A 128,075-nucleotide genomic window follows, 5' to 3' on the forward strand; every position below is an offset into this window, starting at 1 on the left:
GCCCCCAGGGCGTACATATATCCAGAGGGACACCCTTGACCCCCCTCACCTGTGCATGTACACGCCCCTTGGCTTTATCTGGGCATCCAGACCCGCACACCCCAGGAGCTTACCTAGTACACACCCAGTCCCTGCACTCTGACCTGGCATACATCTAAAGGACCACGTCTCCCCTACCCAGAGAAATTTTTTAAGGGAGACTTCTGTTGGAAATGACCAAATAGTCACTTTGCTTTGGGGAAATGCCTCTCTCTCTCATTATCTATCATATAAAGGTAGTTCTGGCCAAGCACACCGACTTTCCTTTCTCTCTCTCCACCTCTCACTGCAAATGGAGAGGAGTTGCTTTAGGAGGGCGCCCTGATCTCTTGGCCTCCTTTCCTTCCAGAGGGGGTACAGCCAGGGAAGAAGCTGAGGCCTGGGAGGCCACCCACACACCTGGTTGCAGTCCCTCTTCTGCACTGATCTGCTGTGTGGCCCTGAATTTCTCTGAGCCTCTGTTTGGATAGGGACCAACATCTCCCCCTGGCATTCATGGCGTCCCCTCAGAGAAAGTCCACATAACTCACCACCAAGCTCCCCCATCAAGGTACCCTTGGGGGTAGGCAGTGTCCTCCCATCTCCACAGCTAACCAGCTGCCAGGGGCCACCCCAACCCCCACAGTAAGGTTACCTGGGGGCAAAAGTGGTGGGGAAGAAATTCAAAAGAAATTCAAAAGCCCAGCAGGAGATCCCCCCCCCACCCCCCAACCCCCCCCCCCCCCCCCGCAAGCAGGAAATTAATAGGGGTTTCCAATCCCTGATGGCAAGGGGGTAGGTAGAGGAGGTAAGGAGGGTGGAGAGAAGTGGGTGGACGCTCTGCGAGTAAGAAGGTGAGGGTTAATTCAGGTAGTATTGGGAATAAGGCTAAGATATGGTGAGAAGGGGCCAGGAGCGCGTGGGGGATTGGAGGAGTGGCTGGGGACCGGAGCCGGTTGTAGGAAGGCAGCAGAACAGGTATGGGACCCAGATAGGGGAGGCAGAAACGCAGAGCAACTAGCAGGGTGAGTGTGTGTGTGTTGGGGGTGGGGGTTACTTTGGGGTGGCCGAAGAAGGCCAGGAATATGCTGGGGTATCTTTGAGCGGCGAGGGGCAGTAAGCCATCGGAGGGAGGGGACGGAGCAGGTAGCTGCCCCGCGCAGGGGTTGGAGCTGGGGGGGAGGGCTCTTTAAGCGGCGGCCGCGCTAATAACCTGTCCAGGAGATGGCTCGTGGCAAATTGCTTTGTTAGTCTTGTCAGCGCGGCCGGGGCCGCCGTCAGCGCGCGCCATGGATCAAGATGATGAATCGCCGCGGACCGCGCAGATGCGGGCGGCCCGCGGCCCTGCCCAGGGGTGGGGGTGGGGGCGGGGGCGTGGGGGTTGGAGGGGGCCGCGGGGGGCCGCGGGGGGCCGGGCTGCCGCCATTAACTCTCGAATTAGCTCTAAGCCGCCCACCACCTAGCCACTGCCCCGGGGAGCGCCAGCCGTGGGGGCGGGCTGGGGAGTGGGCCCAGCGCCCCCCACGTGGAGCTAGGGCTCAGACCCCCGACTCCCGTCTCATCCGGACGCAGGGGAGAGTGGGGTTCCTGGAAGGACCGTGGAAGGGCACTGTCACAAGTCTGCCTCGCGAGCCTCTTCCATCGCAGCGGGGTTCGGGCGATTCGAGGGTCTCGGGGCGCCTACCGACTGGCCTCATCCGGGCGTCTGCCCCCTTCCCTCTCGCTCCGAGAGTGGCCAAGGAGGCCACGAGTTCTCTTTCAGAAAGTGTGTATGTGTGTGTGGCAGGGAAGTAGGAGCTTGGTTTGTCATTGCTGCTCTAAACTGAGCCCAGAGATGGGACTTTAGGGAACCTCGGACCTCGCTTCCCAGATCTTTCTGCACAGATGGCTGGGACCCGGCGGTCTCAGTTTCCAAGCCTGTGAACACTCGCGATTTTCCCAAGTTCGCAAGTTAACCCATCCCTCACCTACCCACTACTTTGGTCCAATTTAAAAACATCTCCCCAACACGCCTCCACACAATCCACATAGGCTCAGTCTACACTCACACATTATGTATTTAAATGTGTACACACATCTGTTGGACACAAATATGGGAGTATACACACGTAAGTAACTACTCATATGCACATAACTTACAGGATAATGAATGCACACAAACATACAACCACATCCCGAAATGCACTGCTTCCTGCGCTCTCAGCCCCAGCAGCCCAGGAAAGTCTATTGGGGGCGGGTCCGCAGCCAGGCTGGGGACGCCTTCCTTTTAAGCCCTTTGAAGGTGTCAGCCACAGCCCCGGGGCGGGGTGGGTGGGAGGTTCCGGGAGCAGGCCAGGGAGGGAGGCCCTGAATCATTTCTACTTCTTAGCTCCTGTCTAGACGGTGCACCTTTGAAATCATTTTGTTAAATCAGTAAAACCCACTCACCTTGCGGCTTGCCAAGCTCCTCATCACCCCAGGCCTCCCTAAAGGACACCTTCCCTCTGCCCCTCCTCCCCCATTTTCCTCTCTGACTTTCCCTCCCAGCTAGGTGCCAGGGATTTTGCTCACCACCTCCCCCTTCTCCTTAGTCCTGTAAGAATCCACAATCAACCCGGAGTCCAACACTGGGCGGCAATATCTCTGGAAGTGCACCGGGGTGGGACTATGACAGCGATGGTCCCCACAGCCTACCTTTCTGGGGAGGCCTGCCTGTCCCTGCAAGGTATTGTGGGGTTCCCCAGATGTCTGGAATTCCAGTCTGGAGGCCCAGTGTGTACCATGAGGCTTGAGGCATACTGGCCACCCAGCCACCACCACCTCCACACCTCTTTGAGTGGGACAGCTGGCCCTGGCAGGGGCCTGGGTTAAGAGGTATTTCCCCAGCTGGACTCAAAGACTGTGTGCTGGACAAGTTCCCTCCAAAAGCAGGTGACTGGTTGGGCCCTATCGCCCATCCTCTGGAACCCTCCGTAGCCCTCAGCTCACCAACAGAACCTATATTATCCTCAGCAGCACTGCTCTGCAAATCTGGGCCTGGCAAACCTGGTTCCTGACTGGGTTGGGGGTCTCCACCCCTCCAGCCTGCTTGGCAGCCCCCTGTCCTGTCTGAGGCAGGAACTAGGGAGAGATCGGTTAGAGTTGGGTCTCTGGGCAAAGATGAAGCCGCTTCCTGCCAGGAAGGGAGTCCCAATTGAAGCCAGGATTCCTCTTGGAGGGAGTGCCCTCAGGAAACCCTTCCGATACCACCAAGTATCGAGGCTTGAGGCAGGGAGGGATGGCATGTCGGTGCTACTATGGAAGGGACTTCAGTGACCCTTCCTTCATTTGTGCATCTCTAAATGGGAAGCTCCACGCGTGCACCTGTGTCTAGGTTTCTGGGAACTGAGTGACTGAGTGACTGTACATGTGTGAAGGGGGTTAGTTTCCTCCTGGATGAGCTGTGAGCATGTGTTTGTGCGCAGAGGGCAGTGGGGTGGGGGCGCAGTGCCCTTCTACCATCTCTCTAGCTTGTGAAACGTTTGGCCCAAGTCTGGATAATTTAAGCCAAAGAGACAGGCTTCGTTCCCCTTCCCTCCCTTCCCTCCTTCCCTCTCCCCTCCCTCACAAGGCTGGATCCCTGAAGGGAAATTAAAAGGTTATTTAAAGCCCCCGCCTCCACCTTTCTTGTCCCTTTAAATGGAGCCTAAACGGTTTTGCTTTGGCAGAAGAAATCTTTTCTGGAGCTTTGGGGTGGGGGTGGGGGATCCTGGTGGGAGAGAAGGGTCTAAGCGGCCTAATCCTCTTACCGCCTCCTCCTCTCCCCTCCCTTCTGAGGCCCACCACTCCCTGCCCCCCCCCCCCACTGAGGCGCTCAGCCCCTAACTCTGCCTGGGGATCAATCCTCAAATCTGTCCATAGCCCCTTCTGCCCTGCCCAGGCCAAAATTCCTGACCTCCTTGACCCAGGCGAGGGCTCTAAAATCTACTGGCAGCATCAACCAGCCAACATCTTCTACCTCTTTGTGCCTTTGCCCCTAAGTAAACAGCCCAGCTCTCAGGAGCTCCACTTAGCAGAGGGAATGGCCAAAACCAGGGTCCAGCTGCTCCAGTGCCAAGTTTAAGACCATGTGCTCACCCTGTGTGTCTGTCTTACAAGCAGTCACCTGGATTCACAATCATGCTTGGACTCACAATTGCACAAAGATTGGTTATGCATACAAAAGGGACTTAGGGCCATAGTTACACATGGACTTGTAGTCCTGAGAGCACTTGTCACAAGGACACACTACACATTCGACTCACTTGCTGCTACCGTGGTGGCCAAAGGCAGACTGCACGGAATCCCAGCCACACAGGGACACACACTGTATGCACCCCACACAGCCTACACACTCTTGGCCAAGTGCCTCTCGGGTCACCACACAGCCACACACACCCAGAGCCTCAACACAATGGCTTGTCCCTCTGGCACCAGCAGCAGTGTGGGCGTTAACCTGCCCCTCTGGGACAGACCTCAGACACACCTCTCAGGAGGCTGGACTCCCTCACCACTTGGCCAGCTGCAGAACTTCGTCTTCCTGTGAACTGAGAGGGAGCAGGGCAGGACACTGGCAGGAATGTGAGGGCGAGGGTCCCAGGCCCAGGATTTATCCCTTATGGCCCTGGAACCACGTGTCTGTCCCCCTTGAGACAGGTGCATGAGCTGCGTGTGAGGCTGAGTCCCGCAGCCTCGGCCTCTCCAAGGGGCCTACAGCCGCCAGACTGGAGGCGGGCGGTTAGGAGCGTCATCCTGCGTATGGCTGTGTTCACGGTGAGTTCTGATCTCAGGTTGTGGGGTGCTGTGGTGGCGTGGCGGTAGCAGGGCTGTCATTGATGTGGGACCCTAGGGAGAGAGAGCGTGTGTGTGTGTGTGTGCGCGCGCGCGCGCGCGCGTGCTCTCTCTGCTCAAGACCAATCTTGGAGGGACGCTGGAGGCGGGGGTCAGCCAGAGCGCCCCACGCCATAGCTGCTGAGCCTAGTGCTAACCGCAGTCGCGGGTGAGGCCTTGGGAGGAAAAGGTTTCTCAAGACCCCTCCTCGTCCCAGGAGCTGGCCTGCGACGTTTGCAGAACTGAGAGAGGCAGAGGTCTCGGGACTGGGAGAGCAAAAGATGAAGATTCCGAGGAGGTGACGGATGCTGGCGGGGCCCACAGACCCACCGACGGTCCGACCCTGGCCGCCCAGGCCAAGAGTGGCTCCGCAGCACCGGCAAGGCGGGGCGGGGCGGGGGCGGGAGCGACGCGTGATTGGCAGTCACTGGGACCATTAGGGAGCGCGTGGGCCCGCGCCCGCACTGGGGAAATGCCGTTTAAAACTCCAGCTCCCGCGGCGGTGCGCTTAGATGGCAGCAGCTGTGGCGGCCCGGCCGGGGAGACCAGGTGCGAGCGGGCGGGGCCGACGGGGCCGAGCCGGGTGGGGCGCCGGGGCGGGGAGGACATGGCCCGAGAACTCTGGGGACCGCCTCCCCTCTTGTGGTCCTGCAGTCCCATACCGGCTGGGAGGATTGGAAAGTTTGCTTGCGGTCAGGGACTTGGAGGCGAGACAGACTGCGCAGGGACAGAGGAAGCCGAGGGGAAGGCCAGAGGGACAGATTCAGGGAGAGACAGAGAGGGAGACACACAAGGTGAGACAGAGGGAACGTTACTCAGGGCTGAAAACGGAGTTAGAGGCAGCGAGCAACCCAAGGAGTCAGAAAGCGCGCAGAACTCAGAATTCCGAGGCGGAAAGAGAGGAGAGAGCCGTGGGCAGAAACGCGCGGCGGCAGAGACGGAAGCCTTGGCCCGCGGAGACGCAGGCACCCCCAGAGAACGCTTCGGATCCGTCACGGTTTTGCCTCATTTGGAAGATATTACTTCGCCCCTGAAAAAAAATAAATACAAAAAAGGTTTGGATATTAAGCGGAGACAAATCCTTCTCAGTTTGGAGGGGGTGGGGAGGAGGTGCCCAGGGTAATGCGGAGCAGATGCGCCCCAGGCTTTGCAAAGCCCGGGGCCCAGGCTGGGGAGGGGGGCGCGGCCCGAAGCCCAGGTCCCCACCCGGGGAACGCAGGGGCCGCCCACGCTTCCCTCCGCTTCGGCGCCCAGGCCGCCTGCGAACCCCTCGGTACTCGGGACGTTACCCGGGATCTGACTCAGGTCGCGCCCGCGCGGATCCGGCTCAAACTCCGCAGCCGACGAGTGCGCCTTTTCTCTCGGGATTGCGACACGAATTCTCATTTGGGGGTAGTTCGGCGCTCAGCCTGCCTCTGCCCGCGTAAACGCGGCCTCGGGCTAGGGTACTCCAGGTGGATGTTTGGGGCGCTGCGGGCCCAGTCCCCTGGAATTCGTTTTGCCTTCTGTGGCCTCGTCCGGCATGGGTCGGGGGAGCTCCGGCTGGGAATCGCAGGCTGGGGCCAGTCCCTGGAGCGGCTCTCGCGGTGCATCCGGAGGAGCGGTCAAAGGGCTGGGGAAATTGTCCTGGTTTTCTTGTCTTTGGGCTTCCCACCCCGGTGGCTTTGACCGGGTTCTGGTGGGGAACAGGCGGTGTCCCGGACGCCGCTGGCTGAACTTTCTCCCCCGTCCCAAGTTCCCAGGCTCTGCGCTGGGGCCGCGGCGGCCCTGGTGGGGCGCATTCGGGTGCCTAGGCGCAACCTCTCCTCCAAATTCGCCCCGAAACTGGGGCTCGAACTTTTCTGAATTCCGGCGGCGGCGGGAGGGGGGGCTCTTTAGGCTGGTGATTTGTTCGATGTGAGGGTTTCGATTGGGGGCTGGGATCGCGGCCTTTTCATTTTCTTTGGGTATTTGGATTCCTCCCAAGCAGAGAACCCGCGGAGTCTCCAGCGAAGGCTCAGTGCCGGTTCTACCCGGATACGGGGACACCGTTTTCGTTTTAGGAAGTCTGCAGAGGCCCTGGATCGGCCGGGCTGATGCTGGTGTTCTGAGGTTTCCCCGGTTTAAGGACGTCGGGAAGAGGGAAAGGCTTTACAGACTCGATAGGCCCTCCAAACGGGTGAGAGCAAGGTAGTTCGCACCGCGTAGGTGGTTTGCGCTGCGCGGTGGAAATTGTGCAAGTTCCCAGTTTGCCGCCACGACGGAATGGTAGCCGCTGTCTCTTCCACTCACACGAGCACAGGATCCTGTGCGCTGCAGGCGGGTTGGCCGGGCCCAGTGTCTTCCTGGGAGGTCTTGTCTATTCGCTTTTGGGTGTGTGTGTGTGAAGTGAGTTGTTTTCAGTTTTGCTGGGATTCGGGTTCCACTTCCTCCCATCCCCAGTCTTCCCTCAAAGGGAAAGCAGTCTGACCTAAGGATCAGTGAATTTAGTCAGTACCTTCCCTCTCTGCGAGCCAGCTGTGCTAATGTGTGTGTAGGCGGTCAGAAAAAAATCGAATTTGCTACCTAGTGAGAGCAAATTATCCGGATAATTGGTTCAAATTTCTCTCCTCTGTGGCTGGGGTATACACAGTCATTGGACCAGAAGCAGGGAATCCTTACTCAGAATGGGGGTAAACAGCCCCCCAGCCCTCGCAGAGCTTTCCGGCTCCGACTCCTGCTAGATCCGTGGAACCTGGCTGCAGTGGAACAAACCCCCGGTGGAAATCCGAATGGAAGGGCAAAGGTGCAGAGGAGTGGAAACCCGCCCCGGGCGAAGGCAACCGCCAAGGCGAGCACCCTGGGCCTCTGGATGGGTTCTGTCTGTTGGCAGGCTTGCCGGTCAGCTTCAAGGGCGTGGGGTGAGTGTCTGGGGGAAGGAGGGGGAGCCCTGCACACGGTCACTGCCGCTTTCACACGTGGCATCATCCAAGTGGTCACACAAGTGGAGCCATTTCTCTGCTCAGATACAAACCACTTCTTCTGGAGACCTGGCCCCTTGCACACCCACTCACACTTCCCACGTTAGATCTTGAGCAGGAAGCAGTTTACTGAGGAGCCCCCCAGCTGACAGTATTCTAGCCCAGTGGGCCTGGAATGCGGGATCAGTTAGTGCCTTCTATGCCAGCTTCCCTGAAGCCTGGGTTCTGGGGGACTGGAGCACCCTGACCCCGCCTGTAGGTTGTGGGGGGCAAAGGAGGGAACCTAACCAAGGGGCACAGCCTCCCAGCCCCATCTCTGAGCTAATCCTGCACACACGCGTGTGCGTGGACACATACACATACACATTTGGGGGCCATTCTGATTGACAAACGCACAGGGCCACACATGCGCTGCCCGCCACACAGAGTCAGAGGCGTAGGCTCACCTGGGCTTGGGGTAGCTCACTAAGACCTACCCAGGTGAGGCCTCATGCAGGTAGAGGAACACACACACACATAGGGGCGCACAGGCAGGTCTGCAGGCCACATAGCCACAAAACCCCTCTGAGAGACAGTTATGTACACAGGTTAAACTCACAGGGACACTCACTGCTCACCACACGCAGATACCCCCCACCCCGAGGACCACGCTAGGAGGTACAACAAACCACCTCTCCCTTTTGCCGGCCCACCTGAAGGGTCAGCGTGTCTACAGCTGGCACCCGGCCTCTGCACTCCCAACGCCCGCCGCTCTCTCTGGGTCTCTGGTCCGTGTAGAGCCGCCCCCCCCCCCATGTTCCCATTCCTTTCCTCCTCCCCCGCCCCTTCCTCGCAGTCCCGCTCGGCCGCCCTGCGGTGCCCATGTAAATGACAGCAATAAATATCTAATCAAGGCCCCGGGCGACGCCGCCGCCCGCCAAAGCCCATTACCGAGCGGGCGGGTGGGGTAGGGAGGGGTGCTGGGGTGTTGTGGGGGGGTGGCGAGTGAGCTTCTAGCGGAGCTTGTGGTCCGGTCTGGACAGTCCTCCCGCTCAGAGCACCCCTCATCTCAGACCTTGGGCGAGTCACTGCCCTTCCTTGGCCTCAGTTTCCCCTTCGGTAAGAAGGGCACTGAGCTAGCTGGGTCCTCCGTTACCGGGTCCGGCCGTCCACCGGTTCTCCATCACCCGGTCCGCCACCCAGCGATCTCTCTTTCTGTTTAAATCACACGTCCGTTCTTCGGACGACTTATTTGATACAGCCCCACTGCTGCCGGATGGGTGACGTCCCAGCTCGCACAGACCGGGAATCACAGCTCTGGCTCCGACTGTTCTTCGAACTTGAGTCGGGTTTCTGGCAGCGTCAAAGCGGAGACTTGTATGGACCCGAGGCCACCAGGCAGGAGTGCCTTTCCCAGATGGGGTCACTCCTCGCGGCCAGTCCACCGCCACTGCGGGCGCCGCTTCAGTGCGCCCGGGTCAGTGGAGCCCACCGGGTCTGGCGACCCCTTCCAGCCTACACAGCTCTATCCGCCAGGTTTGTCTGAATCCCCCCGACCGCGCGTCTCTCTACCAGGACGTGTGTCCCCGCGCAGGGCGGGAACCAAATTCTCTGAGCCGGCAGCGCGCACTCCTCCCCGACTTCCTCCCGCACTCCGAGGCCCACACCTGGGCCTGGAGCGGCGGCTCCGCAGGGACTGTGCTGTAGGTCTCTCCGCGCTGGCACGGGTCTGGGTCTGGACGAGTCCGGGGAGGCCCACCGGTCCCCGCGGAACCCTAAGCGGGGGCGTCCCAGACGCGAACCCGTCTCCTCTGCGCGGATGGGAGGCGGGAACGTGCTGGAGGCCGACCTCGGCGCCACTCTGGCTCCGACCAAGACGTCTCCCTTTTCTCTGTTGTTCTGCGGCATCGATGCTGGAAAGGAAGTGGAGAATCATTTGGAGTTTTACTCCCAGGACCCGTGGTCAGGCCTCCCCCGCACCAGACCCTCTGCAAGAGCATACGTACTCGAGGGGATTCGGGTTTGAGAAAAAAGAACAAAAATTGGCCTTTTTCATCTTTCCTCCCTCCCTCTGCCGCATTTCACTGCCTTAAAAAAATTAACTCCAGCCGCCTGATTTCTTTGCACCCCACAACATTAAGCACCTCAGAAAACCAGAGGAGGGTAGGCAGAGTGGCCTCCCTTAGTCTCGGCCCATTAGCCTGCGGGGGGCTAATTACCCCAATTAGCTTCTGATTTATAATTAATGGCTCGGACCAAGGGATAATTGGATGTTAATGGATAACAGTTTGTGTAGGGAACTAAGCTCCTGGGCTCCTCAAGAGGGCCATGGGGGTGGGTCCCGTCCTGAGACCCACCTCTGACCCTGGAGCTCTCCCCACTGGGGTGGGGGGGCATCCCTAAACCCAGAGGGAAGGTAAGAATCTCCTTTGAGGAATTGATGAGCTCTAGGCACCAGACCACTGCCCCATCTGAGCTGACCCTTGCAAAACTACACACCCTGAGGCCCATCTGTCTTTGGCTCCAAATCCAGAACCACTTTGGGGGCCCTCAGCTGAAGGGGGCCACTGGAGTTTCTGGACCTCAACAAAAGCCCATTCTCTCCCTACATGGATCAAGCAGTGTGAGGTTAATGGTACCAATGTGGGGATCATGGTACCTTTATCAAATGACACTGGGGGGTGGGGTATGGCCAAAGTGAGAGCGCTGGACCGGGCTTCATGTGGGACACGGTCAGGGCTCAGTCCGTGGCCAGGTCAGGTTCACAGTTATGGCCAGGAGGTGGCGTGGCTTCTGCTGGGGACAGGAGATCTTTTCTGCTAGGGTAGGGCAGGTTGAGCAGGTGAGGGGGAGACTCTGGGCTTTGGTTCACTGAGTTCTGGGCTCTGCTGCTTCTATTACTTCTGGAAATGCTGGGCTCTTCTCATCCAAGATATCTGACCATTCTCTTAGAATATGAGCCCATGGGCATTATATTACCCCAGAGTCCACGGCCTGACAAAGAGGGGCTCTCTTTACATGAAGAATCAGTGTCTAATGGCCCCTGTGCTGGGTACTGAGAACTGGCTCTGGAGTCAGATTCTGCCCTACAGGAGCCCCCTAACTGGTGAGCCCTTCTTGAGCACCAAGCTCTCACTATGGGGCTGGACTCCTGCTTTCATCCTGGCTAAACTGCTTAGTTGTGTGGCTCTGGGCAAATGACTTTACCTCTGTGAGTCTCTGTGAGTGTTAAATGGGAATTACGAGATTGTTATAAGGTTAAATGAGACCTGTCAGGTCTCTATCAGGATGGCTGGTAAAAAGAGTTATTGTTATGTCTTGGGTGAAGGGCAGGCAGATGGGCAGCTAACTATAATCTGGTGAAGTAAAGCCATGATAGGAGTTCGAAGAAGTCACTTGACCCAGCCTGGAGTATTGAGGAAGGCTTCCTGGAAAAGGGGGTACCAAAGCCTGGTGTGAGGGATCAGGAGTTCTTCAGCTGGAGGAAGAGTGTGTCCAGAGGAGAAGGCAGCAACACAGTGACTTTGGAGAGCTGCACCTTGATGGTGGGTGTGAGGGTGGTGGTGCAGGAGGCTGGGGGCGAGCAAAAGAAGTAGAAATGATGAATTTGGAAATGGCTTTCAGGAAATTTGTCTTTGAAGGGACCAGAGATAACTGGTCTGAGAGGTGAGCCTATTTGTTTTAAAAGGGGGAAATGGAAACAGGTCTGAATGTGTCCTGATAGGAGCAGCAGGATGGGGATTGGTCATCTGGGGGGGGGGATAATCTGAGGGAGGGGGATGTGCCCCTCATTCTCCAGTTCTTACACACCTAGAAGCAAATGATGCCACGTTCCCAGCCATCAGCCCTTAAGTGTGTCTCTAGAATGAGTCCTTGGCCATTTCCTGTGGCCTTGCTGGCCACATCGAATCACTGAGTTGTTGGCACTGCGGCCCCCTTGGGAGGGCAGCCTTCGGTGGGGGAATCTGGCCCCTGGGAAGGGGAGGAAGTGGCTGGTTCCTGGGCTTTCGGTACCTTTGAGTGCCTGACACTGACAGCGGAGATTTTCGGAGTTGGAGGATTCAGAGAGAATAGTACCTGAGAGGGAGCTGCTGGGGATGCATTCATCTCAAGTCTGCCCTCTGATCTGGTGCCCACAGGGCCCTTGCTCAGAGAAGGGCAGGGCTGTTGATACCCCCTTACTTCACATGTCCCCACCTCTCTTTCTTGGCAACTCAGGACTAAGAATCCGTGTGGGAATAGGGGTACTTACTGGGAGGGGGCTCAACTTTTCCAGTTCCCAAACAGGCCAGCCAAGGGTAACTTACCTCCCTTGAGCCTCAGTTTTTCCTCTGTAAAGCCGAGGTGACAACGGTGTGCCTCCCTCACAGAGCTGAGGGAAGAGATTAGTGAGGTGACCACTGCTGGATATCTGGCATGTGCTTCTCTTAAAATCTTGGACCCACTGCTTAAAGCTCTTAAGTCTTCAGGGTCCTCTTGGTCAGTGCCTTGCTTCCTGCACCCACACGTACCCCCATGAAGGAATCTCTCCTCCTCAGCCTTCTTCAAGGGGCTGGCCAGCCCTGGGTTACTGTGGGACCTTGAGCAGGTGGTTTTACCTCCCTGAGCCTTGGTTTTCTTGTTCATATAATGGGGATAATAATTCCTACCTAGCAGCGTTGTGCGGAAGCTCGAGAGCGAGAAGAGGGCCTGCCTCCTGGTTGGTGCGCACTGTGAGGTGGTTGGCATCATTAATGAGATAATGTGTCTGGCGGGGGTTGGAACAGAGGAGGTGAAGTCCTCAGAGAACACTGGTTCCTCCTCTTCTGCTTTGTTTCCTTCCCTTTAAACTAAGTTGTTCCACCTTGCTCCCCGCCGTGTGTGGGACAGAGAGAAAACCAAGGGGGAAGTAAAAGTTGGGAACAGGAGAGGAGGAGGGGAAGAGAGAGGGCGTGGACCTGCGGGGCGCTAAGCCCAGTGTGACCAAAAGAAGGGTCCACTTTTCTGGTAATCAAAGACGCCTTGCGCGCGGTTTCCTAGCAGTCTTGCTGTTAATTTATAAAAAATGCCCCCTAATAAAATTCTGCTTGATTCTTCGATTGGCTGGGCATTAGGCCGCAGCCAGCAGCGACGCGGGGACATAACGGATGCATTTGCAGATTTGGAAAATTAAAGCCATCTATATGGTGCCTGTGGCGGGAGATCCGCCGATCTGCTTGCTTAATGAAATATAAAGATTCTTTTAACCAATGTAAGCACAATTCGACAGCTTGTGAAACGCGGCCGCGCCGTGATGGATGGCTCTCCTGGCTCGCCAGGAATTGCAGGGCGGCACCTTTTAAATATATAATTGATTCTGTTTGGAGTGTGCAGTGGGCTGAGCCCGTATGGGGCCCAGCCTGGGGCCAGGAGTGCAGGGCCCTGTTTAGAGGCTCCCGCAGGCCCTGCGGGACACCAGCCTAGGTGGCTCTTGGCCTGGCTAGGGGGACCCATGCCCTCAAAGTGGCTGTGCATGGGGTTCCGGCCGCTGGGCCCTGGCTGAGGACCCCAGGGGCGGGTCTGGGAGGCCCTGATTGCTGGGAAAGGGCCCACTGATCAGCTTTCTCCCCAAACTCTGGCTTCTAATCCTGAGGACAGAGAAGGTGGTGGGACTGGGGCTCTGAGTGTCTGTTCTGCCCTGAGGACCATCCTGGGCCATTCCCTCAACCATTCCCTCAGTTCTCTTAGCCTATGATTCTTTCTCATCCATTCAGCATTTATGATTTACTAAACACTGGCTGTGTACCAGGCTCTGTGCTGACTGTTGCAGAAACAAACAAACAAAAAAGGATAAGACAAATCTGTTCATTTTCTCTATGTTGATCTATCTTTGCATCAACTCTCTCTCCTTGGTCTTTCTCTGTTGTTCTCCTTGCATTTATCTCTGGCTCTCCCTCAGACCTTGTTCTGAAGGTACTGTTTAGTGTGTGTTCCTCTGGTCACACGCACACACACACACACCCTTTCATGCATGCACACGGGCTCACAGTCACACACACACACACAGACATGAATAGCTACAGATGTGCACAAACACACACCCACATGCTGTGAGGTGGCCGGTCGAGGTCAGGCTACACACACACACATGGGCACACATGAGCACTGAGAAGAGCCACAGACTTGGGACTGTGTGGTGCCACATGTGTGCATTCCGGTGGCGAGTGGCATCCACAGATGAGGGCCCCTCTGTGGGCTCAGAGGACATCCACCTGGAGTGAGGAAGAGGAGTGTGAGGCTGGGGAGAGGGAAGCTCAGCTGGGAAGATTTGGGCTCACACGTAGCCTCATCTCGCGACATACACGTACGTGCGTGCACACACACACACACACACACACACACTTACACGCATGCACAAGCGTGCACACCGGGGAAATGTGCTTTTTTCTCTGCTGCCATCCTGTTGCCTTGGATGAAATCAGAGATGCGGGAAGTCAGGGAATGGAACATGCTGGAATAAGAGCCTGCGTGACCGGGGTTAGGAAACACGAGTTCCTGGGGAAGAACCTCACCGTGGAAACCTGTTCCACCACTTCCTAGCTGCTTGCCCTTGAACAAATTAATCAGTGTTTCTCACCTTCCACTTCCGCATCTGATAAACACAGTCCCCACCTCCTATGGTGTTGGGAGGACCGATGGAGATGGCTGATGTATCCGAGACGCTTCATACACAGTAGTTTGTATTAATCTATCCTCACCTCCTGAGTCCTGCCTCTGTGCCTGACCTTGAGGGGAGGGCTGTGGTAGGGAATCCAGAGATGTTTGGGATACCCCATTTACCCTCAAGGAGCTCAGTCGGGGCGGGGGGGGGCGCGGGTGGTAGAAGAGTCATCACATGACTCCGATTCAGGGGCTGGAGTTAAGAAATCCATGGAAGGTGCTTTTTGTGGTAAGCAGGGCTCCCAGTGTGTTCAGGAATCTGATGTGGTTGCTATTGTTTTCTTACTGTGAACATCATCATTTCTATGACCTCAGCTTAGCGATCTGGAGCCTGGAGATGTGAGAGATACCTTCTTAGGGACTAGTTGGGAAAGGCTCTCTTTCCGAGGAGGTGTTAGTTGAACTAGGCCTTGATGGAGAAGGAGGCATTTGGCAGGTGGAAGGTAATGGTTTTTCAGGTGGAGGGGCCAGCAGCAGCAAAGGCTGGAGGTGACAAGAGGGAGTGGCGGGTAATCTGAGATTGCTGGGTGCTGGGGAGAGGGAGGACACAGGTCGGAGGGGTGGGCAAAGGCCAGACTGGGAACCTCTTGGAGACCTTCAGGGGACCAGTGAGCTGGGAAAGTCATGGTGCCGAGAGAGGTACCTCTTTGGCTTTAGTTAATAAAGACTTGTCGTGCATCAAAAACTGTGAGATCAGCAATAATTAAGTCAATTAAAATGTCACCACATCAACAGCAGTGAGTCTTAAAGCAACAAAACCCTGCAGGGGTGGGGGAAGGGGATGGATAAAATTACCTCTAAACTCTGTTCCCTCTTCCCCACCTGGAGCTTGTGATGCCTTTTGGGGCCTGGCTTCAGTCCCACGTCCACTGGAACACATGGATAACCCTCCCCATCCCCACCCTCAAAAAAGGAAAGAAAGAAAAGATATAAATGTGAAAATCACCAGTAATCCCATCTGCTATCTCCCAGAGATAACCTCCCTTAACATCTCAGGGTCTCACCTTCCAGACTTCTTTTCTATGCATATTTATGCATACATTACAAAGATGGGATCATATCATGCATACTGTTACCTATTTCTTCCACCCAGCAATATATTGTGAGCATTAGCACGTACAGATAGATACACATCATTGTCTCAGACTGTGGCACGGTATTCCAGCGCTGGCATGACTGTCCCCTCATTTACTGAACTAACCTCTCTCGATGGACAGTGAGGTTTCCAATTGTTCGCCCCCGTAAGCGGAGCTGTGATAAACATTCCTGTACACACATCTCTGCATATTTGAAGGATATGTTTCTGGAAATGGAATTGTTGACTCAAATGAGGCTCTTTCTAAAGGCTTCTGATGCAGGAAGGAAAGCTCTTTTGTCAGCGAAGTAGAAGGACCATTTGCCTCTCCTCTAGATAACCCTGGGTAATCATTTTTTTTTTTCATATTTGCTAATCTGATTGGTGAAAAAAATTGTATCTCATTGTTTCTACTTTTATTTCTTTGGTTACAAGGAAAGGTGAGCTTTTTGTCCTAGGTCAAATGGCTATTCGTGTTTTTCCTAATAAGTTGTCTCTTCAGTTACTTTGCTGTCTTTTATTAAGGGGATCATCTTTTTTCTTTTCTTTTCTTTTCTTTTTTTAAAGATTTTATTTATTCATTTGACAGAGATCACAAGCAGGCAGAGAGGCAGGCAGAGAGAAGCCCAACTCGAGGCTCAATCCCAGGACCCTGAGACCATGACCTGAGCCGAAGGCAGAGGCTTTAACACACTGAGCCACCCAGGTGCCCCCATCTTTTTGTTTTGAGAGAAGAGCTCTTTATATATTACAAACATTCTCTTATTTTTATTTGTGCTTTTTTTTTAAAATCAATTTTGCTCTGTCATATATATGGCAAAGCTTTTTCTAGGTTTGTTGTTTGCCTTTTAGCTTTGTTTATGTTATATTCTATTCTACAGTGTTTAAACCCTATGTCATCGTGTCTATCTTTCTTTTCTCTTAGATGACTGCCCTTGACGTCATGTTTACAGGCACAGAATGGACCTGTCTAAGAAAATGTTGTTGTTAGGTGTTACGTGTGAGTGTTAACTCAGAAATCTATAAAGCCAGCCCTCGGGTGCCTGGGTGGCTCAGTGGGTTATAGCTTCTGCCTTCAGCTCAGGTCACGATCCCAGGGTCTTGGGATCAAGCCCCACATTGGGCTCTCTGCTCAGCAGCGAGCCTGTTTCCTCTTCTCTCGCTCTGCCTGCTTCTCTGCCTACTTCTGGTCTCTGTCTGTCTGATCTCTGTTAAATTTAAAATTTAAATTTTATTTAAATAAATAAAATCTTAAAAAAAAAAAGCCAGCTCTCAATTCCTGATTTGTATATCCCACTGCCAATTCAACACCCTTACTTGGAAGTCAGATCCATATTTCACACTTAGCATGTCCCCCCCAAACCTTGATTTCTGTTGCCTCCTCCTCAGACCCCCTTCTCCCTCAATGCTCCTGACTCAGGAAAAAAAGAGAGAGAGCATGAGGAGGGGCAGAGGGAAAGGGAGAAGCAGATTCCCTACTGAGCAGGGAGCCCGATGCGGGGCTCAATCCCAGGACCCTGAGATATGACCTGAGCAGAAGGCAGATGCTTAACTGACTGAGCCACCCAGGTGTCCCCCCTTTTTTCTCACATAGGCTCTACATCCAATGTGGGGCTTGAACTTACAACCCTGAGATGAACAGTTACATGCTGTGCCAGCTGAGCCCGCCAGGCACCCCGAGTCATCCCTTTTTTTAACCTCTTTTCCTCACATCTTGCAGCTAACTTCTCAGTCGTTATGTTGATTCCTCAAAATATGTCGTGAGTCTGACTGCATCTCACAGCCTCCACTCCTGCTGCCTAGCGGAAGGCACCTGGGTTGCTGGCTTGACTTTCTGCGGTGAACTGGGCTCTCTGCTTTTCTTCTTGAACCTCTGCAGTCTGCTCTCTGTAGCCAAAGTGAGCTTTTCATGACAAATTATATCATGTTCCTCTTTATTCAACACCCTGGCATTTTTGGAACCCCTTCCAAAAATGCTAGGAGTCTCCCATCACTGAGGGGATAAAATTCAAAGTCCTTATCATGGGCCCATGAAGCTCTGTGGGGTCTGGCCTCTCCTCTCCCTCCAGCCCCATCGCCTTCACTTGCTCCCTCCCACTCTGGGCTCCAGCTGTCCTGGCTTTCTTGCTGTTCCACACACACTCCAAGCTTCTTCATGCCTCAGGGCCTTTGTCCTTGCTGTCCCTTCTGCCTGGAAAGCCTTCGCCCCAGAACTTTGCATGGCTTCCCTCAAACAGCACAGAGCCCTTTCCGGACCACATGTTCTCAAATGATCTTCCCTTTTCCTCTTGCTATTCTCCTCTTCTGTCTTATTTTTCTTCAGAGCACTTGTTCCCTTCTAACATCATTACATGTATTTATTTGTTGTTTGTAGTTCTCCCTCGGAATGTAAATTCCATGAAGGCAAGGACTTTGGTACTTAGTAGGTGGGTGCTTAATCCATACTTATTGAATAAGTATGTGTAATATATAAATGTGTGGGAGTGTAATGTTTATAGATAAAGCTGCTGTGTGGCTGGGTCTCTGTGAGACTGTGAGCAGAGCCACAGGAATCAGGACACTGAATTTGTAGATACTGCTGAGTTTGTGTGTGAATATGAGTATGCCTTCCCAAAAATGCCACTCCAGGCTGACCTGGGGTGGGTAGTCTGATGAGGACCGTGAGCGGACACCTGGGGCTGACAGGACCTCATGCTGAGCTGGGGGATCTCAGTAGGAAGGATGATAACTTGGCCACCAAAGAATGAGGCTGAAGCAGTGTGGGCAGGCTGGGCCCTGGCTTGGCTGTGTGGCCTCCCCATGTCCCTGCTCTTTCTCTCAAGCCTTAGTAGACCCATCTGTAAATGGGGTTGGTTGCTCTTACGGAAATGGTAAATAGATGGAGGAAATGGTAGTAAATCTGTAACAGTCACAACAATAGTATTCTTACATCAGTATGGCACATGAAGGTCCTAACCCAAGATCTCGTCAGGGCAAATGCCTTGATGTCCCCCGTCCGGCTCTGGACTTGGCCCCATGTGGGCCTCAATGGTTGAATGAGTAATAAGTGTGTGAGTGAATCAGTGAAGGTACAGATAAGTCACCTGGGTGACTAAGAGGAGACAGCTTCGGAAAGCAGCAACGGGGCTGAGAAATGACAACAGCTCACATTTTTTAGCATGGGCTATGTGCTGGTCCTCTGCAACAGTCCCATGTGACAAGTCCTATGACTAGCCCCATTTTTGCAGAGGGAGAAAGTGAGGGTCGAAGAATTGAAGTGACTTGCCCAAAGTCACAAAGCTCCCGAGTGGTAGAGTTAAGATTCCCACCCAGGCAGTCTGACACCAGAGCCCAGAGCGCAGGGTGCTTTCCGATGGAGGGGCAGATGCTCTTGGGGGTGAGGCAGGCATCCCAGGTCTGGGCTGGGAGCGGGTGGTGTCTCCCAAGGGGAGAGTGCACTACCCCGAGTCACGTCCCCTGTCCTCCCTGCCCGTCCGCAGGCGCATGCCGCCATGCAGCACTACGGGGTGAACGGCTACTCGCTGCACGCCATGAACTCTCTCAGTGCCATGTATAACCTGCACCAGCAGGCGGCCCAGCAGGCCCAGCACGCCCCGGACTACCGGCCGTCAGTGCACGCTCTCACACTGGCTGAGCGCCTGGCTGGTAAGGGCCATGGGGATGGGACCCTGGGGACACAGCAGTGGGGGCTGGGGGTGGAGTGGGGAGGCTCTGGGAGAGTCCCCCAGAGGACAGAGGGCGCACTGAGAAAACTTCCTCCAGGAGGCTCTGGAATTCCCAGGTCACTCAGCAACACAGAGAGGTGTCCATTCAAAATCTCTGCATGACCAGAGCCCTCCTTGTTTGCCAGCACTGTGCTGGGCCCTGAAGTGGCCCGAAGCCTTCAGATTCCTTTTGCAACCCTATGGGTGGGGGGATGCATTAGCCCATCTCCTAGGAAACTGAGGCAGGAGGGTAAGGGAGCAGTGAGGATTATAGCGGCAATTAGCGGGGAGAGGGCTGGGGTGCCCAGGGGAGGGTACTTCCGGCACGGGAGTCACATAGAGAATAACAGCTCCCATGTTTTGAATATGGAGGATGGACAAGGTGCTGTGTGAGGCTTTCTCTGTGCATCAATTTCAAGGCTGATAAAGAGGTTATTATGTCCATTTCATGGACAAGGAGACTGAGGCTCAGAGAGGTTACATCTCAGTGGGGGTGGGGGCTGGGGCTGGGGGGCTTGAACAGGATGTGATGGATTAAAATAGCACTTTCAAGTCCCGGATCTGTGGTCACTGCAGATCTGCCCATTTACCTCTCCTCTCGGAGCCAGGGTCTCCCATTATACAGAGGGGACAATAGGCTGGGTGGGAAGTTGTTTGAGGTAACATACGCAAAGTAGTATTCCGCAGAGCCTGGGAGGAGCTCAGAAGTCACAAGGTAAGTGGCCCCAAGGGAGCTGTAGGCTTGTTTCCCCCTCTGCCTTCAATGAACATTGCTCTGCCTTTCAGCCTCTCAATGGGCAAGAGAAGGATGTGACAGCATAGGCTAGGGGCGTGATTCCTGGGGCAAGGGGAGTGCCTCCCACTCTCTCCTGTCCCAGGTCAGCTGGTGAGCCCCTGTGGGCCCAGCCCTGTGCCAGGCAGTACTCAGAGGGCTCGAGAGCTGTCCCCGGGAGATCGGTGCTTCAAGACGCCTAGGAGAGCATGGCAGGAGTGAGGCGAGGATCCTGTAGTGGGACAGCTTAGGGCTTAGGTGTCTTCAGAGAGGACTTCCTGCCGGCTGTGGGGCAGGAGCCACGCCTTAGAAAGGAATGATTAGTGAGGGGAGCCCATGAGCAAAGGCACAGAAAAGGGGCGAGATATGAGGACCCCACCTGGAAAGAGGTGCTGGCCTGGCAGGGAGGGAGAGGCGGCATTCCCACTCCTTGAGACCCTGCCAGCCTTGGGGCCAAGTCTCAGCGGATAAAATGGAGCCTCCAGTGACCTTCTCTAGATCATGTGGGGCATGAGTCTTCAGTGTGGGTACGGTCTTGTCCTGGCTCTGGCAGCTTCCCTGGTTGGGCGTGAATTCCCTATGTCCAACCTGTGCGAGACCCAGAGAGGAAATGGAGATGGAGGCTCCCCGCTGCTGGTGGGGGCAGAGGAACTGGAATAGTTAGCCCTCTACCCCAGTTCTCCAATTTCTAAGAAGGAAGAACATGAGCTCCAGGTGGGCCTTTGTTTGGGCAAGTTCTGGGGATGGGACAGATAGCCTGGCCTCCCCTGTGATCACCCAGGCTTTTGGTCCCCGGAGCCAGTGGCAGGATGCTGAATTCTTGCTCCCTCAACCAGGGTTTAGCTGACCGAAGAGGGGGCCCTGGTCTCCAGGTAACGAGCAGGAGCTCAGTCTGTGTTGGGATTAGTGACAATTTGTGAGAGGTTCAGGGCTCCCTCTTAAATCTGAAGGAGCAACCCCAAAGTCTGAGATTTTCTGGACACCCAGTTGCCTCCTTCTTCATTTAGGGGGTTGTGGATGACTCCCCAGTCCCTGGCACACAGGGGAAGGCTCTGGCAGCCCCATCAGAGCCTGACACAGCTCGGGTTCTCTGCCCAGGACCATTTATGGGCAGTGGGAGGCAGGGAGAGAGGTTACTGTCCATCCACTGGGGTCTAGTGAAGCTGAAGGGCTGGATCCTAGACACCAGCCCTAGGCAGACCTGTATTTTGAGTTGCTTTCTTTTCTTTTAAGATTTTATTTATTTATTTGAGAGAGAGAACATGAGTAGGGGTAGGGGCAGAGGCAGAAGGAGAAGCAGGCTCTCTGCTCAGCAGGGAGCCTGATGCGGGGCTTGATCCCAGGACCCTGGGCTCATGGCCTGAGCTGAAGGCAGAAGCTGAACCAACTGAGCCACCCAGGCACCCCCTGAGTTGTTTTTACGTTCCCAGCGTGTGAGCAAGCCTGTAGAAGAGGTGGTCCCCCAGCTTTGTCTCCGCTCCAAACCTGCGGTGGTTAAAACTTCATCTTTTTGTTCTTCTGTGAAGAAGCGGCCCAAAGGGTCAAGACTAGATGCGAAAACTTTCTTGTGCTCTGAGGGTCCTGCCAGAGCCAGGTTTCCTCCTGAGGAGAAGTGAGAGCAGGAGCCTCAGGTCCTGCTGTCAGAGACTCATAGGCCAACTGTGATAACCGGAGTCATACCCAGAGGACATAGAATCAAGTGCCAGTGAGTTGGGGCTACGGGTCACACCTCCTCTAACTAGACCTTGCAGGTATGTCCCAGCTGCCAGCCAGGCTCCGCACAGTCAGAGGCCAGTGTCCTGCTGGTATCTAGAATCTAAGGGTCATGGGATATTGGAACCTTGGTGACACTGATATACAGATTGTTAACATCAGCTGGTCTCAGGATATGATACTGATAGCATCCTAGGACTTTAAGGATCTTAGAGCAGTGTCCACCTCCCTACCCACCCTGACCAGTTGAGGAAGACCCCTGTCAGTCATATTCCTGACAGCTGTTCATGGAGATGAGTTAGACCTCTGGGTGTCGTCGGAGAGGACTTCCTGCTGGCTGTGGGGTCCTTACAGTGAATGTGGGTGTGGGGAGGTCTTGAAACCCCAACTGTATGGAGAGAAGATGATGATTTCCAAGGAGAAAGGGCCAGGACGCAGGTCTGCAAGGGCCTGAGTGTCCACAGTGGGTCAGAGCAAAGTAAGATTCAAAACCCATTTCCCATAATTAAATGGGCCCCCTCTCCTTGCCCTCCAACGGCTGTACATTTCAAGACATCATCTTGGAGGCCCGCTATGGCTCGCAGCACCGCAAACAGCGCCGCAGCCGCACAGCGTTTACGGCTCAGCAGCTCGAGGCCCTGGAAAAGACCTTCCAGAAGACCCACTATCCGGATGTGGTGATGCGTGAGAGGCTGGCCATGTGCACCAACCTGCCTGAGGCCCGGGTGCAGGTAGGGCCCCGTTCCTCCAAGGAGACCTTGCAGACCTGCACCAGCCCAGCGGTCTGGCTTCCCACTGCCCTGGAGCCGCCCTTTCCACCCCCACGGAACTCAGGCAGTGATAGGAGGGGAGTTTTGGAAGGGATCGAGGGTGCACGTTTCCTGGGGGGTGCGGGGAGCAATGCTATCACGCACCTCCCCTCCCAGCGCACCCAGGGCCACAACCCTCAGCTCCTCTCCCATCCCCAGGTGTGGTTCAAGAACCGCAGAGCCAAGTTCCGAAAGAAGCAGCGCAGCCTGCAGAAAGAGCAGCTCCAGAAGCAGAAGGAGGCCGAAGGCTCCCACGGGGAAGGCAAGACAGAGGCCCCAACCCCAGACGCCCAGCTGGAGACCGAACAGCCCCCGAGCCTGCCCAGTGGTGACCCTCCCGCTGAGCTTCACCTGAGCCTGTCTGAGCAGTCGGCCAGTGAGTCAGCCCCTGAGGACCAGCCAGACCGGGAGGAGGATCCCCGGGCAGGGGCTGAGGACCCCAAAACTGAGAAGAGCCCTGGGGCTGAGAGCAAGGGGCTGGGCTGCAAGAGGGGCAGCCCCAAGGCAGGTGAGGCTTGGTAGGTGCTGTGGGTGGGTGGGTGGGGTCAGCCTAGGGAGAACAGCCAGATCCTGGGGCGGTTCAGGGGCCTGAGTCCACGAGCTCAATCAGAGCCACCGGGAGTCAGCTTTTACCCCGGGGCACTAGGACATGGGGGGGGGGGTAGTTGGCCACAGCCGGCCTGTGCCAACCCTTCACTCTTCAGTTGCTGAATCCTGGGAAGGTCTTGGGGGTTCTGCGGAGGGAGTGGGTGGCAGGGGAGGGGACTGACTGCTCAGGGCAAAAGCTATTTATCAACCATTATAGAAATATGATGGTATTTTAACAACCAGCACAGACAAAGTAGTGCCTGTTGGGTGAATACCACATTGGTCCCAGGGATTCTCACGGGTGGGAGAGACAGGGCCATATTTCTGAAGGAACAGAGCTGTGGCATGAGGCATAGCCCAGACACAAATCTTGAGCCCAGCCAGAGAGCTGGCAAGGGGCAGGAGCCACAGACCGGGGAGGGGACAGGGAGGGGACAGTGCTTGAAATGAAAACGAGAATCCCCAAGAAGTCAGACATGGGGGCCTTGGCAGGCTCCGACCCCACCCCCTTCCCCGCCTCCCCCCTCAAGGAAGCCTGGGTCCCCCTCCCTCCCAGGAACCTGAGGGATGCTTCAGAAGGTGCGTGGCTGAGATGACTGGATGTGGTTTGAACCAGCATCTGTCTTGTCTGTGGTGCTGAGGGAGTGGGAAGACAGAGGGAGCTCCCCGCCCTGGCAGACTACTGCCCTTATCCTGAGTCCTTGGTTTCTCTGCTTGCAGATTCCCCAGGCCTGGCACTGGCTCCTGCAGCTCCCGGGGGTGGCCTCCTGGGCCCCTCCCACTCCTACTCCTCATCCCCGCTGAGCCTCTTCCGGCTGCAGGAGCAGTTCCGCCAGCACATGGCTGCCACCAACAACCTCGTCCATTACTCGTCCTTTGAGGTGGGGGGCCCGGCCCCTGCCGCCGCTGCTGCTGCCGCAGCCGCCGTGCCCTACCTGGGCGTCAACATGGCCCCGCTGGGCTCCCTACACTGCCAGTCTTACTACCAGTCCCTGTCAGCGGCCGCGGCGGCCCACCAGGGCGTGTGGGGGTCCCCACTGCTGCCCGCACCCCCTGCCGGCCTGGCACCTGCCTCGGCTGCCCTGAACAGTAAAACCACGAGCATCGAGAACCTGCGGCTCCGGGCCAAGCAGCATGCGGCCTCTCTGGGACTCGATACGCTCCCCAACTGACTGCTGGCCTCAGCCTCAGCCAGGGATCTTGGGTGCCACGTCCCAGCCCCAGGATTATACCCCGATGGCTTGCAAGGAATTAACTCTAGGAGCCCAGGGATCCCGGGGCCTTGGAGTCTTGCTCCCAGTCCCCCTCCCCAAATCCCAGCCCTAGGTGAAGCCCACACTTGCACACCCTCTGCATGGCCCTTGCTTGGATCCCACGGAGGCCACAGGGGGGTGGGGGAGGCGAGGCCAGGGCGCCTGCGGCCTTCTGCTGGGGAGTGAGGCCCGCAGAGGCCAGATCCTCACCCCAGCACAGCCTCCCTGCCTGCCCTCCCTCCTCTCTGCCCCCTAGTAAGTCGATGTGTGGAATGTGAGATATAAATATAAATATATAAAGCTATATTTTCAGGCCCCCACCCACCTGCCCCAGGCCCCCTGTAGCCCTTGCCTCCACCTCCGGTGTCCACATCGCTCTCTGGCTCTTTCTTCCGAGACCTGCCTGTGTCCTGTTGCCTACCCCACTCTCCCCAGCCTCCAGCTTCCCCTGCTCTGGACCTTGGCCCAACATCTTTCCTCCCAGCTCCTGCTTTCTTTCTTTGGTGCTGGCTGTGTGGTGGTGTCAGTCCCCAAGGCTTTGTTTTGTTTGGGATTGTGACTTTTTAGTCTTAGTAATTCTGCTTCTTCCTGTTCCTCGCCGCCTACTTCTTCCCACCTGCCTGTCCCCTCCCTGCACGGGTCCTCTTAGGCTGCTGTCCCTTTCCATCCCCAGTGGACGTGGGAAGGCCTCTGGCTGGAGACCCCCCACTACCGCTGGAGGAACCAGCGCTGGCCCCCTTTGCTGCCCTCCCTCAGGCCCTGCATCTAGAAGCAGTCACGTGTCACGTTCTCTTCTCAGCTTTGAAGCCCCATTCCCAAGATCGAGGAGGAGGGGAGTGGAGGCAGGAGTAGGGTTGAGGCGGGCAGGAGCAGGGCAGCCTTCCTGCCCAGAAGGGCTCCAGGAAGAGGCCTGCAGCCAGTGTTCAGCCAGGACTGACCGCAGGGCTCTAGATCTCTCTGGTGAGACTTCTCTGGCTGAGGGCGGCAACAGGGGGAGGGCTGCTCTCAGAGAGAGGTCCCTCCAGGGCAACAGGGTTGGGGGCAGGTTCTCCTCTCCCACTGCCTGGCCTCCAGGTTCAGCCGTTAGAGTCCATTGCAGGGGTGGGGCTGAGCCAGGAAGGGAGGCGGAATTCTAACTCCTGTCACACTAAGTGCAAACCACACAGCAGTGCACGGTCTCTGTCTTGCTGACGGGCCATCTGGGGCCAAGTATTGAAGTGATGGCTTCCAGCCAGCTAGTCGCTGACACCGAAAGGTGTGCTCCTCTCCTTGGCCGAGAACCCAGCTCAGCAAACTCCCCTTCCAAGCTGTGTGGCCTGGAGTCAGCCCATAGCCTCTCTGGGCCTGTGTTCTGGGCTGGATGAGATGGCCTGTAACATCCTGCTTATCTGTGTTCACATCCCTGGCAGGGCAGAAGTTTTTAGTTAAACTAACAACAACAAAAATGGCAAAAAGGTTCTAGAAAGTACACTTGATGAGTTGGAAATTACTGTTGCCTTGCTGGGGAGCAATGAGTGGTGCAGGTGCAAGTTTCTGCATGGACACGGCCAGTCTCTGGGCCTCAGTTTCCCAGGGTCCCTTTGAGTTGAGAAAATCGGGATGGAATCCTGATCTACCTACCTGAGCTATGGTGCCAGCCTCTGTGGTTGCTCCATCGCCGTGCCTTCACACAGTGTCAGGGGCTCAGGGCAAGGAGAGGAGAGTGGCCAGCACAGATTCCGAGTTGTGATCCCCAACTCTTTGTGACTTGCCACTGAGCCCTCCACCCCCTGCTTAGAGAAACTACATCTAGAAAGGGGGGTGCAGAGTCCTAAGGTGTGTCTCCTCTCCCTGTGCTGAGGGGCAGGGGGTTGTCTGTTGGTGCCAGGCACTATTGGCTTGCAGAGTAGATGATGCCTATCATCCTTGGGCAGGGGGATGTCCATCTGAGCTGGGGCAGATGGAGAAGACTTTGGATGGGAAAAAGTGAGGGAGATGGTAGCCGGGGCCCAGAAAGCTATTTGAACAAGGCAATGGAGTGAGACTAGGTGGCCAGTGGGGCAAGGGGCCCTGGTTTCATGAGAGGCGAGGTTGAGGGCCTTGAATCCAGGCTAAAGGCTCACCCTGATGGGGCAGGCACCAAGACAGGCAGGTGGGAGTGGAGGGGGTGAGTTGAACCGGGATCTGGGATCTGGGATTTGGAAGGTGAATCCAACAGCCACAGGAACATCAGATGAGAGGAGACTTAGGCAGGAGGACTGAAGCAGGGAGGCGGTGGAGACGCTAGGAGACCTGAAGGGATTTTTGGTGTCTCTTCTGGGATCAGTTCCAGGAAGGTCTGTTTCTGAAGTGAAAACGGTCTCATCTAGACCAAGCATGAGCACTGATGCTTTTCCCAGTCTCTGGATGCAGGAGACTGTCAGTGGGCTTTGGAATCCAGCAGCTCTGGACCTCACCACCTCCTCCAGGAAGCCTCCCCTGATCTAAGGGGCAGGTCTATCCTGGAACCATGTTCTGTCGTGGCTGGAGCCAGGCCCCCCTCAGGCTCAGCCAGCTTCCCCCAGATCTTTGTCAACACTTCATTTGATTGAGCCGGCTACACCAGCCCAGAGAAGACAGGGAGAGCGTGTAGGACCCCCGGCACCTGGAGTGGGAGTCAGCCTAGTTTAGGGGACCAGCCTGAGTTCCTGAAAGCGCTGTCCTGAGTCTCCTACAAAACCCTGAGGGTATGGGCTTGGGGAGGGCCCCTGGCCCCTGAGATGGAGGCCTTTCCAGGCCTGTTGGCTGACGCTGAGACTCCGTCTCCGACTGTTCCTTCCAGGAAGGTCTCCTTCCTCACCCCTCCCTCTGATTGGAGGGCTCCGTTTCCCTGCTTCTTCATTGCCGCAGAGCATGGTCCAGGAGCCTGGGCCTCTCCCCGACTCCGCAGCTGGCGGGCTGGACAGACTGCTTTCCACCCCAGCCGCTTTGTGACCATTTGTGCTTAGAGGTCATGCCAGGCCGTGGCAAAAGCACTGTGTACCGTATTTATTTATTCTGTTAGCTGAAATAAACAAGACTCAGATTTCCCCCTCCCTGCCCTGCCTCCTGCGTAGTGCAGCATGACGCTCTGTCCTGTGATCCGTCTGTCCGTCTGACTTCCTGTGATGTTGTGACCTGTTCTTTGTCCTTCTTGGCTAATAAAAGAATCCAGCAGCACAGCCCTTGGTCCAAGTTCATTCCCAGAGACGCCGGCCGTGGGCTGAGCGGGCAGCTATCTCAAGGTCTCCTTATTGCTTGTCCAGTGCTGTGGCCAGTGGAGGAGGTGGGGGAAGGCTGGCCTCATGGCTCTCTCCATGACCCTTTCCAATCTGTGGCTGTTGTGCCACTCTGGAGTGGTCGTGGAGAACAGAGGAACTGGGATGGGGGCCTTTCATCTTCTGGGGGCTGCTTAGACCACAGCGCAGGCAGCAGGCCCAGGGGCAGCTGGGTGTAACCAGGGTAGCTTGGGATGATGGGTCTGTAAGGTGAAGAGAGGCGGGGGATTCCATGGAAACAGCAAGTGAGCCAGGACCAAAGAGGGATGACAGGAAGGCACGTTTGGATTTAAAGCCTGAGCTGTTCTCCAGTGGGACAGGTGGCCTCTGGAGGGAGTGAGCTCATTGTCCTCAGAGATAAACAAGCAGAGAATGAAGAAGGGATTTCTGCGCTGGGTGGCTGGATGGATTAGAGATTTATGAAGGTGCTTTCTACTCAGGGTGAACAGGGTATGTGTGTGTGTGTGTGTGTATGTGTGTGATTATAGCCTATAAGTCTATATGTACATATGAGAACCTGTGCCATGAATTCCCAAGAGTGTGTGTGTGTGTGTGTGTGTGTGCGCATTTCTGCTGCATTTGAAGCAAAGCATGACAGGCCAGCTTCCTTACTCAGACTTCACTGTCCTTTTCTGGGGTTCCAGAGTGTCTGCATAGGGCTCCTGAGCCAGGAGGAGTAGTGTGATCTCGGGGCTGGGGTTTGGGGGTAGTGAGAGTCCCCTCTGGAGATTTCCTAGTAGAACCCCAGGGGGCCCTAATAGTGTGAGGGAGCTGCCTGCTGTGCTTCTGAGGGGCAGGTGCCTCAGGCCACAGGGACCCTGGGAGGGCCCTGATCTCCCCACTTCCCTGGACGGTGCCCCCAGGGGATGCATTCCTCTCTCCTCAGTGTGGCTGACGATTAGGGGAGCACCCCCCTTCACCTTGCCTTCCCACCTCCCTAGGCTGGCAGATCAAATGTCTGCCCAAATCTCCCGCTGCTTCCTCCAGATCTACCTGTGCCTCCTCCATACTTTGGCCCCACAGAACATACATTCCTGGGTGTAGAAGGTGACCAGGAATCCTACGGCTTGAATCCTTTAACTACCCAACACCTGCCGATCATTGGTCCTGATGCCTGTGCCTGTGTGGGGGGCCAGGGGCATGGAAAACATGTTCTCAAGGCACTTACAACACGGGGTGATCTGGGGTTCAAAAAATAGCTCTGGGAGTACAGAAGGTTTCCCAGGTCAGCCTGTGGAGGCCAGGAAGCCCCCTTGGGAGAAAGACTTTTGAGCTGTGCTTCGAAAGAGAGCAGGAGATCCCAGGAGAGACAGGGCACACACAGGGCTGCAGGACTGAGTGGATGGGGGAGCCCCTGAACCTGGAGGAGCAGGGGGACTGTCTGGGTGGGGCTTGAGGATGGTAGTCAGGGGCTGAGAATGGAAAGAGAACCTGGGAGCTTGGACTCCAGCCCAAGGGCCATGGAGGGCATTGAAAGTTATTTCCAATGGGGGAGTAGGGTGATCAGACTGCATTTTAGTAACACCCCCACTGCCATCTTTTGTAGTGTGCTGGTTCATGAAGAGGCTGGGAGACCAGAGGCGAGGTCGTGGTCATGTCCCCGAAAGAGGAGGGTGGCTTCCCTTGGACTGGGAGGAGAGGTCAGGGGAGAAAGGGTTGGATTGATGAGAAATTTAGGAAGTAGAATTACTGTGGTGACTATAGGCCACGGAAGGGTCAAGGGCGCTCCTGAGTCTCTGGTTTGGCCACGTGGTAGATGGAGACCCTTGGACTGGGGCGCGTGCGAACAAATGAGCCTGAGCCCCGACTGGCTTTGTTTGTGGCAGTTGAAGGGCCTTTCTGTAATTTATTTATTCAAGGGAAGTTGTTGGAGTGTATAGGACTGGGGCTCAGGAGGGGGGTCTGCTCTGCTGTCCTCGATTTGAATTTATTTAACAAATACCGCGTAGCACTTTCCCTGGGCCTGGAACTTCACAAACGTTCAGTGCCCCCATTCCTCACATAACTCTATGTGGTAAGTACTATTATCTCCATTTTATAGATGAGAACCCTGAGGCACAAAGAGGTTTGATACTCGCCCATGACCACGCAGCTAGTAATAACTGAGCCAAGGTGTGATCCCAGCTGATCTCAGAATCCACACTCTTAACCTTGGTAGTTGTCAACGGAGACATGGCAGATGAAGCCTTGTCACTACATGAGATCACACAGAGTGTGACGGGACTTCCGGGAAATGCAATGAAGAGAAGAAGGTCCTTACGGAGCTGGGATAAGCTACTCTCAGCTTGCTGTTTACTAAGGCAGATAACTACCTCTCTCTGGTCCTCAGTATCCTCTTCTGTTGAATGGGAATAGTTAATCATGTCCAGCCTGCTTCCTGGGAGGCTCAGATGAGGTAAAGAGGAGGAGTCCGAGGGGCTGAGTGCTTGGCATGCCACCGGTGTGGGAACAGGCAGTGGTGGGTGAGATCAGAAAGGCAGAAGGGGGAGTCCCTGAAGTTTCCCCCAAATCTTACGTTTCTTGGGCATTGGCCCCAGTGTTCTTTGAATCTCTCAGGGGCCTAGGGGACAGAGAACCTTCTGAGAGGTCGTGGGGGATGGACCCTTTTGGGGCCAGTAGGGCTAGGTCTGCCCCTCCCCCACTCTTTCCCACAGAGCTGCGGGGCCTGGAGCTCCACCCCCTCCACGCCCAATCTCTCATTCTCCTCTCCCTTCTGGGAAAGCCGATTAGAAGGTGGCCTCCTGCCCGCCCCCCTGACAAGTTTGTCTGAACTTCCAACAAAGGCCCTCAGAGGGCTGCGGAGGGAGGGCCCGGGCAGCCCCAGGAACCTGACACCACTGGCCCGGGATCACCCCAGCAGCCCAGGAGGCAGCCCCACAGCTCTGCCCACCCTATGGCAGTCTGGAATGTCTCTGGGAGGTTCTGGCTCCACTAAGGCCTGGGGGCTGGGCTGGGGGACATGTTCACCTTGGAGCCCCTCACAGCAGGCAAGGCAGCCCAGGCCAGGGCCCAGGAGGGAAGGCGGGGCTACGCACACATTCACGGGCACACTCCTATACACTCACAATTACACACGCACCTTTTCTCTCATTCACACATCCCCACATACACATGTCTCATACATGCGGGATGTGCTGACTTCTGCACTGGACTCCACAGATTCAGGGTGTCTGTCTCTCCCCTCCACACGGACACACCTCCCACACAAGGCCTCGGACACACAGCGCACAGTGTGGTGCTTGGATGTTCCACACACACTCATCCCACCCCCAAACGTGCATTCTTCTCAGTTTACACTCCAGACAGGTGCCCTGGGATGCACAGAGAGGGGCACCACCTCCCCTCCACGCACAGGCCCCCCCCCAGCCCCACAGTCCCCCCAGGAAGACTCCGTGACTGCTGCCTGGTGCTGTTGAAGACGCCTCGCAAATGCCCATGGAAGAGTGGGTATGCGGCTGAAGCTGTCCTCCGACCCTCCCGGCCCCAGATCCACACGCCCTCCCTCTCAGGGCTACCTTCATGGACATGTGACCTGTGACCAAGCCCTCAAGCCCTAGAATGTTCCCATGTTGCCACCTTGAAATCCTTCATTTTTAAGCAAGGGCCCCTCACTTTCATTTTGCACTGGACTCCACAAATGATATAGCTGGTCTGCCTCTCTCATTGCAATTCCCCCCTTTTGAAAGGTTTATTTACTTTTGAGAGAGAGAGAGTAAGAGTGCTGAGGGAGGAGCAGAGGGAGAGAATCTCCAAGCAGACTCCCCACTGAGCACAGAGCATGTGGGGCTGGATCTCACCTTGAGATCATGACCTGAGCTGAAATCAAGAGCAAGAGTGATGGGGTGCCTGGGTGGCTCAGTCCTTAAACATCTGCCTTTGACTCAGGTCATGATCCCAGAGTCTGGGATCAAGCCATGCATCGGACTCCTTGCTCAGAGGGAAGACTGCTTCTCCCTTTCATGCTACCCCTGCTTGTGCTCCCTCTTTCCCCTTGTCCTCTCTTGAATAAACAAATAAAATCTTAAAAAAAGAAAAAAAAAAGAGCAAGAGTCAGATGCTTCACCAGCTGAGCCACCTAGGTGCTCCTCACCTGGTGGTTCTGTGGCTTCAGAAACTCTGTCTCCAGAAGGCTCTCAGCTCTTCGCGCCCGCCACTTTCTCTCACAGCCATGGCTGCCCTCTCTGGCCCCAGCCCTCACCAGGCAGCTGAATGTGATGGATGAGGGAACTACTAAGAGCATCCTGTACTTCTATTCCTCCTAGTGTGACCCTGGGGCTCAGTGTCCTCATCTGTAAAATGCACTCAGGATAATACCTACTTCAGGGTTCTTGGTGAGGATTAAATGAGATAGCATCTGTTAAACACTTAGCACCTGCCATTTAGTAATCGCTCAATAAACACTTGTTCTTTATTGCTTTTGCTATACTCAGTGCTGGCAACCTAGACCAACTCATTCCCTTGGCCCTATATATAGTCTAACAGATAAAGTCATGATTATTCGAAATGTAAAGTGGGGGGTGGTGAATGAGAAGCACAGACCTCTGACCTCATGAGGCTTAAAGCTAACCAGAGAGGCAATCTGAGGCAAGGATCAGGGATCCATTTGGGGTAGTTGGCCACTCTGTTAGGGGCCAGGGTCAAAGCTCTGTGTGTAGCTGGGATCAGGGATCAACTGAGGCCAGTGGCAGGGCTCAGTCTAGAACAAGTCACAGCTCAATTAGAGGTTAGAGTTGGGGCTCAGAATGGAGCCAGAGCTGAGCTATGTCTGCCTGGGGCCAAGTCAGTTTCATTCCTAGCATTAATTCCCTGTGGGGCCATTTAATAAATTGTAGGCTTTTCTGAACCTCTGTTTTACCTCTATAAAATGGGAAGATCTCTGCCTACCCCCAGGCTCGTGGGAATTGAGTGAGCTAAGAATGGAAATGAAACACTAAAGCTGCTGTGCTGCTCAGGACTGCAAGCCTGGCCCCCCGGGGCTCTCTTCTCCCCGCCAGGCCTGGGAGGTTGAGCGCTGTCCTGGCCTCCACCTCCAGGTGCGGGGAAACCCGCCACCTCAGCCTGGGATCAGTTCCAAGAGGAGTCTGGAGATTTCGCAAAGCCCTTTGAACAACAAAGGCCACAGGAGCGATATTTCCTCCTGGGGGCTGACCACCCAGTGGCTCCTTTATCTTGGCAACCCGGCTTGGAGAGCCATTCTTGGAAAGAGCTTGTGTGGGGCGTGTGCGGGTGCGTGTGAGCGTGAGCGTGTGTGCAACAAAGCCGTTCTTTGTTGCCGTCTCCACCTGAGCAGCCGGGCAGCCCTGGCAGCCTGGATCCTTCACAGGTCGCTCCGTCCCTCCCCCGGCTTCCACGCAAACGTGCTGGGCGGCCAGCGGGGAGAAGACGCTTTGTTTTTTTACTTTAAGATTCTTTCAGAGGAGAGAACACCCAGAACACAGGAGCTCCATGACCTCAGGAAGAATCCGGGTCAGGCTGAGGTGGACCCTTGTCAACATGGGACAGACAGAAGGGAGTTTCTGTTCTTTTGGGAGGTACAGGACATCCTCAGACCCAGAGCCCTCTCCCCGGCACACCCAGACCCTCTGGAGGCATCTCGGACAGAAAGGCCCGAAAGGCTTTCCTCATTCAGGCTCACCTTTAGTCTGCTCTCTGTAAGCCACCTTGAGAAAGACCGTGCGGCTCCAACCGCCTCTCCAACTGTGGGATATGGGAGAAGTCCCATACAGGATCTTAGTCCTGTTTTTAAGTTAGGCTTGGACTTAAGTCCCTTAGACTGGGCTGGGTGGAAGCGACAGATACTCAGGCAGGACGCTGAGGAGCTGGAAGACGAGTCTCTCTGCCTGCCTCCTCATCTCCTTCTCCCCTCTTCCAGCCATCAGAATCCTGCTGAACCCCAGGGAATGGACAAGGGTGAGGGTGACAGATTTCCTGCTGGGGATGGCCTGGAGATTTCTGCTGCAGGTTCTGAGAACAGACGTCTTCAGGGGTCTCTAATGCAATCCCCCTGTGGGCAGGAGTGGTCACCAAAACCCAGCTCCTGGTCACAGATCCGCAGGGCTGGGAAGTTCATTACCAGGTCTGACTCTCATGAAGTTCTTCTTCATACTGGGCTGAAATCGGCCACCTCCTCGTCAGGCCTGGCCTGGGGTGGGGTTGGGGTCTGTGCACATGATATCTGTTCTGGAACGTCCAACTAAACCATGTGGTACCTCACACACTCAGGGTGCCCTTTCCCACATGTTTGCTCCTGCTGATTCCTCCTGGGGAAAGCCTATTTGTTATTCAGAACCCATTCACAAGCCACCCTCTCCAGGCAGCCTTGCCTGATTACACCAGGGGAGAGGAAGTCCCCTCCCTCTCTTGAGCCCTCTCAGCTACAGTCAGATAGAACACCCTGAGCAGGACTTGGCATGGCCCAAAGCCTGGCTCGGAGCCGGTGTTCAGCCTAATTACCATTCTTGTCAAGGTGAACTGGAGCAGCGGGGTGAACGACAAGCTCTCGAACCTCGGGAACCTGACCTCTGTCTGCCCTTGTTGTGTGGCCTTGGGCAAGCCCTGGCTTTTCAGGGGCCTCTGTGTCCAACCTCGCGTAGAGGTTGGAGGATAGTTTCTACAGGCTGCCTGCCTGCCTTGGACAGCCTTGCTTTCTGAATGTCTTGCCAGGTTCTCTCTCCTGTATGGTTTCACTGCCCCCACCCCTGCCCCCTGGTTTCCTCAGCTGTCTATCCAGGGACCGGAATGTTCTCTCCCTGTGCTGGGTGTGTCTAGCTGTAGGTGCAGATGGGGCTTAGAGGCCCTTGTGTGGCAAAGGCCTAGTAGCAGCCCAAGGAAGTGGGTATAAGGGTCTCCAGGCATCCATAAGTAAGAGATGAGGCTGGGCCTGATCAGAGCACGGGCACAGCCCCCTGTCTCTCCCGCAGGCCATGGCCCTGGCTGGGCCCAGGCTTCAGCTCCTACCTCTCCACCTTGAGTCCTGCTGTCCAGAGTTTAGGGACCACAGCACAGTCTCTGTAAGGTGGAGAGGAGGCCCCTCAGTTAGCTCATTCTATTGGGCACCATCTATGGGCCAGACCCGGCCACTGGGGAGACAGTGCTGAACAAGACAGGCTCTGCTCCAAAGCACCGAGTGCTAGTGGGGAGACAACCCACACCTACATAAGCGGTGAGGCCAGAACAGGCACAGTGCTGATTGAGGGTTACAAAGAAACTGGAATAGGGAGTGGGGTCAAGGCTCAGTGCATGGGGGTGGGGGTCAGGGCTCAGACAAGGAGACTATGGAATGACCAGACCAAGAGTGAGGCCAGAATGACCGGACAGACCCATAGCCAGGTGGACGGTGGGTGAGTGAAGAGTTTGGCCCCAGCCTGGAGGCAGGACTAAAGGCTCCTGGGGAAGAGGGGTAGGGAGGGGAGGTAGGAGCCATTAAACTGATGACTCCAGGCCCTAATCCTGTGCCAGGCCTAGGCGGGTAGTTGGGGGGGGGGCACCCCTGCTGGGGTGTAATTTCACGCTGTAGGGTCTGATGGGGCGTCCTAGGGACTGATCCTTTCTGGATCAGAAAACTCACTTCCCTTTGTCACATGCAGGGCGATTAACGCCTTAACCCTTTGTGGGCTGGCCTAGGGCTAGGCCTACCCCAATATACCTCCAGCTCCTTGGGATCTAGTTGGAGCCCTTTGCCTCCAGCCCAGAGAAGTCCTGGACCTGGTCCTATTTTGCAGGGAGGGAGATGCTGTCACTGAGGAAAGCCAGGGGTTGGGTTCCAAAACAATTCGCCCATTTGTCTGTTTCCTTGCACTCAGCTCCCCAAGGCCCTTCCTGTGCCCCCAGAGAAGTGAGCCCCCACCCCTTTGTGCAGTTCACTTCCAGTCTCCCTTAGGAGGCCTGGGGTCTAGTGTAATCCACTGGCAATAGCCTTCCCACATGTACCTTGATGAGGGGCTCACCACCTCCCAGGGAGCCCCTCCCCTGGCAATAAGCAATAAAGCCTTAACTTCAGAGTCCCATGACGCATCAGTGAGGAATGAGCACTGGGTGCCCCAGGATGCCCAGTCCCCTGAACACTCCCAAGCCATGCCTCTGGTAATGTCCCAGGAATCTCTCTGGCTATTTTGCCCAGTGGTGGCATCCCAGCCCAGGCAGGTCATCACGGTTGGCACCGCCCCCCCCTCACGTTGCCCACCTGCCCCGCCCTTCACTGTTCAAAGACTCTCCAGGAAGTTGTCCTACCTTCTCTGTCCCCTCCCCTTGCTCCTCCCAGTTTAACTTCAGTGTTTCCCCTGAGGGCTCCCCTGGGGTGGGGGAGAAGGGCAGGGACCTGCTGGGCCTCCTCTAAGCTCCCTGGGTCTCTAAAACCCCAGCACCATTAAAAGAAAGCCCCTAAATGTTATTTACACTTCGGAGTCTTAAAAACCATTAACAAAAGCCACTTAATTCAATTATCTTCCCGGCTGGCTCAGTTCTCAGCACTGAGCAAGGGCCTCCCCTTGCCGCCGCCTCCCTCTGTCCGCCCCCCCCCCCACTGTCATTGTGTCGGGCTAATGAGGTAAACTGAAGCGAGCCCTGTCCCCCCTGACAGGTTTATGAGAATTTAATAAAGCGTGGCCGGGACCAAATGAGTTGCCTCAGCCTCGGAGAGCTCATTGTCTTTGGCGTCAGCGTTTTTTGACTAGCGCCTCCCCTCCCCCTCCCCGCCCAGGCTCCTGCCTGGCTTGGCCCTCACTCCTGCCCTCACTGCCTCTCAAGGTGAGCTGGCCACTGGGCTCCCACTGGGCCTCGTAGAGGCCAGCACGCGCCTGCAGGGCAAGGTGCCCAGGCTGAACCCCGAGTAGGGCAGAAACTGAACCGGTCCGGGTGTCCTGGGCTCAGGTGTGTGGTCCCTTGAGCACTCCCAGCCCTCACAGACAACAGACCCCAAGAAGGTTCGGGGACCTCTGGGACTTCTACTTCCTGAACCACACCTCCTTCATGCTCTTGGGCGCCTGCCAACCTGAGGCTGAGGCCTGGCTGGTGCCACCTTGAGCATGGTTCACTTTTTCTTTGCCTATTTGGAATGAACAGCCAGAGTGAGCTCCTACAGTGAAGGGGCTTCTCTTCCAGCCTGCCTTCTTCAGTCGTGGCCTGGTCCATGGAAGGACACCTTCTTCTTACCTTGTCCTGAAAGGTAACAAGGAGTAGACAACAAAAGGGACTTGCCCAAGGTTTCTGGGAAGTCAAAAGTACAAATGGAAGAAAATCCCAGCCTTGGACCCCCCTAGACACACAAGCAGACAGGAAGGCCCCACTGGAGCTCCAAGGGTATTGGAAGAAGGCCTAGCTCTCCTTCCTTCTCATGTCCTGGACAGCCTTTCTCTACCTGGCCTCTCAGGGCTCCAATGTCCAGGAGTTTCTGGACCATTCAGAGACTGAGAATTATCTTACCCTCAAAAGTATTTCTAGGAGTTATTTCCTTCTGGGGCTGAAACCTGACTCAGGCTGTGACCTTCATGAAAATTCAGGCTTTGTCCAGGGTCAGGGTATGGATCAGGGTTAGAGTTCAGGTTGGGACTAGATTGATGGCTCAGTATGGGGTGAGGGTCAGGATTCAGTCTAACACCAGAATAAAGGGTTAATATTTGTCCATGATCTAGACTCAGTCTGAGTCCTGGTCAGGGTTCAATCTTTGATAAAGATCAAGGTTTAGTCCATGGACTGAGTCAAAACCCAGTCTAAAACACAGGGTCAGGATTCAGTGTAGGGACCAGGCAGGCAGGATCAAAGCCCAGAGTATGACCAGATTTAGGTCGGGACTCAGTGTGGAATGGGGTGAAGGCTCAGTCTAGGATCAAGGTGAAGGTTCAGTCTATGACCAGACTCAGGACCTACCTGTGACCCCTGGTAAAGGCTGTCTTTGTCCAGAGTCAGGCCTCCCGGCACAATAGGTTCAGGTTTCTGGTTTGGAGGTGTCGGTAAATTTATGTGACTTAACACCCCCTACCCCTTACATGCCCAGTTCCTTGCTCCCCTTCTTCTTCAGTGCATTGGTCCTCAGAAGGGGAAATGGCAAAGTTGGGTAGCCTGGCTGGGCTGCGACGTCTCTATCCCCTGTCATGTGCCCAGAGTGCCCTCTGGTGGTGCTCCTTAGCAGTGCCGATTTCCTCAGGCTTAGCCTTTCTCTCTGGCCATTTCTTGCTTCTGGGAGCCCATCTATCCATGTCCATCTAGCCAGCTCTATATTCCTGTGTCACCCTCTCTCCCACAAAGAAGCAGAAAACATGAACTGGCCAGGGGAACTCCCACACATGTAAGGAGATTTTCTCCTTTCTGCCCAGAGCAGGCATCTTAATAATACTCTATTACTGGAGACCTCTGGTCTCAGCCATGGGGTAAGATCCACACCTTTTACTCATTCGGTTATTCAACAAATATCTAATGCATACCTACCTTGGACCAGGTGAGTACTTGGGTGCAGAACAGAACTGCTAATCTTTTGGATCTCACATTCCACTCACTTCTCCTGAATCCCCAACTCCTAGGCCACAGACCTCACTGGAAAGGCACCTGTCTCAGCAGAAGGTTGGGTGAGATTCAGAGCTGGGTAATTCAGGTCTCCTTCCCTCCCCTGGACCCAGAGGTTTCTAGACCATTCTAGATTCTGAGTTCTCTGTCTTCATCTCTCCTCAGTTGCCTCATCTAGACTCATGGCTTCTCCATCACCCAGAAGCCAACGGCTTCTAAATCTATATCCCCTTTCCAGAACTCAGAGTTGTGCCTCCAGCAACTCCAAGACAGCTCCACTGCGGTAACAGACCTTTCATCTTACCACAGCCCTGGCTCTCCCCCAGCCCTCCGCCTAGTTGCTCAAAACAAATTTCTAGAAGTCCCTCCTGGATTTCTCTCCTTCACGCCTCTTGAACTTCCCCAACAGGGAGACCTCAAAAATGGGTGTGGAATCTGTCCACTTCCCAGCCACCACTTCAATCCCAGCCCCCAGCACCTCTCACTGCCATAACCTCGCAACCCTGCCCCTGTTTTCCCACTTGCCCCTCAACACTCTATTTTCCACACAGCAGGCGGAGCGATCTTTACCATCATAAATCAGACTATGTCACTTCTCTGCTTAAAACCCTCCAGTGGCTCCCAGTTCACTGAGATAAAAGCCCAACCCCACACCCTGGCTCACTAAACTGTACATGAGCTAAGCAACGCGCCCCCCCCGCCCACCCTCCCCAACTCCATCTCCCACCCCTGTCCCCACAGCCCTTCTTTCTCTGCTGGAGACACATAGGTGAAGTTCATTCTCCCCTTACACCTTTTGCACTGGCCATTTTCTGAGCTTGAAATGCTCTTGCCCTAGACCTTTGCATGGCTAACTCCTGTCTGGCAGAGCTCAGCTCAGATGTCACCTCTCAGAGAAGACCTCCCAGCCACTCACCAAGTCCCCTTGGCACACCTTTTTGTGATTTTTCTGCATAGCACTTCTGCTAGCTAGTATTTTTTTTTGTCTTGTTTACTTACTTACTTGTTTATTGTCTGTCTCCCCCAAGTAGAATATAAGCCCCTCCTGCACCTGCCAGAGCTTGCTTGCTTGCTTACCACTATATTCCCAATGCTGGACACATAGTAGGGCTCAGGAATTGTTTAATTAATCAGTAAAAAATGGTCGTAAGTGGCTACCCTCGTTTCTTGCAGTGGGAAGACAAGGAGGAGATCTGAATTCCCAGCTCCTTTGTGGCCTCCTCCGTCCCATGCTATGGGGAGTTCCTTCTGGGAAGTGGGGCTCGCTTGACCATCCCTGAGCCCCACAGGCCCCAGGAAGCACCCCTCCTTTCAGAAGAACCAGCAGCTCCTGGACTTCTGAGGACAGGCCCTGGCACTTCAATTCTCATTTCAGAGTGGGATTTGGGTTGGGGAGGGGTGTCAGGCCCTCATCTCCATGCCCCTCTGCAGTGTCCCTGCTCAAATTCCTTCAGGGCAGGAAGCTTGCTGCCCTGTGCTCTCAGAGTTGTGTCTTCACTTTCCACACACCAGTCCCCTGATGCCTGTCTGGGAGGGGCCGCAGATGGGTGGGGACCGAGCAAGCGCCCAGCCTCTGTGTGAGAGAGTGGGGTGCTCCCAGGCCTTGCTGGTGCCCTAGAAGGGCCTGAAGGAGTATGAGGGAAGGAGATCCCTGGAGTAGCAGGACCAGAAAGATGGGGGGGGCGGGGGGCTTTGGGTGTTGGGGAGGTGAGGGAGTGGTTGCTAGGGCTGGGTGATTGCAAAGTGGACCCTGGGGTATGGAGACTATTTCCTGGTGTGCCCGTGGTAGGGAAGGGGGCACAGATGGGACAAACGATGACCTTTCCCCCGGGGGAGGCAGTGGAAGGGAGACTCCAGGAAGTCAATGTTGTCCCTGGTGCACCACCCCCCCATTCTGTTCACTCACACCATCCATCTGGGGCCCACTGCCTCAAGCGCTTAGCACATGCTCACTCTTCCTCCCCAGCAGCCAGGCTCCCAGACAGGATCTGGAAGTCTCTGTAGGTGGGGAGAAGAGGAAGGAGCCCTGGTGATGTCATTCCAGGCCTGTGCCAGCAGGCAGGAGAGGGGTTTGGGTTGGGGCTAGCATTCCAGGGCTAGAATCTGGGGTGCCTCCTCCTAAGGAGGGTGGCTCAGACCACATCCCAAGGGAACATCAGCAGTGGCCCCTCTCACCTCCTGTTCTACCAAGGAAGGCAGCAGCAGGTGGCGTCTGAGGCTGCAGACCAGTGATCCAGAAGAGACAAGACAGGACTGAAGTCTGGGCAGGCGGCCTTCCTTGCATGTATGCGAGTGTGCACGTGCCACACACACACACACACACACACGGTGGGGGTGGGGATGTGCTCCAAGGAAAGGTCATCAGCTCCAGGGGCTGGGTGCTTCAGAGGTTAGGGCCCATCGATCCCTGTGAATTAATAGAGATGACCTGCTTTGCACCTATGGAGATAGATTCCCTCTTCTCCAGGTCAGTGGGTGGGGGAGACGGCAGGAGAGGCAGAGGCAGGGAGGGGGTCAGATGAAGGGGGTATTCCGAGGCAGAGAGGGGTCAGCCGTTCCAAGGGCAGGTGGGAAGTCCCAGTGGAGCAGAGGCAGGCCGGGAGAAAGCTCTAGGCCCGGGAGAAAGCTCTAGGCTTTGCATAGCCCCGGGGAGCCCTTCTCTCACCCTTCTCACGGGTGACTCACCCCTTCACCACCACCACACACACCCACACGCACTCTCACATTCATGGATGATGTCAGACAGTGTTACCCAAATACGCCCACACTCCCCATCTCACACACGTAGCCAGGCAACCCCGAGCACAGACACACTCGTATTCATCCAGGCCCCAATCTCTCACGCCTGTTCTCACGGATGTTCCTAGTTACATACTCTGCTCCCCTAGGGTCCCCCTCCAGGCATCCAGGAGGGGCTGGTGCAAGGCAGATGAAGCGCTTGGCTGGGAGGGCCCCAGTCAAGATGTCCAGCCAAAAGCTCCAGTCAGCCCCTCCCTCCAGGCCACACCATCACAAGGGACTTGACTCCAAAAAGGTGCTTTATTGAGGAGTGAGGGATGTCGGGTCGGCACAGTGCAGACCACACTGAGGCCCTCCTACTTGGAGGCACCCAGCCTACTCATCATTCACCCCTGTCCGTGCTTCATTCCCAGCTCCCCCTGCTCTACCAGTCAGATGTTCAACCTTGCTCTGCCTTAGAGACTATCCTGGCTCAAATCAGGGCCCCTGCCCCTTCATCCCAAAAGATCATGTTGGGGGCAGAGACGAGGAGAGCAGGGAGGAGCAGAAGGGAAAGCTGGTGGCCTTTCACAGTGTGAGGGGAGAGCAGACAGCCCAGGCTGACATTCTTCTCTGGCCCTGCTTCCTCCCACCCCTTGGGGTCAGGGGCCTTGCTGGGAGTTCGCCCCCTCTCAGAGTGGCTCCATTCACAGTGCCCACGTGCCATGGGTGGTGGCGGCGTGGGGGAGGGGATGGAAGGTCCAGGGGCCTATTTCATTGAGTCTGGAGAGTGGGTTAAAGTAGGGCCCAGCCGACCCCACTTAAAGGGCCAAGGCACTGCTCCCTCCTTTGGTGAGTGTGCCTCTTCACTGCCGTTCTCCCCTCCAGAAGTTCCAGACATGGGACAGATGCTGCCATCTGTGCCCAGCATCGGACCCATACGGAAACAATCTCACTTTTCTTCTCCTTCTTCTCTTCCTTCCTCTCTCCCAGTCCTCTCTTAAGTGGCACCAACGGCGGGAGCCCGGACTGGGAGTCGGGCCCGGCACGCGCTCCGCTAGGGGGCAACGCGCTCCCGGGGCAGGTTGAGCTGGACGACTTCGGTGCGCGGCGCGTAGACGGCTGCGGGCGCGGGGGCGTCCAGCGCGAAGGGGCCGGGGCTGGAGCGGCCCGAGGACGCGGCCGAGGCGGCAGGGCTGAGCTGCACGGCCGTGGTGTCCTGCGCCGTGCGCTCGCTGCTTTCCATCTCCAGCGCCACCTGCCCGCCGCCGCCGCCGCCGCCCCGGCCGGAGCCCGAGGTCGCCGCCGAGCGCGGACGGAGCGCGGGGCCCCGGCGGCTACACACGCAGCAGGCGGCGAAGCAGCCGAGCGCCAGCGCCAGCAGCGCCGGCCCCACCACGAGCGGCGCGTTGCTCCGGGGCGGGAAGGAGGCCAAGGCGCCCACCAGCGTCACGTTCACGCCCGCCAGCAGCACGCACAGGCCGCAGGCGCACAGCAGCGCCGGCGACGGCAGGCCGGGCAGGCGGCCTGGAGCGCGGCCCGCGGGCGGCCGGGCAGCGGGGCCTCGGCTCTTCTCTGGGGGCGGCATGGGCCTGGGGACGCGGGGCACCCATCAGGCCCCGTCCTGCCGTGGGCCTGGCCCGGCCTGCATGGCGTGTGCGAGCTCACCGTCGTCGTCCTGCGGGCACAGAGCGGAAGAGACGGTCAGCGGGGCACTCGGCTTCCACCACTCTCGGTTCAGTGCCGGGGAGGGCAGCGGTCATCTTGGCCAAACCCCTGGCTTCTGCCTCTGAGAAGCACAACCCATCCTGTATGGGTAGGGTCTGTCCATTGTTTCCCCACTCAGACCCCTGAGGCTCTGGTGGCTGTCCTCTCTCTACTCCTCCAGACTGACACAGCCCCACCACCCCCTCTCCTCCAGGAAGCCTTCCTGCATTAATTAAATTAAGGGAATGAGTGGCTCAGCATGTGCCTAGGAGCTCATCAAATGATATCGTTATGACCCGTAGTGCTAATGAGAGGGCAGGTGTCAGCTCCTGGAATTTGGAGAACTTCCTCCATCTCCCAAGTGGAAGAAGCCTTAGAAATCATCTGCTCAAGTCCCTCCTTGTCCAGATAAAGAAACTGAAGCCCAAAGAGGTCTAGCAATTTACCCAAGAGCCAGGACCAGGACCAGGACCTAATGACCTTGACACCTGGTCTGGGTGGGAGTCTTCGCCCTAGGCTCTGCTATGCAAGACTGTGACATTAGCTTTCCTGACCATCAGATGAAGTCCTGGAGTGACCATGTGAGAGTGAGGAGCCCTGATGTTTCAGATGCCCAGTGAGAAGGGCCAGTCTCCACAGAAGCTGGAGCAGACCCCAGATCCTTCTTCGCAGACTGGGCTTTCTATGAGATTCCAACCCTACGCCCATCCCACCCCCAGGATTCTACTATTGAACCTAGACTTGAAAGCCCAATCACTGGGTGTCAGAATTCTTCCCTAGGATTCTCTAGTTGTATCTGGGTCTGGGATCTATCACTAGATTCTAGAATTCTGGGAGTGCATGCAGAAGCAAGGGTAATGTAATTAGAATCTAGAGATTCATAACTTCTTTGAGAATTCTGTTCTAGAACATGATATCACAGGTATAAAGGCCCTCAAAGGCTGAGATCATAGCTATGGAGCTGTGTCAGGACTGTGACAAAATGTCAGAAAAGGGCTCTGAGTGGGGATGGGAGGGGGGTAATGGGATAGTGCTACCCCAGGTGGGAGTAGAGCATGCCAGGTGAGCAGCTGACCACGACCTGGACCAGCGGCCTCTCTGTGTGTCAGTGTTAACCCCTGTAACACAGCCTACCTCTCAGGCTGTAGTGAGAATTACATGCTTTCAGCTGAATCAGAGGCTTACCACAGGGCCCAGAACATAGTGAGAGTTCAGTAAATGTTAGCCATGTTGTCACTGTGGAGGTTGCCAGAGAAGGGGGCCGAAAGGTCTCAGATCTGGGGAGGCTGGTCAGATGGAGTCGGGGAACAGAACCAGAGCTGAGACCTGAATTGTCCTTCTTGCACGTTCAAGGCCTGTACACCGTGGGGCTGGAGAGGATCTGAGACTGGGTGAGTGAAAGCCAAGGCTAGTGCCAGGGAGGGATCACACCCTCCTCAATCCGGACAGCCTCTCTCTGCCTGGCCTCTGTGTTTGCAGTAACAGCTGGTTTAGTTTTTATAGGATGAGATTAGGTATCAGTATTATAGCCCCGTTCTATAGAGAAGGACACTGAAGCACAAAAAGATTAACTAAATTCACCCAAGGCCTTTGAGTGGCCATGGTGGCGTCAGGACTTGAAACCTGGTGTTCCCAGGGCCCCGTTCTCAGCCTAACCTTGGGCTGGGTTTGCTAAATGCTGGGGGGAATGCTCTGGGAGCCGGAGTTGCTGGAGCCCAGGGTCCAAACTCTCCTCCTGCAATCAGCAAGGACACTGCTCCAAGGTCAACGGCAGAGGAGGGGACCCGCACATTGTGTGGGTCTCTCCAGAAAGGTGAACTCACTTTCCTCCTTCCTTGGCTTAATACACTCAGTGCAACACAAGCACTAACAGGGGCTTGAGCTTCCAAGGGCTAACTGCCAAGGAAGGATTCTTAGCTGCTCCTGGGAGGCCGAGTTGGCTCTGGAAGGTTAACTACCCCCAGAGTCCCCACCCTAGGCAGAGAAAGGGCTCCTGGCCAGCGGGTATCTTGACCCTGGTTGGCTGGGATCTGTGGTGCAAAGGGTGGGGACGCTGAGCTGTCGCTATTCAGTTTGGGCCACTGTCTCCCTCTGGGGGACTGTGGCCCTTTAGCGCCGTGGGGTACTGTTTTGTGGCAAGTGTTCTGGGTGGCTCTGTGGTGGGGTGTCACTGATGCTATTCTTTTTGGGTTTCCGAATTCCGAATTTAATTTCAGAGGCAGGAACCTTTGAGATGATGCTCTTGCTTTCCCGAATCCTTCAAGTCTTTCTACTTCATCCCAAATCCAGCCCTCGACCTCACTGCCTGAGCCAGAAGGAAGGTCATTGCTCTGAATCTTAAGTTGCTGGGATTCGAACAGACCTTTTCTTTAGTGAGGACTCCAGGCTGCTGAGCTGGTAGAAATCACCTAGTTCAATCCCTTCTTCTAGGGATGGGGGAAATTGAGACTTGGAATGAGAAAGCTTAGGGAAGGAGTCCGTGGCCCATGCCAGACCAGAACCATGCTTTCCTTGCCCAGGAAGGACCCTGACCACTGTGATTCAGCTGCCCATGACCCTGATCTAGGAGTCACCCTCCCTGCTGTCCTGCCTCTGGCAGGAGGGGCCTTGTGGTCTCTGTTTGGAGTCCAGGACAGAAGTACTTTGGGGCAGAAGCAGACACTAGAGGCCAAGCCTCAGATGACCAAGACTCTTGACTTTGGTTTGGGTGGACAACTTGGGAGGGTTGTGCCCCTTTCCTGACCTCAGCTGTCAGGGGAAGGTTTAACCAGGTTGTTCTCTGAACGTAACCTGCTATCTCATTAACCTAGCTGTGGTTGTGGAGGTAAAAATGGGAAGCTTTTCAGAAATGACTGTCAAAATAGCAAAAGGTTCCTGAAAAATGGTCCATTGATCTGTGATATGGCTGGTTTTTGTTTTGGGTTGGGATTAAGTCACTCCCCCTGAGAAGCTACCAGCTGCCCAGGGGTTCTGGTCACTCTCTAGTGACTCTGTGCTGAGCAAGTTCCCTCCGCTAATACTGGGAATCTTCGCTACAACCGTGTGAGCTGCTGCGGTCCTGAACCCAGGACATTGGGAGGACACCAAGGCTCACAGAGGGGAAGGAGCTTTCCCTGGTTTACTCAGTTGTAACAAGTTAAAGCTGGGATTCAAACCCAGATCCATCAGGCTGAAAAGCCCATGTTTCCCCTAGACCAGAATTACTGCTTACAGGAGGGTATAGAGATGTTTGATAAAAAAAAAATGTAGTAATTGAGTATTACTATCCAGCTAATTGTCAACAAGCTTGGGGCCAAAGGAGGGTGGTCTTCAGAAGGGGGAGGTGAGAGCCCCTGGAAAAGGGAGTCTCTGCCTGAAGCCTGCTCAGGTCTGCTGGCCACCCCCCACCTCCCTCCCAGCTCATGGATCTGGGAGGTCTGTGTCCAGTGACACGAGCTGCTTAACCAGGGGCGGTGGCCAGGCTGCCCAACCCCAGGTTCCTGCTCCAAGTGCTCAGGAGCTTCTGGACGAAGGGGTTGGAGCTTCAGGCCAGGCAGTAGCTGCTAGTCCCAGCCGCTGTCCTCCAGGTGGGATCGAGTCCCTTGTTTGCTCAGTGTGGCTCTTTACTCCTCACTGTGAACCCCTCTGTTTCCCTTAACCTTAGCCCTTCTGTTCCCCCTCAGTCCCTGAAAGTCTCGGCCAACTCCCACGCCCCCAACCCTTCTAGCATACTCTCTACCCCCAAACCTCTCCCTGTCCTCGGGGAGCCTCCCACACCTCCATTACTCAGTGCTGGCTTGTTCACTAGCCTGGACGCTCTCAGCTTCTGCAGGCTCAATGCTGCCTCCCCAGAGCCCAAAGAGCTGCTGCCACCCCTACCCCAGTCAGCCCCCCAGGCCCCCCCTGCCCCCTCACACATTCTCCAAGCTGGAACTGAGGCTTGAGGGGGAGGTCTGAAGGTGTGGCTTCCCGGCTCCCGTATCTGACCTCTGGGTCCCATCATCCTAATCCCTGAGTGCGTGGGCACACGCGTGTGTGCATGCGCGTGCACACACATACACACACACGCTCAGTGAGCAGACATACTCAGAAACACAAACACAGAGGTCGCACATCCTGAGAGCTGTAGACACAAGCCAGCACACAGACACTCTCTTGGTTGGTTGCCTGCCTGTCCAGTGTAAATGAGCTGCTGCCCAGTAGAGGGGCTCCGGAGTTCTCTTCCCCTGGGAGTGTGTGTGTGTGTGTGTGTGAGTGTGTAGGGGGGCAATTTGGTGATAAGCAGAGCTGGAGCCTATGCTAGGGGTAATGGAGGTTCCATTCTAGCTGCCCTGATGGCACCCTCCCCTTTACAGTGGGTCCCCATGCCTGCAACAGGCAAGGGACTTGAAGGTCCCCTCCCTGGGGCTCAGGTTTGCTCTTGGGAAAGCAGGAGTCTGGCCTAGATGATCTCTGCCTGCCTCACAGGATCCAGCCTCCTGCACAGCTGAGGGGCCCCAGGGACCCTACACTCTGTAGGGATCACAGCTCTGCAGTTAGCGGACCAAGTCTGCACTGAGGCAGGTGAGGCACTCCTGGCGGCCCTACGCCTCCTGCTCTCCTCACCTGCCCCAGTGCTCACCTTCTTGCCCACCAGACTGCTTGCGCTCAGCCCCCAGCAGGGGCCATGTCTATGGCCAGATTTGGATCTCCAGCCTCAGTCTGGGCCTCTGCCTCCCCTCCATGCAACTCTGCTGCCTGGAGCTAGTGGGAGGGGTAGGGGGGAAGGACTGCCGGCTGCCTGGTGTGGAGCTGGGCTTCCTGCCCTCCAGTCCAAGTCCTCCCCCCCAGCTCCGAGAGACTTCGGCATCCTTGATACAACTGCCCCATCCTGTGCCCTCCTAGTTGGTTGGCTTCTCATCTCCAGGGCCCAATTCCATTTCAGCGACCCTCTCCCTCACCCCCGCACCCCCACCTGGGGTCTCATCACCCCTGTCAGCACCATGAGCCATTCCAGCTCTGAGAAACCCAGCTATCCTACTCTTGACTATACCCTCACAGCTACCACTAGAGAAACAGCTGGACAGCACCTACTCTGTGCTGTACACTCTATGAGGCCCTTTGCGTATGTTCTGTATCATCTCAGATCAGCGCCCTGAATGTCTATGGGCAGATGCTCTCGCCATCTGTTTCAGACGGAGACACAGAGGCTCCGAGAGGTTGCATCACTTGCCCAGGGTCATAGACATGGTGGGAAGATGTGGCAGATCTGGGATTCACACCTAGGTGGTGCGGCTTCCAAACCCATGCTCTTGACCATGACACTGTACTGCCTCCTGCTCTGACCGCTCTCAGATCTGGGGCAGTCCTGGAGCTCTCAGCATTCCCCGCGCGAGTCTTGGGCCCCCACTTCCTTCTGCACACTACCTGACTTCCATCAATTTACCTTGTCTTGCAGCTTCTGCCTTTGTCCTTCGTTTCTTTGTCCTTCTGCCGAAGCCACCCAGCAGAACCTCCACCTGGCCTCAGTGGGGCTTTCTGCTTCCTCCAAGGCTCTGCCCAAACTGCTAAGGCAAATGGGTGAGAAGAAAACCACCCGCCGGCGCATCTCTGGCACCACTCAGGGCTTCAAGGCTCCTGGGGACCCTCCCTCCACCCAGTCAGTGCTCATCAGCACCCCCACTGTGACCGCACCTCCTCCGGGAGACACTCATGACCCTCCAGTCCAGACCCCCCTTCAACCCCACATCTACCTCCACTCCCTTTCCCTTACTCAAAGCTCTTTCTATACTCCCTACCTGTCTACACTTTACCCCCACAAGACTCATTCCACTCCGGTCTAGTTTCTGTCCCATCATGCTGCTTTCTCCTCATTGCTGAAATTAGCAGACAAGGTTCAGTCCTTAGCTAACCTGCCCTCTCCACAACTTTGGCCCTGCTGATCCCTCCCTTCTGGAAGCATTCCCTTCCTCTTCGAAACAGGCTCCTTAAACTTCATCTTCTGCCACAAAGCCCAGACTCCCAGTCAGACACCCGGGCTTCACCCTCCCTCCTCCTCCTCCCCCAGGCTTTTCTCCACGCGTTTCCAACCCAATCTATCGCCAGTCCCTGCAGATTCTCCCCTCTTGAGTGTCTCTGGAATCCATCCCTTCCTCTTCAGTCTCCCTACTTCCTCACCCGCTCCCCTCCTCCATTTCTCCCAGCCGGCTGCACTCTTCCTGGGCTCCTCACTATTGCCTTTGGGCTGGCTTCTTCCAGGCAGGCCCCCTGGATTGTGCTCTAGTGGAGCCGAGCTCAGCAGGTGTGGTCAGGTGGACATTCTGTCCCCTGTGCCTGAAACAAGGCTGGCTTTCCCTTCACCTGGCTAACTCCAGCTCAACCCTCAGAGTGCCCCCACGACTTCGCTTCCCCCAGAAAGCCTTCCCTAACTCCCGGGGTCAGCAGGTCAAATTAGGTGCCCCCGCCTGTGTCCTCCAGCGCTTTTCCTGGAGGACCAGCATTCTGTCCCCCTTGTGTGCTGCTACGGTCACAGTGGAGTACATTGGTTAGACACATGGGGAAAAGAGGAGTTGGTCACAGGGGTGTCCTGCCTTCCTGGTTTCTCCTGGGTCCTGGTCTTGAAGTGACTCTGTCTACTTCTCTCTGACTCCCTGATCACTCTGGGCTTTGGGAGGGGATGGCTGTCCACGGAGCAGTGACTGGAGGTGGGTCCTGGGGGCAGATTCTGGCTGAGTTATAGAGCAGGGAGGGATCAGGGTCAAGCAGAGGGGGCTCAAGGTAGCCACCGCATGCTGTATGTCCCCTGCTCCTGTTTCCCTCTATGGCTTTCTCATCTATTTTCGGAAAATCCAATCCTGGGCTACATGTCCCTGACCTCTTGTCTGAGCACTACTCCGTTCTGCTGGGGTTTCAGGGTGGATGGAGCTTCCTCCATTCCCTAAAGACACCCGTCCTGGTGGCCCTGTCCTGGCAGCCCTCTCCTGCTGGTCTCATCCCATTGGCCCCCTCCCACCTCCCACCTCCCACAACTCGTAGGGCTTTCACTTGCCTGAGCCGGTGGGACGGACGCTTGTCTGAGCAGCCCAGGCCAGCAGGAGGGCAGGATCCCCCAGGCTGGGGTTTGGGGGGCCAGGGACGGACGTGTGGGCGCCAGGGGTAGGGGGCGCAGGCCCAGGCTGCCGGGCCCCTAGAGGCCGCGGGCGGCGGGTTCCGGGCGCCCCTCCGCCGCGTCGCTGCGGCCGGCCGCTGGACCCCTCTGCGCCCGGCGCAGCGGCGTTCTCACGGAGTGTCTTCCCCCCTCTCGCTCAGCACCGCCCCCTCCCCTTCCCTCCTCTAGTTCGGCGGCATCTAGCACCTTACACTGAGCTCCCGGCACCCCCGCGGTCTCCAGCCCGGACTTTGGGGGACCTGGGTTGCAGACGTTGCCACTCTGGAGCGAGGGTCGTAGGTGGCACCGTTCCGTCTGCAGCCCCTGACGGATTCCCCCACCTTCCCTGGAAGGGGCGGGGGTGGAGCTCTTGGGGGCAGGGAGACTTCTGGGGGAAGGGGCTTGATTTCAGCCACCCTTCCCCAGTCACCGCCCACCAATCCCCCGCCCCCCAGAATGGGGTGTGGCCACGATCCCCTTCCAGGAGGCGACACTGTCTCCCAGTGCGGTCTGTAAGGACCTATTGGGGGGTAAGGGGTGGGGAGGGAGGACACGGTAGGAGACTGAGGCACTGATTTCTAGAACTTGGAGGTGTTCAGCCGGAAGAGCATCTCCTCCAGCCTCTGCCTTCATTCGTTTGCTTATCCATTCAAAAACCCTTCCTGGGCGCCTGGGTGGCTCAGTGGGTTAAAACCTCTGCCTTCGGCTCAGGTCATGATCCTGGGGTCCTGGGATCGAGTCCCGCATCGGGGCCTGCTTCCCTTCTCTCTCTCTGCCTGCCTGTCTGCCTACTTGTGATCTCTCTCTGTCAAATAAATAAATAAATAAACTCTTAAAAAAAAAAAAAAAAAAACCCTTCCTGATGCGAACCCTGTGGGGGTTCAGGGGCATGGGGCTGTAGGGGATGCAGAGACAGGATGTGTCATCCTTAGACTTCAGCCCCTGCCTGGTCAGTCCTTTCAATTGGCCAGCAGGGCTGTGACCTCTAAGGGGCTGCCTGGACCACTCACTCTCCACTTCGGTATGTTCTCTGAGCCATGGTTGACTTTGCCTTCACCTGGCTAACTCCAGATTGGCCTTCACCATGCAGCTGGGACATCACTTCCCTTGGGAAGACTTCCTAAACTTCCCAAACCGCAGCAGGTCAGATCCAGTGTCCAGGTCTGCATTCTCCAACTTTTTTCCTTGAGGACTGGCTTTCTGTCCACCTCGTGGGGCCAGCCAGGCATAGCTGCAATTGAGGTCAGAGCAGGGCTGCGGGACAGAACTGATTTCATTTATTGAGCAGACTGCTGGGAGAGCTGGGTTCCATGAGCTGTCCCTGCCCATGCTCACTCTGTGCGGAAATATTGGAGGGTTCCAGAGCTGCTCAGAGGAAAGAGAGCACTTCCCCCCCTAACATGACCTCCCACACCATCCTGCCTACTTGGCCCAAACTTACTTTCTAAAGCTTGGGTGGGGAGGGGCATGAGCTCCGCATGGACCACTCCTGTGACCAGGTTGAGGGGCGGGGGGGGGGTTGCTGTGGAAAGACACTTGGGAGGATGGATCTGGACATTCAGTTAGACTGGGGGAAAGGAGATCTCAGGGGTCCGGTTTCAAGGGCCCCTGCCTAGTTCTTGCCCAGTAGACATAGCCCTTGCCTTTTATGCATTCATGCCTTAGGTTATTCTGCTCTGATCCCCTATACCGCTCTGTGTCAAGCTCTGCCTGGCATCAAAGATACCAAAGCCTTGCCTTGGGGAAATCATATTGGGGAAGGGTTTGGTGGTAGGTCAGGGAGTGCCACACTCCTCTTCCCCACAGCTCAGGCTCCACTTCCCTCATTTCCACTCCTTCCATCCTTGGTCATCGTTCTGGGACGCTTCAGGTGAGGTACAAAGATGGGCAGGAGGAAGGGTTTCTTTGCTGATCAAGGAGGGGCCCCCAGGCCTGGGTTATGCTGCAGATGATACTGTTGAGGGAGCAGGCAGGGGGGAAGTGGAGGGGAGGGAAGTGCAGGGAGGGGAACTTCTCTGAGGCTGGAGGAACCACAGGCTCCATGATGGGCCAGCATTTATGAGTGGAGGCCTGTCACACCATGGCCAGCCAGTTGGTCCCCGTGCAGAGTCCAACAGCGGGTAGAGGCTCGGGTGGGGAGTGAGAGGAGCCCTGGATACAAGGCCTGGCAGTCCAACCTCTCACCGTAGGACTTGAGGTGTCCCTTTCTCTGGAGGACCTCAGCTTTCCCATCTGTACAATGATGTGGTCTCCGCCACTTTTGGTTTGGTTTTGTGACATCTGTTGGGTACCTGTGGGCCTCGAGAGGAGGATGAAGACAGGGACCACTCAGAGTGGTGAGGGTTGTGATGGACGGAAACCCTGGAGCTGGGCGAGCACGGAGAGGTCAGGGGAGGCTTCTGAGAGGAGGAGCTATCTACATTGGTCCTGCAAAAATGAGACTCTTCCCAACTTGTCCCCCTGCTCAGAAACCCGGACAAGGCCACATGGAGCAAATGGCTCTGTGGAGATCAGACTGGGCTCCAACCCAAGGGTGTCGGGGAGCAAAGAGCCGCGGGAAGGCGCAGCCACATCTGCACGCGTCCATGCACGCCTGGGTAGGTCCTCCTCGCCCCAAACCCGGTGGGTACGTGGGCCTTGATGTGGCTCTCCAGGGAAAGACTGGGGATCGTTTTTCCATTAAATTTAAGCCACTAACATTTTTTTTTAAAGTTTATTTATTTGACAGAGAGGGAGAGAGAGAGAGCACAAGCACGGGGAGCTGCAGGCAAAGGGACAAGCAGGCTCCCTGCTGATCAAGGAGCCTGATGTGGGACTCAATCCTGGAACCCTGGGATCATGACCTGAGCTGAAGGCAGACACTTAATTGAGCAACCCAGACCTGGGAGGTGGGGGCTTTTGATAGGAATGGGAGGCCTCCAGAACACAAGACAAAGCTTGGAGGCTGGAGTGTTTGAGATTGTTCAGGAGCCGTGAGAGGGTGGGGGACAAGCGAGAAGGCTGGAGGTCTTGCCTGGAGTTAGATCACCAAAAGCGCTGAAGGATGGAGTCACGTACAAGTGTCAGGTCAGGACTCAGCCCAGGAGCCATTGCCTCCTGGAAGCCTCTAGGTTGGTGCCTCACTGAGACTCTGTGTCATGGCGGTGACCATTTTGTTTGTCCAGGCCATGCTCCTATCTGCTTTGCTGCTGCCAAGAGCCTGTCCCTGAGGAGTTGCCCAGAGTTTTTGAGAACCTGAAAGAATCTGGTCCAGACCCTCTATCTAGCCAGTGAGCTCTATAGGCCCAGGGCCAGGCCTTAAGGGCTGAGGGATCCCATCTGTGGTTGCTGTGGGTGTGTGATTCATTTCTGTGGCCAGCCTGGAGCAAGGGACTGAGGGATCTCTGGGCCCAAATTCCAGAGAAACTAGTCAGTAGATCACAAAAGGGGAGGTTGCTGAGCTGCAGTCCAGAGAGAAAATCCAGGGCAAAAGCCTGACACAAGGGCCTTCTGTAGAACGTTCAGCAGTGCCTCGCTTCAGGCCCTGCCGGCGGGCTGCATGGAATCCATCTGCAAGAGCTTTGCCCAGGCGAATGTGGGGCTGGTGTCTCCAGAGCCTGGTTTATCTCTGGTTTGGATCCAGAAGGGCTGTGAGAGCCGGGTAGCCGGCAGGCAGGCACGGAGGGAGGGAGGGAGGAGGGGAGGGCAGGGTGTAGACCCTCAGCCCCTGCCTCAGCCCTCCCCAGTCCCCCGCCCCCCTGGCTTCAGCTTTTCCAGTGTTCTGCTCACCGTGGACAGGCTGCTGCGGGCTCCTGGGGGACAGACCAGGACAGGGCTGCCTGAGTAGACCGACTCTGGGGCAGAGCAACCCAGAGGGACCACCGGGGAGAGAGGGGAGTCCCAGGGGACAGTTTCAGCTGAACTTAAAGAGGCAGAGAGGATCAGAATGGCCCTTCAAGAGGACAGCAGCATGGTGGGGGTTGGTTAGAGAGACGACTCTGGGGCCGAGTACCTGGTTTCAGGTCTGGCCTCAACATTTCCTGGTTGCCTTACTTCATCTCCCTATGCCTCAGTTGGCCCACATATAAAGTGGGCCTAATTATAGTCTCTCCCTCATAGGGTTGTTTTAATGTAAAGTGTTTGGAGCAGGGTCTGGAAGGGGACCTTATGCTGGCATTAGGTGTCCTACCACTGGTGGGTAGCCGCTGTAGGCTGGCGCCATCTTTGAAAAACTCCTGCCCTAGAATTTTCTGGTGTGTGGAGATGGGAGAGGAGGCAGATGTTCCATTTCAGGTACCAGCTCTGGATTCCATCATTGGAGAAGAGAGTGAAAACATGAACTGGGACATGGGACCTAGAGGGGCTCCCAGTGTCCATAATGGGCATGATGAGAAGGCCCGAGGTCAAACAAGAGGAGCCCAGCTCAGCTTGGAGCAAGAAGGGTTTTGACCAAACACATGGGAGAACTGCCTGATCTGCTGGCTCCCGGTAACTGGGGACATCTCTCCTGTGTGTCTCTCAAGGCTTTTTCCAGGGTCCCACAGAGCTGCCCAGCCAGAGAGCAGAGACGGAAGATGGACTCTGGAATTTGTTAACTTACCCTCTTTATTGCCATTGGCACTGGATCTTCCCTCGCCATGGTCTGGCCCTGGGTGGGGGTGGATTCTCAGGCTCCCTGTGGAATAAGAGCGCCCCAAGACCCTGGTTACTAAGCCGCTGTCAGATCAAGTCCTGCTTTGGGAAGGGAAGTCCTTCCTACTGTCTCATTTCCATCCCTGCTGCTGTTTCTGTCTGCCACATTCCTGGAGGTCTCCCACACGATCTGGGCTGATTTAGGAGCGGAGTTCGAAGAAACGGGTCCTTGAAGGGAAAGATGGCAGACCTTTTAAGGAGGTGCGCATCATGGGGAGAACTAGGACTCTGTAAACCCCAGGACTGATGGAGAGGGTAACATGTATGTGGGGGGGGGGCAGAGATGCGTTAAGGAGCTATAAAGGGTCCTGAAGTCTTAGGGGTGGTAGAGGGTATTTATGGGGCTCAAGGTATGAAATGGGCTTATCTGGAGAACTTGGAGGCTCTGGGGGAGTTAGAAACTCTCTCGGGGGGAGATGGGAGTTCTGGGTGCTCTGAGCTGGTTGAGGCGTATTTGCAGCAACAGGCTGGAGTCTGCTGCATGGTAGTCATGGCAACGCCAACACACCCCCACCACGCACGCGCGCACGTGCCCACACCCAGGAGCAGTCACACACAGGGGCTGGGCTCCACCCCAGAGCAGGCCACGGACTTATACACAGTGGGTTTCACCAGTGGTCCTCGGAAGCGGGCTCAGCTGGGGGCTGGTCGAGGACTCACCTATGGTAGGCAGAATGTGGTCCAGGCTGAACCGAGCCTTGAGGAATGGGTAGGCCAAGATGAGAAGCCCTGAGAAGAGAGACACAGAGGGGTTCTGTGATGGGCAAGGGGCCTGCTTAGTGCAGGCTGCATGAAGCTGTGGGCAGGCTGTGCACCTGGAAGTGCTTTCTTGGGGAGATAATGGGTGTGCATGGGAGGAGCATGGGGGTGCAGGTTGGGACTCTGGGTGCATCAATGTGAGCGTGTGAGTATTGGGAGGGGGCGGCTCCCCAACACCCAGCTCCTAGAAGGGAGCAGGGAGTGGTGCCTATCTGGGGAAGGGGCTCCAGGTTGTGAAGGCCCAGGCTCCTGGCTCCAGCCCATCCCAGTGATTAGCATGGTTAGCTTCCGTCCTTCTCAGTGGGCTGGAAATGGACCCAGGGGACATCCCCACCACCAAATGCCTTTGCCCCATCTTCCCCTAAGGCAGAGCTGGGAGCTCCTGAGCAGGCTCCTTCCCACCCAGACCTGGGGAGGGCTTAGCAGCACAGTGGACTGTGCCTGGCCCACTCCCATTTCATCCCCAGACCACGTGTCTGTGGCCTTGGAAAGAGTTTGCAGGTACAGATGCCGAGAACCAACCAGTCTGCTGCTTCTGGCTCTGCTTTTACCCCAGGGGAGTGGGGAAAGGGATGGTACTCAACATCATTATGGGGATAGCAGTGGGACTGACCCAGACAGACAGATAGACTGATGCCTGGATAGACAGACAGATGCCCTGCCAAGGTATACCAGGAAAGAAAAGGTAACCCTTTGAGTTGGATCCTACCTTGGGTCACAGAGTGTCCCACTGGGACCTCTGTCCTCTTTTAACTGCCCTGCTGTCAACCCACCCCCAGCTGGTTGATGAATTCCACCAAAACCCCAAGAGCCCAGGGCTTGGAACTAAAGGGCCAGAAGAGGAGCAGCCGAAGAGACCTGTGGCAACCCTTCTCCACAGTGTCCTTATTCCCGGCAGAAGGAATGTCACCGCAAGCCTCCTCTGCCTCCCCGTACCCCAGCAGCTGCCTTGCTCACACCTCTAGCTTCCATCCTCCCCAGACAATTCCTGCTGAACCAGCCCTTCCTTCCATTTCTCATTCACCTAACCGCACCCCTGCTCGCCTCCCCATGCCCTTCACCTGCTCACCCAGACCGGCGGCGCCAATAAAGATGCCACCCACGGCAGCTGCAGCTTTGGACACAGACACGCCGATGATGATGCTGCCGGCCACCAGGCCGAGGCCCACGCAGGCCAGCTGTAGGCAGCGGAAGTCTCTGCTGCTGATGGGGATGTCCATGCAGGCCTACTCAGGTACTGTCTGCAGCCAGTGGGGCCTGTCCCCAGGAAAGCCCTGGAAGTCTCGGTCCTCTTGGATGTGTCTTTGTGGGTGCTCCCCCTTCAGAGTGGGAATTGGGCAGGAGGATTCAGCCCTGGTAACCCTATCCCACAACTCTCCTAGGGGCCCCCAGCCGCGCCTTGACCTAGGATCCCTGCCAGGTCACACCAGCCTACTCCTCCTACCGTGAAGGCCCGGAATCTGGAGGCCACTCTTGAGACTCTGGCCTGATCACCTCCTGCCTTGACTGTCAACGTCCTGGAGAGCCAGGCCTGGCCCACCAGGTCCCCCCTGTTACCTTCCTCTCAGGAGAGCTTTGCCTGAGCTCCCCTGCCCAGGACATGGGGCTCAGGCCACCTGGAGCTGGCTCCGCTGCCACTGGGCCTTGGCCTATGAAAGTTTAAAGCAGTGGAGGCGGTCGGTGCAGGGGACACGGGTTCCTCGGAGACGCAGGCAGCTGGGAGGCCCTGCGTTATTCATGAGGTTGCAATGTGAGCTGCCGCAGGCCCCAGAGGCCCACTGGGGCCCTCAGCCCAGGTTCTGCTGCTGCTTCCTGAGGGGGCAGGATAGACTGGTGGCTTCACGTGGAGCTTAGCAGCCAGGGATGTGAGGGGACTCCCTGGCTACATGCTCAGGGCACCCTCTGCGCCCATCTGGCATTTGGCACACGGGGCTTCTACTCAGGGACTCAGAGGCGGGCATGGGAGGGGACCTGGAGGAGGCTCAAGAGACAGGAATGGTGACTGGCACGGGAGGAGAGAAAGAGGTATTCCTCTGAGTTCCTGCTCTCCCCTCGCCCCTCCCCACAGCCTGTCGACCTCTGGTCTCTTAGGGGGAGCAGGGTTGAGGGGTCCTGGTTTGAGGCTGATCTCAGGGCACCTCCTTCTCCTCAGGTAGGCTTGGTATCTACCCCCTTAATTGCCAGTAGGCTGGGAGAGTGAGCCCTCTCAGCCCTCCTGGGATCCTGGGTGGGGGTCTGAGAAGGAAGAGCAGGGAGCAGAGTTGTGTGGGGAATGGGGTAGGAGGAAAACAAATATGGGGAGAAGGATTGGCAGGGACTGGGTGCCAGTGGCCAGGGTCAGCTAACTGGGACAGGGCTAGCACCTCCTGACTTCCTCTGCCCAGCCTGTCTGACCTACTTGCAGGACCCCCCAGGTCAAGGCTAGGCAGTGGTAGCCCAGCCCTGCCCTTTCCCGCCCCCAGACCCAGCTCTTCTTGGGCCCTTGATGCATCAGGGTCTTCCTGATCCCCAAATCTGGACCTGGTCCTATGCCTGCACCTAGGCACCTGGGCACTATTCCCAGGGTCCCATCACTAGCCCCACTGGCTTCTGTTTGCGTGCCTCGGTCTCCCCAAGATGTCTGCCACCCAACAGAGCCAAGCCACAGTCCTCCGCCTCCACAGCGACCCCCTCCCCCTCATTCCTCCCCTTTTCTGCTGCTGCCCTTCTGCTGAGGGTCTGCTTAGCCCCTGCTCTCTGGGGAATGCCTCCTTGTCCTGCAGGACCCTACTCAGCCAGCCCCAGCTCTGTAAAGGCATTCCCGATGGTGCCTGAGTGGGTGGGCTGCCTACCACTGCTCCCATGTCCCCATCACCTGGCCTTGTTCTCTGTCTCCTCTGTAGATCACCAGCCCCACAAGGGCTGGTTCAGGGAGTGAGCTTCTCTGTGCTCTGCCTGAACATAAGGCAGAGCTCAGGGAGGGCCTGGACCTGCATGACCAGCTCGGGTCACCACAGAGGAGGGCCGTGGGCACCATGGGACCTCCATCTCTAACAAGGGGCATTCTTTGGGTGGGGTTGGGGAACTGAGAAGGCCAAGGTCACCAGACTGAGCTTCAGTGAAGGGAAGGCCCCGCAAGGAGGCTGGAGAGGGGCCTGGGCAAAGACGTGTGAACTCAAAAGTATGTGGAGAGGGGGGGGTGACTGCAGAGCACCAGTGGGCCCCCCTGGCTGTGTTCCTGGCCCCCATAAGAGGAAGCCCTGGAGGTGGGCATTCCCCAGCTCCAGGGGCTGCTGCCAACATCCCCTGTGCCTCTCTCCAGGATGAGATCTGATTATTCCTCTAATTAGGTATCAAATGACAGCCCATGTCTCTGTCACACATAACTGCTCTCCCACTGACTAGTTTTAGAAGGAGCTGTCAAAATACTTGTCTAGGAAAATGGGTTCCTGAGATGTTGAGCTTTGGGAATCTCAACCCCCTCACCCCCATTAAGTGTTTGCATAACTCTGGCTGGGCGGGGTGTGAGGGTGAAGGTGGCCCCCCCACTGTCAGCAGGACAGGGCGCCTCACACTGTGGGACTTGGGCCAGCCACTCACCTCCTGAACCGCACTTTGCCCATCTGGTGGAGGGGGATGGAGATGGCAGAGGCTGGAGCCAGGGAGGCCGGTGCATTGTGAGCTCCAGATCCCAGAAGAACACTCTAACCTCTAAAAACAAGACCAAGTTCTAAATTGGAGGGTTTTGTTTTTTGTTTTGTTTGTTGACATTGTAAATCCCTCAGGGCCTGCAGTCAGAGGAGGAAATATGGAGGAGAGACACAGTAAACCATGATCAGTTACAGGATCACAGAAGGACAAACCCATCCTCTAAAGTTCCTTTAGAGAACAGATGGGGAGTGGTAGGATGGCCCCAGAGTTCTTGCGAGAACCTCAGTGTCCAGATCCCGTGCTCAGCTGGGAAGTCCTCTAGCATTTCTCTGTCCCTGGATTTCTGACTTGTCCTATTTGAGGTGGGAGAAATTGGCAACCCCACCGTCAGAGGGAGACACTGTGTTCAGTCAAGGCCTTCACATCTTTTCCCATGACAGGGGAGTGTCATGAAAGGCTGCTTGAGGGACGCCTGGGTGGCTCAGTTGGTTAAGCAGCTGCCTTCAGCTCAGGTCATGATCCCAGCATCCTGGGATCGAGTCCCACATCGGGCTCCTTGCTCAGCGGGGAGCCTGCTTCTCCCTCTGCCTCTGCCTGCCATTCTGTCTGCCTGTGCTTGCTCTCTCCCCGTCTCTCTCTCTGATAAATAAATAAAATCTTAAAAAAAAAAAAAAAGGCTGCTTGAAACCTGTGTGATGCCTGCTGTCCTGTTGACTGGAATGTAGAGAAGAAGGCTTGGTTATTCTTTCCTTGATACAGGCTATTTCATCTGTGAAAAAGAAAATACAAGTTTGTCCTTGGATGATGTGCTTCCTATAATAGGTAAGAAGATGGAAGCCCGAGTTACTAGAGGCCGATCGCCCCACCTGTTCCCTACCTCACAAGCCTCAGGGCCCTCCTTGCTGAAGCCTGGGTCCCCTAGGCCTCTGGACTCAGGGTGGTGGGTGGGCAGCGGGTGGGCCACGGGTCACAGCTGAGTTCTGCCTCAAAATCTGTTTCCCGGAGAGGCCCGGGCTAGAGTGCCTGCCTATGCTCTTTCCTTCCCAGAAGTGCTGAGTCCCAGGCTGGCATGGGGTGGGAAGGAAGACTGGGAGAAAAGACCTCAGTGTGGTTTAGTTCTGTTTATTTTCCTTGCGGGGTGAGGACCCTGGAAAAGAGCGTGATTAATGCACCGGTCCCCTGGGGGACGGGCAGCTTTCCCAGACTGTTCAGAAGCTGAACTCGGGAAAGTGGCTTCCAAGGTAACCGCTACCATGGCAACAAGAGTGCCAGCTGAGGGGGGACCTGGCTCCTCGTCCCCTCCAGACCTAAGCGGCTGGAGTAGCTGGCACAGGACCAGGGCCCTGCTGTTTAGGAGTGGGGGCTGGTGAGAGACATTCAGCCAGGAGGGAGAAGGGGCCCCCAAGAGCTCAGGCAGGTAGACATCTGGAGGGAGAAAGACTTGGCCTTTGTGCCCAGGCCCCCAGAGAGGGGTCAGACAGGAGTCCTGCTAACTGGATTTGAGGCAGGAGGCCTGAGATCTAGGATGTGCCGATTGGCTGAGACCAGCCCACACCTGAGCTCTAGAGCCAGGGGACTGGCTAGCACAGTTCTGGGCCCCAGAGCCTCCCTCCCTCAGTGTGTCTGCCAGACCTCCACCTGCCCAGCAGAGCCAGGCCCATGGCCTCAAAAAGGGCCGGGGACTTCCCAAGATCACCCAGTCAAGAGTGGCAGAAGGACTAGAACCCAGGACCCCTGATCCCTAAATGCAAACTCTGGCCCTGGCACTATGGCTGCTTCTTGGGGACAGAGACCCCTGCCCAGAGGGGCAGAGCAACCAGGCAGCAGAACCCCACGAAGGGCTGGAGGCCAGGCCCATCTGGAAAGTCTAGACCCATCTCCACCCACACAAGCGAAGGAAAGGGGGGGGGGATTTATCTCTCTCACTGGCTCTGGGTAGAGGGATTGCGCCTCTACCAGCAATAAGAAGGACCAGCCACAGCCAACCCTCGATGGCGCATTGGCTGTGTGTGCCTGGAATTGCTCTAACCACTCCCCGTTTATTAATCCGTAATTTCACAACAGGACCATAAAGTAAGCACTAGCATCCCCGATTTTGGGTTGAAGATACTGCCACTCTCAGACACTAACTTGCTCAGGGCTCAAAGCTAGTTATGTGGCAGAGCTGGGATCTGAAGCCAGGCTGCCTAGCTCTGGGTCCCGAGTGTCTCTGGGAAGAATCCCAGTTCTGTCTTCCTACCTGTACATCAGGGTTTTTCTCTCTTTTCTCTGCTCAGTTCTTCTAAGTGGGGTGACTTACCTCCAGGGATGGCTACAGAAACTAAGCAAGATAATGCCTGGACATTTCTCTGCCAGCAGCTGTTGCTTAGTGCACGATGATGCTAACAAACCCAGAGGAGACACTGGAGCACTGAGGCAGAGCCACGATGGATGACAGGGGCCTTGCCAGGTGGACCGGGGTGGGGAGATGGGCTAGTAGAGGTGGGCCGCCTGAGCAAAGGCACAGAGGCCTGAGAGCCAGCTGGAGCTGCACCCAGAACTGGGTGGGGACACTTGGTCCAGGCAGACTCTGGAAATCATCTTTCAGCTGGCCAACCTGGAGGACTAAACTCATACCGTGGTTCCAAGTCCCCAGGGAGGGACTGGGAGGCTTTGGGCCAAAAGGCTTAGAATCTGCAGGCCTGTTTCTTCCAGCCCATCCCCCTCCAGGGAGAACTAGGGGTGTGAGGCCAAATGCAGGGATGAGTCGGGTCAGGTGGAGACATCCAATCAGTGGGGCAAGCATACTGTTTCCCTAGCTACCAGGGAGTGTGGACCCCGCCTTTTGGGTGCCTTTTGGGCACCAATTCTGACCAAGGTGATAGGCTAGTTCAAATACCTACTATGGGGTGAACTGTAATTCAATTGGCCACCCATGTGTGACCTAGCATGACTGTGCAGCTTTCTCTGTGTGTTACAATCTCATTGGCCACCTGTGTGTGGCCAGGCCCAACCACATGGCCTCTGCTCTATAAAAGCTAGTCTGTAAGGCAGGGAGGAGTCGCTCTCTCTATAAGAGGCGGCCCCGCACATTTGGTTTGATTCTCGATGCTTGGCGCGAAATAAAGCTTTGCTTGACCTTCGCTTTGTATCAGTCTCGCTCCTTTGATCACGGACCTATCATTGGGGGACCTATCAGTTGCTGCAAAGGGAAAACTGTTAACAGAGAGGATGTCAGCGTCAACACAGAGGCTTTGTTGCCTCAGGATGGCTCCTAGAGTGAGGAGCCCCTGACCCCACCTCCCCTCTTCCCAGAGAAGCTGCCAGCAGCACCTCTTGCACTGCCTTGGTCCTCAGACCTCCCTCCTGCTTCTCCTTGGGAACTTCTGAAGCCCCATCCCACCCCAGCCCTCACCAGTGTGGTTCTGAGGGTTACACGGGACAAAGCACATGGAAGCTCTTTGCACGACGAACATGACAGCTGTGGCTGTGAGGCACCATTTTTCTTTGTTCCGACTCTGGCAAGTCCTGGGCACACAACGGATCCTCAAGAAAGGTTTAGTGCTGCTCTGGGCGGAGGGGACCTTCATTCCTGCTTGGGCGCGTGGCTGGCCTGGGCACAGGACACACCTACTAAGGCATTTTTTTGAAGCCGGTTTGTGTGATGGTCGCTGATGTCGGTCTTCCACCTGATGGGGAGACCCTACAGGACAGAGGCTGTTTCTCACTCATCTCTGGGTCCTGCCACGGAATAGGAGACTGACAAATGTTGATGAACTTCATTCCCTCCCCTAAAAAAAGAAAAGCAATGATCTCTCCTTTACCTTGTTTTGATCCAACAAGGGGCTAGATTTAGACGGTCCCGATGAGGGGCACCTTCTCCCCACGGGGCTACACTCGGCCCTTCTCCAGAAGGCCCATCTCCCTCTCAGGTTTACAGGGGAAGAAAGGACCACCAGAAAGGCCACAGCTAGAATTTAAAACAGTTTTATTAAAACAAGCACATCGTGTAATAGCACTGTCGTGTAAGTGTCTGTCTGACTTATACAGATCCATGTTCTCTAGGCAGCTGGGCACTCAGCTTCCTGGAGGCCAGATGCGCCTTCAGGCTCTCTGGCTCTAGGCGGCACTTGGCTCAGACCCAGGGATGCCTGCGGTCTGGGCCCCCATCAGGCACGGAGTCCCTTCTAATTGCCCTGGACTGGTGCTGCCTTCCAGCAGACCCAGCCTCTGAGTCACTGGTCACCTTAACAGCTTAAAACCAGTTAGAATGATAGGAAACAGCGGAATAAAACCTCTCACATGCGTGGTCATTCAAGGAAGAGCAAGCCATGACATGTTCTTGAAAATCCACCGGCTTGCTGTGGGAGTGTGAAGTCCCACAGTTGCTGGAAGTGCATGGTTAAAAGAACAAACATTTTTTTTTTTTTTTTTAAACGAATTAATACGGACTTCAGCAGCAATCCCAACAAGGAAGAGGATGATGAATGAGGGACACTTTTCGGTCCCTGCAAAGATCTGTGCTTCTCCTGCGCTGCAGACTGGAAGACTGATCTGGCCTTCTGAATGCAGAAGGCTCCCTGCCCTTTCCGGAATTGAGTGGATGGCTTTGCTCAGCCCAGGGGAGGACATCCGGAGGACAGAGGAAGGGGTGTGTGGGGGTGACAGTGCAGAGAGAGGAACGAGCCTCTGTCAACCGCCACTTTTCAAGGCTGGCTCCCTGAGGGCCACAGCCCCAGCCCCAGCCGCTGCCACCACTGGCCGCAGCCGGGAGAGCAGGCAGGATCCTGGATCTGCAGGCGGGTGAGCAGGTGGACAGGAGCCCAGCGGAGAGATGTTCCTGCCGCAGGCGATTATGCAAAGTGACAAGTGATTGCTTTCCTTTTCAAAGACAACCCCTTTGGATGGAGCTTTTTCCTTGAAGACTCTGGGGAGATAGGGGGTTGGGTGGGAACCTCAGGGCCTTTGACAGGACTGAGACACACAGCAGCTTCCTCGGCTTACTCTGCAGACTCTGGTCACTTCTGGCAGGCCGTGGTTGGGGAAGCCGTGGCTGGGGCAGGTCAGAGTGCGGCTGGAGTTGGGCATGGGTCTGGGTCACCGCTGCGGCCTGCCTGGGCCAAGGCCCTCCGGCGGGCCAGGCGTGACTTGCAGGGCGGGGAAAGCCTCACAGAGCAGAGGCCCTCAACCAAGGACTCAGACTCCTCTGCCAGCTCGTCTTCCTCACGCTGAGAAAGCTGGCGGTTGAGGGCGATGGCCTCGGCCGCGAAGAGTGTCAGGTCCATTGTGCTGCTATTTCTACAGGGGCGGGCAGCACAGAGGAGAGGGAAGCGGGGCTCAGCACCCTAGCTTTGCCAGCCCGCTCCCGGACCCTGGAGGCTTTTTCTGGGCTGCTCCCCCAGGGAAGTCATTCTTGCCCAGGTTTGGAATCTGATTTCACTGAGGCTGGAATGGCTTTTAGCCTCAACTATAGTCCTTGGACTTAGGAGCTGGGACAAATGCCCCCTTCTATTCAGAGCACCCCCGTCTACGCTCCCATGCTCTGTACCCAGCTCTCCCAAAGGGCTGGGCATATGAAGCGCCCACCCGTGTATCCCCCTCTCCCATCAGGGCAGGGAGCTCCAAGAGCAAGGGCTGTGCCTTTGCGTCTGTATCCCTGGGGCCCAGCCCAGGGTAAGCCTACAGCAGGCACTGCGGTTTGCCAAAAAACATCTCGTAGAGTAGATCTAGAGGGTCAGGTAGGGTTGCCCTGGGCAGCAGCACTCTGGCTCACCCCAGTGGCGACTACAGATACATAAGTTTTCCTGTGAAACTCCCAGCACCCCGTCATCAGGTGGCCCCCTGGCAGGGTTCCCACGGTATGGTACCTCAGTCCTCTGGGAATAGGGCAGTGCTACCAGGAGTATGGTCTAGTGTTAAAAGGCACTAGAGTCAAACAGATACAGGTTCAAAGTCCAACTCCCAAACGCAACTGTGCAGCCCTGAGAGAGAAACTCCAATCTCTCTATTCTTGGGTTTTCTCATCCATAAAATGGGATAATAGGAACAACTCTCTTTTAAATTGATCATAAAGAGTATGAATAGAAGCTCTGTAAAGCCCTTAGCACCGGATCTGGCACGTAGTATGCACTTACTATAGAGCAGCCATTACTATTACTGTCTAGGGGTGATGGGACAATTGGTCCAGCTGCCTCACAGCGACCCCTCCTGCCACAGACACCAACCCGCAGCAGCAGAAAGAAACCTTGGGGTGAATAACCTAAAGATAAGGTCTTTGGGCTATAAATGGTGATTTCTAGTTAGATGCAAGCAGATATGGAAACAGTTATTTTCTCCTGCAAACAGCACCTGAGGGGCCTTAAAGGAGTGGGATGGTAGAGGAAGGGCCGCGCTAAGAAGGCAGGCCGGGGACCCCCTTCAGGAGGACGACACCTGAGCCTAGAGTTAGGCTCCCTGTCCCCCCTTCACCCCAGTGTGGCTGAGAGTTTGAGGGAAAGTCAAAGCCAAAGAAAGAAGGGCATCAAGTGTGGTTGGAGCATTTACCTCTGGAGGACTTGCGGCGTGGGGAGTCCCCTTTCTGGAGCTTGCTAGAATGGGAAGGACAGATGTGGGGGTAAGCAATGCTCCCTCCTTTAGGAGCTGCCCGACCCACACCAGTGCAGAGTGGGTAGGCTACTAGAGATTCCTGGCCCAGCACAGACACTTGGCCAAGCTTGCCTGCAGGGTCAGACCCTCCAAGGAGAGAGTAAGAAAGGACAGTTTGAGCCCAGCTGACTCTGCCAGGAGACTCACTCCCTTTGCCTGGCAAAGTCTTCTTTATCCTCTGAGACCCAGCTTGAGGGGCACTTCTGAGAAGCATTCATTCTCCCACCCCTGCCACCTCCCTACCCCTGTCCAAGCAGAGGTGTGCATCCCTTTGTGCCCCCAGCACTTTTGATAAGCTTTTGTTACACTATCCCATAATTTACTGCCTTGTCTCCCCCTCCCCATTAGAGTAAGAAGACAGGGATTGGGTCTTAATCATCCCGGTATCGCCAGAGTCTGGCATGGGGTAGGTGCTCAGTAAAGTTAGCAGCTCTTGGGTGGCTAGCAGTCAGCCACTCAGAGGTTTCTAGATTGGGTCCCCCACTGTAACATGGGGCTGGCAATGTTTGCTTCCTTCCACTGGAAGGGTCACTGAGGCTGGCTAGGGCCTGGCAGACCAATGACACAGGCCCCAAATGCCAATACCAGGCTGCTTCCAAGCCTGTGTGCCTCTGCCAATGGTAGGATGCATGTGCCAACCCCCCAGAGGCCTCTGGTCATTCCCAAGCAGCATGGGTCAGTTAGAAGTCTAGTCCTAGGCCAAGGTTAGTGCCAAGTCTACGACCCATAAGGGGATCCTTCAGGGGCTACGCCAATGGCCAGTTCACTCTACATGGGCAGGAACTGAAGCTGGTCTCCCTCCAGCTGAGGTCAGCCCCCTGGGCTGCTGTCTAGTACTTGCTACTCTAAAAGCTTCCTCCCCGCCACGCTACAGGCCTGGGGAGGTGGACTGCCGCCTCCCCGGGTTACTCACCCCCTGCACCCAGGGGTGCTGCAGAACTTGGGCAGCACTCAGTCTCTGCTTTGCATCTCGAACCAGGAGCTTAGAGATGAGGTCTTTGGCCTCGCTGGAGATGTGTGCCCAGTCCTTGTCAGGAAACTCATACTTGCCTTCCTGGATGCTCTCGAACAGCTTGTTCTAGGTAAAGAAGATTCCTCCTGAAGCCACACTACCACGGAATAAGCAGAATGTACCTGCCATTGGTTTGGTCACCCTGGGTCCCCTTGGTTTCAGCTGGAGCTGCAGCTCATGGCTTGGGGATGCCAGAGGCCAGGGCCCTTCCCAGCTCCCCACTCCCTGCTAAGTCATCAGACCACACAGAATGCCCATCGGGCAGGGATGGCTATGCTACTTGGAGGGTGGGTGACACGTGGCAAATGCCAACTAGGAACACAGCCCCAATTCCTCAGCACTTCACACAGGGGCCCCACAAATGGGCCCCTGGCATCCTGTAAGGTTTCAGCTACCCCTACCGCCAACCTTACACTTCTACTCCTCTTCCTTGTACCCATGCAGTTGTCTCACACCTCCTTGTCTTGGCTGGTGTGGCCATCCCTGCTTGGATTTCTTGGGCAAAACTCAGATTTGCAGGTTCGGCTCTTACAACTCTCCCCTAAACTCCCAGCTAAGCCTGTCTCTCTCTCAGCCTGTCGTCAGCCTTTGGACAGAAGGGGGAAGGGGCATTAGGGACCCTCTTCTGGAGCAGAAACACCCCCAGCCCAGTCTTGTTGGGCATCCCCCCCAAGCACACTCCCGCCCCCCCCACCCCCCGCCAATGCCAGCAGGCCCTGTGCAGTGGGCCCCCAAGCTGCGCTTACCTGGCACACCCTGCAGACCTCTCCCCGGTCCCAGCCACAATCGGTCCCACAGTGACCTACGAAGGGGGGGTAGCCGCTCAGCATGATGTAGAGGACCACGCCCAGGCTCCACAGGTCACAGCGCTTGTCATAAAAGGTGGCCTCATCCCTGAAGACCTCCACCACCTCCGGGGCCATGTACTCTGCAGAACCACACTGTGGGGGCCAAGGTTGGGAGGGGAAATGGCAGAGAAGAGAGAGGCTTAGTCACAGGGAGAGGAGATGGCCAAGGGCAGAATGTGATGATGACACTTGAGCAGCATGGGGCCGCAGAGCAAGGAGTTGCCAGGAAAGCCGGCCAGAGGGTTCACCTGATACCACCAATGCACTTCGAGGAGGTGGGCTAACTGAGTGTTTGTAAACGGAGTCCTAGAGTTCCCCACGGTCCACATGACCAGTTCCAGGTCACCTTCCTATCTTTCCAGGTCCTTCTCCAGTAGGTTGCAGGTCAAGGAGCTGCAGGAATCTCTGCCTCAGCTCTCTGCATTCACTTCATGTACAGGGGCTTCAACAGACCAGGGGCACGGCTCTGGGAAGGGCTCTGTGGACGTCTGATCCCAAAAGCAAGGAGTTCTTTTTTTTTTTCTTTTTCTTTTTTTAAATCGTAAGTAGGCTCCATGCCTGGCACGGGGCTTGAATTCACAACCCTGAGGTTAAGATCCAAGCTGAGATCAAGAGTTGGATGCTTAACTGACTGAGCAACCCAGGTGCCCCCAAAAGAGAAGGAGTTCTTAAAAATGAGGTCCTACCAAGCTTCTCTGCCAGCTTGGAGGTATAAGGAGGTAAAAGAGGTATAAGGATTCAGAATTAAGAGTCCGTCCAACCTGGGAGAGCTCTTAGAACAAATCCAATCTCCCTGCTTCTCCTATTTATAGATGGGAAAACCAAGGATGAGGAGGGGGTAGGGATCTGGTTCCAGCACACCAGTGGTAAACCAGTACATTCAGGACTTCTTCCTTTCATCCTTGCATAGAAGATGCTGATAACAACAAAACAAATTCTTTTTGCTCCCATCTTCCTTATTGCAGGCTTGCCAAGAGATACCTCCCTGGCCCCCAACATACACAACTAATTAGATGGAAATACAGGAAGTGGAGAAAGGACATTTTCCGTGTTACTGGCAATTAGAGTTAATGATTTTGAGAACAAGGTACCTCAGTGTAGTAGAAGCTAATACAGAAACATTTCTAATAATGTCAATTAGATAAGACATGAGCATACTGAAATGCATGTCTTAAAAAAGGTTATTAGGAAAATTCACTTATGAAGCATGTAAATCTCAAAAGATTCATATTAATTTTAGTACACTGGGTATGTGCAAGAGCTGTCTTAGGAAGAACAGCTCCCACCTGCACATCTGGGCATGAAATATGAAGTGAAGGAAGCAACAGGATAACTTAGGCAAGTGATCCTACACGTAGAGAGCTGGGACCTCTCAGTTCTGGCCACAGAGAGACCACACTCCCCCTTTCCATCACAGGGTGATGCGTTGAGACACCGCTAGGGAGGGCGGGACTCAGAGTTGTGCGCTCACGTGCAAAGGGATGGCCTGGGATATTGTCTGTCTTTACCTGGGTCAGGAGTCAGGGCTCAGCCTGTCCCACAGATATAATTTATCTCACTACTGGCAGAGAACCTGCCCTGAACAAAAAGCTCTCATGTCAGTTTCATTAGCAACTAAGCACTGACAGGGAGAGGCTGGCTCACAAAGCAGGCGCCAGATGACAACTCAGGCAGAAACCCTCGGTTTTCCTTCCTTAGCTCTCTGTTCTGGACTCCAGCCTTGGGTTGGGGGTACTCCAAGGGCACAGGAGCCCTGAAGAAGGTGGTACAGGGAGCTCAGCCATACATACTGGAGTGGTCAGCTCTGGTGTGGTTATGGGGGTGCAGGAGTTGTTCAATTTCACCCCGCTGCCCAAGTCAAAGTCACAGATTTTCACTGGAGACACCTGAAAAGGACAGCAAAAAGCAAAGATCACAAATATAAGAAACCCAAGGGCAAGAGGAGACCAATGTGAGTGCGACACAGTCACTCACCATCTCTCAGTCCTTCCCCTTTCACTCAATGGCTCTTGCTCACGCGTGTGTGCACACACGCACACACACACTCTCGCACGCTCTCATTCTATGGCTGCCATGCCAAAGCCCAGCTTTATCTGCCACATCATGTTTACTCTCCTTGGATTAACTAGAAATCACCTGAGGATTTACCCTAAGGCGTCCTCTGCCCCACACTCTTTCCTCACTTCCTAAGAGAAAATGTGCGTGCTACATGGTGTCAGACTGCTGTGCACTTAATAAAATGAGCAGCAAACCTAGGGAAATTTTGCCCACAAATGACAAATGACAGTGTAGGCTGCAGAATCAGAGAAAGACTCCTGGTGGCCCATTCAGTGGGGGGCTCCACCTCAGGTGGCTTGGGGTGACCAACTCATCTCTGCTTGCTTGGGACTTTGTTGGTTGCAGCACTGAAAGCTGTGTATCCTGGGAAACCCCTTGGGCCCCAGCAAACTGGGAGGGCTAGTCACCCAAACTGGATGTTGCCCCTGAAACCATAGACAGCATGAGTCATCTCTGGAGCCGAGTGGGAGGGTACCTCGTGTGCCTGCCAGAGAACAGCCTGTGTGGTGGAAGCAGCACAGTGAGCCCCTCAAACATGCTGGTTGTGGGAGTCCCAGCTCAACCACCGCCCTGCTGGGGAAGCCGACCATCTCTCAACTTCCCTTCCTTCCTTTTTTTCCCCTCTCCCTTCCTCCTCCTTCTCTCTCTTATACCATTCTTTTTCACTTAGTCTCTCTTTTTTTAATTGTGATAAAACATATATAATGTAAAATAATCCACTTTAGCCATTTTTGAATGTATAATTCCGTGGCACTAATTACAACCATCCCAGTATCTGTTTCTGAAACTTTTCCGTCATCCCAAAAGGAAACCATGAGGTAGAAACTCCCCATTCTCCCCTCTCCCCAGTAACATTTCATCTATTTTCCATCTGTAAGAATGTGGCCATTTCAGATATTTCATTAAGTGGAATCACGCAGTATCTGGCTTTTTGTGTCTGGCTTATTTCACTGAGCATACAGTTTGCAAGTTTCGTCCATGGTATAGCATGGATCAGAACTTCCAACTATGGTGTGGCTGAACAATATTTCATTGTATGGGGGGACCAGATTTTGTTTATCCATTTACCTGCTGAGAGGCACTTAGGTTGTTTCTAGCTTTGGCTGTTGTGAATAATGCTTCCATGAACACTGATGTTCAAGTTCAAGCCTCTGTTTTCAATTCTTTTGGGTCTATATATAGGTGTGGAACTGCTGAGTGGTGTGGTAATCCTGTTTAGCTCAGTGAGGAGCTGCCACACTGCTCCACCGTGGCCACATCATTTCCAGTCCCCACCGGCAGTGGACTCCAATTTCTCCACAGCCTCATCAGCATTTGCTCTTCTCTAGCTTTTTCTTCTTTTTATAATTCTAACCATCCTAGAAGCTGTGAGGTGGTGTCTAATGATTTTTTAAAAAGATTTTATTTATTTATTTGAGAGAGAGACAGAGAGAAAGAGAGAGACAGAGACAGAGAGAGCATGAGCAGGGGGAGGGGCAGAGGGAGAAGGAGACTCCTGGCTGAGCAGGAAGCCCAATATTAAGTTAATCCCAGGACCCCGGGATCATGACTTGAGCCAAAAGGCAGATGCTTAATCAACTCAGCCACCGAGGTGCCCCTAATGGTGGTTTTGATCAACAATTTCCCTAATGACCAAGGATGTTGAGCATCTTTTCATATGCTATTGGTCACTTTTATACTTTTTTGGGGGAAATGTCTATTCAAGTTCTTTGCCCATTTTTATTTTTTTAAAGATTTTATTTATTTGACAGAAAGAGACGCAGCAAGAGAGGGAACACAAGCAGTAGGAGTGGGAGAGAGAGAAGCAGGCTTCCCGCTGAGCAGGGAGCCCGATATGTGGCTTGATCCCAGGACCCCGATGTGGGGCTCAATCCCAGGACCCTGGGATCATGACATGACATGGGCCGCTTAACGACTGAGCCACCCAGGCACCCATTTTGCCCATTTTAAAAACTGGGTTATCTTTTTGATGTTGAGTTTTAGAAGTTCTTTATATTTTGGATATTAAACCTCTATCAGATATATGCTTTGCAAATACTTTCTCCCATTCTGTGGCTTATCTTTTCATTTCCTGGATAATGTCTTTTGATGCTTGGCTGCTCTTAGTTTTAGTTTTTCAACCACAGAAAAGGGGCACTAAACCTGAGCCAATAAGATCAAATGAAAGGACAAAAGCCATAAAAGCATCTTGTGAACTGGAGGCAAGAGAGAAGATCAGAGCATCTGTGGAGTTCTGGCACCAGATTACATTAGTTTTAATCTGTACCCTATTACTTATCAGCTGAGGGCCTTTGGGCAGGCTTCATAATCTACCTGAGCTTCACTTCTGTCATCCATACAATGAGAATAGTAATAGTACCTACCTCATGAGATTTTATAAATACTTAATAAAATAAGTATAAGTGCCTGGCACAATGTAAGCACTCAAGAAATGTTAACTATAATTATTATTAATAATCATAACGATAATGGTGACAAATTATAAAGTCTTATGCCAGAGCCACTGACAGGAAGTCACAAGATCTTATCTGAGCTAATGAATTACTACTCCCCACAAAAGAGCTGTAAGGAGCAGCTGACACATTCACTTGCAGCCATTTCTATTTATGGGCTGTCCCTTAATTCAGACCGACAGGGTGTACATACACACACAGCCAGTGTACATACACACACAGCCAGCAGAACCACCAGGGCCTCAAACCCTCCAAACAAACAGAGAGCTTGTCAAATTCTTACATGTTTATGGAAGTACGGACACTTCCATTTAGTAGGAGCTTAAGGTAAAGTTTACAATAGGTTGCATCTATTTAACACCCAGTATCCATGTTTGCTTTTTAATGGGCACCTTTGGAAATAAAAATGGAAACAAGAAACCCTTTCCAGGAACTTGCTTCCTAATTATTATGTCAAGTGCTAGGCACCAGCTGGCATATATACCATAGCATAAACATCTTTTTTAGGCAAAGATTTACTTCACAGAAGACTGAGTTGTTGTCTATGTCTCATAACAACTGCTCAACAGACAGGTGCACTGGGCTAGAAAACATTCATTTTGTGCAGTTCTCATGTATTTTACAAACTCTTAGGTGTAAGCCAATCACACTTGATAAAGAGCAAAGAAGAGATAGGGATTAATCCGATTTGGAATGCAGAAACACTACACGTTGGGTCTAACATTCTCACGTGTCCATAATAATCAGGGCAGGTTGGTACCTGCAGCTGGGAAAGCTGCTAACGACCTAACTGCAAGTAGATGTGGCTTCCCCACCTCGGTGTGAACTGTGTACCCCAACAAGTCAGCCTTCAGTACCTTTTCTGGAGACTCACACAATATATTTTCTGGCTTCAGATCGCGGTGAGCGATGCCTGAAATGACAGAGAGCAAAGAAATGGTTAACATACGCACATAATTATCAAACATTCCACACACAATTAATTTTTTCCAAATGCTGTTGTTCGCAGATTAATTCCCAATTATGGTACATTAAAAAATCAACGAGCTGCAGGAGTCAGAAGTAACCAGAGATGAACCAAAAGCACAGTTGATTCTGCAAGTTCTTTTGAAGCAGAAGCTTTACAAGTCAGGCAGGAATAAGAAGAAGGCTAAATGAATCCCAGCTAGTTGGCCTCTCAGCACTGCAGTGACAACCAAGAATAAGAAGCCTAATATGAAACAGAGCCAAGAGCCCTGCCAAAGGCCATGCTTGGAACTGCAATGCAGAAATAATCAGTGCCTTGTTTAAGAGCATCTCAGGGGGCTAAAGCTGCTCTACCTCATTTCTTCTTGTGTGGCCGACTTAGAAAAAAAATGATTCCCTGGGTGGGACTCCCTGCATGTTCAGAGGACCAAGAGTTAGTTAACAAATATTCCAAAGCTTGTCCGATCCCCTTCGCACCTGCTCTGCATTTTCAAGACAGTCCTGTCGGAAGCACAGCAAGGAATGCTTTGGCTCCAGGGTGCTGTTCTTAAGAAACACCTCCCTCCCCTGCATTCTGACCAGACCTCCTAAAGGAGCCCGCAGACGGCAGCCTACTCCATGAGGGGTTAAAAGCTGGTAACCTGGCCAAGAAGGCCCCTGGGGGGTGGGGAACCACCTTCTGACCAAAGACACAGACAGAGAACCAACTCATAAAGTGTGGTGGACACTGGCACTCCATCCCTCTTGCCTCCTGCAGAATGCACAGGTGCAGAGACAGAGGGGCCGGAAGGTTGAGCAAGAACCAAACAGCTAGTGCTCAGAAGTCCTACAAAGTAGCAAAATTTTCATGGAGTCACAGGGAAAAGCAGAACCTGCTTTCCTAAAACTCCCTCAATGACCAACTTCTCAGGCCTCTCTCCGATTCCCCGCCAGGAGGCACTTTGCCAGGGAGGGAAAACCTGAGCTCCAGCAGGCTAAGTAACTTCATCAGTCACCTAATTGAGTAAGAACCCAGAGCAACTCAGTCTAGGCTGTACAAATTGAGTCGGGCTGCAGCCTGCTGCACTAAAAGTGAAAGATATTTTCCATTACAGCAAGTGCTCCCACAGAAGGATCATGAGCCACACATGGAGCCTTGCTCTCCAAATAGGTGCCGATGGCCCAGCCTGAGAACTGAGCGCCATGCCGGGATAATGGGCCTGCCTCTGCGAGCACGCCGGCCATCGAGCTGCTCCGCTTCATTTCCCAGAGGTTAAGCTGCAGCGTGTCCAGTATTTAAAAGTGTGGAACTTGTTTCCAGGCTGACCCATTCCTGCCCAATCCATCTTCCCAGTGTGAAGTTATTTCGAAAACAGCGAAGTTCAGCTAGAAATTGTTTTTCATCCCAACTTCAAGTCACAGAGGCACCTGGTTGGCTAGATGCTGGCAAGTACTTCAGAACTCCAAACACATACACCAGCTCTGTTCCCTTTAGTCTGCCTTCTACAAAATAAATAAATAAATAATAAAACTGCCTCTGCCCCCCTCTAAGGTATGGGTCTTGCAAAAAGTGTGACCCAGTTTTGCAATCTGCAGAGGCAGCTTGGGGAACAGTTGTAAATCTTTGTCAAGCAGGTGTTACCTACATGCATCCTGGCTTTCAGAAACAGAACTAGTGCTATTCATCATGCTGGGGAAAGTACAGACACCCCTTCTAGGAACTTTCGTCCCATGTGCAAGTCAGGCGCCCAGCACGGCCACTGTCAGCGTGCAGGTGTCCCTTCAGCAGTAGGAGGAAACAATGTAGGATCAGCGAGGCTGAGCTCCCCACACACGTGCCCTCTTCTCCCAGCGTGCACTACGCTGTGGGCCCAAGGCAAGATGTGTGCCCACCATGCCTGCAAGTGGTCTGGAGTGCTCACAACCTATGTGGCCGGCCAATATCCACAATGCGGAAGAGAGCAGAGCTAAGTCAGCAACTATTCAATCCACCCCCGCCCCTCACCAGACAGAAGGCTTTATTTTAAGAATATTAATACTAGGAATGAAAATGCTTCCTGTTTGGTGGGGGGATCAGGGTGGAGGAAGGAAGGAACGCTCCTGTAGAGCTTTTATGTGCCGGGCCCTGTGCCCCAACTGTGTTATACACATACGATTCATCCACAGGCCTACACGGCTTCACAAGCGAGTGAGGACAGTGCTGCACATGAACCAGAGCAGCACTTACTACCACTGATGACATAATTCTCTCTCTTTTCACCCTAACTCTGTGGGTAGACATTACTACCGAGAGGGCACACAGCTGATGAAAAGGTAACGCCAGAATTCATTTTTCCATGGCACTGCTATAAGGCACGTTTTAAAAAGGTAACCATCAGGGGCACCTGGGTGGCTCAGTGGGTTAAAGCCTTTGCCTTTGGCTCAGGTCGTGATCCCAGGGTCCTGGGATCGAGCCCCACATCGGGCTCTCTGCTCAGCAGGGAGCCTGCTTTGCCCTCTCTCTCTCTCTGCCTACTTGTGATCTCTGTCAAATAAATAAATAAAATCTTAAAAAAAAATAAGTAAAAATAAAAAGGTAACCATCAGATATACTTTTGGAAAGACAAAAACAATTTGTAAAAAGATTTAATTCACTAGGGACGCCTGGGTGGCTCAGTTGGTTAAGCGGCTGCCTTCGGCTCAGGTCATGATCCCAGCGTCCTGGGATGGAGTCCCATATCGGGCTCCTTGCTCAGCGGGGAGCCTGCTTCTCCCTCTGCCTCTACCTGCCACTCTGTCTGCCTGTGCTCGCTCTCCCCCCCCCACTCTGATAAATAAATTAAAAAAAAAAAATATTTAATTCACTATAAAAATTCTTAAACAATCAGTCCTAGATAAGGGACTTGTAAACTGAGTGTAAATCGGACAACAGCAGCCTGCAATCTACCATCATGATGTTCAACAGACACCTCAAACTTAACCACATTAGTAGAAAAATGCATTTTTCCATTTATCGTGAACAAAATACAAAATTAGATATATACTATCATGCTGATTTTGAAAGAGAAAGATACAGGTGACATATTTTAAAAGACTAGAAAGGGGGCGCCATGGTGGCTCAGTTGGTTAAGTGTCCGACTCTTGACCTCGTCTCAGGTCTTGATCAGGGGTCCTGAGTTAAAAAAAAAACACAAAACACAAAACACCAAAAACCTAGAAAAAGTAACACCCAAATATTTACACCAGAATAGTATTATGATGAGGCTTGCATCCTCCTAGGACAGGAGAAGGAGATCATCCATACTCACACACTCACTCATCTTATTCATCATGAAATGTACTCTTTTTCCCCCCTGCTCTTTCTCCCCGTCCCTGCCCTTCTTAAGACTGCCACATCTGCCCACCATCCACATGGGAAGCCCAGAGCCATCCTGGCTTGCTTGCTCACCCTCATGGGTGGGGCTGCCAAGTACACCAGCTCCTGGCCTGGATCTCTGCCTGGCCTGCCCCTCTCCATCAGTCCCGAGGCTGGCCGTTCCAACCCAATCACCAAGACAAAGGCTTGGTTCACCTTTGGTGTGCAGGAAGTCAAGGGCAGCGGCCACATCCCGCACCACTCGGCTGGCTTCTCGCTCATTGAAGTGCTTCTGCTTCTGGATATGGGCCAGGATGGAGCCTGGGGAGCAGAGGAGACACACAGGTATGGTCTTTTCAGGTCTTAGGAAGCATAACTTCTCAGAGGTCAAGTCTGCTCAAGTTTGGGGTGGGGATGGAGCCTTATTTATTCAGCACCAAGTATAGTACCTGGCACAAACGAGATGCCAGCACAAAACTGTAATGAACATGGGGCACCTGGGTGGTTCAGTTGGTTAAGTGTCTGCCCTCAGCTCAGGTCATGATCTGAGGATCCCGGGATCAAGTACCACATTGGGCTTCTCCCTTCCTCTCTGCCTGCCACTCCCCTTGCTTGTGTTCTCTCTCTCTCATTATCTCTCAACATTAAATAAGTAAATAAAATATTAAAAAAAAATGGACTGAACAGAACTGGACTGCCATCTTCTGTACCTGCTCACAATGAGAAAAGGAGAAGGGAGAAAAAACAACTATATGCATGACCAAAAATATTAGTGCCATTGGGGCAGATTTGGCTTTTGAAATAAGAAAGAATTAAAGTGAATCCACATAAGGTTTGGGCAGGGGCCTTACCACAGGAACACTTCCTCTTTTGGTTCTGATCTCAGATACAAACAAGAGCACAAGCCTTCAAACAGGGGTGCCATGCCTTTAACAGATATGTAAAGGTCTAGGAAAGTCTAGAAAAAGGGGGAAAAGTGCTTTCCCTCTGACTTTCCTATTTCTTATTAATAATAGTATTATTTTGTTGGCAATGGCTAACATTTATGGAGTAGTGACTATGTGCCAGATACTATATAATAATCTTCAAATAGGTTATCTTAGCCTCACCACAACTGTACAAAATAGTTATCCCTGTTCTATAGATGGGGAACCTGAAGTCAAGAATGGATCAGCAACTTGCTCAAGATGACACAGCAGTAAGTGGAGGCATCAGGACTTAAGCCCAGTGAGTCTGGCCTTAGAACCTGTACAGACTACCCCTCAGCTGGACATGTGGTCTGGCTGCTGGAGGCACGGGCTGCACTAAGCCAACCACAGTCTCCTCACCTACTGCAGTGGCTCTGGCCTCAGCAGGGCTGCACTCTAAGCAATACATTTACAGACAACCCCCAGCATTTTAAATGTAATGTCTTGCTGGTGGCAGGGCAGGGGCATGACCTTATGGCACAGGCATGACCACATGGCCTGGCTCCATGCGCTCTGTGCTCACAACTGGAAGTCAGTATTTCTGGGCTGAAGAGGTCATTTCTGCATCTTTTTTTTTTTTTTAAAGATTTTATTTATTTATTTGACATACACAGAGAGATCACAAGTAGGCAGAGAGGCAGACAGAGAGAGAGAGAGAGAAAGGAGGAAGCAGGCTCCCTGCTGAGCAGAAAGCCTGATGCGGGGCTCAATCCCAGGACCCTGAATTATGACCTGAGCTGAAGGCAGAGGCTTAACCCACTGAGCCACCCAGGGGCCGTCATTTCTACATCTTAAAAATGGCACAGGGGAGCCTGCGCTCAGTCGGTTCAATGTCCGACTCCTGATTTCGGCTCAGGTCATGATCTCGGGGTTATGAGATGGAGCTCTGTTTTCAGCTGGGAGTCTACTTGAGTTTCTCTTTCTCCCTCTGACCCTTCCCCGCTCTCTCTCTCAAATAAATAAATCTTTTTAAAAAATGGCACAAATTTACTTATTGCTAGTTTTTGGCACGGGGAAGGGATGACAGATCTTTCACTTGCCAGATTAAACAATGAAAGGATCCCAGCATGCTAGGGATATTCCCAGATAACGGGCTCCTGGCTAGGTCTCACATTTGCTTTACTGTAGTGAGTCTCTTGCTTCCAAATTTATTAAAAGGGCAGATAGACAGTAATATGCTACCTACTTCTAAGATAGCCTTCGGCATACCCAATAGTTTTTGTTTTTGTTTTTAAAGATTTTATTATTTGACAGAGAGAGATCACAAGTAGGCAGAGAGGGGGGAAGCAGGCTCCCCACTGAACAGGGAGCCCAATGCGGGGCTCGATCCCAGGACCCTGAGACCATGACCTGAGCTGAAGGCAGAGGCTTAATCCACTGAGCCACCCAGGCGCCCCATACCCAATAGTTTTAAATTTTATTTATTTATTTGACAGAGAGAGATCACAAGCAGGCAGAGAGGCAGGCAGAGAGAGATAAGGAAGCAGGCTCCCCGCCAAGCAGAGAGCCCCATGCGGGGCTCGATCCCAGGACCCTGAGATCATGACCTGAGCCGAAGGCAGAGGCTTTAACCCACTGAGCCACCCAGGCGCCCCTACCCAATAGTTTTAATAATATTAATAGCTGACACTTATTGAACCCTTAGTGCCCACGGGGCACTGTGCTAAGCATTTCATCTAAATGATCTCACTGAATCTTCAGAGCTATCGAAAAAGGTAGGTGCTGTCATGATCCCTATTTTATAGATGAGAACGCTGTTTAGAAATGTTATATGACTTGCCCAAGGTAACACAACTAGAAAGTGATGGAGCTACACTTAAACCCAGCTTTGCTGGTTTCTAAAGCATGCTCCCTTAACCACCAAATCCTTCCATGTGGCCCTCCACTCAGCTCCGGATATCCTCTCTAACCTGCACCCTGCAAATCTATCCTTGGGCTGGGTGAGTGATGGTGAGGGCAAGGGCTGTTTAGCCTCTTCTCTGTGTCAGGAAAACAACTTCAGTACACATTCCAGTGATCACGTATGTGCCTGACAGCAGTAGTGGTGATAGTCAAGAGTGGCATCTTTCCATCCGAAGGACACAAATCTTCAGACCTCCTCTCTATCCTGGGTCTGTGTCCTAAGCCACGGGACCCTCCTTTGCGCTGGTGAGCCTTTCTGGACCTCATAATGTGTGCAAGAGTTTCTACCCCATAATTAATTTAAATAGTGAACAGGTCAAAACAATGGATTGATAAATTGATGACTAAATGTATCTATATGAGTCCTACTACAAGGAGAAGGCATTTATAGAATGCCCACACAGGTGACATTCTTGGTTCTGCAAAATGCTAATTATCATCCTTCCCTCCGGCCTCCCTTCTCCCAAATCAAGGGCAGTTTTAAGTCCTTCATCCTTTTTATTAGCTTGACTCATTTTAGAAGTCTCTGGGATTCATGATGGATGATCACCACCCTGAGTCTTAATCAGAAGTCCAAACACATACTCAACAGTAAGTACCTCCTTGCAGTTTCTCAAAGACCAAGTAAAACCTTGTGTCGTCTTCAAAGAACTCAATCAGCTCCAAAATGTTCCTTAAATAGGAAAAAATAGGAGGAAAGGGAAAAAAAGGGAAATGGTATTATATATTAAAGCCCACTTACAAATATACAATGAAAAAAATATACAATGCCCTGTAGCAGGGCAGAAATCAACCTGAAATCAGAATGCTTATTAAAGACCCATGTCTGAGAAGTAGCCAATGGTGTTAGCAAGACTCAGGTCACCTTATCTTTCCATAATGTTCAGTCTCTGGTGTTTTCACCAAGTCTGTGCTGTCAAACCCCAACCCTAAAACCCACTAGGTAGAGTTATAAAAAAGTCCCGGTCACATTAAACTGAATAAAATCTGCAGCCGACTGGAAGCAATTGCGGCTAATAACACTGAATAGTAGGTGTGTGTCCTGGAGGCAAGCAGCAAATAATTACTTGCCCTCCCTCTTGCCCATAAATCACGGGGCAGTATTTACATTGCCTGGAGAAAATGGAAACATCTGTCAAATAGACTTGGGGCCTAACGTGGGCACCGCTAGACCCTAACTGCTAAGCGCTGCTTAATGAAACGGCCGCGTTCCCGGCCGCTGTAGCACTTGTGGCCTTCCCCGGTGAGCACTCTCTGTCTGCCTGAGCATTACAGTGCTCTGCCAACAAGGTCGTCTTGTAACTCAGGAGGGAAGCCACCGGCCTGGATATTGGAGGTGTTGGGGTTTTTTTTTCTTTTAAAGAACGAAATAAACCAAGTAGAGGCTCTAATGCTCAACTCAGAAGCTGCAGGGCTGAAAATAAAAATCTGTCCCTCATAAAAAAGTGCTGACCACTTTGGGAGACACCAGGCTTTTACTAGTGTGAAGGCGTCCAAATAAGATGACTAAAATGGCCTGATTTGAAAGAAGATTGTGGAGGCAGCGCCTGGAGTTAAATCAACAGCAGCCCCCATCCTCCAAGCTTAATGACAAAGCCATCAATACCTGGCCGCTGGCTCCCCGCTGACCCTGCTGTGCAGGGAGGCGGACGGGGAAGCAGAGTCTTAGAGGTGACCCTGATTTAAAGCCACCACGGGAGAACCACTCATTTGGAGCTGGTGGTGAGGCGGCTGAGGCGGGGCGGGAGGCCACCTCGGCCTAGTGGGCCCGCAGAGTACTGCAGCGGGCTTCCGAAGCCTGAGTGGCTGCTGCACATCCACTAACATGCTGGGTGAGGGACACAGCAAGTACCCGTGCTAGCTCACACTGCCCTCATCTAGTCATGAAAACTGGGCCCGAACAGTGTGTACTGGGTAATGCTCAGTCAGCCTTGTTCCCAAGGGCACTTGAAGGAGGGAACCCCATCTTTTCCCAGCCCCTCATTCAGATGGCTTACTCTTCCAGTTTGCCTGGGTTGTTATTCACAATACTTCAGCCTGAACAGAAGCAATGGCTGCAGCTGCATCTCCTCTCCTCACTCTCTTAAACATGGAAAGACAGAAGGAATCCCCTATGGTTGTGGCCAAGGCACGTGAGCTAAATGCTGGGGTCGGAGGTGGTGAGAAATGACCTTTTCTGCAGCTAAGCATCCCCCCAAGAGAAGCAGCAAGTAACCCAAGACTGCACTCACTTGTTTCCTTGACACTGATAGAGCGTCTCCACCTCTCGAAATACCCGACTCCGGCTGTGCCCTGCTTGTTTTTCGATGATCTGTGGAAAAAATAAAATCTGTTATACCCACCTGACCTTGAAACACCTCTCGGGAGGAGCCCTCTGGGCAAATGCAAGGCACAATTCAGCCCACGTCTGGTTTCAAGCACAAATGTAGCATAGACCTTGGTGACACAGGCGCTGTGACTCAGCCAGCGGCACAGGAGACGGACCCGAGGCTGACCAGCTTGGCTGAGGCCTATTTTGACTCTGGCTAAGCAAATGCTGTGGAAGTCTATGGGGACACCGAGGCAGCCAGCAAGAAGACACAGAACTACCTCTACCTGGCTCCCACCTCAAGGGCATCTCTTCCTGTCGTAAGGGTGAGATTTACAACCTCCACTGAAGGATCTTCCAGGGCTGGAGGAGGCAGCAGAGGAACTAGAGCTCCAGGACCCGGCTCAGACCCCATCTCTGCAGCTCTGCAGAGAACGCGCCCTTCGGCAGGCAAGGTACTAAGTAACTCAGGTACATAGTCTTGGTTCTTACAACATAATCCCAAAAGACAGCAAGAGGTCAAACATTTTGCCCACAGCTAGATAAGTGGTAACAGGGTTGGCATTCAAGCCCAGAGCTGCCTTCAAAGCCCTTGCTATCCTACCACTATCTATGTTCCATCCAGCTTCTTTCAGACAACCTAGAGACATCGTCTCCCATCTATATACCTGGAGATGCTTGGCAAGCAGGAACTGAAGGCATGGGTGAGCCAACGGATGAGCCGGTGGTTTAAGCAAGGACTGGCTAACTCTGTACATCTCCACGGACCCATCAATAGTGCCAGACCATTGCAAGTAGAGTCTGGGGGCAAGTGTTCTGCAGAGCTGGCTCTGCCTTATGGCCCCGTGTACGGAGTGGGCGGCACAAATGATAACACTGTTCTCCTTCGTTCCCAGACTGCTGTGTAGAATATTCAAACCACTCCCATGTGTTGCAGCATAAATGCCCATGACCAGGTGTAATTTTCTATACAATTCCATGTCTGGCAGTAAACCACGGTGGGCCCACATTCTAAGCAGTCAGAGAAGTGTAGAGCTGGGGCACAGAAGATCTCTAACTTGTTCATTTACCTAGCATTTCAGATCAAAGTCAGGAAGAACCTTCTAGAAGGCAAGCTATTCAGCAACGACATTATTTTCTCTGCATAAGTAATGGGCTCCTGCTATCAGAGGTCGGGGAGCAGAACATGGACAATTATTTGAGGAGATCTGGAAGAAATTCAGGACCATCCTGAAGTTCCATTTCAACACTGAGACTCTAGGATTCATCATTTGGATGCCTATAGGGAAGCCCTAATAAAATCAAATATTGTGAGGGCATGCTGGGTGAAGTAGCCCGTCTTTAGGGAGCTTCCAAAGGACAGGAGAGATATGAGATGTGGGCTGAACTGCTCAAATCAAAGAATTACCAACCCACGGTTTGGTGTTTGCACCAAAAATGCCCAGGGGCACAGAGGGCCAGGTTTTCCTCTTCTGATCCAAACCTGAAGAAATAGGTCTGGACAGATGTATAAATGTCCCAAACCTTTGAAAATCAACTTATATTTGTAGCTCATTACTACACTTAAGCATATTTTTAAAAAATTACTTGTAATTTATACTCAAGTTTCCAAAAAGGAATTGAGGTAGTACTTTTTGTTACCATATGAAGCAAAACTCCAGCAAAAAAGGGAATGTGACTTAGCAGAAGTATTCTCCTTTATTAGTCCATAGCTGGGACTATGGCCAGTTGGTTAAAAAAAGAAACACTTCTTTCAGGAGCCACTTTGGCTGGGTGTGCCTGTATGAGGCAGCGCTTAGACCTGAGGGCTCAGGTAGATGATATGAAATACATTCGACTTGCTTCCTTAGATTTAATGAGACCTTGTTTCTAGATCAGTGATTCCCAAACTTGGGTGGGTATAAGAATCACTGGCGAACGAGGTAAAAACACAAAGACCCAGGCCCTACCCTCTATCAAGAAAACTGGGTCTCTGTGCTATTAGCTCTCTAGATGATTCTGATCCATGCTGAATGTAAAGTGGCCCCACATCAGGGCTTCTCTAGGTTCAGCAAGCGTCAGAATCACTTGGAGATCTGGCTAAAATCATATTGCTGGGCCCATCTCTGGTTTCTGACTCAGGAGGTCTGGGATAGGGCCAGATAATTCATACATATGACAAGTTCCCAGGCAATGCTGATGCTGCTGGTGCAGGAACCACACTTTGAGAACCAGTGCTCCAGATCCACCTCTTCCTCCGTGTGGAGCTGGCAAACAGAAGCACAGATGGGGAGAGTGAGCCACTGCGAGGTATGCCACAAGGAGCCACCTCTCTGCTCCAGAGCTGAATGCTCGGCCCTCATTATGATACTATATGTCACTTTACAGCATTGTGTAACTGGTAGTGTTTCTATTTCTACCAGTTCATTTTTATTTTTATCTTTATAACCACTCCCCTGAAATAGGAAAGCTAGGTATTGTTATCCTCATTTTAGAGATGTGGGAACTAAGGCTTAAGGAGATTCAGCAACTTGCCCAAAGTCAGGTAGTAGTCTGGTAAAACAGAGATGTGGGTATGCCTTCTCATTCCAAATCTGGTTGTCTACTCCCTGACGTTTACTCCATTTTTCAGAATAAGACACAGCAGCTTACTATCAGCCAGGTATGGTTCTAAGCACTTTACATATATTCTATCCCCATGTCAATGCTCTAAATCTTCTATGATTACACCCATTTTACAGAGAAGGAAACTGAAGGACAGAAGTGTTAAGTAACTTGCCCAATGTTACACAGCAAGTAAAAAGAGAAACAAAGAGTTGAATCCAGTGAGTCCAGCTTTGGAGTCCTCATTTTTACTGAGTTGCCATATTGCATACTATGAAGCGTATCTGGCTTAGGCCAGCTAGGAGCGACTGTGTGAGAAGTTAAGTCTGGCATCCAGAGGAGACACTCACTTTGACCGCATACTCTTTGCCATTCTGCAGGCTCACAGCACCTTGAACTTTGGCATAAGCTCCTTCTCCAAGCAATTCAGAGGTCAGCTTGTACATATCTAGAGGTGAAATGGGTGACAGGAATAATAAGGTAAGTCATGTCTTTGAAAGCTCAGATGGAAAGAAGAGCTTCTGTCACTCAGCCTCCCTGGTGCAACAGCGAAGGCACACACAGTGACTCTGCAGCGCTCAGTGACAAGGAAGACCATTAACTCTTCCCGCCATCGCAGGACTCAGTTTCTCAACAACTAGACCACATCAAAGGCATCCTGTTCCTCATTTTAGAGATGAGGTCAGTGGAAGAGTTTCAATTTGGCCCACGTGTCCTGAGCACCTAATATGTGCCACACAACATATTAAATTCATAATAGGGACAGAATGAAGAATAAAATATAGTTCCTGCCCTTTGATGGTCACAGTCAGGAAGGGAAGACAGACATGCAGACTAGTGACCCCAGAATAAACCAGGCAGTAGTAAGTACTATCATAAAAGGATAAGACACAGGACAAAAAGAAAAAAAAAACAGCAGAGGGAAGGAAAGGTTAAATCTGTGTAGGGAAACCAAGGGATCATCACAGAAGGAGTGTGATTTCAATGGACATCATGACTCATTTGTGGAGCACCTGCTCTGTACCCAGCTGTGCTCGGCACTGGTGATACAAAGGGGAACGAAGCACTGTTTCACTGTGTACCACACACAGAAGTGACTGGAGGTTTCTGAGAAGTTTCCAGAAGTCAGTCACAGGAAATAAGAGATAGAAGTAGGATGCAAACGGATGCCTTGAGGTTTTTAGGGTGCTGACTCAGGGTGGTTCTCACAGAGTAATAGGCTGGGGTGAAACAACATTTAGGTGACCTGTCCAAGCTCACAAATGGCACAGACTCTTCGAGCCCCTTTCAAAGGAAGCCACAGCTCCATCATGGTCTCTGTCAAGCTGACCTCTTCCTCCCCTGACCTCCACTCTTCAGTTCTTCCCTCTTGAGGCAGCCCAGCATTTAAACCCACAGGGTGAGCAAAACACTTTTAAACCTCGAAATTAGATTTTATCACTCCTAGCGTGAAGGCCCATAATTGCACAAGCTACCCTCAAATAACAGGAAATACTCTCATGTTCACAGAAAGAGCAAGACCTGTTGATTTGGAAACTCCTCTGAGGATCTCGAGACTTTTGTCCATCCCTCCATCCCCCCCCTTTACACATATATCTACTGTTTAAGTTAAAGACAAACAAAGAGACAAACCCTACTCTAATTACCTTCTTGGGTCCTGCAGCTGTTTATAAGTGTGCACACTATTGTTTCTAAGTGTTTTAAATGACATGCGTCTCTGGCAATGGACACTTTGGTATTAGCCTTTTGTGCACCTCAGGACAGGTTGGTGGTTGGAAGCCCAATATCTCTGATTCATAAAGGGCTTGTTACTAGAACCACGGTACAAAACAACTGATTCACTAGTCTATCTGCGATGTTGCAAAGAGGGACCATGAGGGGACATTCTTTTAGGTCTCACAGTGAAAGAAACACCATAGGTGAAGGAGGCACGTCACTCCTGGAGTAGCTACTGACGCTTTCAGTCCCTTGGAGAAGTGTATGATGAGTCACTTCATGCCATCGCATGCCCAGCGATGACAGGACCAGCGCTGAGCCAGTGCCTCCCACAGTGTTCAAAATCTTTAATGATCCAACATCATATCCCCTGAACACAGCATGCACTCTTGAAGTGGAGTCAAACTCATATAGCACAAGTAGCTGTGATTTCTCAAAGTCAAATCCTGTTTCTAGAAGACTTAACTTTCACTTGGAGCTGTGGCCTTGGTGTTCTCTCATCATTTTACACAGTCGTTCTACCTCTCAGCAGCCCCTCCAGGAACAGTCAGGGCAAAGAGCACATCGGATAAGGGCCGAAATGCACCAAGCAATCTCACTCCATATATAAGTCTGATGGATCGGTCTTTCTAACCCCTGAACAGGTGCTGAAACCATTTGGACCGCACCATCTGAGAGCTCTGTCATCCCACCTTTCACCCCCCCTCACACAGATCAGCACAAGCTGACTCTTAGATACACGCGCTCAGAGCTAGACCTGTGGGCTACCTGGATGTTCCTCCCATGCTCGGGGAGCCACAGGCCCAGATCTGAGGAGTCGTGGGACCAACCTTCAAACTTCCCTGGTAAGGAGTCAGTGGCCCGGGCCTTCCGCTTCTTCTTTTTCCTCTTGTCACCCTCTGCAATGGGAAGGGGTTCACTGCTGCCCATCTCTGGGAGAAAAGAGATGTAAGGGAAATATCACTATACTGATCAAGGCATAAGTTCACCCAGAAGCAGGGGGACCCAGGAGCTTTACACTGATGGTTTTTAAATATCTGTGAGGACTATTGATTTGTTTGACCCAGGGGGCAAAACTAAAGGCAAAGCCATTATTGGAGATCATTAACTGTGGAAAGGAACTCAGACAGACAGGCTAGATTAAAAGAGGATAGCAGAGCCTGCTTTAACCAAGCTCATTAGCACATGGATTTAGATCTGCCACCAGTCAAACTGTAGTTCCCAACAAAAACAATGAATCCACAAGCCGATTCCCACCTGTGACATCCTCCTGTCTCAGCGCCAGAAATGCAGGGCCCAGGGAGCTAAGCAAGGGCGTGAGCTTGGGAGGAGCCCAAGCAAATGAAATCATATGCTCAGTGACATCCGAGAGGATGTGCACAGGGATTTACATGCCTTCAGTGGAGTTGCCCCGGGGGTACAATAGGGCAGGGGATGGCTTTAAGGATGGCCCTAAAATTACTTCATGTCTGGGAACACACCTGAGTTCCTATGCAACTCTGAGCATCTTCTCCCCTTCCCCTTAGCTCCTTATTTGAGAGGATGCAGTTAGGGTCTATTCAGAAGTCTGAGAAGTCTAGAGCTGACAGGTCTCCACTGGGCTGCTGGATGAGGTCATTTACTGCAAAAACATCATTATCTCTCACTGGCCAGCAGGTTAAAGGGACGCTCCCTACGTTAAATGGCGGATTTGTGAGGCAGATATTTTGACACTGGGCACACCAGGCAGGAAAGGGTAGGGATGGAAAGAATAAGCAGGAGACTGAGAGGGGGAAAGAGAAAGGAGGAACAGGGAACCAGGACCCAATCAGGGCACTGTTTCTAAGACACTCTAGTAAGGGCCTTCTCCTGCTAAAGATAAATTACTTATAGAACATGTCATGCCCCTGATCCAGAGCGGAGCCTTAATACTCTTTGCCTGCAGTTAGAAATAATAAGATTTCTCTGAAGTCTCTGGGTCTAAATCCCCACCAGGGTGATTAAACCTTTACATCCTTCTAAAATAGAGGCACTCGGGTGCTGGTGGGGCATTCAGTGTGAGAGACTTTTACACCAACCTTCAATAAACACAGGCTCTGACTTGTTGGATTTTTTTTTTTTTTTTCTAAGAGATTTTGAAATGGAAGTTGGCTCTTTGCCCATTGAAGGGAAAGGCCCACTTTCTTCTCAGAGGACCCCGGCTGAATGCGGTCAGAAAAATGGCAAGTCTGCTAGGGAAGATTGATTAGGGCTGATGCATGTCTTTACATTGTTCTCAGGAGCAAGTACACAACAGTTATTAGGAGAGACCACACAGAACGGTGGTACTTTCCACTATAATCCAGAAAGCCTGGTTAGACAGCCAAGTGTCTGATGGCTCGATTTAGGTGCATTCTTCCTCCCATTTTTGGATCTGATGACAGCAGATTTTTCAATTATACGTTACAGAATGGATAAACACGTGGATAAAAGGAATCCACAGAGGATCTCAAAATATTACTTGGCCAATGCTTCAATCATAAGATCTATCTGGGGGTGGCAACACACTATGAATTCAAAGAATCCAACTTAAATATCAGCACCCGATATCTATCCTCACCAAGCTAAGTTAAAGGGAAAAAGCTGCCCAACACAGTGAGAAATTCTATAGAAATGAAACTCAGGGGGCTCTTTAGGAGCCCAGGGAGGGGTACTGGCCACTGGGACAGCAGGCTGAGGAGGAGGGCCCACTGTCCCTCTTGCCCTGCCCTGTGTGCAGTCCAGGGCCAATCCATTTTCTTATCAGCACTGCGAGGCGAGTGCAGAGGGGACCGATTTTGGATTCCCTTCTCCCTCTCCTTCCTCTGCCTGCTCTCAGACGGAGAACCTGAAGACAAGCAAAACAGCCAAAAGGCAGGCAATGCGGAGGAGCAGCAAGAGAGCTGGCAGCATTATAATTCACAGGGGATGCTCAGACATACTTACGACTCAAGCTAGAAAACCCTGTTAGCGGCAATTTATACTTGGTTTTTACCACAGCAGGGCTGAGGGAGCCTCTTGTGGAAGAATCATACCTCTGAGCACCGCCGCATACTCAATATTAGATTTTATGGCTTCACACACAAAAAGATAGAGTACCTGGTCTATTCTGCATGGATTTCAATGGAAGAGGGTACGCCAGAAGGGACAAATGGTTAAGACCTTCCTTGGAAACAGAACTTGTTGAAGGAGAGTTGTTTTTGAAACTAGGAAGAAAAAAATGTAGGAAGGCAGTAAAGTGAAAAAAGAAAAAACAAAAAACAACCATGCTTAACTTCCCTGTTTACACGGGGGGAAGGGGAGAGGGAGAGGTGTCATAATCTTACCAACAGGTTGATAGGTTCCCCACCTGGAGCCTGTCTATAATCTCTATTCTATTGCAGACAGTCCACTGGCAGGGTCTGGAGGACCTTAATTTATTAAGCATGCAAACATTGGATGGAAGTTTCCTTGGGGCATAAGTCTCCATAATCATGCTGGTCCTTGGCTCACCTCTTTCCCTTGGCCAGAGACGTCCTCTCAGCCACTACAACCCAGCTCAAAAGTCTCTGCTCCCCACACCCTCAAAGTCTCCACCCGCCTGAATGAGTTCAGTTCGTACACTCTGGAAATCAGGTACTAGGCAAACAGATGGCTTTACTGCACAGAACTAACAGTGCTCCTCCTCTGCTCCTGAATACCCTGCCAGAAGTTCTACTGAAGCACTGATGGGATCTGGCCTTGAGCTCTCTCCCCGTAGTGTTCGTAAAGGCCAGCCTGTTGCCTGTTCATCTCTGCATCTCCTGTAAGCCATGGCACAGTGTCAGATCCACATCACCCATCAGAAGATGGGCCCCGAAATGAAATGTTAGGAAATGATGTGCATACTTAGTGTTAGGTGTTGTGCCTGACACCCAGGCCCTTTCGGTAACAAGTGCACACTCTGAAAGAAATGCAGGTCCACCTCTGCCCTACAGACTGTGCAGAGTGAGGCTAGTCCATTCTATGAGCTCTCTGACAAACTCTTCCTCAGAAAGAGCCCTGTGGCCTGGAAGGTTCTTGTTCTTCTAGCCAGAAGCGTGGTCTCTGCTGCAGGATTGGGCAATGTGTTTGTGATTTCAGAGGCAGGAACGAGCACTTCTTTTAAGTTTTCAGACAGACCCCAGCTGGTGTGGAAGCTCCCAGTACTTCTACGGCCTCCAGCCCTTACCTTCCCCTTGGTCAGGGCTCGGTGGTCTACCATCCGTGTACTGGTGGAGGTGGAGCTGGAGAGGAAGCACAGTGTTGACAGGGAAAGGACATGAGCTTGGCATCAGGAGACCAAAAAGAAAGTCCCAGCTCAGATATTACTAGACATAGCACCAAGGCTATGCCAAGTTACTCTGCCTCTTAGAGTCACAGCCTCCTCATCTACAGAACAGGTTTTAAACTAGTATCTGCCCTTTCCAGCAACCCTGTGAGGACCCAATAATAGACTTGATATAAATGTGCAGGAAAAACATATGTGTATGGGCGCCTGTTCAAGTGGTTAAGTGTCCAACTCTTGATTTCAGCTTAGGTCATGACCTCAGGGTCCTAAGATCAAGCTCTGCATTGGGCTCCACACTCAGAGGGGAGTTTGCCAGGGATTCTCTTTCTCTCCTTCTCCCTCTGCCCCTCCCGCCCTACTTGCTGGCTCTCCCTCTCTAAAATAATGAATGCATCTTAAAAATTATGAGTATGCATAGGTATGTAGACATACAAGACAGAGATACACAAAAATGTTTAACACTACAACAATTTGAAAGAGAGCCTAGTATATGCCAGGCACCATGCTACATATTTTATGTACATGACAGTAATTCTAATTCTTATAGTAATTCTAATTCTTACAATAATCCCACAAGGTAAATATTTTGCTATATTTAAGGCAAGGAAACTGAGGCTCAGAGGTTAAACAATCTACCAAACACCAAACATCTAGTTAGTGGTTTAACTGGGCTTCAATCTCAATGCTGCCTTTCATGTCCTGGACATTTCTAACCTATAGTAGTTTTCTCTGTGTGATGGGGTGATTTTTATTTTTTGCTTTACATTTTTCAGCATTTTCCAAATTTTATACAATGAAATGTGTTACTTTTAATGCTATTATTATTTTAGCCAAGTTTTATTTTCAATAAAATACACGATACTCTTTCTCCAACACACACTGGAATTCAGAATCTGATTATATACAGAGTATTTAAAATCATATTTAGATTTCTCCACACTGAAATTTGACAGTAAGTGAGGAAAAAACGTTTCAGGAATATTGGCGCCTGGAAAACAACAAGCACTCTTTTAATTTTTATTTTTTTAAATGCTATTTTTTTTAAAGGAAAAACTTTGTAAAAAATAAAATGATGTAATGAGCCTGCAAGAGACCAGTTTAAATCCTGGCTCCCACCACTGAGTGCGCTCGGGCAGCTTGCTTAGCTTCCCTAAGTATCAATTTCTTCATATACTGAGAGAGGTCAGAGTGAGGCCTGGGCTGCTTGCACCACGAGGGTCAAAGAAGACATGGTGTGAAAGTGCTGATGACTTACTCATTCCACAAATACTGTATTTATTGGGCATCTATGGATTGTCCAGTGCTAGATGGTAAGACTACGAGAGAAGACATAGTCTCTCTGCCCTTGGGAATTTAAATCCACTGACATATAAAACAATTTCAGTAGAGTGGGACAAGGGCCATGTGATAGGCAAGTACCAGGTGCTGTGGAGCAGAGAACAGGCATCAAATTCAGTTTAGTAACCAGAGGAAGGGACAGCTAAGCTGCCATCTGAAGGATGAGTGGGAACTGGCTAGGGTGGGGCCTGGGGAGAAGGACAGAGAAAGAGCATGTGCTAAGGCCAAAGAGAGCAGGCATGGCTGGTCAGTGTGAATTGGGGAGAACTCCTAGAGCTGTTGAGGTGGGGGCCAAGGATTCTCACCTGGTGGACCTGCAACAGCAACAGCTATTTCCAACAGGTAAGTACCCTTCATCCACTGTTCTCCCCACAGGTGACCCCAGGCCCACCTCTGAAAGAACTGTCACTTCTCCAAAGGCTTAGGAGCCACACTGCCCCCAAAAGCAGCAGATCTGTTCTCTATGTTTTGGTGGAGCCTACAGAGAACCGAGCAGCTCCGACATCTGGAATGTGATACCCAAGATGATGGCTTTCCCCTTAAGAACATGGACTTTGCTGGCTAACTCAGCTCAGCAAATGTAGTTCATGCTCCTCTCCTGAGTACTCGAGAGTTCTTTTCAGTCTATGGTTCCCTCCTCTTCCCAACCTGTAAGATTTATTTCCCTCAGTCACAAAGGCTTTCCAGAGAAGGAACAGTGGTGACAATAAGCTAGGTACAACTATCTGTGTGGTGTTGCCTCCTCAGTTGCCAGCTGGTGGAGGCCCTCAAATGATGGAGAGCTGACAAAAGGAAAGAAAGAGGGCGGACACTCTTATGGAAGAGCCAAGACTGAGAAATGGGAGGTCAAGGAGGCGGCAATGAGGAGGGGCCTGGGAAGACAGAGCCCGGACACCGACTTCTCTGAAGGAGTAGTACTAACAGGTGCTGTGCATGGTGCTACAGCTACAGTACGCACACCTACGCCATGCTCACCAGATGCCAGGCAAAAGGTCCTAAGCATTTCACAAACACATTTTACATGTCCTAACTCGTTTCATCTTCACAACTCTAGGAGATAAGAATAATTATTATCTACATCTTACAGATGAGGAAATTGAGGTACAGAGAGATTAAGTAATTAATTTGCCCTGGGGTCACACAGCTAGTAAGTAGCGGAGCTCAGATTTAAATTGAGACAAACTGGCTTAAAATTCAAGCCTTTAGGGACGCCTGGGTGGCTCAGTTGGTTAAGCGCTGCCTTCGGCTCAGGTCATGATCCCAGTGTCCTGGGATCGAGTCCCACATCAGGCTCCTTGCTCGGCAGGGAGCCTGCTTCTCCCTCTGCCTCTGCCTGCCTCTCTGTCTGCCTGTGCTCGCTCGCTCTCTCTCCCTCTATCCCTGACAAATAAATAAAATCTCAAAAAAAAATTAAAAAAAAATTCAAGCCTTTAACTATTATGTTACTAGTAGTATATTTAATATTATTTCATATATCTAATATTATTAATATTCTATTGAGCTATTCATGCTGTAAGGCAGGAGGGGTAGCCCAGTCAGAGTTAGCCAGGAACCAACAAGAATGCTTTTATTTAGAACCCTTAGCACAGAGCTTCCCTACTGAGGCACTGTGAATGAGATATTGATCCTCTCACTGGGCTGAAGAACATCATTTTCGTGTGGGCACTTTCTGCGTGTGCTCTAGCTGACACAAATACAAAGGCATTATCACCACATTACCATTATTATATTAATCTGAAATCTGATTAATCAGAAGTTTCTTTGTCTTACTTGGAGATAACTGTATTTTGCGTTTTGGTATATTACGGAGGATGAGCTACAAACTAGTCCAACCGCATGATTTCATGGCAGTTCTGGTATCAAGCACAAGGCTACATTCTTCTTCTATCTGATGTATTAGTTGGTTGATGTCATTTCTGATGGTATCATTACTACATAGGGGCCAAGGTCAAGGAAAAAGTATACTCAAACAGAAGCTACTCATATTTAAGGCATGATGGATGAAAGGAGCCACCTGTGCAATCAGCTCACTCAAAGGCCAGTCTATGAGTGATTCCGAGGGGCTAGGCTATTTCACAGGTTTTTCCCAAGAGCCCTGTGTGTAGCGAGGCTGGTCAGCATTAGGCAGACTGCAGCATCTCACTCAACTTTGGGGAGAGTGGGCAGTCTGAGGCCCACTAGGGTGCCGGCAGGGCGGTGAGTCACAACAGGCCTCAAACAAGGCTGGTACACCAAGATTTCCAGAGGGAAAAGGTCTGGAGTTAGGCCCATCTTCTTCCTCCATTCTGATTCTGGACTCACAGCAGCCTTCAAAGCTGTCACCTGCATCTCCTGGCAGAAGGAATGATCAGAGGAAGGATGGAGCGGGTAAAGGAAGGTGTGCTTTAGAAAGAGTAAGCGAGAGGGAAGGACTGTATTTGTGTGAGCAAGAGGACAGAATAAAAAGTGGAAAAAGGCAGGCTGGAGTCAGATCATCCAAGCTTATTAATGTGACCACAAGGCCCTCCAACGTCTGGTCCCCATCTGCTCCGCAGCCTCACGAGGCCTCAGTCATTCCTCCAAGTAAAAATGAAGGGTGGCTAGTTCAGCTCGTCATTCAAACAATCACACAAATGCTTTTTGCTGAGACAACCACCGTACTTTGGCATGCACACAAGTGCTCTATTAGCCTTTTCACTTTGTCACACAGAATATTAAAAAGATATGTACTTGAGGGTTGACATTCATTAAAATTAGCAGTTTTACTGCTTCATCAGCATATTCTTTTTTAATTTTTTTAATTTTTAAAATTTATTTTTTTTAAGATTTTATTTATTTATTTGATAGAGAGAGACACAGCTAGAGAGGGAACAGAAGTAGGGGGAGTGGGAGAGAGAGAAGCAGGCTTCCCGCTGAGCAGGGAGCCCGATTTGGGGCTTGATCCCAGGACCCTGGGATCATGACCTGAGCCGAAGGCAGACCCTTAAGGACTAAGCCACCCAGGCGCCCCAGGACATTCTTTAAAAACAAAAACAAAAACAAAACCCTGAGATGTAGCAAAGAGGAATACCACGACTGCAAGGACAGTTCGTTCCGGCCACTGCCTGGATTCATGCTAAAGTTCCAACAGTTCTACGCACTGTTGCTCTACAACAACAAGTAACATTTTAGTGCTTTTACAAAAATAGTTTTGACTTGGTAGATACCCTGAAAAGGTTTCCAGGAACCCCAAGGTCCGCATAGCCCACTTGTGAATCACTGCTCTAAGCAGTGGGGTGGGACTGGGCCGTGAAACTGGCTGCGATGTGCAGAAGCAACTGGAGGCTGGCCGGGGACTGGGAGGGCAAGGAGAGGCTGCTACGGCCGGCAAGAAGGCAAGGAAGGCCTGTAACTAAGGCAGGGATGGGAAGGAAGAGAAAGAGGTGATGGCATGAAATCTTAGAGGTGGAACTGGTGGAACTGGCACTAGTCTTGCTGAGGGACTGGAGATGGTGGAAGAGTCAGACATGCCCATCCTCTTTGAAGGAAGGGACGGGGCCTCTTATCTCTCTGTCCCCTCTGCCCAGCAGGGAGCCAGCACAGAGGGGGATCTCAATATAGTTTTATGAACTAAAGTCAGGTAACCAGAAGAGCAGTGGTACCATTAAGGAAGGGGAGGATTCAGGAAGGGGAGCTGGTTGGGAATGGGGAGAAGGGAAGATGGTGTGTCGCTGGAAAGCTTCAGATGAAGAAGGGTGACACACAGCAGCCAAGGAGTATAAAAGCTCACAGATCAGACTCAAACCATCCTCGCCCAACCATCATTTGACCCCATCTCCAACTAAGGCATTATTTCTAACCTGCCAGGCATGATAGAGCCTCAGGCATTTAAGAACACTTCAAAAGAGCATTGTATATGTCACAAATACGGCAAGTTAAAAAGAAAAACAAAAACCTGGAAAGATACATTGCAAGCCATTATTAACAATGGTTACTTTGGGAGAACGAAACTTAGGGGGGTATAGAATTATACTTTTCATACCTCTGTTGTATTTGATTTTGTTATTTATGGCACAATTGTTTTACTTTCAATAATTACAAGTAAATAAATATGTTTTACTACTGCACAATCTCCCTTTGACCTTCTCTGCCAATGTATTCTGGTAGAAATGTGCTCGTCCTTACTAAGTAACTGTCTTAGGCACGCCAGACAGCTCAGCTAATTCTAGCTGCTCACTGAATACCGAAATCTCCCACCCGCCCTTTCCTCTGAAGAATCAGATAACTTCAACGCAAAGCAACCTAAAAGCTTAAGCAAAATGTGCATCCAATCTTACCTTGCCCAACTTCTGAGAAGTAAATCCTCTGTAAACTGAAATGAAATAATGAAATAATGCTCCTGTCGGAGGGCTGCTGTCTTCCAGCTACAGGAAATGTTTCAACAGTCTCTGGAGGTAGCAGGCATTCTTCACTTCCTGACTGGCTTTTGCTTCCTCTGGCTTCAGGAAAATCTTAAAAAAGCAGAAATAGAAAAGATATAAAAATCTGACTTCTTTAAAATGAGCAGTGAAAATAAAGCACACCCTACATGTCCCCCAAACCTATGCATCACACCAGTAAGTAGATATATACAAGACCATCACAGATTTCCCATCTTTAAAATCAGGCACTTGAGCATTTGAAAATGCTGACACTAAGCATTTGAAGATGTAATGAGGGTCTGAGTAGAAGTTTTCAGATTCTCTTTCTGTTGTGGGAGTCCAGACATGGACCTGGAGGACAGATCTGGACAGCTCTGTTTCACTGAGGAGTGTCCTGCAGAAGGTAAAATCTGACACTTCTCTGTCATCCATGTTTTTATTCTACTTTTTTAAAAAGATTTTATTTGAGAGAGTGCATGCACATGTGCGTGTGCATAAGCAGGGGGAGGGGCAAAAGGAGAGAGGGAGAAGCAGGCTCCTCACTGAGGAGGGAGTTCGATGTGGGGCTTGATCCCAGGACCCTAGGATCATGACCGAAGCCGAAGGCAGATGCTTAACTGACTGAGCCACCCAGGCATCCCTGTCACGCATGATTTTAGAGATGAATGAACTCTGGCTCGATCTCTTAGTGGCCAGGTCCAGGTCTCATAGGCAGGAGGCAACAGAGCCAGAAAGATAAAGTAGATGCTGAGAGCAGCAGGTGGTATAAACATGAAAAAGGTTTTAAGCCCAATGCATAATTATCGCTAGTTTTCCATGTGATAATTTGATCTTCTATATGTCCACTGCGATTTTCAATCTTGCAACTCTGGCTATCATATGTCAAAGCTGATTTGCCAATTTCTCTACAAAATGAGTATCTATTTCCCCTTTTCCCCAGTGGAGAAGCTCTGAACATGCAGTTTAAATTTGAGTTCCGGGGCACCTGGGTGGCTCAATCAGTTAAGCGTCTAACAACAGATCAGGTCAGGTCATGATTTCAGGATCCTGGGAGGGAGCCCTGTGTTGTGTGTGCAGGCTCCATGCTCAGTGGGGGATCTGCTTGTCTCTCTCCCTCTGCCTCTCCTCCCTCTCGTGCTCTCTCTCTCAAATGAATGAATAAAATCTTGAAAAAAAAATCTGAATTATGGGCCCTTGTGCTAATATTTCTAAAACGGTCTTCTAACTGGAAGCTGATATGTTTCTACAGAATCTCAAATCATGTGTCCCAAACTTGACTTATCCCAACCCCCATCCTTCCTCCTTTCCCTTCTTCTCTATCAGATTCTGCCACCCTGCCAGCTTCCCAGCCACAGATCATTTGAATCATTTCCACCATCTCTTTCTCCTTAACCTTGTCATCCCAAATGCTCACACGCTCAGGCTTTCCCTCAGCTTTGTATGCTACTTCTTGAAAAGAACACCTATATTCATCCTTCCAGGCTCCTCAGGAATTACTGAAAGTGATCCTATAAATTACAGCAGTCCCTAACCTTTTTCTATTTCACCAGCATTTCATCACATCCATGTCACGCTATGATAATACACAGAGCTGGATATTCACACACAGACATGGCTCACGCACTAGGCCGTAAGATCCCCAAAGGCAGGGATGGATCTTTTTCATGTTTGTCTAGTATCTAACATAGTATCTAGCTCAAGAAGGGCTCTAGGAAATATCTGACTACATTATTTCATCCATAAAATATTTCTTTATGGTTCAATAGAGAATGTTAGCACACATAATTATTCTTCCTATCATGCTTTTTATTCCCCAACAAATCTCTGGCCCAATGAAACTATTTCTAGGGCCCAGAGAAGCTCAAGTTACACTCCCTCTCCTTAAGGCCACATTTCCAGGGACTACCTGGAACACCTTTGAACTACAACTCTGCCTTTAGTCTTGACAGAGGTTCCATCTTATTGCCGATAGTAAGAGTTGGCCAATTTTTTTTCCACAAAGAGCCTGATAGTAAATATTTCAGGCTTTCTCTATGTTGCATGATCTCTATTGTGACTACTTAATTTTGCCTTTGTAGAACGAAAGCAATCATAGACAATATGTAAATAAATGACTGTGGCTATGTTTCTATAAAGCCTAATTTGGGTTTTCTTTCTTTTTTTGTCTTTCTTTTTAAATATTTTATTTATTTGCTTTAGAGACAGAGAGACAGAGAGAGCGAGTGTGAGTGGGGTGAGGAACTGAGGGAGAGGAACAAGCAGACTCCGCACTGAGCACAGAGCCCAACCACAGGGCTTGATCCCACAACCCTGAGATCATGACCTGAGCCAAAATCAAGAGTCAGATGCTTAACAGACTGAGTCACATAGGTGCCCCTTTATTCAATCTATTTATTTACTTATTTATTTGAGAGAAAAAAGAGAGTAAACATAGGAGCAGGGGGTGGGGGAAGGACAGACAGAGAGGGAGAGGATCTCAAGCAGACTCCCTGGTGAGCATGCAGCTCAATGAGGGGCTCAGGCTCAGGACCCTGAGATCATGACCTGAGCTGAAACCAAGACTTGGACACTTAACCAATGAGCCACCCAGGCACTGCTAGCATTTGGGTTTTAGATAATCTTCCCATCACAGATATTAATCTTCTCTTTAAATTTTCCCCCACCCATTTAGAAATGTAGTAAGTATTCTTAGCTTGCAGTCCATACAAAACAGATGATGAGCCAGATACAGCCTATAGGCCATGTTTGTCAACCCAGCTTATTTCCCCTCTTCGCCAACTCCATTCCTTCCCTCCCCACAATGCATACATGCACACAAACACACCTCTGTTTGCTCCCACCTCTAGCAAGCCTATGGTAAAAACAACCTTCAGAATTTATTTATGGATTTTGTGTTATTCTGCTGTTTAGAACTACTCAAGGCTGTGGAGGTACAAAGTGCATGGGCTTTTGCACCATGAGGGCCTAGAATCAGATTCCAGGCTTCCCATTTACTAATAAGTTGTCTTGGACATAATACTTAACTTCTCTGCTTTACTGTCATCATCTATAAAATGGAGGAGAGAACACTGACGCTGTAAGGTTGTGTGAGAATTAAGTGAGCTAATGTATTTCAAGTTCAGGGCACAATGGCTGGCATAGAGTAGGCACTCAATAAATAGCAATTATGACTCTAGCTTGAGATATGGCTTCCCCAGATCAGCTGAGGCCCTAGAACACTCTCTGTAAACCACAACTGGGCAGCCAGAAGGAATAAACTGACAGCAAAGTACAAAGGCAGAGAGAGAGAATATGAAGATTTTCAGATTCATGACCCCGGATTCTAAGTGCCTGGTTGGCCCTGATTCCCTCTGGCACCATATCAAATTCCTGGGTCTCTTTTCCTCCTCAGAAAGAACTTCTGACTCTCACACTGCCTGCATCTTCTCAGCATTGCTTACCAAATACTCCAATAAGCCCTGGAGCCCTCTCTTCCCTCTTGGAGGTCTTCCTGGGATAGGGCTGGGAAAGGATGAATGAGGCCAGACCACATCTATACACAGTGGAGTGCCACTGGGTCTAAGACAAGTGGGGCACCCAATTCCCTCATTTCTTCTAAACCTCCTACGTGTATATGGAATGAAATTTTCCCAGAGTTCAAGAACTGGTTTCTCTAAAGAAGTCTTAGAGAAAAAAGGCCTATTAAAAAACAAGGAATCCATCGTATTATTTTTAAGTAATATGAAAACATCCATGAAGGGCAGATAAGACTCAGGCTTGTGGTATCCGTCCTTGGTTCACAAGTCAAAGTTGAGCCTGTCACTTCCCTGCTCCAACACTTCTAATGGTGGTCCACTCCACTGGAATAACCGGGCCTCTGTGCTGTCATTCAGGGGCTCACAACCTTGCCCCAGATTACCCCTCCTGCATTAGATCCTGCCATTCCTCTAGAGAAATCCCGACCTACAGTCCAGGCAGAATGGATAATCTGTTTCTACCTAATTGCCTTCAACAATTCCCAGCTCTCCACACTTGTGCATAGTCCAGTCACAGCATCTGTCACATGTGACTGCACATCTCCACTTAGCCTGTGATCTGGGGACAGGGTGAAGACTATGTCTGATTTCTCTCTGGGTACTTACACCTAGCACAAGGCCTGGCATGGGGCAAATACTCAATAGATGTTAATGCATGAATAAAAACACCTGAAGTTATTCTTCCCTTATATTGTTTTAGCTGGACTCTTATGAGCAGACTAAGCAGTCTGGGTCACTGCCAGGAAGTAGGAAAACTGAAAAGAAAGAAAAGAAGCATGACCAATGTGATCCAAGCCACGGAAAATAGGTTTTAAGAGTGAGGTAAAAGAAACTAAGGCTGCTTAGTCTGGAGAAGAGAAGAGGAGGCCTAACTCGATTCTGGCTTTAAGTACACAAAAGGTCTCATGAGAAAATCTTGATCTCATTCTGCCTTTATAATCAGAAGGAAATTTTCCATATTCAAGGAAAATGGAACAAGAAGAAATGACTTAAGTTAAGGTCAGAGGGTTTTAAGCTGGAGAGAAAGAAGAACCAAATTAGGTACCACTTTTCCAGAGATACTGTTATCATACTTTTTGGCAAGTGAATTGAAGCTTACTTAGCACTTTTGTTGAAGGCTGTGCAAAAGGGAGTAAGTATGCTGCTCTGTTCCTGTTTACTGTGGAGAAAGGTGGGTGAAAACACAAGCCAGGTAAGATTTTCTAATGAGCCACTGACTTTTAACTGACCCTTCTCCTGTAGGCACTTTCTGTCATGTTACACTTTGCAGTTCTGCAATAGAACATTGTATTATTTCAAAGTTTCCTGATGAAGCAATGGAAGGCAAGAGAAGGCAGCGATGTCAGATTAAGACAGTAGGGAAAACCACCCAAATAAATACACCTTCAATAGAAACAATAGCTAATGGAACATTAATAATAATTGTTAATATGATTACTATTAAAGCTAACATTCATTGAGCAGCTACTATGTGATGGGCACTGTGCTAAGTATTTGATGTTAAGTTATCTCAATCCTCATAACAATGCTGTGCAGTAGGTAATACCTGTATCCCCATTTTACAGTTGAAGAAACTGAAAACCAGGAAGGTTAAATAACTTGCCCCAGCCACACAGCTAGCAAGTGATAGAGCCAGGACTCAAACCTAGCCAGTCCAATTCTGGATCTTTATGTAACCTAGCTACTGTGAAACCAGAAGAATGAGAGACTGGAATTTAAAGCCTAATCTCTCAGAATCCAGGTGCATATTCCTGGCTACTTCCTTACACCACCCCAAGCCAGGAAGAGCAAGACATTAGCAAGAGATCTCAGAAGTGAACCCATATAGACCCAATATTACAGACAAAGAAGCTGAGATCATGAACTCACAGATGATAATGAGCAGAACAAGGACCTGAATGTAGCAGTATAGTAACTCTTGAGTGTGGACCTCTTTCCTCCATTATAGATTCTTGCTGAATCTGAGGGTGAGAAAATGAAGGAATGGTATCTGCCAAGTGGGTTCCCTCCCTAGACATTTCTGTGATGAACTGCTAATCTCACATTAGAACCTATGCCTGAAACACAAGGATGCCAGCAGCCTCTATAAACTGATTCTGAGATTCTAATAGCAGAGGATGCCAATGTACTTGGTTGATGGTGCTACAGCAGCTGTCAGAAATACTCACACAGACCTGGACCAGGCAGCTTCCATGTTAGGCTGGTGGTTCACAGTTTAAGCCTGAACTGGACTATTCCAAAAGCCTCCTCGTTGATGTCCTCCTTCTGGGACCTTCTTTGCTCCAGACTAGCCTCCATTATGCAGCCAGAGTAAACAGAGCCCCAGTGATGGTATTAGGAGGCTTACAGCATAATGGAAAGAACATAGGTCTTGAAATCCAACACTCCTAAGTTTGGACCAAGTTCTGCCACTTACTCGCTACCTGACCTTGGGCAAGTCACTTTAATCTTGTCGAGGTCTGGCTTCTTCATCTTTAAATCAGGGATAAATATCCCCATATTGTAGGACTGTGAAGACTAAATAAATCATAATGTGTAAAGCATTTAACATATTGCAAGCCACAGTGCAGAGCAGACCCTCAATAAATGTTAATGTTTTCTTCCCAACTCCCCTCTACATTTTGGCCACAATCTACCATTTCAGCTCATTTCCTCTCCTTACCAAGTCCATTCCTCTCCTACACACACACACACACACACACACACACACACACACACACAAACACCTGCTCCTTTCCACTTCTAGAATACTGCTCAAATTGCAGCTTTGCATAGGAATGAACTTCTTCCAAAGCCCAGCATAAATTTCCACCTTCAGGAATCCTTTTCTAGACTCCCTTTGGTCACGTTGGGATTGATTTCTCCTTTTCCCAAACTCCCACTTTGTTTACATTCCTTACTACATTTACCACAGTCAGTCTGATTTCAGATATTTATGTGATTCTCTATCTTTCCAACTACACTGGAGGGAGAAGTCTCTGAGAAGACAATTATTTATTGGAAATGTGTTGTTTTCCTCCGTGTATATTTCTCAATACCAGGGTTTTGTACTTAACAAGAGCTCAGTATGTGTTTATTGAATTCAGTCTCGCCACCCTTGACTGGGAATCTTTACAGAAAGATCCTGGACTACGTTTATTCTAAAACTGTATTTACTATCTGACTTGATAAACATGATAAACCGAATACTCACAGGCTTCCTTCATTTTTTTGTCAGTTCTTTCAAAGCACTCTGGATTCCTCTCAAGACATCTCCCCAGGTTACAGGGGGACATCGCCAGGAGGACAGCTCTCACTCACAGAGGTAGCACAATCTGGGAGCAAGGTCTTTGGAGAACTGTTCCATCCACTGGTGAGGAGATGGCTGCCATTTCCACCATATTAAAAATCAGAATTGTGGAATCAGAAAGTAAATCTGAATGATTTCTATCTGCCTCAGTTTCCAAGTCTACAAACAGAGTTTTAAGGTGTTACATATAAAGCACGGAAAGAGTATCTGCCATATAATAAGTGCTCAATCAATGTTAGATATGATATTTAAAAGGTGGTGGACTGGGGCGCCTGGGTGGCTCAGTGGGTTAAGCCTCTGCCTTCAGCTCAGGTCATGATCTCAGGGTCCTGGGATTGAGACCCACATCGGGCTCTCTGCTCAGCAGGGAGTCTGCTTCCCCCTCTCTCTCTGCCTGCCTCTCTGCCTCCTTGTGATTTCTGTCTGTCAAATAAATAAATAAAATCTTTAAATAAATAAATAAAAGGTAGTGAACCGAAAAAAAGAGTCAGGACTTTCACTTGTAGTACTATCTCACTTTTATTTTAGTACTATCTCCACCATTGACTGATTCCTTGTGCAATCTTAATCAAGTCCCTCCTCTCTTGGGGCCTCTCCCCATCCGTAAAATCAGAGGTAGAACCAGATGGTTCCCAAGCTCCTTCTACTATCAACGATGTGTATTTTCCTATGATCATCAAAGAGCCTTTTCTGTTCCACAGAAGCTGTGGAAAGGAAAGGCAAGGAAAAATGAGAATTTGTAGTTGCAGATTCCCAAATGAGAAGGACCAGCCCCAAGGCCAAGGCCAAAGGTAGAACAACAGATTAATAAACCACCTGTGAGTTTTCCCCTGCATGAACTGTATCACACTCAGTTCAGGTCTTTGAACAGAGCACCCCCTTCCTTCTAACAAAACTCAAAGCAAAGCCAAGAGAACAATAATAGCAATGAAAAATCTTGCCTTGTACAGAATTCCTGCACTTTCTTGCCTTTGATGCCGGAAATCAGGGCATCATCAATCTAAACTAGGGCTCTCCTTAGGCACACAGAGAAGGAAAAACACAAAGGCCCACTCTGAACCTGAAAGCTCATAAAACAAAGACCAAAGTGAGTAAATAAAAAACGTTAATGACTCATTCAACCACAAACACTGCCAAGGCCTACTATGTGCCAGGAAGAGGAGGGATGAAATAGACATGGTCCCTTACTACTAGTGTACTCAGAATACACATGGGGAGACATACCCCAAGGTAGATAGTAATCAGAGCTATATTTGAAGTTCAGCCCCTGCTACCGAAGATGGGAAGGAGGGCAACTAATCCAACAAGGAGATCAGAGAAGCTTCCCTGAGAAGGTCACATGAGACACTGACCTTGAAAGACCGGAAGGAAGAGGGAATGTAAGGAAGAGAGTGCAAGCAAAGGAACATGTAGGGAGTGTTTAAGAAACAAAAACTAGCTATTTTGACTGAGGCGCAGGGTGTAGGTTTGGGAGAACAAAGGGAAACAAGGCAGGATTGATGTTTGGGAACAGATTATGGGGGAACTCCTCTATGCAGCTGAGGAGTCCAGACTCTATACAGTAGGCAAGGAAGCCTGCCAAGGTTTCTGAGCAGAGACAAAATATGATGAAGACCATTATTTGAGGAAGATCACATGGGCACCCATGAAAAGGATGCAAAAGGGGCCAGATTACTATGGGACCACATAGCGAGAGACCACCTATACTTCTAAGCATGGGCTGGAATCCACAGGTCCTGTTCACAGAGCTTCTCTCTGCCAAGATTCAGCTTCACGCAGTCTAAGTTTGAGAGGTGCTCTCTTGCCAGGCCTTCAAACCACCAAAGTCTCCTAGATCTCTAGAGTAACAGGTTTCCCAAAGTCAAGAACCCAATTAACTCTGGGATCACAAAAAGGGAAGAGCTGAGATGGGAGAAACTGGGGAAGGGGACACCAAAGTCTCCAGCTGGTTCAGGTCAATATGAAAAACCAATCCCTTGGTCTCCTCTTTACATCACTTCCAGCCTCGTCCTTTTAAGAGGGGGCTAAAGCAAAGGGTAGTAAGACTGAAAGTACCAGGCCGAGGGCTGAGGATCCAGTGCAACAATATACATCCATGGCCCAGGGCAGGGCTTGGCACATGAGCCATGTTCAACAAGCACTAGTCCCCTTCCCATCCTGCAAGGTCAGTTCCACCTATAAAGCCCAAGGAGGCTTCAAGACTTAGGTCACCTCAACTCTTCCCCAGGGACCTCTTTAAAGTACTCCCAACCAAAATGACCTAGTTCGAAGAAATCACAGCTGCCATGTCTTCAGCACCCATTCTGTGATGGGTGCCATACTAGGTGACACATGTAATCCTAGTCAACCTTTACAATGACCGCATTGTGTCCCTTTTATACAAGACAAACCAAAGCTCTGAGAGGGGAGATGACTCAAGGAGACACAGTTAGGAAGTGGCAGAGGTAAGATCTGGACCCAGGACTACCTACCCCAAAGTCAAGCACTTCCAACATTTCATTCGTGTCACCTGCACTGGGCTCTCATCTGCCACCATCTGACAGGTAGCCTGGAAACTCCCTAAGAAGAGACTACACCAGGCATCATCTCTCCTCACTGTACAGTGAACCCACACAAGTCAAGAGCTTTGGGATGAAAACAGTTAACTTTAAAATAAGGCAGTGCACACAGATGTAAACTCCTCACGTGAAAATCTACTCGTGATGTTGGACTCTTGAGCCTTGAGCCCAGCCATACGGTGTGTTAGGGACTGATTTCAAATTGACCACCGACGGAGCTCCGACGTTGGACACCTGTCACGACCTAATCCTCACCCCAGGCACCAGCTGAGCCCCGGCCGGGGACACACGCCGCGCCCTGAGCTCGCCACGGACGGAACCTCGCCAGGTCACAGACGGGGTCCCTGAGGAGAGCCCTAAAGAAGCGTCCCCTTCCACGGTCCCTCCGCAGCACGCTCGGATCGTGACCTCGGGCCACTCTGAAGGCCCCAACTGCCCTGTCCTGGGCACACCGACTCGTTCACAGACCCCCGCCCCATTTCGCTCGGAGGGATACCTCGCTGTGTCGCCTTTACCTCAGCCGCGGGACCGGTCGCGCGCACCCACCTGCAGGTCGCTCCGAGAACGCGGAAGAGGCGGTACTAGACCCGAGGGGTGGGCCCGACTAGAGAGGGGAGGAGCTGCGCATGCGCCCTAATGGCTACGCCCGCCAAAGGGTGGGGGCGAGCTAAGTAAACTGGGAAGATGTTCTAGAGAGGGGCGGGAAGATTGCTGGGGCTGGGGGTGGGGCTTAGCTCCTCTTGATGTTATTATTATTTTTTTTTCTAGTGAAGGTCGGGAGGTCGGGGAAGCGCCAGGATGGGGGCAGCCAAGCAGCGGCAGGTGTAATTACCATTTATCGAGAGCTTCCGAGAGCTTCCGTGTGCCAGGATGGAATTTTTAAAGTGCCTTTTGCATACGGGGAAATGCTGCCAGTCTTTTCTAAAATGAGAGCTAATTCGGTAAAATTTCCTCAGATGTTTGTGTACCTATCATTTCACCGTAAGAATTTTCTTGAGCAAAGCGTTACCCCGAGTAGTTCAAAATCGAACACTTAAAAGTTCATTTCTTGGAGAAAACCAACTGCTTTTAAATTAGTATTTCAACCAGCCCCCCTCCGCTCCCCCAGGCTGCAAGTGTAATGAGGAAATGAAAGTGCTGACTTGGGTTTAATTCAGGTCCTGACTCTTGAGAGTGTTTCCTCCTTGGTGAAATGGAAGTAAAATATCCCTTCCCTGTCTGTCTCAGGATTGTTATGTGGGTTTGGTGAGCACTGCTGATAGAGCCCCTTAGACTTCCATTCCACCATCCTGATAAAGCTTTGTTCCTTTCCCCTTCTGGGCTCAGTAGTCTCATCTGCATGATGGAAGGGAGTTTGGAACCAGAGAGTACATTCAGGAATTTGCTACATTTCTCAGTCTGGGTGAAGGCTGGAAAGGGGGCCTTCTCCCAAGCTTCTGCGCTGAGTCACTTCGAGAATCCCTCAGTCCAATCCAAAGGCCCCTGTATATCCTGACCTCTCCCACCCATCACCTTCTAGGCCCACTCAAGCTTCATGTCTTCGGTGGGCATGCTAGCCTATTCCTCTCTCTGTTTCCCTGAATATCAAAATAGCCAGCTGGTCCTGAGTCTCTCAGGTCTATGTTTCAGTCCAGGTTCTTCAAACTGCTATGTCTCTAAGTACATAGTTCAGTTAATATTAGATGAGGGCTCTGGAGGATTCAGAGAAGGGTTCCAGGAGGGCTCCCCCAAATCAGGTAGACCTCCACTGATTCAGTGGCTCCCTTCACCATGCGCTACATACAGCTCTGGGGGTGGTACAGTGGGAATGACAGCAGAAAACCTCAAAGCAGCTACAGTATTCATCAGGGCCAAGAATGGCGGGGTATCCTTTACTCAAAAGTAGATGTTCTACCCCAAAATGGGAAGAGTGCCTTGCTTCCACCTCATTCCCTGCTCTAAATACTTTTATGGATCTTGAACAAACAGGAAAACAAAGCCTTCTGCTGTGGCTGCCCAACCAAACTGGCCCTCTACCCCCAACACACAGGACCCTCTCCTGCTAAGTTTTGCCCTGTGGGGTAGGGGAAATGCCTGCTTTCCTCTGGCTTACTGCAGCCCAACTCTCTATTCGTATATCCTCCTTTTTCTCCACCTTTGTCCAGTCTTCTCTGAGCATCCTGCTCTGAATTTCTCAGAGCAATTTTGTGATGTCTTCCAGATATAGTCAGACGTTCCCACCTTAAGAGCAGGACTTGGTCACACGGTTCTGAGATAAATTTACCTTCCTGCCACAGTATATTCCAAAACAACTATGAGTGCAGAGCCTGAACTTTGAGTCTGAACTGTCCAGTCATTCAGGAGGTAAAGGTGATCTGGCACAGGAGGTGTGCAAGCAGGGCTGCCTTTTAGGATGGTAGGCTGGGCCTCCTCTGGTAAGCCAGAATAAAGAAGGGCAGAGTGGAGGGCTTTCCAGATTCTAAAGCAGTGAAAGCACGGATACGGGGCACCAGGAAGGGAGCCAGGCAGCTAGCCAAAGACAGACCTGCTTTGGTAAGCTATGACACGTCAAGCATTTAGAACTGTGTCTGATACATAATGAGTGTTAGCTATTACTGTTATGACTGCAGACTGTGAGTAATGAAGGAGCTCAGAGGTCAGTCAGTCCCTCACTTCCACACCTGGACATGAAACAGACTGGGAATGGACCCCAGGCCTCTACTTCCCAGGAGAGCCACTGCACAAAGCCAGCCTATCTCCCCTGTAGGAAGAGGAAAGAGCTCTAGGTGGCCTATTGCTGACTCTTGTCTGGGCAACTGGTGGGTGAGAGACAGTGGAATCACAGCAAGACCTGTGCTAAGGGGCTCAGATGTCTTCTGAGGAATAAGCTCAGAAGTCAGCCCATGTCTTACCACCCTCACTTTGAGCTCTAACCAGCACCCAATAAACAGTCTTTTCTTGAGAAAGGCTTCCCTTGCTGTGATTAGGGTTAGGACTATATTTCTGCCTGTCCCTTGACCCATTTGCTCCAATAAACCACACAGGCTAAGGACTCGGGGTGAGAACAGCCATGCCAGGGAACCTGAGCTGAAACAAGCAAAGACTCCCAAGAGACTGAATTCCACGAAGCAAGGGCCAGCCCTCCCTACTCCTAAACGAAGCCAGAAATTCTGGGTCCAGAATTCCCAGAGTCCTGGGAAAACCTTGGTATCTCCACCCTGGAAAGCTAGGCCAGACACGACGATACCAGCCAGCCCTCCCCATGGCCTGGGATCTCGGGACAAAAAGCCCTCCCTTCTCCATTCTGGCCCAGTTCCCTTCTCAGCCTGCCCAGGAGCCATGTGGCATCCAGACCACAGCTGCCCACCAGGGCCGCTTCAGTTTGCCTCCTTTATTTTACCAAAAATAACAATAATAAACTCTTCCCTCTGTTTCACAAAAATAGATTTCCCGTCTCCCCACCCCCTCCGCAGTCAGCACTGGCCACAGCCTGGAACCCATCTTCCAATCCACAGTCCTCCCCAAGGGAATCTCTGATCCCTGGACCCCACCCTACCCCAGAGCCTCTGGTGAAGTTGCTGGGTCAGTGTTTGCCTCTGGAACTTCTCCAGAGGCAGCAGTGTGGGGTCAGCTGGCCCGCCCAGGAGCCCCATCTGCTTCCTCAGAGATCAGGCAGCTGCTGGGCCACGGAGAGGGGGGTAATTTTGGAGGCTTGGCTCAGCATACAGCCTTAGCAGACCCGAGGGGCAGTGGGGCACTCTGACATCACTAGAAATCCTTGCTCAAAGCAGGAACAGTTGTGCTCTAGAGAGGGGCTGTCAAACCCTCTTTCCACATGCAGTTCATTTCCCTGTGTAGCAATCTGCAAGCCCCGGGGTGGGAGTCAGGACCTGGGGTTTCTACTCCAGCTCCATAAAAGCCTTGCAGGGAGGTCTTGGATAGTTTCTCTCTCCCTCCTGCTTTCAGCTTCCTCCTATGTAAAGAGATGATTCTATGAGATTGGATGATCCCCAGGCCCTTTCTGGCTCTCCATGCTGGCCTCCCAGTGTAGTAGAGTCTGGTGGGTCGGGCCCAGGGCTGGGCACGGCGGTATGGAGTAATGGAGTGTCAAATGAACATCCCATGTTCTCTGTGGAAAGCTGTCCGACCAGCTGGAATGTCTCGGGGATGGGGGGATGGCTCGGGGAGGAGGCAGGTCCTTGCAAGATAAGGGGCTTTCCAAGCCTGGAAGAGTCCATTCGCTAGCAATACATCTTCCCTGTCCGAGGATGGGATACAAGTCTCCAGGGTTTCCGAATTCAAGTTCCTCTAGCTTCTTGGGCTAGGGGATTATCTTGCACTGGGCTTCAGATCCTGAGAGCCAAGTCTACAGATTCTGGGAGCTAGACTGGAGTGTATGATTCCCAATTTAAGGACCAGAGGACCTATGTGGGCATGAGGGATCATCCCCAGCCCTCTGGAGGCTGTCTATAATCAGGCTTTCCTGGAGGCAAAGGGGTGAGTAAAATAACAGTTCCTGGGCATCTCTGGCTAAGCAGATCAGAACCTCTGTCTGTAGGGGGCCAAGGGTTTAGGTACTCAGGGCAGGACTCCTTTCTTACATCCCCACAGCTCCCCAGAACTCATGCTTACGGAAGCTGGTAGCCTGAAGGTTCAAATAGAGAGCTACATCTACAATCATATTTTGTGCACTCACACACATGGCCAGACCACTGACCTGCCATCCCTTGCACAGTGGTCACTGTCTGGTGGTCCTAACCCCTCCTTCCCTCCATTCTTCTACTTACCTCACATTTATGGAAGGTCTAGTATGTGCCAGGGAGGGTCTAAAGCAGCTGGCTCTTACAGCCACATCCCACAATGAAAATCACATGCTCTCACACACTCACACAGAGTCATCTGCGCTTACTCACACACAGTGTGCTTACGCTCTTGTACCTTTCTCACTATTGCTCAGCCACACCCACATGCCCCACACTGGCATGGGAACCGCCAAGGAAGGGTCAAGTACCGGGGCAGAAACCCAACCCATCCCACCCTTAGACTTCATCTGGAGGTGCAGCTCCTTCTGTCCTTTTTCTTCTGCCCCTCCTCCTCCATTCATAAGCAGTCAGGGAGCATATGGGTAGACTCCTGAGAACCACAAGTCCAGCGGCTTGGTGTGTGCAGAGGGGTCCCAGGGACTTCAGGTTCCTCTGCCACCAGATTCCTGAGGGTCTTCTCCCCAGCTACTCTGTGTTCTGATGATCCACAGGACAGGCAACAACTCCAGGCTTGGGCTCAGTGACAGATCCGCTCTGTCATCTCCCTCTGCAGAAACAGAAGGTAGGTAGGGCTCAGTCAGAGTTCTACCAGGCAGCCCCTTCCCAAACCCTGAGGCCTGGCTGTTCTGCCTGAATCCAGCCCCTTCCTGCCCTCCCCCACCCCAACCCCAGGATGCAGATCTGAGTCTATAAATGGAGACTAGAATGAATTCTCTATTAAAGTACAGAATTAGGGCGCCTGGGTGGCTAAGTGGGTTAAAGCCTCTGCCTGCGGCTCAGGTCATGATCCCAGGGTCCTGGGATCAAGCCCCACATCAGGTTCTCTGCTCAGCGGGGAGCCTGCTTCCCCCTCTCTCTCTGCCTGCCTCTCTGTCTATTTGTGATCTCTCTCTCTGTTAATAAAATCTTAAAAAAAAATAAATAAAGTACAGAATCCATGGTTCCGTGAATTGCCTTCCCCTAATTTATCTATGTGGGTATTGGGTTTTTGAAAGTAGGTAGCCTTTGGATCTGAAAACTTGGTGGCTAGCCCTGGGAAGGAGGGGAGGGCAGCAGGGGCCTGGCCTCACCAGCGGCTCCAGCTCCCTCTGGTCCACCAGGCTGAACTCTCGGATGAAGTAGTAGAAGTGCTTGTAGCAGGTGTTGACATGTGCTTCGGCCCCCATGCTGAGGATGCTGTCGAAGTGGTGGATGTAGACATGGACAAAGACCCGGAAGAGGCGGGTCAGGATCTTGGTGCAGACCTGCTGGAAGTTCTTGGGGAAGGGAACTCCTAGGAGGTGGGAACAGGCAGAAGTGGGGGCATCAGCAGCCTAGGAATGAACCGCTGCCCAACCTGCCCTTCCTGCCACAGGCACCCTTCACCCAGGATGGTTAGTTCCCTCCAGGGGACAGAAAGATCAGGGTCCCCTTTCTCCCTGCTTCCCCTCTAAAAGCACAGATCCCACTATGCCTTTCCCCTTTGAACTACGAATCATCTCCCAATTTTCCCATCACCTGGGGCCAGACCCTGCAATCATACGGGGGTCACTGACCAAGCTTTCTTCGACTGCAACATTAGTTATGCCCAGATTCCCCACAGAAATATGTGTGTCTATAGGTGCTGCCCTGTGATATCCTGGATATAATTCCAAGGAGAGTTTATCAACACCTCTGGTCCATTTTTAAAAACACAGGTCTTTGGGATTAAGTTCTAACTTCATGGCATGGTACCTGCTCAAAGCCTTTCATGATCTGACCCCAACCTCCTCAGCCAGCCCCACCCCAACTCCTTCCTCTTCATACCATTCATGCAGCAGTCCCCAAATTCCCCATCTTGAGAATAACAAAATCCTCAAGAAGTAGTTCAGATACCTCTCATCGCTTTAACTATTCAATAATACAAAGAGCCTTCCATCTTTGATCTGGGCCCTGTGCTGGGTCCTCTGCATCTTTTGCCTCCTATGATATGGGTACGGAAGCCCTCTAGGCATGATGGTGACTCCACTGGCCCAAGGCCATACTAGGAATTAGTACAGACTGGAGGCAGGATTACTTGCAGAGATAAACGCCACAGCCCCTGCCCCACCTGGGAGAAGCTCCAGCATCTGTGAAAAAGACACCATTTCTGCAGTCCCCTGCACTCAGGGTAGAGATCTTGGTGACTATACCTTTTACTCTGCTATGGCAAAGCCATCCTCAGGGTTAAGGCACGGACACTTGGGGTGTCCTAGGCCTGGGGTTAAGGCTAGAAGGGAATAAGAGCCCAGACAAGGGCCCACACTGGTTCACCCTGCTTCACACAAGGCCTCACAGCTCTCAGGTGGGGTGGAGCCCGGCTTCCTTGTGAGCTCTTACAGGCCCAGTCCAGGATCCTCAGACTTGTCCTGACCACCTAGACTTGGGGGCCCGGACCCCAAGAGATCTGAGGTGCAGTTCTGAATCACTGATTCAGTGCACTGTCCCTCTGTTGGCCTCGGTTCCTCCTGTGTGAAAGGCGGATGCCCACTGTCAGGCCTGGTAGTGCAGGAAATGGCAGGCCCCAGATGGGGAGGGGCTGTGAGCACTGAACTGTGACTCAGTTCCCAGCCTCCCTCAGAATTCAGACTTTTCCCCTCTGGGCTTGCCCACCCTGCCCCACCCGTCTCTGAGTCCTGTAGCCTTAACACGGAGGAGCAGGGGGCCAGGTGGGGGTGACGATGCTGTGATGGATACGGTGTCATGCCTGCTCAGCTCCTGGGCCCACACCTGCTCTTGCTGCCCTGGGATGGGGAAACCAGGCTGGTGTGACATCACTCAGCCCCTCTCGCCACCCTCACCAGGCTGTCCAGCTGAGATAAGGAAAGGCCCTATGGCGTGAGCCTAACAAGGAAAAATTCTGCCCTCAGACTCCTCTGAGATAGAGATCTAATCGGGCCCTCCCAATCCCCACCCCCTTCTCTTTCCTGGAGGGAAGAGTCAGAACTAAGAGGAGGTTGCAAGTCAGTCAGCCCAGGCAGGGTGATGGGCTAGGAGCACCTAGATGCATCTCTTCAAGAAGGTTCCAAGAATCACAGTGGTCTTGGCCAGGGTGGCTCCCGGAGGGACATTTAAGCTTTTGATAAGAAGAGTCCCAAGCTTTGAGTCAGGCAGTCCCAGCTCAAGATGCCCCATCTTGAGCAGACACTGAACCTCCCTGAGGATCAGCTGCCTCTTCTACAAAATGGGGATGAAAATCATAACTGCCCCCCAACCCCAACCCCTTACAGAACTGCTATGGCAAACTAAACGCCTCATCTGTAGAATGGGCTCTGGGGGCTCCCTCCCTCCCTGGCCGGGCCTGACTTGCCTGCTGGGCGGGGTCGTTACTCACCGACACGAGTGGGGAAGACGTCCTCGTCATTGATGAGGCCCTCAATCCAGTCCATGAGCAAGGCCATGTAGCGCGGCGCCGAGAGCTTGGCGGGCCGCCGGTACTGGCGCTCGTCCTGCCAGCGGTACTCATAGCGGGGCCCGCCGGCCATGACCGGGCAGCTGCTTTCGCTGCAGCGCTCGGCCATGGTGCCGTAGATGAGGTTGATGCGGTTGAAGAAGTCCACCACATGCACAGCGATCCAGTCCTCGATGTTCTCCCCTGGTGGCAGCCTCACCACACTGCGCAGGTCCAGCCCCGACTTGAGTGATGCTTGCGCCTTCTTATATAGCTCGAAGCGCTGTGTGCCGGGCTCAAAGCGCTTCCGAGGCCGGAATGTCTTGTCCTTGGCGAACACCTGCTTCAGGCACAGTGCCATGGCTGGGCTGGGCGGCTGGCCAGGTGTCCAGGGGTGGAACCTGTGGATGGCCTGCCAGGGCCAAGGGCACAGAGGGAGCTTGGTGGTCAGGTCTTCACGGAAAAGCTTTGACTCCCTGACACATCATTTCCCTCATGCCCTCAGCTTTGGGCCTGTCTCTAAAGCCTTTGCCTGGAGTTTAAACCCTCCCCATCCCCAGGGCCAGGGCTCCTGCCCTGTCTCCAGGCTACCCTTGCTCCCCCTGCCAAGTGGCCTCAGCTCTCCTGTCTCATGTTGTTTCCTCTCCCCTCTTGCTGCATCTCACAGAGGTCTGGGCCTGGGATCCAAACAGGTGCTCATCTGACTTCTTGTCGCCCACTGGAGAGGTGTGGGGAGGCTTCCTGCAGGCCACCAGTAGGTGGGAACCTGGATGAAACGCCCCCGGGGCTGCCCCATGGCAGCGTGGGAGAGCCTGGCTGCATTGTGCTGGGGGTCTGTGTAGGGGCAAGGCCCCGCCTTCAGCTTCCTCTGGGATATCCCGTAGTCCATCCGGACACCGGGGATTCCCAGGGAGCAGGAGGGACTTTTCTACCAAAAATGTACTTTCCTTTTATTACCCTGAAAGAGGAAAGGGCCCTCATAGGGCCAGCTGGGTGAACTTTGAGTGTGGCTACAGGCCCTGGAAGAGAGGGGGAGGTGGCAGGTCCAGATGGGGGCCACTTCCTCTGACAGTGGCTAGAGATCCTTCCCCACAAAGCCAGCCTCCTCCAGCCCCAAACCAGAATAAGCCAGTGGCCTCTCCCCCTGCTCTGGACAGTACATGTTCTGTGAGTACTGACGACGCACCTGACATGGGGAGGTAGGAGAATGCAGTCAGATCTACCCAGCTGGGCCTTTCTAGAATTCAGAAAAATCTGTTTTGCCTCTCAGATGGAGGGATCCCAGACTCAGAACAGACTTTGGAACAGCAGTCAGAGCTTCAGGCTTGGAGGCAGGAGTCCTGGATTCTAGTCTCAGCTCTACCAAGGCCGGGTGACCACCAGAGCAAGCACGAGTCTGACCCATACAATGTCCTGGGTCAGGCAGATAGAGGCCAGTTTTCTGGGACTCATGTGGTAGTCATCTCACCTCCCCTGTGGGTGTGTGAGCCCTTGGGAAAGGTGGACCCAGGACCCGCTGAGGCCAGAATTTAGCCACAGACAGAGGGCTAAGGCTGAGTTGTAGGCTAAGTATTGAGCTATGACTCCCAGCTGACCTCTGACCTGGCCCTGACCCCGGCCAATCTGAGTCCTGACTCTAGCCCTAAACTGAGGCTGATACAACCACAAACAAAGCCTTGTCTTAACTTCAGAGCTGACAGAGGAGCACTTAACCTTCTCACATCTCTTATAATGCTGGGGCAGGATGGAGGGGAAGGAATGAGGCGACAGTTGGAAGGAGGTGTCATGTCAGACAACAAGTAAGGCCAGAGGAGAAGTCTGGAACAAGGAATCTTCCCTGTATCCATAACAGGCAGGCCAGGATGGGAATGGTCAAGTAAATGAGAGGTGTTTGGAGAGCAGGGGCAGGTCTCCTGGCAGGATCTTGTTCTCTTGAAAAGATCCCTCAAATATGTGGAATGTCATCTCATCCATTCCTTGATCCTTGACTTCTACTCAGAGAAGTCCCCAGTGTGGAGGCTGAATTTCCTGACCCCAGAGGAGATTTCCACACTTCATATACCACCTGTATTCCAAACTCTGCTTGGGGCGGGTGCTTCCAAAACCACTCCCACTGTGTGGTTCGGTGGGGTTCCTGGTTCTCCTCCTTTGCATAGCCCCCTTTAGGGACAGTTACCAATAATCATCACCTCACCCTATCTTTCCTGCCCACTTCCCTCCTCCAAGAGCCCCCTCTCCACCAGCTCAGTGCTGTTGCTTGTTGCGTGATCCCTGAACCTATCCCCACCCTCCTGCCACTGTGTGTTTTGTCACACTGGTCTCTTTGTCTGACTATACATGGTGGGGTTGAACGTTATCTCCTCCCACAGCCCCCTCTACCAAACCCAGATATCTTTCTCCTGGGGGGCGGGGGAGGCTGCTCTTTGGCCACTGCTGTCCCTCCCCTCCACCCAGCCTCCAGCCTAGGTCAGGGCCTGGCATATAGTTGATGCTCAGGGTTTAAGTAAAGCTTAGAATCCAGAACTGCAGAGTTGCAAGAGCCCTGAGAAATCAACTAACTAACCCACTTCTTGCAGAGATGGGGAAACTGAGGCCTTCTTCCTGAGGAGCCACCATTCACAAAGCAAGTTACTGGCGGGGGATCTCCAAGGGCACAACTGGGAACTGGGATAAGGTGGGGCTCAGTCCATCACAATGAGTAAAGGACCATTTTCTTGTGCTGGCTGGTCACTGGTCTGGTTGGAGGTAAGGGGAAAAGAGGGAAGTGACTGGAAAGGGGAAGCATGTTCCCACCAATTAGACCAACCTAATTCCTGTTCCCTCACATGCTGAACCTCCCCCAACCCCCCCACAGCACCCTGAGTGTCCTGACCAGTGAGCTAGACTCCCACCATCTGGCTACAGAATTTCAAGACCTGGGTCTTTGCCCTGGGTCTTTCCCCAAGCTTCAGGAAGTGGAGGGGGTAATCTCTACAAACAACTTGCCACTTGTTTCTTCGCTTTCCACTCCCATGCCCTTATTTGGGTTTCCTTCCCTCAAAAAACCTCTGTTCCCTCCCCAAACTAGGGCCATTTCAGCCTCTTAGCCCCGCCCCTTTCCTAACTCTGGGTATCCTTATACTCCTAAAGTGCCCAGGGATGGCTCACTCCCTGGGTAGGCATCTGGGTTTCCCAAATGAAGACCAGAGTAGCCCTGCCTGTTTCTGACATTTAGCCCCCCACCCCTCCTCCAGGGCCACACCTGCCGCTCCCCAGGCCTGGCCCAGGATCTTGGCAGAGGTCTGGCCCCAGTTTGAACCAAGAATGCAGCCTCTGCCTACGCGACTTGAGTGTGCGCGTGCGCCCTGAGGGCAGAGGTCCAAGAGCAAAGTAGAGACGGGACTCTGTCCAGCGGCGCTCGGTCCCCCGCGTCCACCCCTAGGCCGTCCCCGGACGCCCTGACCCCCACTCGCCCAGCTGCCGGGACAGACCGGTGATAGGACCCAGAGGCGCAGACCTGACGTTTCCGCTCCCGAAGACACGCCCCCCTCCAACTCCGCCACCCCCAACCCGGACTTTCGGAGCTCGGAGCCTCGGACCCCGGACCGAGCGCCGCGGCCAGCCTGCCTTGGGGCGGGGGTCGCCTCCGGACGGAGCCACGCCGGGACAGCCGCAGAAATGAAAGTGGCAGCGAAGCTGGGCCGTGCGCCGGCGGGGGCGCGGGCGCTCTCACTCACCGGGACCACCTCGGTCCTCCTCTGGCCGCAGGGTCACATCCTCGGCGCGCCGGGTCGCCTTCTCCTCTGGTCCTCCGGCTGGGCCGGTTCTCTCTCTTGTCCGCCTGCCCTCTTGCGCGCCCGGCCGGGCCGCGGTCGCCCTCCGCCCCCGCGGCGTCGCCGGCTCCGCCCCCGCCCTCCCGGCCCCGGCAGCGCCTCGGCCTCCCGGCGGGGAAGGGGCGGGGAAAGGGGACCCCCTCCCAGTGCACAGACGCACTCCCGCCTTTCCGGAAAGTCCGAAGCGTGCTCCCAGCTTCCCTCTGGGCAAAGGACTGACTGAGCAGCGGGCTCTGGCTGTATTTCCTCGGACTTTGACACAGAGGCAGCCTCAGCTTCCTCGACTGTAAAATGGGAACAGATCCAGTCCCTGTGTGGAGCAGAAGCAAAGGGGCTGCTAAATAATGGTGGTTTCCTTGTCCTCCTAGGATAATCTGTGGCCCATTTGTGTCTGAGCTCAATCAGGGATCAGGGCTGCCCTCTCCACTCCCATACCCTCAGATCCTGGCCTAGTGCCTGGCACATAACAGGCCCTTAATGTCAATTTGTTGGGTACATGAAGGCTTTGGGAAACACAAGCTGAGCTCCTCACCCAGCACTGAAGGGACTGGCCCTGAAGAGTGCTCAGGTGACAGACTTTCACCTGGCCAGGGCTGGGGTCTTCGCTCAGGTTGGGCAGATTCTCCTCACCAAAGTCACCCCATTTCCCCTGATGAGACCTTTGTTCTAGGTCTGCCCGGTTTGGAATATCTTATTTACCGCCTTTCTTCTGAAATCCAAACCTTTAAGACCCGATCTGCTCTCTTTTTTCAGTTTAGGTTCCTCCCCTGGGGGCAGACAGACATCCCAAACCAGTACTCAAGTCAGGATAGCCCCTAGGCCCAGAGATCAGTTGGCTGATTCTGTCCTGGGATGGGAGGGAAGATTAGAGGCTTTCTAGGGTGGGAGGACCAAGGCAGAGAGACAGGCTACAGAAGTCACTCTGGAAGGCTGCAGAAGGTGAGCAGGTGTGGAGTGGGGGGAGGGTAGACATTTACTATTGCACTGATGTCCCCACTGGGCTCTTCTTGTGTCTGGATCTTTTGTTTGCTTGATGTTATGAGAATAGACTGAATCCCTAGGAATCTCAGCTCATAGAACTGAAGATTCATTCTTTTGTTAAGCACCTAGTTTTTTGCCCCAGTCTAAAGTCCAGTTTTTTTTTTTTCTCTCTCTCTCTCTTTTTTTTTTCTGATGTCTGAGTCTTCACTCTGTCCCAAATCCCCTGAAAGTGAATAATTACATGCTCTTGTGTATGCAGAAGGAATTCTAATCTAGTCCTTCATCTGTTTGCTATCCTAATCAATACCCTTTCTGTGCCCTGAAAGAGGAACAGGTGGTGAAGCTGACCCTGTTGTTGACCTCAGGTGCCGACAAGTTAGTGGTAGGGACAACACACAGAGAGAGATAACACCAGGTCAGAGCTCAGTCATCACAAAACCGGCACAGAACCGTGTTCTCATCTCGGTGAGAGGACGGTTAGGGACTGCTGGCGAGCACTTTGTGTGCATGGGGTTAGCCACAGGAAGCACATGGAACACTCAAATTGGGCCCTTTGGGGAGAGTTTAAAGAAAGCACTATTTAGAGGTGGAGTCGGGGTGCAGGGAAACCACAGGGTTGGCATATCACTGAAGGGCTAGCAAGAGCATTCCTTTGTTATCTACCCCAGGCCGAAGCTGTCATCCCTAGTGAAGGGGTGCTGGGAGGGAGTGAAGCTGGGAGGTACAAGCAGGGGGCTACTGACTGGAGCTGTGGCCTGTTTGACCGGCATACCCAGCTCAGAGCAATCCTGGTGGAAAAGACGGGTGATAAATCCTATGGAAGCCCTGGGCCAGAGACTGTCTATGCAGCCCATAGAGGTGCGCATTCCGGGGCCTAGAGCTGGAGCTGGAGGGAGGAGGGTGCAGAGTGTACAGAGTGTAGCTGGAGAGGCAACGGAAGATAAATGCTTGGTACATGGGCCCAGAGACAGTGACTCCACAAAGGAAACAGAAACTGCTATGCTTTCCTTATCATTCAGTTCTAAATATTTTGAAATTTCATTGTCATTTCCTCTTAAAACTCATAGATGATTTGGAAGTGTGGTTTTAGTTTCTCAGTCTATGGGAGGTTTATATTTTTCTTGTTGACTTCTAATTATATTGCATTGTGGTTGGAGATCACGGTAAGATTCTTTGGAATGTGATGTGACTCCCTCTGTGGCTTTGTACATGGTTATTTGCTGTGCCTCTGAGCTGGGTTTTATAGGATGGGAAGGAGTTTGCCTGGTGAAGAGTGAAAAGCACAGACTCTTAGGTTGTGGGAAATAGAAATGATCCATTCTGAAGGCACTTCAGAAGTTCCCAGCTCATCCGCAGAGCTCCCTGGTGTCTGCCTTAACACAAGCTGACAGGCTGGCAGGTGGGATGGGAGGCAGATGGAAGAGTTGGGAGAAGCCAGAGCTGACCCCAGATCCCTCAAACATCTGTACCCTCTTCCTCTGGCTCTGGGCTAGAGAGACTGTGTTCTTCCTGGAGGCTTTGCAGGCACTAAGACCCAGACCCTGGAGGACAAGGTCCTGGCTATACCACATATTAGCTGTGTGACCCTCTCTGATGGCGGACATGTAAGCCCCTCCCCTAAGTGCACACCCTCCAACCACTAGGGTTAGTTCCCAGTTAGTTAGCGGAGGTGAAAGTAAAGGGGGGGGGGGGGGGGCGTGGGGGGTTGTTCACCAGTGTCCCAGGCTCAGCCTTCCTACCCTCTTTACAGGACAGGCACTGGTCCCTGTCACTGTGTCCTGAGTGTAAGTGGCTCAAATAAGGCCCTGTCTCTGAAGAGTGGTGGGAGCCATCCAGGACCAAGGTGAGGACATTCTCTCTTCTACTGCACAGCCTGAGCCTGCGGTTCATCTAACTCTGGGTGGCAGCTGGGTTGTGGCTAGACCTAGGCACCTGCCCTGCTGTGTGTCTGGGAAAGTCTCTGCCCCTCTCTGTGTCTGGGAAAACCTACTTTCCCCATTTGTACCACAAAGTATCTTCCAGCCACACCATTCCAAATGCCTTTTTAGGACCAACTTCCTGCTCTTGCTCCCATAGGCCTGTACCCAGTAAGTCTGCTGATAAGGAGTGACCTCTCCCTGGGGACTCCCCCACCCTCCTGTGCCAGGAAACGCCCCCTCATTTGCACACTCCTCCCAGAATGAACTACTGTTTACACCCCCCCCCTTCCTCACCCCACCAGGCATCTGGCAGCTTCTATAGCCTGATGGCACCAATCTTGCCTCACTCTCCCAAGAACAAGCTTCTATTTTGGCTTCTGCCCCTCCCCGCCCAGACGGCAAGATCTCTCATCCTGAGTCTTTCATCCTGGCACAGTGAGGAAAAAGTGAGGGATATGTCAAGGCAGTAAGAGGAATTGAGCTGACTTCCTTTAGCTTGAGGAAGACAAGGTTCAAGGGAATGTGACAGGGGAAGACAAGGTTGAAAAGGATTTAGGTTAAAATTCTGTGTGACTCTGGACAATATATTTCTTCTCTCTGAGTCTATTTAGTTCTCCTTCTGTAAAATAGAAACAACAATAATGCACGCTCCACAGAAGAGCTGTGAGGGTCGGAAGTGATAGGCCTGGTAAACTGCAGAAAACTATAGCCAGTCTTTTGTGTGTGGGGGGGTGCTGCCTTCAAGCAACCAGCAGGCTCATATACAGAAGAGGGATTGCACTGGTCCCTGTGGTCCTGGGAGGCAGGGGGCAGAGATCCAGGCAACGGGAGAACAACTGAGCTGTCCAACCACATAGCCTGCCTGTGCTCCAGTGTGCTCCTCCCTCCAGGCTCCCCACCCACCCTTGGAGTGGGAGTCAGAGTGTGTGCAGAAAGGCCTTAGGGCAATGTCACCACTTTCTGCCCTGACCCCCAACAGGGCTCTGGTAGACACCGCCCCCTCCCCTAAGTGTGCACCCTCCAACCACTGGGGTTAGTTCCCAGTTAATTAGCGGAGGTGAAAGTAAAGGCGGGGGGGGGTTGTTCACCAGTGTCCCAGGCTCAGCCTTCCATAGAGCCTACCCCACAGCCTGCGCAGGAAGTTCTCTCCATCCCTAGTTGGCTCTAGCAACTCAGTCATTGCTAGAGTTAGGGTTGGGGAGGAGAGTGTGACTATAAAGACAGAGCACAGGGACTTTCTCTGGGTCACAGGTCTGTGTCCTGATTATGGGTCCATAAACCTATATATGTTGTAAAATTTCATAGAAATATATACAAAAAAAAAAAGAAAAAGAAAAAGGAGGGGATATAAAAACTGGTGAAATCCACATAAAGACTGTAGTTTTTTTTTAAAGATTTTATTTATTTTAAAAAATATTTTATTTATTTGACAGACAGAGATCACAAGTAGGCAGAGAAGCTGGCAGAGAGAGAGGAGGGAGCAGGCTCCCTGCTGAGCAGAGAGCGCTATGTGGGGCTCTATCCCAGGACACTGGGATCATGACCTGAGCCAAAGGCAAAGGCTTTAACCCACTGAGCCACCCAGGCACCCCAAGATTTTATTTATTTTATTTGAGAGGGGGATGGGAGGTGCAGAGGGAGAGAATATCAAGCAGACTGCATGCTGAGCATGGAGCCAGACATAGGGCTGGAGCTCAGGATCCTGAGATCAAGGCCATGAGGCAAAATTAAGAGTAAGCTGCTCAACCGACTACCCACCCAGGCACCCCTAAAGTCTATAGTTTTAATAACATTATACTAATGTCGGTTTCCTGGTTGTGACCCTTAGTATGATTATGTAAGATGTTGTCACTGGGGAAACCTGAGGGATGGGTACATGAGAACACTATCATTTTTGCAACTCCTATGTGGTCCAAAATTGTTAAAAAAAAATGTTTTTTTTAAAGTGACCACGGGACTCCTGGGTGGCTCAGTTGGTTGGACGACTGCCTTCGGCTCAGGTCATGATCCTGGAGTCCCGGGATCGAGTCCCGCATCGGACTCCCAGCTCCATGGGGAGTCTGCTTCTCTCTCTGACCTTCTCCTCATTCATGCTCTCTCTCACTGTCTCTCTCTCAAGTAAACAAATAAAATCTTAAAAAAAAAAAAAAAAGTGACCAAAAATTCTTATCAGTTGCAAGGTATGGATCTTCTCTGGATCCTGATATGAACAAATATATAAAACTATAAAAAATTTTATGAAGCAGTTGAGGAAATTTGGATGACTGTACTTTTGATAATATTAAGGAATTGTTGTTACTTACTTCAGGATTTTTTTTAAGTACTTGTCTTTTAGAAATATAAACAGAAGTATGTATGGATGAAACAATACGATGTCCAGGATTTGGAGGGAAAGTGGGTGAGGGTATATATGAAACCAGATTGTTATGTGTTGAAAAATTTTTATGCTGAGTCACAGGGACTTGGGATTTATCACACTGTTGGCTCTACTTCTGTATACATTTTAATACTTCAATAATAAATTCAAACTTATTAACAATAAGAAGTAAGCTTAATAATAATATTATTATTTAAATAATAAATATCTTAAATAAATATCTTAAACCCTTATTCCTTAAATAATAAGTATTTACTTATTAACAATAATAAGAAAGTTGTTAACAGTAAGTTTAAAAGTGAAACCACACAAGGACAGGTTTCTAGGCATCTCTCACAGCGATTTTGTTTCAGGATCTCTGGGATGGGTCCTGGAATCCGCTACTTAGCAAGCTCTCCAGTGATGTTCATTCAGAAGACTGAGGTTTGAGAACATCTGCTAGAGACTGAATGCTTATATCCCTCCCCTGCAAATTCATATGTTGAAACCTAATCCCCAGTATGATGGTATTTGGAGGTGGGGCCTTTAGGAGGCCATGAGGCCATGAGGATGGTGCCCTCAGGAATGAGATTAGTGACCTTATGAAAGAGACCCTACAGAATACCCTTGCCTCTTCTACCATGTGCAGATACAGCAAAAAAATGGCCATCTGTGAGCTAGGAAGCAGGTCCTCACCAGACACTGAAACCATGGACATCTTGACTTTGACTGCCCAGACTCCACAACTGTGAAAAATACTTGTCTGTCGCCACGCAGTCTGCGGCATTCTGTTATAGCAGCCCAAACAGAGTAAGACCACCTCTTCCTGTTCCCTGTATCATCTCTGGCGGGGGTGGGGGAGCAAAGCTGGAGGGCCTCTCAGAGGGTAGGGTGATGTCTTCTAGTAATAATGGTAGTAAATAAGTATAGCTTCAACATCTTGTGGAGACAGCGTGTAGAGTTAAAACAGTATGCCTGTCTGGTTCATTTGTTCATTTACTCCTTCATCCTGTAGGTATTTACTGCAGGGTCACTAGATGCAGGCACTGTATGTGGCCCTCACGCAGACCTTGTCTTGCTTTGTGGGTGATGATAAAAGCCTCAGTCTTCTAAGGATTTTCTACTAGGCCCAGGTATCCTACTTCACAGCTCATAAAACTGAGGCTGCACTGGGGCATCTGGCTGGCTCAGTAGAGCATGTGACTCTTGATCTCAGGGTGGAGAGTTCAAGCCCTACTCTAGGTATAGAGCTTACTTTGAAACAAAACAAAACAAAACAAAACAAAAAACCTGCGGCTACAGAAGATCTTTACATGCAATAGGTCATAAAAGGGTTAACTCTTAAAGGGGAAGGATCCAGTGACTATCATCACTTTGTTTAACTTCCTCAGAATAAATGGGGAAAATGAGGCACAGGGAATGAAAGGGATGGGCCCAAAGATAAATAAGGACAATAAAAGCCTTTTATATACCTGTGCTTGAGATGCATTTTCTTATTCCTTCTCCTCATTGACCCTGGAAGGGAGGGAGGTTTGTCTCTCTAGAGCTGTTAAATTGTTCTTCCCTCTACAGGGAGGGACGGAGGCGTGGACAAGAGAAAAAGAAGTTATACCAAGGAGGAAAGAAGGCACTGGACATGTTAGGATGACACCCCGCACTCTTGCCTTATAGTTCTCTCTGGGAGAACCCCGAGGTCCCCATCTTGGCTTCATTTCCCAGGAGGAGGGAACACTGCAGCCCCTCCCAGCCAGAAAGCCAAGTGGTCAGGCAGTGGGTGGGGGCCGCCTCTGTGCAGCCTGAGTTCCCCGCCAGCAGGGCTTGTGACTTCCCGCAGTTGTCCTCCAGCTCAGCGGGGCGGGGTGTGAGTTGGGGCGGTGTTGAGTTTAGGGCTTTTCAAGAAGCAACTGGAGGAGTGCTGCTTTGCCCAAGGCAAAGGGAGATCAGGGTGTGCTCTTTTCTTCCAGCGGAGTCTCCTTCCACACACCAGCTGCCTGGAACCAATCCTCCTCATGGGGGAGCCCTTGGCACAGAAAGTTCTTAGTGCTCTGCAGATCCTCTCCCTGGTGAGGCCCATGAGACCGTCTTCTCCTTTTGGACAGGAAATCCTGAAAAGTGGGCTGTTACTTATTTTACCTCCTCCCCTGGGTCCTGTAGCAACTACTGACAGTTGTAAGGTACGTTTTGGTTTACAAAGTGCTCTCACCACTCTGGTCACTTCTGAGTCCTATAACAACCCCAGGAAGCTAGGACTGGCTCCAAAAGGTGAACTCAAACCGAGGCCTCTGAACTCCAGTCACGGGTCCACCCTCATCCCCCTCTTCCTTCCCCCCATGCCCCACCCCACACTGAGCACTTAGCAGATGCACAGTTTAACAGCTATCTCATATGACCCACCTGCTAAGTCAGGGAAAGGAGAACCAATCAGCTTGAAAGGGGGGCTACACACTTTTCTAAAAAAATGGTCTCCTGGGAAAATAGATGATAACACAAACACCTGTACCTGGATCCATGTCGAAGCAGTTAACAGCATTAAGTTCACCCACCATCCTCAGTAACCCTGACACCACCTTAGAGTTCTCACTCATTCTTTTGATACCCTTGCAAAATCTGCTAGTACAGGTCATATTCCATACATTCTACAGATGGCATCCAAGAAAGAAAGCTGTCAGGGTGAGTTGCAGGTAGAAAAGGAGAAAGACACAAGAAGGAAACCAAACACAGAGAGAAGGGGTTCAGGAACAGAAAGCTATCTGAGGGTCCCTTGGTTTCTAGAGTGGAGGGTCTCTGCCTCTGGGAAGAAGGTACATGGTAGACCATCACTGAGATACCCAGCTTCCCTGACCTTGACAGCAATTCCCTCTCCACAGGGATGATCAGAGGACCCAGAGCAGGCTGCTGGCCTGAGATAAACCGAGAAGGGCGAGAAAGTTCCAGTTAATCAATCCCAGCTCCAATGGGGTGTGAGTCTCTCAGCCAAGCTCCACAGCTGAGTTCCCATCCATCCCCCATGCCTGCCCAGCTTCCATACATCATCTGCCTCTGCTTCCTCACCACAGGCAAGAGCAAATGTGTACAGGATGGATGGAGAGCTTTGGCCTGCGCAGGCAACATACAATTCTCTGTGTAGCTACAGGGGCTGGGCACAGATAATCCAGCATTTGGCTCCAGGCATGATAAACTGGGGAATTCTTAGCTCTTACAATCAGACAAGGAAGCAGTGTGGACTCCGAGAGTCTGGGAAGGCCTCTGCTTTTCTCTGTTATCCTTCACAGTCCTTACCTGGGACATGCTAGGAAGAGCTAGTCTCATCCCAGAAATACTGCATAAAGGCAGACAATAAACAAACCCTTGTTTCTCAGATATTTTACAGGTGGGCTGCCTAGAACCAAAGTGGAGAGAAAATTTGCAACAAGGAGAGAGAAGGAATGTTGCTACCGACACACTGTATGACACTGGGAAAATAATTTCGCCTGGTCTGGGGACTTCTTCAAGGAAAAAAATTACTAACTTATTGCAGGAGTTCCCAAACCAGACCAAGCCTCAGAATTACCGGGAGATTTTTTTTTTTTTTTAAATGAATCTTTTCCCAGGCTTCACCCCAGACCAGAAGAATCCATATTTTCATGGTGGGGCCTAAGAATAAACATCTTTGACAAGTTCTTCAGGTGTTTTTGATGCTCAACCAGGTGGGAAAATTACGGGCTTTGGTCTCTTTAACCTTTAAACTGTTACACCTAATGCTAAGAAAACAAAGGTCTGTAATCTGGAGGAACCTGGTCTCAGGTAAGCCATCCACCATTGGGACACATGGGTGGCTCAGTCAGTTAAGCGTCTGCCTTCGGTTCAGGTCATGATCCCAGAGTCCTGGGATGGGGTGTACCTTGGCCCCAAACTCCAAGAGTCACCTGGTTCCTGACCCTATTCTAGATATGGGCACTGGGTCCACCCAGCTGGTGATCAGAAGAAAATAAATAGTGCTCATTCTAACCCGTGTGCTCTGGACTGGGCTTAACCCAGCCTTCCCCTCCTTGCTCCCACCTGCCAGTTTGTGAATCCAGTCTTGAGATCCCCAAATGCCTCCTGCCATGCTCTCTGTCATGCTAACTGTTGCTCAAGCCTCTTCATATCTGTGGAAGAGAATTTCTAGAAATGACAATAGTGCAGGAAGAATAGTACAAAGGAAACTTGTATTTAGAAGTAGGTACATGTTCTAGAAGTAGATCTATGTTCCAAAAGCAGATCCTACCTCTTCACTATAGGAGATGTGTGCTTTAAAAATATCAAGTACTTAATCTAGCAGCTACTATGTTGCACTTTTATAATGTGTGAAGTATAGTGCTAAATGCTGAATATATGCCATATCATTTAATCCTTTCTTTTGAGATAGGACTTTTTTTTTTTTTTTTTTTTTTTTTTTTTTTTTTTAATTTACAGATGAGAACACAAAGGCTGAGAGAGACTGGGTAACTTATCCAAAGGCAGACCTGGGATTCTAATTTATACCTTACTCTTTGGGTCTCTGATGCTGTCTTCTCAATGTCCTCATTTGTAAAATGGGAGTAATATTACCCTGATAGTATTGTTGAAAAAGATCAAATGGAAGAAACTTAAGTAGTGGAAGTAAACATCTCAAGAGTCTCCTGGGAGTCGTGTACCAAGCGAGGCTCAGCAAAAGCCCTCTCTGCTCCCTCTCTTTCCCTGCAAAATATAAGATCTGTCAGCTACTTCCCACCATGCCAGAGGGAGGTCAACATGGGAGAATAAATGTGGGTTGAAGAAATATGAATGCAAGATAGGAATTCATGCCACCCAGTAAATGTAGGAATAATAGCAAAAGCAAAAGTGATGTGGGGCTCACAGTGGACCAAAAGCGAAAAATGACCCAGTGGTGCTATTGCAAACCAAAGTAAGGATTTTATTGGCGGGGGGAGGTTAAGTGAAACACTTGAGAGTACACCTGATCACTGCCATGGCAGAGGTAGAAGACCAAGCAAAAGTGAGTACCACAAGTTAAGAGGGACACGGGTGCTGGGCAAGAGAGTCAAGATTCAAGTCAAGATGTTTTGGGAACACTGGCCTGCAACCAGGCAGATGAGAAATAGGGATATGTATAGAAGCCTTGAAGTCCAGAGTTCCAGATGGGAAAAGCCATGTTTGACAGCAGATCGTGGGGAGACAGTGGAGGGTGGGAGTTGGGATAAAAGTGAGAAAAGGACAAGGTGGAGGGGTCAGAAAGGTGACCTTGGTGAGTGGCAGCAATGTGGGAGATGACTGTCAGGTGGGCTGTGGCCACTCCAAAGGACTGCCACCCTAAATCCACTCTGTTACCCTACAAGGTCATCTTAGGCTTAGCTCCAGGCCCCAGTGTGAGGCAGACACTGGTGGGTCTGACTTTGCATAAGCAGGGGCTGGGGTTCTGAGTCATATAAGGAAAGACAGAAGGTGGTTTAATCTGCTGCAAAGACTTCAAGGCAACTTGAGAGCTGTTGCTATACGTCAGCGGGACAGGCTGTGAGGTAGAAAAGTGAACAGACTTTTTTGGGGGCCTCCAGCTATGGTGGGCAGAACGAAGCCAGTGAGATAAGGAGTGAGGGGTGGCTAGGTCTCAGTGCAGGGCGGGGAAGAACTTGTCATCACTCAGAGCTATCTCAGCAGGACTCAAACCAGCTAGCAGGTGAACAGCTCCTAGGCCCTGGAAGTTCCCAAATAGTTGCCTGGTGGCTAGGGGATATTGTAGAGAGGGCTGCTGTCATGGTGGGAGGTTTAACTAGACCACGGTTTTTCAGTCTTTCTTGGAGAATTGTTTCTTCAAATGACAGCTTAGGGGAAGCCCAGCAAATAAAACACTGCTTCTCTGGTTGAGTTAGGGGTAATAAGGACCAGGCTTCCGGAAGCCCCATCTCTAAGGAACTGTTGGCATTCCCTGAAGCAGTGTTGCAAACTAGCTCTCTAAGTCTTCTGTACCATTAAGATTTAGTAAGCCAAGATAGGAGCTTGAACATGCTTTAAAATAATTACCTTGCTCCAAAAGTTTGGACATTGTCT

The 128,075-nt window shown here is 52.1% G+C and overlaps 5 protein-coding genes across 18 annotated transcripts; 1 reads left to right on the forward strand and 4 right to left on the reverse strand.

Annotated features, from left to right (window-relative positions):
- The first annotated feature begins 5,339 nt into the window (after window positions 1-5,339).
- Window positions 5,340-27,522, forward strand: DMBX1 (diencephalon/mesencephalon homeobox 1). The gene is made up of 5 exons (XM_004740391.2): window positions 5,340-5,394; window positions 18,996-19,161; window positions 22,258-22,436; window positions 22,674-23,022; window positions 23,823-27,522. The coding sequence occupies exons 2-5, from the start codon at window positions 19,008-19,010 to the stop codon at window positions 24,272-24,274; spliced, it is 1,134 nt and encodes a 377-aa protein (XP_004740448.1). The 5' UTR covers window positions 5,340-5,394; window positions 18,996-19,007; the 3' UTR covers window positions 24,275-27,522.
- Window positions 27,523-41,160: 13,638 nt separating this feature from the next.
- Window positions 41,161-48,071, reverse strand: TMEM275 (transmembrane protein 275). The gene is made up of 2 exons (XM_045063421.1): window positions 47,957-48,071; window positions 41,161-42,523 (listed from the first exon to the last, which is right to left on the reverse strand). The coding sequence occupies exon 2, from the start codon at window positions 42,431-42,433 to the stop codon at window positions 41,903-41,905; it is 531 nt and encodes a 176-aa protein (XP_044919356.1). The 5' UTR covers window positions 42,434-42,523; window positions 47,957-48,071; the 3' UTR covers window positions 41,161-41,902.
- A 4,337-nt stretch (window positions 48,072-52,408) lies between these two features.
- KNCN (kinocilin) lies at window positions 52,409-61,590 on the reverse strand. Its single transcript, XM_045064460.1, has 5 exons — window positions 59,406-61,590; window positions 56,157-58,777; window positions 54,989-55,057; window positions 54,237-54,311; window positions 52,409-53,448 (listed from the first exon to the last, which is right to left on the reverse strand). The coding sequence occupies exons 2-5, from the start codon at window positions 56,305-56,307 to the stop codon at window positions 53,369-53,371; spliced, it is 375 nt and encodes a 124-aa protein (XP_044920395.1). The 5' UTR covers window positions 56,308-58,777; window positions 59,406-61,590; the 3' UTR covers window positions 52,409-53,368.
- Window positions 61,591-62,667: 1,077 nt separating this feature from the next.
- Window positions 62,668-105,557, reverse strand: MKNK1 (MAPK interacting serine/threonine kinase 1). 13 transcript variants are annotated; one of them, XM_045064465.1, is made up of 15 exons: window positions 105,348-105,555; window positions 95,387-95,560; window positions 89,655-89,709; window positions 88,565-88,671; window positions 86,299-86,400; window positions 84,103-84,200; window positions 81,093-81,172; window positions 79,461-79,534; window positions 76,085-76,312; window positions 72,570-72,625; window positions 68,992-69,087; window positions 67,100-67,294; window positions 66,255-66,419; window positions 65,240-65,283; window positions 62,668-63,623 (listed from the first exon to the last, which is right to left on the reverse strand). In XM_045064465.1, exons 4-15 carry the CDS (start codon window positions 88,578-88,580, stop codon window positions 63,389-63,391), a joined length of 1,389 nt encoding a protein of 462 aa, XP_044920400.1. In that variant the 5' UTR covers window positions 88,581-88,671; window positions 89,655-89,709; window positions 95,387-95,560; window positions 105,348-105,555; the 3' UTR covers window positions 62,668-63,388. The 13 variants fall into 13 exon arrangements, with proteins under 13 accessions (XP_044920400.1, XP_044920398.1, XP_044920396.1 ...); XM_045064463.1 differs by having other exon boundaries at window positions 63,484-63,994; window positions 105,379-105,547; XM_045064461.1 differs by having other exon boundaries at window positions 63,484-63,994; window positions 105,348-105,547.
- Window positions 105,558-108,187: 2,630 nt separating this feature from the next.
- MOB3C (MOB kinase activator 3C) lies at window positions 108,188-116,867 on the reverse strand. 2 transcript variants are annotated; one of them, XM_045064473.1, is made up of 4 exons: window positions 116,569-116,867; window positions 112,906-113,374; window positions 110,645-110,847; window positions 108,188-110,121 (listed from the first exon to the last, which is right to left on the reverse strand). In XM_045064473.1, the coding sequence occupies exons 2-4, from the start codon at window positions 113,321-113,323 to the stop codon at window positions 110,092-110,094; spliced, it is 651 nt and encodes a 216-aa protein (XP_044920408.1). In that variant the 5' UTR covers window positions 113,324-113,374; window positions 116,569-116,867; the 3' UTR covers window positions 108,188-110,091. The 2 variants fall into 2 exon arrangements, with proteins under 2 accessions (XP_044920408.1, XP_004740443.1); XM_004740386.3 differs by having other exon boundaries at window positions 116,679-116,866.
- Between the last annotated feature and the right edge of the window lie 11,208 nt (window positions 116,868-128,075).

Source organism: Mustela putorius, unplaced genomic scaffold (assembly GCF_011764305.1).
Source record: "Mustela putorius furo isolate JIRA1106 unplaced genomic scaffold, ASM1176430v1.1 tig00003853_pilon_pilon_pilon, whole genome shotgun sequence".
Classification (NCBI taxonomy): Eukaryota; Metazoa; Chordata; class Mammalia; order Carnivora; family Mustelidae; genus Mustela; species Mustela putorius.

Bases quoted from the DNA above. Each gene is read 5' to 3' on its own strand.
- MOB3C (XM_045064473.1), bottom strand. From the start codon at position 113,323: ATGGCACTGTGCCTGAAGCAGGTGTTCGCCAAGGACAAGACATTCCGG. The intron at 110,848-112,905 runs GTGAGTAACGAC...CCCACCTCCTAG, and splicing joins CGTCTTCCCCACTCGTGTCG to GAGTTCCCTTCCCCAAGAAC. The intron at 110,122-110,644 runs GTGAGGCCAGGC...CTGTTTCTGCAG, and splicing joins AGAGGGAGCTGGAGCCGCTG to AGGGAGATGACAGAGCGGAT.
- MKNK1 (XM_045064465.1), bottom strand. The intron at 81,173-84,102 runs GTGAGTGTCTCC...TTTTTTCCACAG, and splicing joins GCAAAGAGTATGCGGTCAAA to ATCATCGAAAAACAAGCAGG. The intron at 79,535-81,092 runs GTGAGTGCAGTC...TTCCTATTTAAG, and splicing joins TATCAGTGTCAAGGAAACAA to GAACATTTTGGAGCTGATTG.
- DMBX1 (XM_004740391.2), top strand. From the start codon at position 19,008: ATGCAGCACTACGGGGTGAACGGCTACTCGCTGCACGCCATGAACTCT. The intron at 19,162-22,257 runs GTAAGGGCCATG...GTACATTTCAAG, and splicing joins ACTGGCTGAGCGCCTGGCTG to ACATCATCTTGGAGGCCCGC. The intron at 22,437-22,673 runs GTAGGGCCCCGT...TCCCATCCCCAG, and splicing joins TGCCTGAGGCCCGGGTGCAG to GTGTGGTTCAAGAACCGCAG.
- TMEM275 (XM_045063421.1), bottom strand. From the start codon at position 42,433: ATGCCGCCCCCAGAGAAGAGCCGAGGCCCCGCTGCCCGGCCGCCCGCG.
- KNCN (XM_045064460.1), bottom strand. From the start codon at position 56,307: ATGGACATCCCCATCAGCAGCAGAGACTTCCGCTGCCTACAGCTGGCC. The intron at 55,058-56,156 runs GTGAGCAGGTGA...CTCTCTTCTCAG, and splicing joins TATTGGCGCCGCCGGTCTGG to GGCTTCTCATCTTGGCCTAC. The intron at 54,312-54,988 runs GTGAGTCCTCGA...CTTATTCCACAG, and splicing joins CCACATTCTGCCTACCATAG to GGAGCCTGAGAATCCACCCC.